At 33.7% G+C, this 144,179-nt stretch overlaps 1 protein-coding gene across 6 annotated transcripts; it reads left to right on the top strand.

The window, feature by feature from the left end:
- The first annotated feature begins 28,548 nt into the window (after positions 1-28,548).
- LOC123540406 (cholecystokinin receptor type A-like) lies at positions 28,549-78,643 on the top strand. Of its 6 annotated transcripts, none has more exons than XM_045325407.2 (2): positions 28,549-28,685; positions 75,734-78,643. In XM_045325407.2, the coding sequence occupies exon 2, from the start codon at positions 77,251-77,253 to the stop codon at positions 78,607-78,609; it is 1,359 nt and encodes a 452-aa protein (XP_045181342.1). In that variant the 5' UTR covers positions 28,549-28,685; positions 75,734-77,250; the 3' UTR covers positions 78,610-78,643. The 6 variants fall into 6 exon arrangements, with proteins under 6 accessions (XP_045181342.1, XP_045181338.1, XP_045181336.1 ...); XM_045325403.2 differs by lacking the exon at positions 28,549-28,685 and adding an exon at positions 40,613-40,746; XM_045325401.2 differs by lacking the exon at positions 28,549-28,685 and adding an exon at positions 52,568-52,771.
- Positions 78,644-144,179: the final 65,536 nt, after the last annotated feature.

The raw sequence follows: 144,179 nt of genomic DNA on the forward strand, positions 1-144,179 counted from the left end.
TGCTTCCTCCTTTTGCATTCTATAAAAGCAGAACATGACAACATTTATGTTTTTGTAAAAATGAAATAATAATAAAACTGTAGCTTTCATGGAAAATATGCATGTTCCTCTGCAAACGACATACTTCCATGCGTGATAGCATTATATGGGACAAAAAAGAAAAGAGTTTAAATGACTCTTTAACATCTAAATGCAGACCATATAAGGATTATAGTGTTTGGCGTGATGAAAATGTCAGTCACTGCCTGCATAATTTAAGCTCTGTCTCATTGCAGACTATGACTCAAGTGATATTAAACTATTTAATGGAATTCCAGCCTTATTGATTCCACAACCTGTTTTCTATACAGAGTGTGCAATTGACGTGACTTTATCATGTGTATGCGGGAAAAGCGTTGAAGTTTTACCTCCACAATACCTTTCATATTTTCGGGTCAAGTAACAACTCAAATTAAATTCTGTTCCGCTACCTCCAAACTCAAGCAATGAAGATTTATGTCTTCGTTTTTGATATAGCTTAATATAAGTATTTTAGTAAAGAAAATATTATACATGTACCTCTATCATACCCTTTTTATTGTCCGTTCAAGTAACTAGGCAAAGATAAAAACTCCCGACTTTTGCAAAAGATCTACAACGTTGATTTGTTCCAGCAACCTTCCAAGTCAAGCAATGTCGATATATACCTTCGTATCTAATATAATCTTGGACGTTGAATTTTAGAAAACAAGATATTCTAGAGCTCACTAGATCTGGTATGTGAGCATGTGTTTTCAAACATGGTATTTTACATTGCACGAACTGGCTTTGTTTGGATGCACATTTTCTGATAAGTTGTTTGAATATCGTTTTGTTATAAACTGTGCTTTACCAATTCCTTCATGGGCTTGTCCAAATTGAACTATAAGAATGAGAAGTATAATGCCATATATTAGAGTCGTTGCTCTCATTACAGATCTTTCGATTGAAATTAGCTTTTTCTGGACGTTTTGGGCTTTTAAGATTTAAGTGTTCGTGTGGAAAGCATCCTGTCGTGGTTCTATATTTCTTTATGTAAGAAAAGCAAATATTGGCCGTTCTTCATATCAAAATGAATCAATGCATCTGACAAATTAGAAATGTGTGCATTTATTCATGTAGAAACACGAGAACGCCAGAAAGTTGTTGGTTTATATAAAATATTTTTCAAATTACGCGGAACGGCACCATAACAAACTAAATTTAGATGATCGACACTATGGTCGCATGTCGTTTTATAAAGGACTATGTTTCTCTTCCAATCTCACACAACATTGCTTTTACTGATCGCATAATATAATTACACATGTAACACTTAGATGATACGTCATCGCTACATTGCCGTGTTTCTCTTCCTTTCGTACAATATAAAACAGGTCACGACAAATGCTCGTTAATATGAATAACCAATATGAAAAACAGACCTCACATGTTTAAAGTTTTATGACGTTTATAATTTGATGACACGTGATGGCTTTTAAACCGCATTTCTCTTCCCATCTGACACAACTTTGCTTCCTCCTTTTGCATTCATTAAATGCACAACATGACAACAGTAAAAATGACATAATTTCTAAACGTAAAATGTGCATGCTCGTCTGCAAACGACATAGGCTTTCATGCGTGATAGCATTATATTGCACTTAGATTGACGGACCGTGATTACTACCATAATGGATAAACATACGGTTCCCTGAATCTATAAATGTCATACGCTACTATATAATAATAATAATAATAATAATAATAATAATAATAATAATAGTAATAATAATAGTAGTAGTAGTAGTAGTTATAATAATGATAATAATAAACCTAGAAACAGTCGTCTCCATGAATCTTATGACATAATGAAATTTTGATAGTAATCAGAAACTTTGGGTTCAAATAGGCTAAGGTATTAACCGTTTAATATTATGGGTTCATGTGGGGGTGGGGGTGGAGTGCTCGGATTCTGTCTGTCGATCTGCTTGAAAAGAATATTTGGCTTCAACGTATCAGACAAAAAATATGGCTCCAGATTTTTGAGAAAAAAAAATTCCATCACTCTTAAACCCACGTCCTTTGATTTTTGAAGTTATTTTATATTAACGTGTGTGTCATTACCTAACAATCTTTCTTTAAAATATTTTTAACGTTGAACAGCATTTTCCATCAATGTTTATATACTAAACTCTGCTGAAGAGTGCAAAACTAATTAAAAGTATTAAGCTGTAAGGTAGAGCTGAAGTGCAGAGAGATGGAGGGGAGCACCACCTTTTGAGTGTATATGTGTCCTTCTCATACATAAGAACATATAAAAAATTATATCCTTAAAACTTACTAGAATTCTGCATTTGAAATTTCAAGCAATCACTTATGGTACCACTTTCAACAAAGGTGTGACACCCTAAAAAGTTCCTTCTCAAAAGTATATTTTATTAAGAATAATTGGACATAATATAATCAAACATAGAGTAACCGACTGTCATATCTTCAGCATTGAATTCCTACTTGAATCCAGAATTTAGTATGTACAAATTTCAAAAACAGTTGGGGAGGACCCACGTAACCCCTCCCCCACCCCCTTCTTCTCCGCGTTAAGAAAAGTTATAACACTGTTTTAAATGGCCACTTTATTAAAACACATTTCTAAAAAAATAAATAATAACAATATTTATAATTTTTAACTCTTAATAACAAAAAGGTCAGTTAAAATCTGGTAAAAACCCAAACATTTGTTTACAGAAAATTTCTTTCTCTTAAAACTCAGCAGAATGCAGGATTTAGCGTTTAAAATACCAGATGATTTACAGGATGGGGAACCCCCTCTTGCTATCTCACCCATTCTGCCTCCCCTCCCCAAATTTGAAAAAAAAACTCCTTAACCCTGGCATACTGTGTCTGATTAAAGTGCTCCCAACAAACCAACCAGCATATCTTTTGCACAGAAGTTGAGTATTTTAATTTAATTTAAATTTATTAATAATACCAAAACTGGAATTATATTTCCCAATATACTTCAAAATGAACCATTACTTTATTTGCGTTTATTTTTTTTATTTTTTTTTGGGTGGGGGGGGGGGGGGGGGGTGTTGCATTTCCCCGTAACCCCCTGATTTATCGCTCAACATCTATTTTTGGCTGGCTATGCCTCTTATGGCTCATTTAACATTAAGGTATCAGTCATATAGTCTTTATTCATGTATATAGACAGCATATTTTTTATAGAGGTATGACAGTCTCAAAATTAGGGACCTTAATTTGAAACAAACTGCTTTTTATTTAAATAAAATGAAATCAGAGATCACATTTAGCTATTTTCTTTATTTAGTATGGACTGTTTATGAAAGCAAATTACCCTATACAAATTTATTTCTTTATTACATGCTTATTAGTTTTTGAATAACGAAAAAAATATTTTGAAAAAAAACAACAAGAAATGGTCTTTCTCGGTAAATAATATTCTGACCTTTAGGTTCTGAACAAAATTCTTTCATAGAAAGTGCAAACAATTCTTGTCTCCAAGTAAATTCTCAGGCCGCCACCCCCTCCACCCATCAAGAAATTCAAATGGTCGTCCCCCTTAAAAATGCAAACATCTAAATCTCGAACTGAATTCCATATAATAAGAACAACTTCAGGAGTATGATGCTAACGATTACTCATTTGCCTATTCAACTCTCAAGTCTTTTGGACATGTAGAATATAATTCTTCAATCTCTTCCTGCACATCAGTGGCTTGTGAGTACATTTTTCTGTTAAAAGTGTTTAATGTGTTTCTGTGCACTCACGGAAAATTAGCAAATTAACAAAAATGTAGTTTCCACTGATATGTATCAGAGAAGAAGTAGAAGAAGAGAGAGCATTTTCGACTAAATCTAGATTTAAATCGTACTTGTTGGCGTCACATAAATTTTTAAGTTTACATCAATCTATCCTAGAATATTGTCGATACTTAGGACAAAACAAAACAACAACAACGACCGAATTGAGGCTAAAAATAGAAACAAACGAGACAGAAGTCAATTGTGATTGCCACACAAGTTACCGATTTATTCCTTCGCCTCCAATGAATTTTCCTTAAACGTTATATCTGCATTACAGCTGAAGTGACATCCTCCTTGAAACATACGACACTTTACAGGCCTTGCAAATATGAGTAAGTAACTGAACCAGTCATTTCAAAGTATTAATTTGCAATGACATGCGCATCTCCGTTGTTTTTCAAACGTGCCATATACGGATTCAATAATTATGACTTAAACGATATGTATTAATTGCGAAATCTTTATTGCACGAGAGAAATTATATGTTACGTAACAATGGGATGTTGTTATTAAGATAAGAGCTAGACAGGGATTTATTAACATGCTGACTGGCTTGTATCTGTTGTGAATATTAGAAACAAGAGTTCATTAAGCCATAATCATTCATCTCAGTAAACTATATCGATGGCAGCCATAGCATTTGAGAGATTAACCTTTAACTTTTTTTTGTAGAAGGTCGCAATCTGCGCACAACTATGAAATTATATTTGAATTCCGAAGAGCTGTTCTGGATAGGATAAGAACAGTTTTAAAATAGTATATACATTGTATGTTCTGGTAAAGTCAAACAACCTCTTTGGCAGATAAATTTTGTTTTAGGTATATCTGGAGTAACGGGTTGTCTAATCAATTCTTTGGAATTATTTTTGCTGCTCGTATTACGTATGATAGGAGTTAGTATTAATTGCTGCCTTCTGTACGGTTTGCTAGTCAGTGCACAGCATCGACGAGTATATGATTGGAAATCCCGTGCTTTGGTATTATATATCTGAAATGTCATTACAGATTAAAGATGTAATAAACAGCAATAAAAACTTGTGTGAATTAAGTCTGTTTCAATGACGTTCTGTTTATGTCTCTTGCTAGCCTGTTCAAAGAAATCTTTAGAAAACATAAAGACATTTTATTACATTTCTGGTCAATAACTATAATAGTCGGGAGGCTTTTCCGGATTACTTCTTGAGCTTTGTCAATTATGTAATTAAATGATACAGATCTACTAGACTTATATGGTTGTACTTTGCTAGTAGCTCTATGTATCGATTCGAGAACAAACAATTTGAAGCTTAGCAGCATTTCAGTTAAAGATCAAAGAAGGTATAATTTCCAAAAGCAGATCTATTGGAACACATGCTGTTTTCAACATTGAGATGGCAAACTAAATTGGTCGTTAATTATGTTGTAGAATGAATAGACAGAATAAAACGCTAGATTCTCTTCTCGGAGAAGGAAAATAGACAGCAGTGTAGTTTCTACTAAATTAAGTTCAGGATCCTAACTAGTGGAACATAAAAAGCTTAAAACATAGTATAACGCATTTGTGTCAATAGAAAATAAAAGTTTAGGGTAGATTTTCCGGAAGCACAGATCTTCCCAAATACAGTCGGAGAGCTATGCATCGTAAAGCAGGCGCACATGAAAAAAAAAAGAAATAGATAAAAACCAAAAAATAAGTACATTTTAATTAATTATAGGTGTAATAAAAATATTTTGAGCTCTTATCGGACCAATTTTACAAACCGGTTTACAAAAATAGAAAGCATGAGAGATATCATTGTTAATGAGTGTCGTTTTGTTGGGATTTAATGACACACTGACACAATGATAGTTCTTAAATTGAGTTTATTTTTTAGATGAAGACCCGGCATGTCTTTATGTAAGCATTTTACAAGACACGGGAGGGCAATACTGCAGAATCACAGACGTCCCCAGAACATCTGGCAAATGATACTTTACGTTTTGTTTTAGTTTTCCTTGTTCCTTTTAAAATGACATTATAATTCAAAACTATTATGCATTTTCAAAGCACTTGTCATTAAGAATTTTTATTTAACGTGGTCGGTTGTATGGTAAATAGTGATAATTCATGCTTTGTCAATACATGTATATTTATACAATAAACATAAAGTGATATTTCCTAGAATGAGTATTATTGCCTTTATACGAGTTTCTGATATTATCTACACTTGAGGAAGTCTGGGGACTTTCAATGTTACCACTGATTATTGATGATTCTATAAAAATCCTCTGTTTGCGCGCGTTTGAAATGAAAACGAGGCATGGCTGCCAATAATTGTCAAGTGTCCGTTCTGTTTGTAGGCACTGTTTGAATCGCCGGGGTATTCATAATCGAAGGTTCTGCGTTTTGCAGGTAAAGGCAACACACAAACATTAGATATCTTTAAACAAAATGACTTTTTAAAATAATAATTTTCTCTTCATCGTCTGTATTTTGTCATCTGTTAATTCATTTTTTTTTTCGGTTGTTTTTATGCGAAGCAAATATTATTTTGCAAAACGTAGGGCGATAACAGTCAGTAAAGGTTCTTCTTAGACGCCTACCTGAGTTTTATATATGTTGACAGTAAATATATAAATATAGCAAAATGATAGTATTGATAATATCATATTACATTATATTTAGAACATTTATATAACAGACATTCATATGCCAGATTAATGATAACAGAAACTCAGTACTGAAATAACAGGCTTTCATATATTGATACCATCCTCTTAATTAAAATCCAAGGGGCCTCCGTGGCCGAGTGGTTAATGTCGTCCATCCAGCTGGCTTGCGGAAGGTCGGTGGTTCTACCCGGGTGCCGGCCAAGTGGCTTGCGGAAGGTCGGTGGTTCTACCCGGGTGCCGGCTCGTGATGAAATAATGCACAGATGGGCACCTGGGGGTCTTCCTCCACCATTAAAGCTGGAAAGTCGCCATATGACCTATCATGTGTCGGTGCGACGTTAAATCCAAAACAAAAAAATAAAATCCAAACCATCAGTAAAAGCACAGATAGAACACACTGTAACAGTTATTCCTACCTTCATATAGATTGCGGTCCTAACATGAGTCTAAGAAAAAGAAAATATATGGAAACTGTTATTAAGTATTTTAAAACACCATTGAATATTCATTGTATCTTTTAATGATGTCTATGAAAACTAGTATCTATTATTTTGGAACACTATAGAATATTCATTTTGTCTCATAATGAGAAAACTCATATTAACTGTTATAAAAAAATATAGAATATTCAGACAGAAACATTTTGCATTAAAAGATTATTCCCCCCCCCCCCCCCCCCCCCCCCCCCCCCCCCCCCCCCCCCCCCCCCCCCCCCCCCCTCCCCCGGAAAAAACCAAAACAAAACAAAAACTACTTCAATACTTAATCCTTCAGTAAAAAGTAAACGTATTTTGTGTTTATAATGAAGTCTAGTTTGAACAAGTTCACACAATCATCATGTGTTTCCCTTGTACAAACCAGATAAAAAGGTCATATCACGTGTAATATCAAACGGCTGTCTCACCTTTGTCCATAAATGAAATATATTATTTTATTTTTTAACGCCGTTTGTAGTTTTTCTTTCATACAAAGATGTACTTTTTAATATGCGATTGAAAGAGGCCGATGAAGGCAACATAACATTTGTAGGACACTATGTACTTTAAACAGCACAGATTTGTAAAAAAGCAAGATACGTACTCCAACGACGGTCCAATTGGAACGAAGTACCTTTTGGACAAGTAAGACTTGTGACCTGAGATAATTGTTTAGATTCCTGTCTTCGATCATATCTCGTTCTTAACCCGCTTTGAAAAGATTTTCAATAGGATGGCGTCAAACTCATTCATTGGAAATATATTAATATGACTGGTTATTTGAACAAAAGTAGAAGGCGCAAATAAACACTACTGCAAGAAACGCGACTTCACTTCTCATGGGAAATTAGGAAACTTATCAGGATGCACATCTGAATGACATTTCATGAAAAAGAGACAACTTTTCCGAAATCGGTCTGGTGGAGACGGCACATGAAGTCTCAGTTGTATATTTCGATTCATTTTTCATTTGCACAGTCAGTGAAAGAAAAACAATACGTATGAATTATGAGACAAAACCGTATACAATACATTTAAGATTGTACTGTTATTTCATACTAGATGCTTTGAAATTAGTTCGATCCAGCCAACTGAAAAGAAACCAACTTTTAACAGTTGCCAGAGACAGAAGCCTGTCTCCTCTGTTACCAATAAAATATTATTTTTTCACAAACTTATTCTGAAAAATGACCAAAAGTGAGTTTCATTTCTAAAGAAGGACTGCTTGAAACGAGTGTACGAACCACATTCTGACCTGACCATGACGCTTTTTGATCATGCGTTAGATATGTTATGATATTTAATTATGCTTTTGATTTATAATTGATTTTTTTTAGTTTTGAGTAACACAGTATGTTGTATATCAAGGTCACTGCGAGGGGCAAGGTAAGGGTAAATTTTTTACTTTATGAGCATTTTATGCTCGCATAAGGCGTGATGCATTTTAGTTTTGAACCTATTTGCCTCAAGTACATTTCTTGCAATATATAGTAAAATGGTTGTAAATGAGACATAAAGCATGCCGAAAATGACAAGACCAGGGGCGGGTGCAGGATCTGGTGTTAGAGAGGGCGTAAACTGTTTGTAGTGTAGAGCAAGTAGGGGGGTCCGGGGACATGCTCCTCCGGAAAATTTAGAAAAGAATGGATCCATCTAGAGCATTCTGGGTGTTCTGAGGTACTTTATTTGGTATTGACAAAGGACTTTTTTATGACAAAATTAAAACAAATAACATGCAAACTATAGTCACATTTTATCAATTGTCAGACTTATTCTTTGTATTTCGGAATACCTAAGCCCGATTTCTGAGGAGATTTTGGGGGAAGGTTTACCTAGGACTATTCGACATAAAATCGTAAAGAGCTTTACAGGAGCTCGTACAAACTGTGTCCGATTTTACATGTGCGAGCAGAGCGAGCGAGAAAAAACACATATCTTTTCACCAAGAACAAAAGACAAATTAACTATGCGATACATATCTTATATTTTGCACCCAGGACAGAAAACAAAATTACGTACTCGAGCTTAGCGAGCGAGAAAAAAAATGCATATTTTTCACCCAAAACAAAAGATAAATTATCTATGCGAGCGTAGCAAGTGAGAAAAATGTTTATTTTGTACTTACTTTACCCAGAACAGAAGACAAATTACCTATGCTTCGGTGAGTATAGAAGGGGCGCTAGTGAGGACTATTATCCAAACTCTATCACGTATCATATATATATCTTATAAAACGGTGGTTATAAGTAAAACAGTTAATTCAATTCAGTGACCTTTATCAAAAGCTTTATTCTCTTTTTGTTTGGGCACAGAAATATAATTTTCGGACAGGATGGGCATCCAAAAAATATTACTGCATAAATGCATCATTAGATATGGATGGTTTACGTCACATTACGTTGTCCGTTTACTTATGCTCAAATTGCCGACACATTTTATCCCTTAGGGTTTAACTGATATTAACTGACATTTCGGATGACAAGATAAGCAGAACTGCATTGCATATATAATTGCAAAGCTTCCCTGTGCAACATAATACGGAATGTATGATTTACTCTTTAAAGTTATTTGTTACTGCATGGAGAAAAACTGACGACTTCAATTTAATATATGATCGATAAATTCGTTCAGCATGGCTATTGTAATCATAAGTAACGACAAGTATGATTTATTTTATTATCACAGCAGCGCTGTTTGTGCCGTGAAGCGACCGTTAAAAGTCCCATCGTACATTTAGTTAGGGCTGATATATTTCTATCTGATGGCGTGGACGGTAGCATGCATTGCCACAACCGTCCATGAGTAGGCTCAATCAAACCGAGCATACAACATTTTCATTTATGTCGTCATCTGACGAAAATGGTGCTTAATCTGCATGTTTAGATATGTATCATCTGCCCTGTCTTTCTTGTTGGTTTACCAGAATACATGCATATAGCATATATGATTATGTATATATATATTATGTATTTATATATCCATTTATGTTTTCTTCATATGAGATACTTATATGAACATTCCGTTTCTCCAAATTTGTGTGTAAGTGAATCATCTGGCGGGGATAACATTAATCTTCCCTTTCCTGTAACTGTGGAACGTTGTTGGGGTTAAGGGAGACATCAGGACATCTGAAAAGTTCATGTAATAGAGAACATTTATTCAGTATATGGGTGGTAATTAACTGGTTATCGCTAAAACAGTGCGGCTGAAATAAAACATAAGAACAGTGGAAGTCTGTAACATTTACTTAATATTCCTCGTTTCCCTACTGTGTTGAAGAAGAGAAAAAATGTTTTTAGATTGACACTGTGTTCCCTGGTGTAACGGAAAGTATGCGATGTTGGAGAAAGTACATAGTTAATTAGAGAGTGGTCTAGCTATTAATGTCAACTCAAAAAGTAATTGATGGAAACCTTTCTAGGTTACATCTTCGTAAATACACTTACAGAAAAGTTTACCAGAATTTTCTCCTCACTTAATGATTCCCAACAGAAATTGAACAACATGGTGATTTGATAATACGATTTAGATCAAAGTGTACCTGCTATACACGGTTGATTTCTATGTATAGCACACGTTGGTAGAAGTGAAAATTTGCTTTTATTTTTACAAAAACGTAAAAAGAGTTTAAATTTAATAATATATGACATTATGACGGCTTTCATTTCAACGTTAACATGTTATTAGTTCGCAGTACATTAAATAGTTTGGGAAAATGGAGAACATTTTTTAATGTTTTTAGCAATAATGTTGCAGAAAAGGTAAAGATGCGTAATTCATTTCTGACATAATAGGGAAGAAATGCTGCTGAAGGAAATTTACTTAATGTAGCGGACCAGTACACACACTCGGTAATTTCCGTGTGATTACGCATTATACGCATCGTATTTCGGCATCGCTCGGGTAAAATGCATAACAACCTAAGAATGCCGAACAATAATATTATGTGATCGATCAGAAAAAATGTTCAGTTTCAATATGGGTCCATCACCTTAATGAAATGATTAGCCCGGAGTAGCTAATGAAATGTACTGAAATATCACAGAACAAAATTAAATTCAAGAGGAGTAATTATAGACAGATACGTCCCTGAGGATCAGTGTTCCTTTCACCAATAATGTATCATTATTCTTCACACTTATGACTTGTAATAAGTGTATTATGTGTTGTAATTTGCTATCATCTAGGTGGAACATTCGCATGTCTAAGTCGTAATGATATACGTCTATCATCTCGATATTTTTCTCAAAGTTATATTACGAACTTTAATGTTCAATACTGTTACTAAAGTCTATAAAAAAGATCTATTGGAAGCACTGAACACAACAAAGTCACAATAAATGTTTATGATAAAAGTAATGAAACGCGCAGCATCTATAACACCCTCTAATACTTTTGTACCGGCTTTAACGGAAATCTGTTACACTTTTTACTGTTACAAAGAAACAGGATGAAAACAATACTTATCAATAAATCTGATGATAAATGACGCGACTGCCTTGTGTTAAATTGATGTCATAATCGACGTCATAATGCTCTCTCCCCAATCCTCTAGTCACACCGTTGTAATTTTCGTAGGGAGTACAAGGCTAGACTACCTTCTTTCGAGGTGTGTTAGAATGCGGTATCTTACAGAGGAATTAAAAATATATGATTGCTATAATTTTGTGTAGTCTTTTCTGGATATATGTTTTCACAGTGAGTCGATTAATTTCCCATTGTCATTCATAAATAAATGAAGTATGAGATTTTTTTTTTTTTTGAAAAAAAAAATCTGTTATATATTCTGACTTCATCAGTCTTGCTCTAATTATCTAACAGTGTTTTGAGAAGACAAAGGATATAATTACACAAAATTTGAATAGCCCCAGGAATTATCTGAACAAAACACAGGGTTGGAACCCAGACCACATACCGCTGACCGATGATGGTTCGAAACCTCTTTTGGGATGTAGAATCCTTCATGAGAGAAAGCCAGCCATCCGGCTTACGGAAAGTCGGTGGTTTTACAAACTTCAAGGTTGTTAAAAATCCTGGAACAATGCCCGAAGGTGCACATGTGGTTTTACTCTATGATCAAAAACTATGAAAGTCTCCACACGACCATAATGTGTGCAGGTTTGACTCTATATTTAACCCAAAAGAAACAAGGCCTGAGGTAATATTTCAAAGGGTTCCAGTAGCAAATTATGTATATTTAAATATCCCTTTTTGTTTTGTTGGTTTTAACATGGAACAGGAGCATTTCAAGATTTCTAGGTCATATGGCGACTTATGAAACACTCTCGGTGACCACACTGTGTTGTTGTAAAAAACGAAGAAACATTGTAATTTTTTCTATTCATTCGATTCTTTCAACATGTGCATTTTTACGCTTTGTGATCGATTTTCATCCTCAAAGAGTTCCAAAATTTTAATCAAACTGGTTATCAACTACTAAATTATTTACTATAAAGAGACCCATGTCTCACTTACAAGAATCTACTAAATGTATTAATACAGCCTTGTTGTGGTTAGAATGGTTTCATCAAAAGCATCGGAACATCACAGGGGAATATTTACATTATACTTATTAATCGTAGGCAGATACATCTCTGAGGACTTACATAGCATTTAACAATCATGACAGACATATCACGACTGGTTATAAAGAATTCGTTTTTATTTACAACTTGGATGATGATTGGATGATGTCCCTGCCATAATGATAAATGACCAGTTAATGATAATGCATGATGGAATTGCGCTTAATCAAATCCTAGGGGCTTGAGGAGAATTTCACCTTTCACTTCCTTTGGTATAGACTTAAAGGATCATTTTACATCAGCAGCAAAAGACTTATATGATTAATAATGCTTTATTAACATTTCACAGCTGCTGATTGACTGATAGTTTTATAATTTTAAAAAAGATCAATTAAAGTTTGAATAGGTTGATGACATTAAATCAAAATCCCGTTATGTCAAATAAATAAACATATATGAGGAGTCATAACCGTGATGATAAGGCCTACAATCTGCTTGCCGGACTTCCATGAAATGTAAATTTTGATCGAATCAATGCAGAAATTGTTTTCGTTTTGTTAGCAATAGTGCTAAACAAAATATACATCGTTATTGCCTGGATGACATTTGCACCTAATCTAATATCATCTTTATGCTATTTGAAGGATAAGCAAAGTTTAATAACACATTGATTGGTACCTCAATTTACTGATTGGTCAACAATTGCTATAAAAATTCAAATGAGATAAAAAAAAATACTATCGATCACTTGAAACATACTAATTGAAACGCTATTTCCTTCTGTGGCACGTGTGAATTACTTAGTATCTTAATATAAGGTGATAATTAGCTAACGGGTTGTTTTGAGTGCACTATCTAGAAAAATATTTTGCTTGCAGTAGATTACAAAGTCGTTATTTGTTCTATGCTCGTATGCGTATAAACAAAATATCGTTTCCATGTAAACAAAGCTCGTAATAATCTTACAGCATGAGATACTGAGGTGATAAGATGCACGTCAGTGCGGAATTAACCGATGTACGAGTGCAAACATATTTCATTACCATTTCACAGGATGTTTTGCAGCTATTTGTAAAATTTCACTAAAATTAAATTCCACGGAATGAGCGTAGTCATATTACTGCTGACAGTGTCTAATTTCTCCCTTTGAAAGAATTAGGTTCATAACAATAAATGTATTCTTAATTTGATGAAATGAGGTCTTCAAATTCAACTACGATATTTCAAGCTGTGTCTATTCTACTTGAAGTAATTGGCGTAATGGTTTGTACTTATTCTGAAAGCGTTCATGAAGGAATAGGGTATATGAAAATATGCTTATTAACTATTGTTTTCAGAAGTATCAGAAAAAAAATATTTCAAAGATATGAAATATGTAAAACACAGCTCATTTCAATAGATGTTTTTTTATGATCTGCCTAATTGATAACCAGCCAATTAAAGTAACACTGTTGTTTTTCAAAATTACATTGATACGATGTATGTCATATAGAGACCAGCTTTTGACGTATTCGGAAGACCCCAGGATTCCCTCCGGGCATTGTTCAAACAAGGACGGGCACCTGGATAAAACGATCGACCTTAAATAGTTCTACATCCGAAGCAGATATTGGTGAGTCGCAAGTTGTTCGAAGACAGCCACCTTATGAACTCGGCCATCGATGCCTCTCAAGTAACGTTTGCAGTCACCTTATCCACTCGGTCATCGAAGGCTCTCAAGTAACGTTTGCAGCCGCCTTATCCACTCGGCCATCGATGTCCCTCAAGTAACGCTTGCAGTCACCTTATCCACTCGGTCATCGAAGGCCCTCAAGTAACGCTTGCAACCACCTTATTCACTCGGCCATGGAGTTCCCTCAAGTAACGCTTGCAGTCACCCTATCCGCTCGGCCATCGATGCCCCTAAAGTAACGCTTGCAGTCACCCTATCCGCTCGGCCATCAATACCCCTCAAGTATCGCTTGCAACCACCCTATCCTCTCGGCCATAGATACCTCTCAAGTAACGCTTGCAGCCACCTTATCCACTCGGACATCGATATCCCTCAAGTAATGCTTGCAGCCACCCTATTCACTCGGCCATGGATCTCCCTCAAGTAACGCTTGCAGCAACCCTATCCACTCGGCCATTGAAGTCCCTCAAGTAGCATTCGCAAGCTTAAACAATAACTCTCATTGTTTTGAATCCTTTTGTGAAAAACAAAGAACAGGAGAGTTTATGCATGTACCACAAATTGATATTAATGCTATTAAAGTAGATTTGTTTGGCTGCTTTAGGAATTTGGTAACAGAATGACATTGTAATACATCTTCAGTTGCGGATAAAATGGTCTTGATTCGGAAACATCACAGAGGAACAATTACAATATAATCAGTACTCGTAGGCAGATACATCTCGGAGGACGCACGTAGTATTAAACAACGAGAAAACTTTTGTTCATACAGAAATTACATCTTACCTTTTTAAAAATGAATACTAATTTATTTTCAATAAAGGCAGAAAACTAATATGTCCATATCATAATGATGAACACCGGTCTAATAGAAATGTTTAAAAGCTGAATTGTTCACACAAGTCTCCTGTTTCAGGACAAATTTAAAATTGTATGACGTTATTGCAAAAATATTCCCTGAAGTCAGTGGCAGTAGTATTCTGAATATGGCAAGAAATAAAAAGTCAAAAGGTATCAGGTGTTATATTATTCATTAATGACGCAAAGTTATGGATAGAATTCTACATCAATATAGATTAAGCTACTCTGTCAAACATCAGTTAAATGCAGACATTTAATGTAATTCTTATCAATTAGCAAATACACAAGAACAAGCATAAAGCTCGGAGTGAAATAATGTACATTTCGTCTATATTTGAGACACTTAGATAATTGACTCAAAGATGATATAACCCCGTCTATTAATCAGACAGAGAACTCGAATTTTACTAACAAGTTTGATTGCAATTTCTTACAGACAGAAAAACCTATCCAGATCCTTTTTGGAAACATGTGTTCGTTAAATGTGACGTCAACATACGCAATTTTAATAAATGCTTTTGATATGTGAATTTATAATTAATTAGTTTTTATAAGTGTCCGTTCGAAAGGCAATCTATGCAGTTGATTGGATAATTAAAAAATAGCTAAAAGAAATTAAATCATATTTGTGTTTAAGATTTATTCAGTGTAAAACTTCTACATTAACGTTTACTCACATTTACAGTTTTCAAAAAAACAAAACAAAAAAAAACGAGAACAGATCACACTTTTGTGTGAAAATTAAGGTGTTCATGTATAGCGACGAACTCCATATGGATTTCCAAGCCACGTTATAAGAATTAACATTAGTTGGTACTTACATTACTTTAACAGTCATATCGATTCCCGACAAGCCGGCACAATTATACAGAGTTTTATCGTATAGCAATTAATCATCAAAGGAAAGCTGTTACTTTCGGGGACACTTGTAAATGCTTTCCATTAAGGAAAATAACAGAGTGCATTAAATGCATAATCTAGAAAAACCGTCTTTTTTTGTGATAAATCATATGGCTCTGGAAATGGATGTTGACATATATGTTTATATCTAATAGCACATTGATTAAGAATCTAATCCTTGATTAGTTTCTTGTGGCAAGAGCAACTTGCTTATTAAAACACCTTGATATTGTCGCAACGTAGCGAAAAGAATTCATTTTTCGGCGACGCCGTCTAAATTCGTTTTCGTTACTTATGCCACGTGACTTCAGTTTGCAAATCAAACTACTTGATAACGTATTATAGATAATTTATCAAAATGGAAGATTTATGCAACACTCTGCTTGATTGGACGAGAGTGTCAATTTCTTTCACTCTGTTGATTGTGCTACGCTGAGTGAAATGTAGACAAAGCGTTTATCCTAAACGACGCTGTTCACAGTTTTAAAGCTAACTTTGGCTCAGTATATTTAGCAAGAATATTGATATATCTCAAAATGATAAGTAAGTTTAATAAATATGATAAAAACCTGTTCAAATACCAACATATATCAAATTAAAGAAAGAGCTGAATACGGTCTGCGTATCACATGAATACGGGTGTGATGGGAGTTTTTTATGTAGAGAAGTGCTATTTAAAAGATTTTCCTTGTTACAATTGTCGTCTGTATATGAAAAGGTTTCTTGCTTTGATGACTTATTCAGATTGCATATTAAAATGAGTACTGTTTGCTTTGATATATTTGTTATAAATTAATTAACTGATTTATTATATATGAATATTTTTCTTTAGTATGGTATGCAGATATTGAACTGAGTTGAAATGTGTTTTATTATATATATGCTATATAATGACTGAATCGCATTACTCTGAAATGAAGGTACGCTGTATACAGTTTATCTTTGTGATATGACTACGGTCAAACTTTGCTTATGAAACAGAAATATTGAAATAATTACAATTGTATGTTTTGCTTGACCTTCACTTTTTTATAGGTGTGACGTAGTGTGAATAGCGAATATGCATTTGTTAAAGCGGGATCAGTTGGCCTATTTTAGAAATAAATAAAAATAATAAATAAAAAAATTCTTTAATTGATTTTTTTCTCATATATTCTAATCAAACTTGATTTGAAGCATCTTTAATAGGCCCGCAGCCAACTTTGTTCAGCTGGGACATTTAACCCCTTTTAGGGGCTGCTAGAGCTAAAACTAGAAATGCCTTTATACAGCGTCTCATGAACAGCTTGGTGGATCTTTGTCATACTTGGTCTGGAACATCATTATAAGGTCCTCTTCCAAATGTATTTATATATGAACTTGGGCCCTATTAGGGACCACTATAGCTAAAAGTAGATATGCCTTTCTTCGCATTAACCACTAAAATGTAATAGATTTTTATCAAACTCGATGTGTAACAATATCGTAAGTTCTCCTGCTATTTTGTTACAAATTGGGATAGGGACCAATTTAGCTAAAAATATAAACACGTTTAATGACCTCTTCTCATGAACTGCTTCATGAATCTTCATCAAACTACTGCTGTAATTATTCGTCTAAGGATAAACGAAACAAAATTGCAACCCTACGAAACCTTTGCGAAAAATTAAAAGAGAACCATTTAAATTGTTAACGTGCGGTGTTTAGTTTTGCAATTTGAAAAAATGTTAGATAAAAGATGAATGTTAGATGAAAAATTCATAAATTTCTTTCCTTATTACAATTCGCCGACCATCATTTTTAAAGATATTTCTTGTTTCTTTTTGTTGTTTCTTATTAACCAGCTTCTAATAAGGTTTTCCTAATTTAATCTGAAAGTTTTTGAAAGTCACACCGTCACAAATCCAGTTTATGAAACAATGAAAAAGCGTATTACCAACACGTGATATTTCAATGGACTTCTATAACAAAACTGAGAGGGTGGGGAGTTGGAAAAGTATACCATTATATTTCTTTCTGTTGATTTTTACCTATCATATTCTAGTTATCGGTTCTTCGTATGAGGGTTTTTGAAAGTCACGCTGACACAAATGCAGTTATTTTGTAAACTTATGAAAGATAATTAATACCCGTTACATCTGTTACATTCAACAAGTTTTATTATCAATTTATTTTGAATTGCGTTATAAACCTTATCAATCAGGTTAGTCGTTTAAAATTGTGAGTCAAAAAGAGAAAGAATATTATAATTATTGAATTACAAATATATTACACAACAGTAGATTGTACTACACGTATTTTGGTATCTGGTAGAAGTTTTGGATACACATTCCCATGTTTGTCATCTTGTCCTTGTTTGAATTGTTGTTGTCTGAATGAACTTTCAGCATTTATAATTTAATAGTTTAGAAGTCTAAAAGCAGTTACATGAAGTTCGCCCTTGCTTACACCAAGAACAAAGTGTTACCACACTAGGTAATGGACAGCTTTCTGTCTGCAAACTGATGTCAACTGATGTGTGGAAATCAAAACCTACTTGTTGCCATAATTGCTAGATCTTGCTGGAAAGAAATAACAAGACCTTTGCACATGTTTGTCACAAAAAGCATTTTTTATTTTATGTGAATGAACGTATGTGCATAACTGAGTTTAAAGACGTTGATTGGTAAACTTCACTTTAATACTATGGAACTGGGCTGGTATTCAAAAAGCTCCTAAAAGGACAAATTTCCCTAAGGGACTAAGGAAAAAAATCCAAAGCATTTTATGGACAATCGTCGAGATAGTTAGAATGTCTTACAATATTACCACATACAGTTTGGCATAGTAATGAAGATTATCAATAAATCTTATAAAGTATTTCCTTTGTGCTATGTTGTTTAGGAAATTTTACAAAGTTAAAGATTTTCCTAAGTTTCTCCTTAGGAACTTTATGAATACGGGGCCCTGTTTTCCAACAACTGATGGAACATTGAATCTATCGTTCATCTTAGCAAAGCTGCTTTTGTTTAGGATACCAGTGAGTTTGAAAGTATTTTAATACCTCTCGGATTGTCGAGAAATCGAGAAAAACCATTTTCTTAGAGTAGATTATGGTGCACATTTGTTTATTTCTCTCCTATGAATATTTCCGATAATTATTCACATAACACGTGGAAATCATTGAAGTTCATTCCATTTCGTTTAAATCATATTACAATGGTAGCATTGAAGGTATTAATAAGCTCACTCAGTTCCGAGTTTTCCATGTTAGCATGTGTTTTTATCAGTATGTACCTACAAGTAGGAACATTTAACTGAAATATTCTAGGTATTGCAAAGACGAATTTTGAAATAAAAAAGTACCTTCAAGTGCTTAAAAATTCTAATTTATCGAATATCTACCTGTTTTTCCTTATTATCCTGTTTCTCTGAGATTCTGATATCATGAAAGGCCAGTCTGTTTGTACAGAAACATTACCTCAACATTTAATATATGTTACATAGGGTGTACTTGTTTGCAGATATTTCTAATATTTCTGCTGAATGGGTTTGCACTCATTGGTAACAGTCAGTCACAATATTTCTATCAGCACTGATGAACATCCGCGGCTTGAAAAGGTTTGTAACAATGACTCAATGCTTGACGTGTTTAAAAACAATGCCATCTGCTAAATGCCTGATGAGTTTAAAATCAAATTCATTCAAGTGTAACGGATTAATGCACGCTGCTCAAGCCACTTTAAGGAATAATTGTAAGAGGCTTGCACTTACAGTCTTTTCTGCAGATTCTAATCTTTATTTCTATCTGAGCTATATCCATCGTTGATATTAGCATCTTAGGGAGGGCTGCAATAATTTGTTATTGCTTGTAAAAAGTGACAATCAGATTTAATCTTTAAAGTTTGAAATCTTTGTATATCGGAGGTTAACAGTTTTCACCAGATGCTAATTACGTGATGATTGTTTGTTTGTTTGTTTTGGGTTTAACGCCGATTTTCAATAGTATTTCAGTCATGTAACGGCGGGCAATTAACCTAACCGTGTTCCTTGATTCTGTACCAGTACAAACCTGTTCTCCGCAAGTAACTGCCAACTTCCCCACATGAATTATCAGAGGTGGAGGACTAATGATTTCAGACACAATGTCGTTTATCAAATAGTCACGGAGAACATACGCCCCGCCCAAGGATCGAACTCGCGACCCCGCGGTCCGTAGACCAGCGCTCTTACCTACTGAGCTAAGTGGATTGATTAAATCAAAGTTTGAACATCCAGTATTGTAAAGCAAGGTTTAAATATCCGGTGCGATATTTATCATTAAATTTAGCATTTGAAAGAAGCATTTTCCATATATACTGATGAAAATTTACTTTCTGTCTTTCCATAATTTAACTTTTGTTACATTTCAAATGTGGTAATATATTAATGATCATTTGTATTACAGTCAGAACAAACACACAAATAATTTACTTCAAAAGAATAAATTTTAAACAGATAGCTCCCTTAAGATAAAATATTACATTTATTATCCGTGTCAAAAACGTTATCTTGGTGTGACAATATTTTATCATCTTCAGTCAGAGGTTAAAAAGGATATTTGTCCATATATACCATATTCATCGCAGATGTAAAAGATAACATAATTGTTAAGCCGCTGCAGGATATTATAGATAAAAGTAATATAACCCAAGTTGCGGTTAAAACGCTTTTGATACGGACACAGCACAGATGAACAATTGCATTAAAATGATTAATCATAGGCAGACGTGTCTCTGAGGAGGTACGTTGCTTTTAATAACTATGAACAATATATTAATAACTAAAGGTATAGCTGCTTGAAATTCGGGGCGTTGAATTCTTCATGTGAGGAAGCCATCCAGCTGGCTTACGGAAGGTCAGTGGTTCTACCCAGGTGCCCGCTCGTGATGAAATAATGCACGGAGGGGCACCTGGGGTCTTCCTTTACCATTAAAGCTGGAAAGTCGCCATATGACCTATCATGTGTCGGTGCGACGTTAAATAAAAAAAAAGATGAAACTATGAACGATTTCTGAGAATACGTTTATGTCAATTAGAAGTACTTTATTTATCTAAAAACAGTATGATTGTGTACTACCGTTGATAAGATTTTAACAACCGACAGTTACTGCTGCGGTGGTCTAACGGATAAGGCGCCTGGTCCGCAATCAGGAGATAGAAGTTTCGAGCCCTGTCAGAGACGGACTTGTTACTGAAGACAGATCGGATGGTGAGCCGCAAGCTAGTTAAATAATGGTTACCGATTGCCTACCTGTCTGATGCCTGGCATTAAAAATAGGAGTCGGGAAAAAATGCTCTTCAAGGCATGTAGGTGTCTCCTAAGCCAAAATGGCTGGCCCTTCCGGTAGGGGTAACAAACACTTCACTTTTACTTTATAATTATGAATTGTATTTGTACATTAAGCAAATTCAAAACATATTTCACAAGGAAGTTTACATTTGAAATTAACATCTAAAGAAAACATGTACTCGTGAAGCATGTGCATTTGATTTCTTTCAATAATATATTGATTTTGTCATAAAGTAAATTGTTTTACTAAATTGACCTGTCCAGGTCATAACAATATACGTCGATCATATAGACATTTTCATAGCTACTGGTATAGCTATCTTTCAGTGTTCTATTCAATACTATTTAGAGATAAAAAGATCTTAACTTCACAGGAATGTTGCAGTCACTGCCCTTGGTATATGATATAAAGCCGAAATCAGTAACTGTCCTTCCAGACAAAGATATATATGACACTTTGCTCTTTAGCCTGTTTGGCCACAGAGATTAGTGCAGACCATGATCCGCCTGCACATCTGGTTTTTAAGTAAATTGGGGTGTGGAATGACTTCATTTAAGGAAGCAATCAAGCTAGCTTGTTCTACCGAGAAAACTTGTATGTTCGCAAAAACACATAGAGTCTTCCTTAAAAGCTGGAAATTTACCATATGGCCTATTTCTGAGTCGTTATGATGATAAACCAAACAAAAAAAAAAATAGGGTTGTCAAGTTCTTGTAAAAGGATAATACCGTGTATATTACTTTGTATGTGTCTATACGAACTGTTGAACCGATGCTTGGTCTAGGCAGTGCTTTCATAGCATTCTTCAGCATGTCACATAATGTGAGAGCAAAGGAATTCTCAACAATCAAAGATAAAGATATTTCTTTATCCATTGATTATAATACAAGACCAAATAAAGCAAGTTTATTATTTCCGTCTCCTTGACTTTCAAGTAACCACATGTTTGTATCTAATGCTTTTAGCAGTTTATTGTTTTTGAAAAATATATTTCCTATTGAAAAGTTTTACTATGAGTTACAAAAAAATGATATTTGTGGAAAGTAGCAGTTCTAAACTCATCGAAAGCAATTTGGTCTTGTTTGGTTATTTACAGCTGTTTTTGGTGGCAACCTGTGGTTTTCCACTTTTTTATTAGGTTGTTTACTATTTATTTACTCTACTATGGCAAAATACATTTCTACTGAAAAAATGTAATAGCAGTGCGAAAGATATTCACAAAATTTGAAACTATTCATAATCAGACCAGAAAACTATTTTGTCGTGGAAACTTACTTCTTGAATAAGTGATTAAAGTAATACCGTTTATCCTAGTTACAGGTTGCATGGGTAAAATTTCCAATTTATAATTTTCGAATTCAAAATAATTTTATGTTTGTCATACCATGCATAATCAAACATATCGTATCGTATCCTATCCTATCATATCATGACGCAATGTGTATAAAATCATGGCATTCATTTCAAATTGAAGCTCCCGGTTTTAAAGAATTAGGTTAATAACAACAGATAGAGTCTTGGTATGTTAAAACGAGGCATTCAAATTCAACAATGATATCAAGGTGGATTGTAGAGAGATTTTGGCGAATAGTTGCACGTTGCGTCTATGCTATTTTATGGAATAAATGTAGACTGAAATCGCTTATAATAGCTTAACATGATATAAAACACTCTTTATCAAGAAACTTGCTGAGAAATTCAGACAGAATAATTGTATAACAAAATATATAAATATTTTATGTAAATAAAATAACTTGCACAATATCTTAAAATTTGTCTTTTTAACGTTTAGAATCATATCTGTACCTTTGATATAATACGGTAACTTTTCCCAGCTTTTGACGGCGGAGGAAGACAAGACGTGCGATGGTTTTCCAGGGATCGTTTCAAGCATGGACCAGTACAGGTGTGGTACCTGCGGCCTGTGCTAAGCCAGCTTCTTTAAATGACTTATGATTCCAATGGAGTTCCGAACTTACAACTTAGAGTTGTTCACAATATCTCGCAGTATGGAAGAAGTCTTTGTTTATATAACATACATTGTATGCATAACTATCCATACTGCTGAGGCAGATGTAAAAGATAACATAATTGTTAAACCGCTATGGGAAATTGCTAAAAGAAGTAATACCATCCAAGTTGCGGCTAAAATGCTTTTGATTGGATACATCACAGAGAAACAATTACATTAAAATAATTCATCATAGGCAGACATGTCTCAGAAGGCTAAACTTACAACAATCGTGCAAGTTTGTTAATACAGAAATGTCACCATGACCTGCAATAAACGCGTGACATTTTAGTATCGAGTAGGCTGAAAATTGTCGTGCCCATGCCATAATGATTCAAGCCTATCAGATAGTCATTTCTCAAAACTAAAAGCTACTTTGAACACCGCTTCCAGTTTCTAATTTAGTATTTATAATGCTCTTAAAACATTCCTTACTTTCATTTGCAAATGAAAACGATTATAAATAGCGGATATAAATAGAAATATCTGTGAAAGCATTAGGAGGAAATGAAGCATAAAAATGATAGCAGGAAAGGTTTAGTTGAGTCCGTTCATGAATGCAACGTGCAACATCTCGTACACCTCCGAGCACCTGCTTAAGCGGACCTCTATAAGCCATAAACATCGAATCGACTACATGATCGCAAAGGACCAGATAATATAATCGACAAGATAAAATGCAATCAGCCATTTTTGTGCAATATTGACAAGGTCTCATATTTCACATTTTTTGTCAATATTGAAACAGGATGGGCTCTCGACTTTTTGTTATATGCATACATTTAACGAATAAATATACACGTGTTAAAAGATTAATTAAGGGTTACCAATAACGCTTCCTGTGACATGTTTTCCGTGAATATACGTATCATAAGTTAGAGCAGTTCATCAGCTGAGCTAACATGGCTTATTCTGTATATAATTGTTAGGAAGTATTGTGATTAGATGTGCAACTGAATGTCAGAAAAACGTTTTATTTTGGACCAAGAAAAGGTAATACATTTCAGAATAATCTAGATTATGTAATTAGACTAAATAGTTTATCAGCTAAAATAATATTACAGTAAATTATTGAATAAACAGAAGTATTTGTCTACCAAATAAAGTTTTCAAAATGTTACCATTGTAGAATCACTTTGTACCAGTATTATAAGTACCAATCATTTAAAGTACAAAACACTCACAATAAATCTATTTGTAGTTTTAGCGGGTACAACATTTTGTGACCCACCAAGAGAAATAGAATATATTTTCCCATACTTTGGCCACAAGAATGGATTTGGTTTTCAAACTAATATCAAAAATCTTGACTTTGACTGCGCGCTTAGCTATAAAAAAGAGACAACGCGAATCTAAAGACCTCGTTGAGGCGTATGTACTCCGTGAAGATTTGATAACAGGCATTGTCTGAAATCAATCGTCCTTGTCCTCTAATTAATGTGAGGATGATGGCAGTAACTTGCGGACAACAGGTTTGTACTGGTACAGAGTACAGGAACACTTGATAGGTTAACTGCCTGTCGTTATATAACTGAAATACAGTTGAAAAAATGGCCAACAAACAAACTTAGCTCTTCAAAGGACTCTTTGGTTACAGTGATAAAGTTATCACACGTATCAGAATCTTTAAATTAAAGTCTGCGTTGATTTGGAGAATTTTAATGAACAGTACTTATATTTCTTTAACATACTGATTTCACAAGCAAGTCATTAAAATTATGCATGTTGATACTTACAAAATAGACATCAAGAATTATCTAATTGAACACTTCGAGGATCAAAGCTGTAACGGCATTAGACATTGTATAGAATATATCCACCGAGACAACTATCGGAACGTGTTCTATGCATAATCTATATAAGCTGTCCTTTTGAGATAAATAATATTGCACTGGAAAGAGACTTTGACATATGTACATATGAAATAACACCTAGAATAAGGACATTATCCTGTCTTATTTTTAAAGAACGCGTATATGTTTGTGATTATTTGCTCTGCAAAATGTAGTGTACTGATATATTACCTTGTGTTGACTCCATTTCTTCGAGTTTTGAAAATGACTTCAAAACAATCCATAATGTTACTGTAAGTTTTCAGTTTCATTATTACGGAAGATGCCCTTTCTGCCTTGCCTTCTGCATTACATCTAACACTATTGTATAGTAACTCACACTCAAAAAGAGGAGCTTTCCCCAATCCTTGTGAATATTTGCTCCACAAAATGCAGCGTACTGGTATATTGGTTTGATTGATTTTCTTTGGGTTTTGAAAACCACACCAATACAATTCAGGTCTTTTAGCAAATCTTAGGCTCCATTGCTAAAGATACTTCTTTTTCCCACCAAATACTTTACATTATACACAGATGTATCGATTTCTCACTCGAAAATAGGAGTTTGCAAAAATGGTAAGACAATGACTTGATATCCACATTAAGTTTTCGGTCTTCTTAATGAAGATGTATCATTGTGTATGTGCTTCCAATGTTGTGTAACATTACATTCAAGATTATATCATCATTTTACATTTTGTGAGGTGTATCCACCAAGGTCCCGTATTACGTCATATGTTGTTTCTTTAATGGTTTACATTTTTGTAGTTCAGATCTTGTGCTCGACTCAGATTTAGAATTGGTGGCATACAAATGTATTTCAAAACAACATTTTAGTGATACTAATTTCGTATGACGCATTACAATGATACTTTCTGTGTAAAAATGAATATTAATAGTTTGATGTAGAAAGTCTCTCCGATATTGGAATGAAATTTCGCAATTAATACCTGTCAAAACATGTGCAACTTCGTTACATTCATCTTATTAAAGCGTCTTGTTTAGTTGGATTTAACGTCTCTACATTAAAGTGTCTTTGGATATGTTTTGATTTTGCTGTTATAGTGATATGGTATTGAAAGAGTTTCCAAACTGAGTAAAATTTCAAAAGCGTTAAATGAATAATCTGAATGTTATCAGAAAACATGGAAGTGTTGCATTAGATGATTTGTTAAGTGTGCTTTTTCACAATTTCGTCATACTTGCATGAGAAACGGAGGCACCTATACTTTATCTTTATAATTTATCTCAACACAAAGCATTATATAAATGACGAATGTATATCATAAAAATTGATAATGAATTTTTGTTTTTTGTCAAATGAAGAACATACATTCTTTTCGAACCATATAAGTAAGTAAAAGCTAAATGAAAACCGAAATGTCTGTAAATACACTTTACTATATGATAAAATCTATAAGGGGAAAGAAGATTCATAAGAGGTAATGGAAAGTGCAACGCCTCTCACGCCTCCCTAGCACTGACGTAAACGGAATTCTATTATAAAGATATTGAATAATGCCTGGCAGTGTTTTATTGGCTATCGTTAAAAGCAAAATTGAATTATTACCATATATCGTTTCCTAACTGAATCATGATGTTGAATCATAACCATTTGTTATGATTCTATATATAAATAAAAATCCTTTCGCCAGCGTATCCGCATGTGTGTAGGAACGTATTCCATTGAGTTATTGATGAAAAACAGTGAGTTACAATACCGGTAAGCACCTTATCTTCATTTAATAAAGACAAGATTGGTTGTCGTCTCAAAACTCAAACGGACAAGCCTTTGATACATGCAATTATATATCATGTAATGTTTTTAGCTGATGTCCACTTTCATCTATTACATTTTGTGCTCTAAATTGTAGAGTATTTGGAATAGCCATAAAATAACTCGAATAGTCATGTATAATAGAACTTAACGTGAAATATATATTTCGTGTTTAGTCTGAAATGCTTTCATTAATATTCATAATATTTAAACACGGTAAGGGTCCTATCAGAGAAGTTTATAGTCATCCTCAAACCAAACAACTTACGGGATAATTCGTACAACGTATTACAGTTACTTGAACTGGGTCGTATTCAGCTATCGTGGGTACAGCAGGCCACATAACGACCCTCTTAATTAAGATCCAGCGGTGACAAAAATCTTCTCGGGCAGAATACAACATTCCATAGCAAGCTACTGTTATAATCATCCTACTATATTGAATCTAAAACAATGTCCTTTATAACTAAACTCCAACAAGGATAATTATTAATATATATGTAATGATGACATAGATGTAAAAGACCTCATCCATTCTCCAGAATGTGACCATGATCCTAGACATGGTCGTGTTCATGGACGAGTTTTGTACTTAAGAATTACCTTGTATCAATTCCATTTTAATACTTATATATAATAACAAAACAGTGCCATGTAATCTTTTTTTTCATGCATCTGTACAATTTATCCTTTATCTTTCAAAAATGGAAATTCATATTGCATGTTTGATACTGACATGTATAACTTCTTTGATGACGCCAAGAAAAAATAAACCATAGCATATTTAACAGTTCATCACTTTCGTTCATTACTTTTTAAGTACGTTCTATCCTATATTTACATTGTTACCTGCTTGAGTCAAACAATTTAAACATTTATCCACTTTACAAGTAATACATATCTTAATCTCTGTCCTCGAGCGTAATTTATTATACAGGAAGTGCATTCATCATACGTGCAGGTATTATTCTTCTCAATGGCAGTATGGTTGGTTATTTCATTTTTATCTTACATCAGTAATGTTTTCACCCACGCATGTGATGTGGTAAAATCAAGGACGCAAAGATCTGTTTAGACAAAGTAGTATTATGTCGAGTTTCTTGTGGTCTTATATTTAGAATGCCCTAAATATTAAATAATTTTTGGAATTATTATGTATACGAATAAAACAATTTTGATGATCGGCTTGATGTTCTGCTATTTGATTTGTTTATGAATTCCTGTTGGCAAGAATGCCTGTATTACCGTTTTTAAATATCTGACGAGTTATTTTTCTGAATCAGTAGTTCATTATGGTCTACGGTAGAGGAAAACACGAACGAAACGTCACATGTTTGTAACTTAATAAGCTAGTACTACTACAACTAAACTAAGCTGTTTAAATCATCTTAGGGAAGCAAATCAGACTATGTAAAGTGATGAGTCACGCAGAAACAAATAGCAATATGAATAGCCTTAATTTAGGACACATGTTTGATTCAAATGATTACAGTATTCCTATTTAATGGTTATTGTTTTACTTGTAAATTCTACTTAAAATTCAAATAGTGATTCAAATGACTTTCAAGAAAATATTTCATCTGCAACATTACGTAATTGCTGTTATAAATAAAATTTCTTTCTCTTTTTTTTTGTCGTTGCTATTTGCTTGCCGGATTGGCTCTTAGTTTGTTTGTTAACGAACATTCTTAAGTATCATTTATTATGGCATATGTCGGACTCCGCACGAAAAACTCACGTATTACCAATATCAGTTCTCTTAGTGAATGTAAGACTATACATGTGATCAATATAAAATAGAGTGTTGAGCTGTTATTTTCTATTGTTCTCTTTAGAAGTCAGTAGCAATGGCATCTAATTTTGGATTATGGATTTGAAAATGGTAAAATATTCTACAATTATCTTTATAAACAGTTAATGCCACATACATGTATCTCTCTACTAGATCTAGTTTGGTTTAGAGGGTTTTTGAATAGGTTAGTGTTTATTAATGTGTATTTAGAAAGTTTAGTCAGTTACAGACGGCGCAGCCTGATTAATAAACGACTTCAAAATAATGCTGATTTACTAAAATTAATTTCACGAAAATTAAAAAGAACTGCAATGCCATTGGACAAAAAATAATTTCAAAAACTATCTTTGTCTAATTAATGGGGAATCGATCCAGCCTATTTTCGTCCGTCGTGAAGCGAACGATAAACTAATAGCAAACATTTGTAATGGCTTTATTTCACTCTCAGAAGCTTTTCTGGTTTATCACATTTATTAAAACGTTTTTAATTTATTTCAGACCGAAAATGATATATGAGCACATGTGATGTCTTCTCTCAGCAGAATTTTAATTTCATTTCTTTAAAGAAATTATATAAACTCTTCCAGCAATTTGAATGTTTTATTCGTTTTGTTCCCTAGAGATAGATTTTTATATCGTAGGCCTTAAATTAATCAAGTTTTATGACGCCACTTCTTTTCTCAACCAGAGTGCTGATAATCATTTTACCAACTCTGTACAAGGCCGTGTGAAGAAAAAAGAAGATAATGTAATTCGGTGCAATTGCACCCAATTTTCGCCGAAGTTTACAAGTTTTGTACTATTATTAAATAGTGGTTTATGCATATTCTTTATGTTTAGATAAAGAATGTTAAGCTGGTTATATGAATAGTCTCACCTTCTTATTGAAACGATGGTCCGACGCGATTTCACTTGTGAAAACGACACGTCTGTTGATGAATGGAAAACAGTTGTAAACAGTTTCATAATAATTAGGGCTTCGCATATGCTGCAGTGGAGACAAAATAGATCTATGTGATTACAATCCACTTTGATTAAACGGTAAATGGTATGCCTAATACAAATCGTTAACGGTTATACTTTTGAAACTTCGTCATGATGATTGTGAAATAAACGAACATTACATTTGCAACTTTATCTTGCAACAAAGTAACGCATCGGGACGTATTGACCTCTGTGGTTCATACAAGTCAATAGTACCGCTATGTAAACATATCATGTTACAGTGACGCGTAAGAATGCTAAAACATTTGTATTTATTTATTTATTTATTTATTTATTTATATTGTTGGGGTTAACGTCACACCGAAGTATAGGTCATATGCTTTGATGGTGGAGGAAGACCCGAAGTGCAGCTCCGTGCATTATCTCGTCACGAGCGGGTAAGATTTTCTTTTTAACTTTTTAACAAAGCGTTGCAAAACTGCACTTTGTTTTGCTTTAAACATTGTCAGGGATATTAGAAATCAACTAAGAGATGCTCTAAAGACATAACCCCGCTTTATTTTATTCATTTTAATGTCTGATAAAGTCCCACTAATTAAAAAAGATAAAAAACACCGATCTACCTACCCTAAATTGTTTTAGCATGTTACCGAAACAAACATTTGTTTACGCCTTTGTTGTCATTTTTTCATTTCTCTGTAAATACTACGGTAAAAACATTGCCCAGTTCAGCCTCAAGGAACTTACACCCTTCCTTAACCGCAAACAAAACACCAACGGTAAATGTTTGGTTGACGACTACCAGTAGAAACTTTGTTATTATTTCATCTCTTGTTGATGTTTTGTTTTCGTCAAATAATATCAGTTTCAAGTAAAGGTTTGTGGAATAACGGTCTGATTCATTTTAACAATGAGTAATATTCTACTCAATCTCATTCTTTAAATCTCTTTCTTTAAAACGGCTGCAGTACATTCAACAAATAAGCTTTCATGTTGTTTGTTAATCATTGTAAGAGTATCCTCGTGGTAAGCTTGAGTAAAAACACGTGAGATTGTGATTATGATGAGTCTCGTCTTAAATTGTGTGTGGTAATTGGGACGTTGGCATGTAAATTGTACATGTATATGTTAGGAATTATTAATGAGCACGCAGAAATATATGTTCTTAGAAAGCTATAGATTTGTTAAGCACTTGATTGATAGATTTCCTCACATATCATTCGAGCAAAGCAAATGTATTTGTATTTGTGCTTGGTCTCGGCAGGGTCTGCCGCAAGCCACATGATATGAGAGTCTATGCATGTATCGAAATAACAAAGATTACATAATAAAATATTATTTTATGGAGTAAAACTATTATTGTACTCATAGTTGCTGATGGTGTTTTTGTCTTTTTTTATTGTATAATTCAATTTTTCAAATGTGTGCATTTAACAGGGAAGTCTATTACTTTTACAATTCTGTGAGCGTATACCGGCGCTTCCTGCTTTATCCACCTGTTATATCTTATAAATTATGAATTAATGATATTCTAGTCTTTGAAATGTTTAGTTCTCAGCCGGTGCCACATACTCAATTAAATGTATGTTTTCTAACGCATTTTACATCTTTTATTTTTCAAGCTCGCGTGTAACGTATTATACCTTAATCACTCGTGCATGTTCTGGTTTTTCCCAAGATCAAAAAGTTGTGGTTAATCTCCTTTTATATGTGATATCCTTGACTTTTACCCACAATGTATAAAGCACTGTTATAAAACAATTTTACATGTAAGGGGAAAATATTATTAAGAAATTACGCATTTAGAATTTTTTTTTGGGGGGGGGGGGGGGGGGGGGGGGGGGGGGGATTTTAAGTTTAACATTTTTATTTTCAAGAAGCATAAATATTTTAGATCTACTTTTAAAGAATACATAATGAATTATTTAATTTTAAGGCTCAAAACTAAATAGCTTAAGATATTTTTTTTTCAAAGTAGATCAACAATAGTTATCTCCTTAAGCAAACGCGATACAACAGATGGAAATAAGCTTAACTTTAATTAGATTATTTACTGTCATTGCCTTAAAGTGATTTAGATATTTGTATTTTAGTTTGTAAACTTTTTATGCACATTAACTAATAGTTCATACATCACTGACGTAATCTCCTTGTACTTTATTTGAAAGTTTTGTATCAGTAACCTTTTCAAATGCAATAATGTTTAATCAAATATAAGGTCTGGCAGATAACACTTATCCTTTACCACGAGGGAGGTTTGATCGTATACATTTTCATTCTCACGTAACATTTATAAGATTTATCACAGCAATTGCCTTAATACTTTCTATTTATGTATTATAGTCTCATTAATGTATATATTCTGCAAAATATAGCTTGGATGAAATGCATATAATACAGTATATTGTCATTCAGTAATTGAATTACAAGAGACTTTTACACGTAATACAATACACAAGATATTTCTGTAGCTCACAGAGGTGCTATATTGTTCTATGAATTAAATCTAAAAGATGGTCCCTTTGGAAACAAAGAACACAGCTAAGCAATCTGTTACACAGACTAAAACTTCTGAAAAGAAGTAGAATTATTTGCAAATATATGTGTGTAAGGAAAGTAGAGTCGATTTTCGTTTTTCTTTCACACCGGCGGTTTATATTATGGTATTTGTATTTGGAAACAAAAGTCTCAATTTACAAGCAGTTCAGGGATTTAAAAAAGATAAACGTGTAACAGAGAAAAAAGCTTTCGAAGAGCGCATGGTTTTCGATAGTTAGACTGAGTGTTCATCAAGTTTTTTTTTTTTTTTTTTTTTTTTTTTAATTTTAAAAATTGCAGAAAAGTTGGAAGAGGCAATGTAATGCCCTACTCTAAGTAAGATATTTATTCTAAGGGAAACAATGTTATAAGACGCTTTCATTTAAAATTCGTTTAGTTTCTTAAGGATATAATTTAAGTAATGTATAAATCTAAAACAGAAAAAAGGGGCAACCGTGACCAAGTGGTTAACGTCACAGACTTCAAACCACTTACCCTCAATGATGTGGCTTAGAGCCTCATTCGGGGCGTTGAATTTTTAATGTGAGGAAGATATCGACCTGTCTTACGAAAGGTCAGTGGTTCAACCCAGGTGCCCGCATGTGAGGAAATACTTTTTTACATTGGGGCGGTGAGCCAACTGGGTTCTACCTAAATAGGAGAAATACCTTGTTTTCGTTAACTGAAAAAGAAGATCAATGTACTTCTGCTTTCGCGCATTGCTGATATGTGACATAGTCCTTGCATTATTGGGTATTTACATCGCAATTGTGCAGTGTAAATTAAATCCCTTATACCTTTAGAGGGGCCTCCGTGGCCGAGTCGTAAAAGTCGCTGACAAAGAATCGCTTGCCCCTCAACGATGTAGGTTCGAGCCTAACTTGGGGCATTGAGTTCTTCATGTGAGGAATTCATCCAGCTAGCTTGCGGAACGTCTGCAGTTCAACCACAGGGCCCAGCCATGATGAAATAATGCACAGAGGGTCAGCTGGGGAATTTCTCCACCATCAAAGCTGTAAAGCTGTCACATGACCTAAAGTTCCGTCGGTGCGACGTCAAACCCAACATAAACAAATCTTTAGAAGTATAATGCATTTAAAGCTGTTTTACATTTTCATGTTCTGTGAACATTGATTCTAAACATTTTGGCAAAAGAAACAAAATAGTTCACCCCAGTTGCTTACATATACTTTATTTAGACTCTAAAAAAACTGTAAACTATTAGATACATAGATTTGAATATAATCAAAATTCTTTCCAGACTCCAATTTATTTTCTGTATGTATTATACAGCTGATGTTAAAACAGAAAAAGTGGAAACTCCACAGGTCGCTCAACACAACAAAAACGAAAATATTGCAGGCTCGGTTTGATTGAGCCTGTTCATGGACGGTAGTGGAAATGCATGCTACCGTCCACGCCCTCTACAGTCAGTGGTTTCTAACATTTTGTAAATAATTTGTACTTCAGTGTTAACCTAAGTATCTAATATGAACTGTTTACGAACTTTGTTTGTAATTACTTGATAGTCCTAGTGATATATAGTCCCAATGGTCCGGTTGCCATATTTTTAAAATTGTATGCTATGCTATGTAATTTTATTCATGCAACATGTCACAATAATAAACAATATCCAGCCAATCTTATTATATTATTGACAAGCTTGTTTTATTGCCGTCATTGCTATTGTAAAATTTATTTTCAACCCAATGAACAACATCTTAAGGGATGTCATATTTTCGGTTGCACTTGCTACATCTATTGCAGTGCCAGAGCTAAAATCATTTTTCATTGGTTAGCTATGATATAAACTTGTCTTTTATTTCTTAGTTATGCATTGGACACTACAGAATTATTGCAATACAACTGTTTTCCTTCAAAAGCCCCAGGCAATTGACGTCAATAGAACATAACGTTGTCTTGGTATAGAAAAAATAGCAAAATATGTAACAGGCAGCTATATATGTATTATAGCAGCTGCTAAGGCACATAATGAGATCTAGATATGGCCATGTTTTAGGAAAGGTTAAAATAATGCCCATTGTTTTGTGTTAATTTGTTTATTTATCCTTTTGCATATCGTTAACACATTCGAGACCACGGAGTTTGAGCAGTCAGTATAAAATCTAGATTCTTTGTGGCCACGTGATCTTAGTACAAGTTTTACAATAGACTAAATAGTTCAAATAACTCTTGCTATATATCCCTACAACATATCAACTTGTTAACACATTTGAGGACGCTTTTTTTCGAGGGTGCGTCAAGGTTCTTGATAGGAAAATAGTTAGCCTCAGGATCTGGGACAAAGTTGGTAAATCGTAAAATTGTTCCAATAACACTCCGTGGCCAAATGACCCGTGCAAACTGTAGTATCGATTAAGAAACCTTTTACATGTATCAATGGTATTAATGGTATGTATCATTGTTAATCAATACAATAATTGTTACTTTAGTCTTTCAGGAGGCAAAAATGGCTAAAAATGAAGTAAAAGTTTTGAGTACAGGGGCCAACTCTTATTGTTACAACAAGCTTTGGTGGGATATTTGAGTTATTTTATTCACTTTAGTGGCTAATATATTTTTGAATTCATTAAGATCATATAAATTTGTTTTAGATTTCACAGACTTTTCTATACATGTACATGACATATCATAGAAAGATACAAACTTTGAGTCTTTCAAGAATAAAATTCCATAACGCCTTAAGGTCATAACATAAAGTAGTTTTTTTTTTCTCAGTAACGTTGTTATTCCAAATGAATGCTCAAGTTTTATCATCTGAATTCATTCAATAGATATACACATATGTTAAAAGATTAAGAACGGGTTACCAATAATGCTCCCTGTGAAATATTTTCCGTGTACATACGTATTATAAGTTAGAGCAGTTCATCAGCTGAGCTGACATGGCCTATTCTGTATATAATTATTCTGAAGTATTGTGTTCAGATGTGCGATAGAATGTCAGAAAAAAATATTATATTATGGGCTAAGGAAAAGGTAATACATTTCAGAATCTAGATTATGTTATTAGATTAAATAGTGTATCAGCTAAAATTATATTACAGTAAATTATTGAATAAATAGAAGTATTCGTCGACCAAACAAGGATTTCAAAATGTTATCGTTATTATGCAGTCACTTTGCACCAGTATTATAAGTACCAATCATTTAAGTACAAAAAGACGCACAATAAATCCATTTTAGTTTTAGCGGGTACAACATTTTGTGACCCACCAAGAGAAATAGGACATATTTTCCCATACTTTGGCCACAAGAAGGAATTTGGTTTTCAAACTAATATAAAAAGCGCTTAACTCAAATGAGACAACGCAAATCTACAGATCGTGAGATAATGCGTTCGAAACCGTTCGAGGCGTATGTTCTCCGTGACGATTTGATAACAGGCATTGACTGAAATCAATCGTCCTCCTCTGATTCATGTGAGGAAGTTGGCAGTTACTTGCGGAGAACAGGTTTGTACTGGTACAGGAACACTGGATAGGTTTACTGACTGAAATACTGTTGAAAAATTGACAACAATCAAACTTAGATCTTTAAAAGACTCTTTGATCACAGTGATAAAGTTAACACACTATCAGAATCTTTAAATTAAAGTCTGCGTTGATTGGTTGACCAAGTTTGGAGAATTTTAATGAACATTACCTACATTTCTTTAAACATATTGATTTCATAAGTAAGTCATTAAAATTATGCATGGTTTGATCTTACAGCAAATGATCATCAAAGAAATATTAATTGAACAACTTCGAGGATCAAAGCTGTTACGGCATTAGACATTGTATAGAATATATCCACCGAGACAACTATCGGAACGTGTTCTATGCATAATCTATATAAGCTGTCCTTTTGAGATAAATAATATTGCACTGGAAAGAGACTTTGACATTTGTACATATGAAGTAACACATAGATTAAGGATAATTAATATCCGCTTTTAGATTTTTAGAACGTGTATATCCTTGTGCAAACTTGTTCTTCAAAATGTGGTGTACTAGTATACTGGTATTATATATATTACCTGGTGTTGATTCCTTTTGTCTGAGTGTTGAAATCTACCCATGCCTATTATCTTTTGAGAATCACAATAAAACAATTCATATTGTTATGTGAGTTTTCAGTTTTATTATTATGGGAGATGCCCTTTCTGCCCTGCCCTCTGCATTACATATAAAATAGTTGTATAGTAACTCACACACGAATTTAGAAGCTTAACCTAATCCTTGTAATAATATTTGCGCTCCACAAATTGCAGCGTACTGCTATATTAGTTTTATTTCATTATTTCATTTTATGAACTATATCCACCAAGTTGCCATACTACATATTGTGTTGTTTCGTTATTTTTTTCCTTGCCAAGATTATGTAGTCAGATTTTGTACTCGAGTAACATTTAAACTTAGTGGCATACAAATGTATATCAAAACAACCAGTTTAGTGATACCAATTTCGTGTGACACACTACAATTCTTAAAATGAATATAAACAGTCTTCATTATGTGTTAATATCTTAAACGTTAATTGAAGTAAATTTCTGAAAAAATAACTTGATTCTTGTGAATGTGAAAAAGAAATTTTAAGAAAAGAAGTTTAGTCATGTTATAATTTTATGATGTTACCATGTTTTGAAAAAGAAACAAACAACACATAAACGTATGGACTATTTTGAACAATTTAATATGATTGAAGACATAAAAATACATCCTGTTAAACGCACCATTACTACTATGTTGTTAGACGTAAAAAGAAAAGGAATTTGTTTGTGCATGTTATTGCCTAAAGTGAATATGTACCTTTAAGCAGGTTTACTCGTATACGCTCTCAGCTCCTTTTTTGAAAATGTTCATAAACCCGTAGTTTTATGTGGAAAGTCTCTCAGACATTGGAACAAAATTTCGCATTTAATACTTGTCAAAACATGGGCAACTTCAGTTTATTCATCGTATATAAAGTGTCTTGGAATAGGTTTTTATTAGGCTGTAATAGTGACATGGTATTAAAAGATTTTTTGTGAACGCGAGTAAAATCTCAAAAATGTTTATTAAGTAATATAAGTATTCAGAAACACGAAGCGTTCCGTTTGAGGATTTGTATAGTGTGCTTTTTCACAATTTCATCATCTTTGCATGTTTGAGATACTTCCGGAGCAAAACATCTATACTTTATCATAATACTTTCAATCTCAAGACGAAGTATTACATAAGTGACGAATGCATACTATAAATCTAATGAACTGTTGTTTTGTGTCAAATGTAAGCCATGCATTCTTTGCGAACTATTATATAATAAAATTTACGTGAAGAGAAAAGATTCTTTAGAAGCATAAAATGCAACCAAGCAAAGTAATAACCCGCTCAGTTTGGTTTACTATGCTCATAAGAAGTAATGGAAGGTGTAACACCTCTCACGCCTCCCTAACACTGACTTAAACGGAATTCTATTACATAGATATTAAACAATGTCTTACAGTGCTTTATTGGCTATCGTTAAAAGCAAAATTGAATTATTACATCGTATCGTTTCCTAGATTGAATCATGCTGTTGAGTCAGCACCATTAATTTTGTTATGATTGTAAAACATTTACACCAGCGTATACGTACATGTGTTGTAAGAATGTGTTCGATTGAGTTATTGATGCAAAAACAGTGAGTTATATTATTGGTAAGCAATTTATGGTCATCTAATATAGACTAAGATTGATTTTCTTAAAACTCCTTTGGACAAACTAGTGATACACGCAATTACATAATTATCATGTCACGTAATTTGCCAATGTCCACTTTCAGCTGTTGCACTTTGTGATGTACAATTGCGGACTATTTGGAAAAGTCATAAAATAACTCAAGAACAATGTACTTCAGGTGAAATTCTTACTTCGTGTTTTGCCTGAGTCTTAAATGCTTTCATTTATACTCCCAATATCTAGACCCGATAAGGGTCCTATCAAGGATATTCATAGTCATCTTGGGATCATTCGTTAAACATATTTTTATTACAGTTGCTCGAACTGGACTGTATTAAGCTGTCGTTTGTCAACCGGACCACATTAAGAGCCTCTTAATTATAACCTAGTTATGACAAAATCATCTCGGGCAGAATACAACATCCCACTAATTTGAATCTAAAACCATTATATTTACAAGTACGAAAGTTGCTGCAAGATGCAGTAAAAGGAAACTCTGCGCCAAAGCATGTATGAAGTACTGATAGAACAGGAGATGATATAACGATACGTGTTTCTTTGTTGTAGACCCTAGGTAAACAGACATTCTGATAGAGTTTCATGAATGTTGGAGAAATAACATTGTCTTTATAGTGTGAGCAGGATTTTTATTGTTGTACTTCATAACCTAATTATTGACTGACCATGACTCATATGCGACATTGACCTCTTAGTTTCTGTATATAGAATGAAATATATTGTATACAAAAGGCTGTGCTCTATTTCAGACTTACGCAGTTGTTCATCCGAAATGAGTGAGTTTCAAACTTAGCTCATATGTTATTAAGACCATTATTCTAATAAATTTCTAATCAAGAATGTGAGCCCGATATGATACTTTCAAGCTAAATGATGAGCAAGGACTTAGATGTAAACGAATAAAGCACAACAAGCACCATTTTATCCTGACATGTAGGTGAGTGAAAGTCACGGTTTAAAAAGAACAAGAAAATTATAACCAAAGCGTTATATGTTGACTATTACAATGGTGTGTTTACTTAGAGGGTACTGTTGTTGTTTTCTTCACCTCATTCTAAGGAGAACAACTTCTGAAAATGCAGCAATGAATATTGACTAAACAATTCACTACTATAAACACCTTTACCACTTTATACAGTCATACACTTATCAAATGGTATTTTGGAGGGGCAAACGGTCAATGTTGTGCAATCAGTCACCTCCCAAGAAAGACCATTGTTCTAATATTGATAAAGAACCTGCATTGAAATAATAGAGCAAGGATACTTTAAAATGCAAGTCTCCTTGTTTCAAACGCCAGTTTTATGTTGTTGTTTTTTTTCCCCTATTGTTAGGTAACATTTGTAAAACATTTAACTTTAATTATGCATTTCAAATATCATTTAAATACTCAACTTTAAAGAAATCAACGTATTAAACCAGATATAAAAGACGCTGTTTATGGATGTTTGTGTTCCAGACGTACGTACATTGTAATAAGGTTAGTGTTGATTACCGAAAGAGTAATGTACATGTAATATGTTTAAACAAAATAACATCCCTATGGTTAATATGTGCATTTTCCATTCAGATTTTAATTAAAATGTGTAACTTAAATGCTGATAACGTTAGAAATAACTATAGGTTAAATATTCTAGTTGTTAATAACACACAGTACTAACTTTCTATTGTTGTTAAATATCAATGACATAATTTATTTCTGTAATATCAAAGAATAATACGCATTTTAATGTTACACAATGTCAAAATCATATTGCACTTTTGATACTGACATGTATAACTTCTTTGATAACGTTATTAAATAAAGTGTAAACCATATCATATTTAGCAATCTATCACTTCCATTCATTACGTTTTAAGTACGAACATTTTTACTATCCTATATTTACTTTGTTACCTGCTTGCGTCAAACAATTTAAACATAATCCACTTTTACAAGTAATACGTATCTTAATCTTTGTCCCCAAGTATAATGTATAATGCAGGAAGTGCATTCATCATACGTGCACGTATTGTTCTTCTCAAGGGCATTATTACTGATCAAGCACGCGAAGATTTGCTTAGGCAAAGTTATATTATCTCGAGTTTCTTGTGGTCTGGTGTTTATAATTTCCTATATAATGTTTTTCAGTTATCACGTATAAGAATACAACAGTTACTATTTTGATGATTTATTTGATGTTCTATACTATTTGATTTGTATTATGGACAAATCTATGAATTCATGTTGACAAGCATGCCTGCAATACCGCTTTTAACTAACTGACGATTTATTTTTTCTGATCCAGTATTTCATTATGGTCTACGCTAGATGAAAGCTCGAATGAAACGTTGACTGAGCGCGAAACTGTTGTAACTGAATGTAAATAAAGAACAAAATGCAATAGTTTCGCGCACAGCCTTCGGCATTTTAGTACACTGCTGAAACTGTTTAAATCATTTGAAGGAAGCAAGCCAGACTATATAAAGTGATGAGTCACGCAGAAACAAATAGCAATAGGAATAGCCTTAATTTAGAACACATGTTTGATTCAAATGATTACAGTATTCCTATTTAATGGTTATTGTATTACTTGTAAATTCTACTTAAAATTCAAATAGTGATTCAAATGACTTTCAAGAAAATAGTTTACCTGCAACATTACGTAATTGCTGTAATAAATCAAATTTCATTTTTATTTTTTTTTTGTCGTTGCTATTTGCTCGCAGGATTGGCTCTCAGTTTGTTTGTTAACGAACATTCTTTAAGTATCATTTATTATGGCAAATGTCGGACTCCGCACGAAAAACTCACGTATTACCAATATCAGTTCTCTTAGTGAATTAAGACTATATATAATGTCATGTGATCAATATAAAATAGAATGTTGAGCTGCTATTTCCTATTATTCTCTTTAGAAGTCAGTAGCAATGGCAGCTAATTTTGGATTATGGACCTGAAAATGGTAAATTATTCTACAATTATCTTTATAAACAGTTAATTCATATATCTGCCTTCTAGATCTAGTTGGGTTTAGAGGGTTTTTGTATAGGTTAGTGTTTATTAATGTGTATTTAGAAAGTTAAGTCAGTTACAAACAGCCTGATTAATAAACGACTGCAAGTTAATGCTGATTAACTAAAATAAATTTCCTGAAAACTTGAAAAGAACTGCAATGCCAATGGACAAAAAATAATAATTTCAAACACTATCTTAGTCTAATTAATAGGGAATCGATCCCGCCTATTTTCGTCGCGAAGCGAACGATAAGCTAATAGCAAACAGACGTACATGTGATAAAACTTTTCTGGTTTATCGAATTTATTTAAAGGTTTTTCAAATATATTTCAGACCGAAAATGATATATGAGCACATGTAATGTCTTCTCTCAGCTGAATTTTAATTTCATTTCTTAAAAGAAATTATATAAAAGCCGAATATCTTCCAGCAATTTGAATGTTTTATTCGTTTTGTTCCCTAGAGATAGATTTATATATCGTAGACCTTAAATTCATCAAGTTTCTTGACGCCACTTCTTTTTCTTAACCCGAGTGCTGATAATTTTTTTATCAACTCTCTACAAGGCCGTGTGAAGAAAAAAGAAGAGAATGTTATTGGGTGCAATTTACATCCAATTTTCGCCAAAGTTTCAATTTTTATACTATAATCAAATAATGGTTTACTTCCCACTTAATATGATTTGAGCCGTGCCATGAGAAAACCAACATAGTGGGTTTGCGACCAGCATGGATCCAGACCAGCCTGTGCATCTGCGCAGTCTGATCAGGATCCATGCTGTTCGCTTTTAAAGCCTATTGGAATTGGAGAAACTGTTAGCGAACAGCATGGATCCTGACCAGATTACGCGGATGCTGGTCGCAAGCCACTATGTTGGTTTTCTCATGGCACGGCTGATTTTTTTTCTATCGTGCTTGTCAACTGTGTATGTATATTATCTATGTTTAAATGAAGAATGTCAAGCTGATTATATGAATAGTCCCGCCTTCTTATTGGAACGAGGGTCCGTTATGAAAATGACACGTCTGTTGATAAATGGAAAGAGTTGTAATTTTTTTTTCATGATAACTGGGGCTTCGCATATGCTGCAGTGGAGGCAAATAAAATCTATTCAATTACAATCCACTTTGATTAAACTGTTAATGACATGCCAAATGCAAATCGTTATATTTTCGATACGTCGTCATGTTGATTGTGAAATAAACAAACATTATATTTGCAACTTTAACTTGCAACAACGTAACAGAGAAACGCCTATTGATAAACACTTCCGGATGAATTGACCTCAGTGGTACTGCTATGTAAACATCTCATGTTACAGTGACGCGTAAGAATGCTAAAACATTTGTATTTATTTATATATTTATTTTGTTGGGTTTAACGACGCACCGACACAACTATAAGTCGTATGGCGATGTTCCAGCTTTGATTGTGGAGGACGAACCCAAGTGCCCTCCGTGCATTATATTGATACTGTATGCACTAAAGTATATCAATGTACCAAAGGTTTGAACGAAATTTAATTTTTATGAGTGGAAATTAAAGTGATGATAAAGGACTTGTATGACTTTGATAAGTTTGACTTATTTCAAAGGAACCAGCTATTTTGCCGAATGGCTTTAAAACCAGACCACTTGCCTAATGTGAAAATGTAATTATCACTTGCACTTCTCAGTAAGAATTGTCGGCCTACCAGTATATAATACTACGGTAGTAACATTGTTACATTGCCCAGTTCTGCCTCCAGGAATGCCGCCCTACCGTCTTACACCCTTCTTTAGCCACAAACGTCTCAATTGACGAAAACACCAACGATGCATGATTGGTTTATACCCCAGAAATGACGACTACCAGTAGTAGCTTTGTTCAGCTCTTGTTTATGTTTTTTTTTTTTAGTCAAAGGCATCAGTTTTCAAGTAAACATTTTCGGAATAGCGGTCTGAATCATTTTATCAGTGAGTAATATTCTGTTAAAACTCATTCTTTAGAACGGCTGCCTTACTTTACATTTAACAAATAATTTCACGCTGTTTGTTAATCATCTGTAAGAGTATCCTCGTGCTAAGCTTGAGTAAAAACATTATCATTAGTCTCAGTTTAAATTGCGTGTGGTAACTGATACGTAAATGTATTTGTTAGGAATTATAAATGAGCACACAAACATAGATGTTATTAGAAAGCTATAGATTTTTATTTGTTAAGCACTTGATTGATAGATTTCCTCACAAATCATCCGAGGAAAAGTAATAGCTTCAACAATATCGTGGTTAATGTATTTTGTCTGATGTTGCTGGTCCCCAGTCTGCTCTGCAGCAAGCCACATAACATGAGAGTGTATGCATGTGTTTACATAAAGGTTTTTTTTTATTGAGTAAAACTATTATTGTACTCATAGTTATTGATGATGGTTTTGTCTGTTTTGTTGTATGATTTAATGTTCAGATTTGTGCGTTTAACAGTGAAGTTTATTACTTTTACAATTCTTCAAGCGTATACTGTGAAATCATTTAAATTCGCTGGCATGAAATTTCGCTCAAACGTGAAGAAGGACTGTTTCGCGAGGGCTTTAATTCGCGCATTTTCAATTTTAGCAATGAAAAATATAATCAAAAAATTATAATAGCGCGGTCTTAAATTCGCACATCGGTCCTAGCGCGAAATACGCGAAAATTCGTCCTACGCGAATAAAAATGATTTCACAGTATTGTTTCTTCTTGCTTTCTCCACCAGTTATATCTTATACATTACGAATTATTATTGTTTTAGTCTAAGATTATTAAGTCCTCAGTCGCTGCCGCATACACTAACACGTTTTATATCTAAGACTTCGATATTTCAATCTCGCGTGTCACGTATTATACCTTTATCACTTATGCATGTTATGGTTTTTCCCAAGGTTAAAACATTGTGGTTAATCTCATTTTATATGTACTCATCGTTGACTTAACCCAAAAATTATAAAGCACACACGCCACAAAACAATTTTTGATGTAATAGGAATATATCATGTATATGATTAAGAAATTTCATATTTGAAAAAAAAATGTTTATAATTTTAAGTTTAATATTTTAACTACGTCTAGCAATTTTCAAGAAGCATAAATATTTTAGATTCACTTTGAAATAATATATCATAAAGTATTTGATATTAAGGCTTAAAATTAAATAGTTTATAATACATTTTTTCAAAGTAGATCTTAAATAGTTATCTTCTTAAACAAACGCGTTACAACAGATGGAAATAAGTTTTACTTTATTTAGAATATTTACTGTCATTGCCTTGGAGTGATTTAGGTATTTGTATTTTAGTTTTTAAGCTTTTTTATGCACATTAACTGATAGTTCGTACATCATTGACGTTATCTCCTTGTACTTTATTTGAAAGTTTTATATCAATTACCTTTTCAAATGCAATAATGTTTAATTAATCAAATGAGCTGAGTCATGAGAAAACCAACATAGTGGCTTTACTACCTGCATGGATCTGGTCTGGATCCATGCTGTTCGCCAACGGGTTTTCTAATTGCAATAAGCTTTGAAAGCGAGCAGCATGGATCCTGACCAGACTGTGCGGACGCACAGGCTGGTCTGGACCCATGCTGGTCTCAAAGCCACTATGTTGGTTTTCTTATGGGGACGCATATTGCTACATTCACAGTTCATACAGCAATGCGGAAGGGGTGCATATTCAAGAAATCGATGGTGGGAAAATAAAAAACATATTCCTAAACTGATATAATACTGATGGACACCTGTAATATTCAGTATTTTGTGGATAAGGATGTGGTACTATGAATGTAATAGGAAAACAGAGGTCTTTGTGAAAGTACATTCAACACAAAATATTAAGCTTTTGTATAAGGAAAATACAGGTTTTTTACAATAACAGTATTCCAAATAATGTTGAAGGGATGAGATTTTCTTTCTAACACACCAGGTTTGCTTAAACATGTAAAAATTTAAGGCCACGTCTGTTCATCTCGGGATGGACGCCATATTTCTCATTGATAAAAAATGTAAACAAAAAAATCAGAGTGGGATTAGCATTGCAAGGGCATAACATGACATTCTACACAATGAATACCTTAGAACAGATATCTAAGATGCTACACAGGTCAGGCGGGTTAAATGCATAATGTCGATCACTTGAAATTCATCTTGAAAAGGTGGTTAATTTTAGTTTGTTTACATGGTTTTTAATTTTCCGACGACTTCTCGGCGATTCACTGCAAATGTATTACTGCGCCGGACGAAAGGTAACTCTAATAAACAACGGGAGACAACTTAGGTGTCAGCACGTGTACGATTTTAAAAAAAAACATGTCGATGATTATAATTTCTTATCAGATAATGAATCCTATTCAGATATTCGTCTTTAATATTAGAAAATTATTAATTTCTGTGGACATTTGTCAAATAATATTACTTACAGTGGACTACTTTGCGCATCAAACTGGTTTCCGCTTCAGTTGTGAGGCACTTCCGTTATACTTTTTGACAACAATAACAAAACACAAAATGAATCAATAAAGTCACTTATAAACCGACTGCTACTTAAATCAGTGTAAGTAAAGTTGTTGTTACAACATTATACATGTTCGTTACGATATGAGATAAAGTTTATCTTGAACTGCATAATCCATTAATTACGTTTAGATGATACTGCATTTACAACTTTTTTGACCCCGTGTTTTTACGTGAATGACAGCATTCTCGTGCAACACGTGCAAACAGAGTTATGAAAAGTATGGTGGAGAATTCAAGGACAAATTATAAATGACATTAAAGTGAAGATAACTGTATATTCGTCCAGTTTTGATCATTGACATTCCTGCTGTTTATTAGTAACTTTTGTGAACAAGATTAGAATGTTGCTTTTGCACATATACACATTGATTGGACCTCTCAACCAAATTTCATACCTTATTTTAGGGATTTTTAAGACAATACATTTTCAAAAGTTTGTTGAATGTGTTTTGATATTTAAGTGCATTGTAGTTCATGAATACCAAGTTAAAGATTAATAATGGCAACATTTCTAGGCCTTTATTGTAAGCCACTAGACTTCTGTAACGATAAATGTTTAATGTATTAAGGGGAATATACTCTTTTAGTTTTGTAATGTGGCATTCCTTGACCACCGTATCTTTTCTTATGCACTACTTTGTAAACAAACTAAATAATGTGTTTTAGCTCATATATGCGAAATGAAAAGCAAGACAGTGAACTTATTTCACATTCTTTCTTTAAATTAGAATCTGTAGGACATTGATAAATGTTTAGACAAAGTGAAGCACTATTATTTTCGCACCAAAAAGTCTTAATTGTTGACTTTGAATGTACACAAGAAGTCTTACGTAATTCAACAATAACTTTCTTGTTTCAGTTTTTCTCATTTTTATTTTAGTGAGCTATCCTTTGTGTACTTATAACAGTTGAAACAGTATTCATTTCATTTACCAAAACCTTGTACTTTTTTGCAGGAAAATTTTATAATACCCCACCCACTTTTTTCTAATTTCAAAGTATGCGTCCCCTTATGGCGCGGATCAAATATAAGAGTTGGCAGATAACACACATCCTTAAGCGTAAGATGGTTTTGATTGTATACATTTTCATTCTCACGTATCCTTTATAAAGTTTATCACAGCAATTGCTTTAATACTTTTTATTTATTTATTATAGTCTCAACAATGTACATATTCAGCAAAAGTTTTTGCATGGATAAAACACATACAATACTGTGTATACAATTCATTGTCATTTAGTAATTGAATTACAAGAGACTTTCTCACGTAATACAATACACAAGTTATTTCTGTAACTCACAGGGGTGCTATATTGTTCTATGGGTAAAATCTAAAAGATGGTCCTTTGGAAGCAAAACACGAAACTAAGCAAAACATTAGACAGACTAAAACTATTGAACATAAGCTTGTATCATAATTTGCAAATATATGTGTTAGGAAAGTAGTGTCGATTTTCTTTTTTCTTTCACATCAGCGGTTTACACAATGGCATTTGTATTTGTTAACAAATTTCTCAACTTACAGTTGAGGAATTTAAAAAAAGATAAACATGCAACAGGAAAAACACATTCCAAGAGCGCATGGTGTTTGATAGTTATGCTGAGAGTCCATCAAGTAGTTTTAAAATTTAAAAAAATATATCGCAGAAAATGTGGAAGAGGCAATGCAATGCCCTACTATAAGTAAGATATTTATTCTAAGAAAAATAACTTTTGTAAGACGCTTTCGTTTTAATATGTGTTAGTCAATTTAGTTTCTTAAGGATATAGATGTGTTTATGTATATATATCTAAAACAGGAAAAGGAATCTCCGTAGTCTTGTGGTTAAAGTCGCAGGCTTCAAACCGCTTGGCCTCACCGATTTGACTTAGAGCCTCACTCGGGTCGTTGAATTCTTCATGTGAGGAAGCTAGCCAGCTGACTTACGAAAGGTCGGTGGTTCTACCCAGAAGTCCGCTCGTGAAAAAATACTTTTTCACGGAGGGGGCACCTGGAATTATCCTTCACTGCTTTTAATGATATGTGTCATGGTCCTTGCATTTTTGGGTATTTATATCATTGTGCATTGTAAAGTAAAGGGATTATATCTTTAGATGGGTCTCCATGGCCAAGTGGTTACGGTCGCTGACTTTGAACTATTTGCCCTTCACAGATGTAGGTTCGAGCCTCAATCTGGACGTTGAATTCTTCATGTGAGAAAGCCATATAGCTGACTTGCGGAAGGTCAGTGGTTTATATCGAGGTGCCCGCCCTTGACTAAGTAATGCACGGAGGGGCACCTGCGGTCGTCTTCCACCATAAAAGCTGTAAAGTCGTTATATGAATAGATTTGTGTAGGTGCGACGTTAAACCCAAAAAACAAAAAACAAATTATATCTTTTGAAGTTAAGGGCATTTCAAGCTGTTGCACATTCTTCATGTTCTGTGCACAATTTGATAAAATATATTTCATTCCAGCTATCTGCTAACATATGCTTGTTATACAGATATACTTTATTTAAACTTTAAACACTGTAAAAAGTAAACTATTAGATAAATGGATTTGAATGTTAGTATAACCAGAATTCTTTTTCGGTCTCTACCTTTTTTCTGTATGTATTATACAGTTGATGTTAAATTCAATATTTTCTAATATTCTGTAAAAAAAATTGTACTTCAAAGTTAACCTATGTATACACTATGAACTGTGTACGAACTTTGTTTGTACTTTCTTGATAGTTCTAGTGGCATATAGTCCCAATGGTCCGGCTGCCATATTTTTCAATTGTATGCTATGATATATAATTTTATTCATGCACATGTCACAATAATAGATAATATCCAATCCTATCTCATTATATTACTGGCAAGCTTGTTTTATTGTCATTGCTATTGTAAAATTTATTTTCAACCCTATAAATATATCATCAACCATGACACCTTAAGGGATGTCATATTTTCGGTTGCACTTTCTACATCTATTGCCAGTAAATGCTAGAGCTAAAATTGTTTTTCATTGGTTAGCTATGATATAAAACTTGTATTATGTTTTTTATTTATGTATTGGACACTACAGAATTATTACAATTCAATTGTTTCCTTCTAAAGCTCCAGGCAATTGACGTCAATAGAACATAACGTTGTCTTGGTGTAACAAATGGCAAACTATATAACAAGCAGCTATATATGTATTACAGCAGCTGCTGGGGTACATAATGAGATCTAGGTAAAACCATGTTTTAGGAAAGGTTCAAACTGCCCATCCAGAAGTGTATTTTTAAGTTATTTAACTTATTGCATGTTGTTAACACATTAGAGACCACGGACTTTGAGCAGCAGTTATTATAAAATCTTTAGCATCTTTTTGGCCACACCGTACAAGTTTTACAATGGCCACGATGGCTCATAAAACACTTGCTATATTACTTGTATGAATGAATCTTATAATATATCAACTTGTTAACACATTAAAGGACTTTTTTTACGAGGATTCGTCAAGTTTCTTGATAAGAAAAATAGTCAGCCACAGGATCTGGGACAATGTTGGTAAATAGTAAGATTGTACCAATAACAACAGATGTGTGACAGTTGAATAAAACAACGTTATGTATGTCATATTCAGTTTATTACGCTGTTGTAGTGTTATTTTAGAATTTCTACGTAACCACGAGATCGGCACGACGTATGTTTGACCGTATTCCTTGACTTAGTGTGATTATGTATCTTGCTTTATTACTCAAAAATATAATAGGTAAACATGACTTTCTGTGTCATGCCGCCAATAACAGGGACCACAATGGAAATAAGAAGAATCATTTCATCTTTTTTGTGTTATCCCTGGTATTGGTGAGCATTACATGGATTTGCTGAGTAATATGATATAATTGTCTAATGATTTGTTGGTTTGTCACTATTTAATATTTATTATGCATTGATTTGTCATTTGTTTTATCGCTATATTGCCATGTCATGTACACTTGTGCCAAATAAAACTTACTTACTTATTATTATGATGAATGGATATTTAGGGAATGTGGAAATAAAAGTTTTCGTAATAATAAAGTGCATAATTTTCCTGATACGCATGTATTTACTTGGTAGTTTTAGATAATATTTCAAGAATTCGGGCGGGTGACTTAAGGGCACTAAGCCACAGTTGAAGATTGAATGCAAGACAAACATTATATGTGAAGTAATAGTTCTATTGTTGATCTTCTAAACGGACGTCAGACGCGAAAAGTTTCGACACGTGCGTGTTTTGGTATTATTTTTTTTGTTTACATTTCTACGCCTAATTTACAGTAACTATAAATGTTCTGTACCGAGGCCAAGTGATGTCATACCTTTCATGTTGCCAGTGACCCGTGCAAACTAAGTATTGATTTAGAAGCTATAATACAAGATGTGTTACATGTATCAATGGTTTGTTACATTGTTTATCAATACAATGAATGTTTGAAGAATCTAAGTTTTCTAGTTGTTTCAGTAAACTCAAAGAGGCAAAACCGGTTAAAAATGAAGTCAAACCTTTTAGTTTTACTGTTTAAACGAGCTTTGAGGAGGTATTTTATTTACTTTGATGGCAAATATATGTTTGAAGTCATTAAGATCATATTAAGTTGTTTTAGATTTCTAAATAAGCAGACTTTCATTACACCTTAGGGTCATATTATAAAGTAGTGTATTCAATAACGTGTCATTTTTTTTTAAAAAAAAGAACATATCCATTAAATACCTGGCATGTTGGAACGTATTCTATTCATTCCGTAATGTACCGTTATATGTCCCTGGGATCTTGAAACGATATCAACAAAAGAAAATGTTGCAACAAACCAGGTTATTCGGGGTTTATGCAATGCTTAAGTTTCATCCTCTGAATTCATTCAATAAATAAATAAAACATGGTGTTTTTCCCCCTTCTTTTCTTTCAAATTACAGCCAGGTCATTGACCACGGCACTTATCACTGTAAGTCAGCATGAGCCGGAATACCCGAAATGATAGTCGGTAATTTCCGTTTGATAAAAAAATGTATGGTATTTCGACATTTTTGGACGACGATAATAAAGCTCGTACGAACACCTTGCTCACTGTTCATACCGCGAGGGTTAGGGTTAGGGTTGGTCCGCCACCTAAATAAGGGTATGAATGGTCGACGGTGTTCACTCCTAAACTCTGTAAGCACTGGAGTGTTAATCGTAGTAAATAGTCCCCTTCACTACAGTTTTGAATGAGAATCCGCGGAAATCGGCGATCAGGATCCGAACACATAGTCGCAATACGCTATAAATAGTAACATGACCCGTTTCCCTCGTGAATAAACTATATCTGTTTCTTTTACTTTTGTTATTCTCTGAATGTGTCAGAAGCAAGATAAGCATATCGAAACGCGAAAGAATGTGCAAAACTGTATGCTCTAATTCATTTTATTTACTATCCCATGATGGAACTTTACCAGATGTAAGCAGTAGAATTCACACAATTTGTCAAGCTATTTACAAAAACATCTGAAAATGTATCCGCGTGGTAAACGGAAATTGTTGCTGTGAGAATATAATTTTGTTTACCAGGAACTATGTATAAACACATCGATTAGGAAATGATTTCCTTCGTAAAATACCAAATGACTTCTCTTCAAAATGAGTCAAACGAAAGGTACAATTAAAAATATACACCCGTACAATACGTTTTCTCTAGTTTTAGGCCCTCACAGACGGATTAACGACACATTTATTATAACTATCTGAAACTAAGAGGATAACTCTGAAAATTCATATTATTTCGTTGTAAGTAGTCACGCTGCCGGCTTCACACTAGACATACAAAATCAGTTGATATCAAGTTATCTGTAAAATGTCATACTGATACTTATATAGTCTCAGAAAATTCAGAAAACTATTTTCTCTCTTGGCTCATGTCAACAGCGTTAGAGTCAGAGAAAAGAGATATTGTCATTTTTTCCAGAATATGCTATTAAAGAGGATTTTATAGTAGAGACACACGCTTTGAGGGACTCTAACGTCTGATGCCAGTCTAGCTTCACACACTACAATAAATAAAATGTGTAAAATATATTAGTGCAAGTTTGTTAATATGTGCGACCGTTTTATTTTCGATGTTTTTTGCGGACAAGATTTCACGCGATTTTCTAACAGAGGACCCGAAAATAACACTCCGCAATTTCGTTATTTTTCGGTTGTAAATGGAGCTCACCGCACACATGGTTTACGGAAATTAAAGTAAATTGACGTGTGTCCAATACTTTCAATAATCGTGAATATCATGCAATTATGCAGCTTCGTCTCTAACACGAGAACTCTCGACAACATTGATAATGGCTGTCCTTTGCTATGTTACTTAATATCAGCACTGACGCATTGTACATCCTTTTTTAAAAAAATCTCCTGACAGTATCAAATGTAATTATTTTCAGTCTTCGACACATCGCGTTTTGCACATTTTGCAGAGAGCTTATTGATAAAACATGCATGATCTGTGTGTCTCAAGGCCAGGGTTGCGGTTACTCACATTTTATCTTTTATCATTCATGACTTCACCCACGCATGTAGTAAAATCAAGGCCGCCAAGTTGTAATAAGGCAAAAGAAAATTAAGCCTTGTTTCTTGTGTTATTGTATCATTACCGGTATTTGTACACTGTGTACATTTGTTAATAAACTGTTATATATTTTTGCTAGTTTAAATCAGTTGCTTTTTTTTAGTTTAATTTCTATTCTAGGATTTGATACTGTTTTTTTTCTTCTTTTTGTAAGTTTAAGATATTAATAATAACATGTTGTCGATTTATTTACCGACTGACTGACTGATAACAACCCTCATTAATTATCATATTTTAAACTGGTCAAACATGGAAGAATAGATAATTAATCTGCTCATAAATATATAAATATGTCTATTTGATACATATTACAATGTAAAACAAGACAAGTGAAATATATTGAAGAAAAGTACCAGAACTATAAGTAGCGTTGCGATTCTAGAAAATATATGAATAACCAAAGTATAGGTCAAACTTTATCCAAATTCGCTCAAAGGATCACTTTAATATCGATGTTTTCTCATTATATTTTTGACCAATTTATTTAGAGTTAAAAACTGTCACAGTTCCGTTATTACGCAATTACTTTAATAAATCAGATTTCATTTTTTTGGCAATTAAGTCGTCCTATCTCTAAACAGGATAGGCTTTCGTTGTACTTAAACATGCACATTCACTTATAGATTTAAGGCGTTTTCTGCCTTTTAAAGGAAGGAATGCGCACTGCAATTCATGTATTACCGATATCTAATGTGTTTTTTTCCGTTCAGTCGAATAAGCGTAATTTATCAATATCAGAAGTAAGCGTTAGGGCTGCCTGGACTTACTGCCTATATTGTTCGTTTGAAGTCAGTTGATGAAGTTCACTGATGTGAGAATATTCGGAATATGAACAAGGGAAAAACAGGTAAACAATTTTTAGTTTAGATGAATCAATAGAAATCTAAATGCGGTTACCGTCGTCGCAAAGAATAACTACACATAACTGATAAAGAATAGCCTACAAGTATATTATAATAATAAAGGTGTGTTTTGTAGAACTTTAAAACAATTTTAGCGACTTTTTTTATTTTATTTCTTTTTAACACACACACACAAAATGTCACAATTGATAGAATTTAAAAACCATTAACTAAAAGAGGAAATACGTCAGCATCAGCTTCAGCACTTTAAACAAACTGTTTTAAATTATAGTGATATTTGCAAATCCTTAACCTTTAATTTTGAACTTGCTAAATAATCCTATTTTTTTTTTTTTTTTTTTTAAAGTTATTTCCTAGATTTCAACTTTCTTTCAATATGATCTCAAGTTTGAGACGAAAAGGGGCATATGTATACACAATTTAAACAGCCCCAGGAGTTGTCTAAAAAAAAGAAAAAAACACATAGGGTCTCAATACTACTACAATTTGTGTACGAGTAGAATAGAAAGGCGTGGTAATATGAGTTTTCCTGATAATTGACACCCGTTGTTTTTTCAAGACGGATACTTGAATTATATTTGTAAACAATGCTAATTAATAAATGCGTATATCCTAATTTAGGAAGCATATCGATTCACTTCTGTTTGATATACCTAATCCTGAGCAGTGCTTTTCGTAAAAACTGGCCTTTAGTAACAAGATCCAGATACAGTAAAACCTGTCTTAAACAGCCAGCCAAGGGAGTGGAAAAACGTGGCTGCTTACAGCAGGTGGCAGCTTAATGCAGGTAATTTAAAGAATGAATGGGAAATGAGACACTGACTGCTTAAGACAGGTTGGCTGCCTGGTAGAGGTGACTAATGCAGGTTTTACTACATAAACTATACGTCTACAAATATCCGAGGGTGGCAGTCGGATCTTTTTGAATTTTATAGATATATATAATGATATATGTCAAAATGTATGGGGTCAAAAAAGGGATCAATATGAGGTAAAATTACAACTTTGATTTTTGTTCTAAGACATTCATTTTTATTCTCACTAAGATCTATTGAAAGTTTTGTGGAATCCAATCAAAAATTAAGCCTAAAGTTAATTTTGCAAAGTTTTTGGAGTACAAAAAAAATGAATGCAATTTACAATGAAAAATATTCTCATTGGGGAATTTGTCTCGAAATATATACTGATTTCTTATACACAATACTTTGGTCTAAGCAGTCAATAGGTTTTAAATTGCAAAAAAGGTTCTTTAATATTTTTTTTAATCAACCTCACCGCTTTAATTGCTGTGATTAATTTCTATTTTTTCTATACATGTTTATAATTCCACCCGTTGTCGCAATAATGAGGGGTATCTGAGTTATTATCTGTTCTAAATTGATTCTTTATAGAACAAGTGCCCAGAAATACTCTTGAAATGGAATCTGTTAGACTGGCATCAGTCGTTAGAGTCGTCTCTACAATAAAATCTTCTTTAATAGCACTTTCTTGACATAAAAAAAGACGACTAAATCTATGCCTCTAACGTATTATGATGAGCCTAGAGAGAAAATATTTTCTAAGAAAATGGCAGTGTCAGTATGATGAAAGAAATGAACATTATTATTTCTTCTCTTGAGAAGGAATATCTTAATTCAATAAGTCACACTTGACTGAGCTCCGTGACCTTAGAAATAGCCTCTGACGTTAAACTATTATTTCTCAATTGAGGTGACACCATGGGTTACACAATACTAAACCCGAGGATGATCCTGAACATAACATATGTACATTCACCAGATAGACATATATCAGCAAATTTAAATGTAAACAACCAAATATTATCGTTACCTTCAAATGCATGGTTAATATATGAAAACAAACCCCATTGCGACCCTCTAATTATGTGTAACAAATTTACACATTGAATACCAGGTCAATGTCTTATTGCCGTATTTACTGTACTGAAAGAGGTAACAGATTTAATTTGTTGTTGGATTTAACAATTTATATATATATAACTAGCGTAAATACTTACCTGATATTTTTGGCAGTATAAAACAGACATTGCAACCAAAATTTTACAAGATGGTCAATTTATATTTATATAGATGTGCCCTAGAAGGAACTTTTTGTATGCTTTAACTTGTTACAGATTATTTGATCTCAACAGACTTTGTAGGTCTAGGAATCAGTTTTTAATTCTAAAAGTTTATATTTGCAATCATAAATTGATACATAAGTGATTCCATCGTTATTACTATGTGTGTTGTTATTAGTTAACAATTTCTTGGAAGTTTAATGCATAGGTTCTACAAGTATCACGACAAATGAACCAGTCAGACTTTTTTTATCAGTGATGTCCGTTTCCTGACTCCCATCCAGTTCGCACATCGAAATGAAGAGCTATTAGTTATCTGACTAATGAAAGCAAATCTTTCATCTTGCTGATGATACATATTCCGCGTATGTTTGTTTTAACACCTCGCTAAATAGAAGGTTACACGGGTTCATGTCTGATATCTTGAAAACTGACACTTTTTTCAATAAACATAGCCCGTCGGTATATAATTGCATTTGCTGCAACAAAAATGTTTATCAAAAATAACATATATTCTCACTGGTTATAGAAATAAAGTACTTTACTTTTGCCAACAGTTCCAGCCTTATAAGTGTTTTTTTTTAAAAGAACTACAAAATATAAGTGTGTATTTAGACCATAAGTTTTTCTGATAGGAGATAGCTCTCTCTCTCTCTCTCTCTCTCTCTCTCTCTCTCTCTCTCTCTCTCTCTCAAACTAATTCAAGATGTATATAACTATGTCCCTTTTCTCCTCAAAAAGGAGTCCTTACATTTGCCAGTCATAGTCTCTTCTCATATTTTATGTTAAATTACTTCCCTTCATAGTTATAACATGGTTACCTTTTCCTGCTGCCGAATGTAAGGTCTGATCATACAGCCAGATATTCAACAGAGAGCAATCTATATATGAAAGATATCAGACTAGGAAATACATTAGTATATATATAAAAAAAACTTATTATTAGTCTAGTAGCTAGTCTGTGTATGACCCTAATGCTAAAATGGATTTTTTCTGAGAAAGAAAATGATGCTAAAATCAACTATTCATAAATGAACTGATCAGCAATAACATACTAGGGTTGTTAAAAAATATTTTACATCAAAGGAAAAAAACAATTTTACAATATCTACATTCATAATTTGTTAAAAAGATCTTTCAATTAAAATGTTAAAACGTACAGGCACTAACAATCCATTGAGGGTTGGAAAATATTTTCTTTACATTATGTTTTAGTCTGATCTTGTGTTGACAAAACACCAGAATGTGGATTTAAAAAAAAGAACTTTGCCACAAAAGTCAAACCTGTCGCCGTAGTACACGTGACAATGCAAAAGTACATGGCTATAGTCACAGAAATGTCCTAACCAGTTTTTAATATCTACATTGTCACCAAGCCCCATCTCAATTTTCAGCGGAGCTATATAACAGTTGAACTTACCATGTACTTTTTGTGTTTTTTTGTTAAACTTATTACTTCGTTTATCTGGTGTAAAACGCATGGGAATATCTTGATGCGAAGCTGTTCATTTCAATTTCAAATTAAATTGTTTGTGGGAATTGAGGCATACACTTGACGGGAATCGTTGATGAGATGACGAACTATATCATTAATGGTAAACTATTCGCGAGAAAAAAACAACAAAGTTGCCTTTTCCTTTAAATTAGGAAAGGTTAATGAAGGTTGATGTTGAGGTAATAGACAAGTAATAACAATCAACATTCTGCGTAATATTCGTATACAGTTTTGTCGTTCTCCGTTGTTTTACGGAATTTGATTCAACATGCGTGATTGCAGATTTCAGTGCTTACATCGGTACATCGGATCATTTAAAAAAAAAATATCTATTACTATATATCTGTTTATATTGCAAATACTGAATGGTTAAAACAATGGTGTCATGCTCGACTGATTCTGCCTTTGCGACCAATTCTGTCCCTATTTTCCATATTTTCTTTCTTTCACTGTCCGCTTAATTTTAGCACTTTCTTAATTTTCATCACAAATATATAAACGTTATTAATGTTATAATAGCAATCCACTAGTTTCATTTGTTATGGGAATATTTTTTTTATTTTTGTAACTAGCGTAGCAATTTATTTTGTTCGTCGTAAATATGGCTATCACTCCTGCAGAAGATTTAATTCAGTGTTGTTAGACGTAGGGAAATGTCCATATCAAGTCGTATATATTTCCAGCGGAACAGCTTTGTCAAAAGGAAAGGAAATTGGACTATGTTAATGTATGGGTCATTTAACAAAAGTAGAATATTGACAATAGCCTAGCCTGGCTACCGCCAAGATAATCTTTTAATTGTTTTATAATCATTTCCCTTCGATCTTTCTTGGCTCAGGTTATCTAGTGTGTATAGAAGGGAAGGGACATAATTACACAAAATTGGAGTAGCGTCAGGAGTTATCACCTGTGACTAGCAATCATGAGCCTAAAGGTCACAATAGCCTAAATAGTTTTCCCTATATAATCTATATAAAACTGACCTTTTTTCAAAGAGCTACCAAACATAGCTAGACCCATTTCAGAGAACAAATCCTTACCTCATTTTAAAGAGTTATAAAAAAACTGATATAAAATGAAGAGAAAAGTAGGGGTCATGTATCTTCTAAGAGAGATTTCTCTGGTCACATTTGCTTACTGTAAACTGACACCACAATCACACTGCTGTGACCTGGAAGTATTACTCATACTAAAATTGAGCTTGACCTCACCAAATACAACCTGCTCTCCCATTTTTCCTACCAAAATGTCAAAAATACATCCACAATCACTGCGAAAAACATGTGCATATACGGGAGTATACGGTCCCGTATATTTCTAATATACGAATATCATATATAAGGTATCGTTCCTGAAAGTATGATCAAAATCTACGCATTAAACATACTTTTGGACCTTGACAATCCCTAACTTTGAATACTGACATAAACTGTTGAGCTAAGTATGAATGAACGGATCCATGTGAGAAAAACATGAATGTCCAGTTAAAGAATACGGGAAAAATGTTTCCGTATACGCCCGTATATTAGGAGTATACGGAATGCGTACACTCCCGTATACGGAACCGGTTTCCGCAGTGAATGGAATTTAAACAGAAACTAGCCTCAATTTAGACCTCTGTTGCCATGCCATGTGAAAAATTTGTGTTCAAATACCTGGCAGCCATTACGCGACTAGACCAGATGGCTCCCACACTGGTTCCTTTAGTATAGTTAGGCCTAAACTATACTATCTTGTTCCATTTTTGGTTGCGGGTTTATCCCGCAAACAAAGTTAAGTGTATTTCTGACAATCATGTAGCATCTTTATTTGATTCCAAATCACAACTAAAGGAATTTGTTCATGTGCTACACAAAGTAGTCCCATTCATGAACAATGCGGATGAATTATCAATGATCAAGCATTTCTTAATTCATCCTCTGTCCATTCACACTGGCCATTTAGATTATATAAGATTTGTCAATGATTAGGTATTCCAGCCCATGGTTACATCACTGACTTCCAGCTGTTCATGTAAGGTCAGGCAGAGTTTATCTTAGATCAAGGCATATTAGTATTTGTTTCTTATACATGTATATTTATAGATTGGCATTTAAAATGAAAATAAACCTAGCAAAACCCGCAACCACCAGACATCTCAATGCTTTGATTATAACAGGTTACTACATCGTCGCTTTATTCACATTCATTTTCTAATTCATATCTGGGTTTTTTTTTCAACAGACCTGTACTTTAAATCTTTCATTGTTGTATTATTACGCAATGACTGTTGTAAATCAAATTTCATTTCTTTTTTTTGCAAATAAAACTTCCTATCTATGAACAGGATGGGCTTTCAATTTACTTATACATGCACGTCTATAACATTAAAGCTATTCGCCCATAGCTTAGGTGAAAGTTTTAAACCAGATCTGGAATAGAATGTATATATAACGTTGACAAAATGGTAAAGTAAGTGAAAATTAAGCTCGGATATTGGTGAAAAAAGAAGCTTGAAAAATATTGATTCCCCCATTATTTCAAAATTGCATCAGTTTATTCCATCCTTCACAGTAATTTTGGTTATTTATTATTATGATATCTTGCAAAAAATATGATATCGAGATATTGAAATATCCCGGATACTGAGAGAGGGTAAAATACCCTAAAATTGGTAAATGCGTCTCTTTAATGGCGTACTGGTATTGAATCTTTGATGGAAGCCACGCGCATTACCAATATAAGTTCTGTCGTGGTTCATCATTATCATAAACAGAGCGTTCGGGCTGCTAGGATTAATATGTTAATTCAATAGAAAGGGATTATGGGCTAGACAAAAGGTAAATCGGTTTAAATACCAGCTTAACTGATAGAAATCTAAATGTGTGTCTACAAATAAATCATGACTTAATTAAAAAATAAGTATTTTAATGCACAGACATAAAAGAGAAATAGTATTGTTTCCTGGCATACTTTGGATAAAAATCTTTTCTGGTAAAATTAGAATGGCGATAAATTTTAAAAGGAAGCTAACGTTACTGATGTAAATCGTCTGCTTTTCATTAACAAAGTCAATGATTTTAAGGACAAAAGGGTGTAGTTATTTTAGCTTTCCTGGTTCTTTGATCTCTGTTGTTTACGCAAGAAAAGTAGTACGGATCTTCCGAACATTTATGCCAGACTTTGTGTAGTATTTGATACATTTAATTGTTCAATTTGAGTTCTGCCTTACAAATATTTATCATGTTTAATTTTGTGAAGCTACTGCAGGTGTAAATGCGCGAATAGCTTAACACTTTTCTAAATATTTGTCTTCGCGTTTATTTTTCTTTCCGCGCTGATAATTTGCCATACACTTTAACATACTACTAAAAGTAATGAATACTATAATGATACATGGTTTATCAGTTTATCACCAGTAATATTGTGAAAATTGCTATTAAGCTGCGGTTTCTCTTGGATGTCTGCATTGTTATTGAATCCTACGGAAGCATAGAGTGGACATGTGAACAATTTTATCATATCTCGTGGTCACACGATAAATTAAAGGATTTTTATTTTTCGAACACTATTTTTTTCTTTTTTTCTTTTACTTTGCAACAACATGAAATGACAGAAACTTGAGTTTGAAAAAAAAGTTTTTCATTTCATCTCATGGTCAGGAAATATTTGTTGAAAAACAGTTTTCCGGTCAGTTTATGGGAAAAATAGAGGAAGACATCTTTTCGAATAGCTCATGTCGTGGAAAAAAAAACAGATTCTTATATCCCCTACATGCTTCTGTAGAATCTGGACAATTATTGTTCATTAATACCATATCTCTATTTATTCTAAAAGGTAGCTAGTGAGCCAGTTTTTCGTAATTTTGAAGGGTGTCTTAGATACTCAACTACTTCTACATGCATTTAATCAGTGTAAATGTAGCAGAACATGTGCTTTGATTTTAATATGGTAGCAATATGTGCTTCCGAATAAGGGCAAAAATCTAGGTCTTGTTTATCACCTCTAAATAAGTGTACCCTCCCTGTTAACATCAATGAAATGCCGACATTTTCCCTTATTTTCAGCTCATATTATACACTCGCTAGAGAAAAAAATTATGTAAGATTCATGATTGTTATCAATGCTTAATCCTTAGCTAGAATGCTCTTGTCGTAAACTCCCAATTTTCGCCACGTTTAATTTGTATTAAGCAGATAAAAAGATCTATGCCGACTGCGCATCAAAACATCAAAAGAAAGAGCTCTCCGTAATTTAGACACAGTGCAACCTAATAGTTCGAAGTAAATCACTTTTTAAGGAGAGGACAACCGTAGGCTGCCATAGCTCTCTGTCTACTTTCTTTACTTATGTTTTGTAAATGTTGCATGAATTTTGAAATAAAATATGTTTAAACTAAATCGTTCGTCTCGTTAATAACGCATATTTCCTCGAATGTTCGTTTTAATGCGTATCTAAATAGTTCTTGCTTGAGGTTATGAAGATTGAAACAATTCACGTGTTTCAATTAACATGGCCACTAGGTATAAATGTTTTCAGGTGAACATCTGTTTCAGTTATAATTTTTTATGAATACATTCTTTCACTAATAATAGAAATACAGTCCCAAAATAATCTTAACCACAAGTGTATTTTAGAAGCCATGAAACGATTATTTGTGCATGAAAAATGTAAAGAATTTTAATATCATGTCTGTATACATAAACGAATACAAATACATTAAGTTTTTCTGGTAAAAAAATTATTTCAGTGAATGGCTTAAAATATTAGTTTCAAGTTTGAGCCAGAACTGATTTCAGTATAAATCTAAAATAAAATAAATTTCTGTTTAAGATTAGTTTAAATAAATCGGTAGCCCGCAAGAAAGCTGTCTACCATTTCATTTTGTTTTAAAAACTTAAATTAATACCATATGCATTTCTAAAGTTGAAACAAATTTTGCACTGTGCCGCAATGAGTGTAATTACTAGTGTTCCGCTTTAAAAAAGGAAATTCTTCGAATTTAAAAACAGATCTTATGTCCTATGTTCTGTAGATGACAATTATTTTGAGTCAGTGAATCATCCTAGTTAATTAATAAAACTATAGATAGTCAGTTTAATTTTGGGGATGTTGGGATTACTTGTCAATGCATTTAATTATGAGCAGACATGGGATTGTAATATACGGTACATTATTGACTCGTCTCTTGGTTTTTATATTAAATATTACTCTTGTTACATCATAAATCGATTTCTTATTTTTTTTTTAACTTGATAAATTGATTTTCAGCTAATTTGAGTATTTGTCCCTGTTAATTGTTAAGCACAAAAGCGCGACGGATCACACAAAAGAAGAGCTATCGGAATTAGACACAGTGAACTAATTTCGAATTAATCCTAAGGAGCTGACAACTTGGCTGATAGTTTGCTACTTTATGTACTGGTTTAGTACGGATGAAAAAATGTTCTATCGGCTCGTTAAACGTTTCCTCCGTGTTCGTTTTAATGCGTACTAATGTTTGACTGAGGTTATGAAATTAAAAATTTATGTTTTCATTAACTGCACTAGATAAATGTTAGGTATATGGCACTTTGCAGTTTTTTTTTGATGAAACCTGCTTTCCTATTATAGAAAACATCCAAAAGATTTACAAAATTTTTTAGAGTGAAGATTATTTGTTATGAATTTAGTTTTTTATCATTTATTATTCATCATAGACGTGACACATTACTTTTCTGTATTTTTTATAAATGGCTCTTTATATCTTACATTGCAAGAACTGATTCATATATGAAAATAAAGTATTTGTGATTAGTTTCATTGGTAGCCGCATGGTGTTTTGATTTTGTTTGAAACTAATTAAGTAATGCATTATATTATTTGGAATTTTATGTAATTTATTTAGTGTACGTTTAAAAACTGTGTACACAGTATCATTTGCTTGTACATTTTTTGAGTCTTCGACGTAAGCTTGAATCAATTGGACAGTTAAGTGTGTGGGTTATTTAGTTCTTGACGAGTGTTTTGAACAACAATGAACATTAACGGAAATGCCTTTTTTTTTATTCTGTTATTATTTTATTATCATATTTAGTGTTTTTTTTACAAATTAATTTCGAAGCTTATTAGATTTTTTAGTATGTAAGACCATACATAGGGGTTACTTTGCTACGAAAAGCACATAAATTCGTTTGTTTGAGCTGTACTGAATGATCTGTGTGATACTGTTATGTGGACATGGGTTCGATATTTACATTTTATCAGTCTATGTATCAATTTGATGTATATTATATATTGACATGTTTATGGGGGCTGTAATAACGACACATTATATAACAACTTGACTTTATTAAGGAAGACTAGGGTTATTAATGTTTACAAACTAAGCAATAATCAATTGGATTTGTTTTATTTTATTTATATTTATTTACTTCCCCTAAGAGGAAAGTATCTTGCAATTTTTTTATAGCTCTTGGAGCATGACACTCTGCAAGGACACTAATATGACAGTGAAGATTGGTACTCATTGTGTAGCGATGGTTTTGAATTCTCAGAAAAATCGGGTATGTTATTTGTGTGTAATGTTTCCATAACGCAGAACAGATAAGTCGAAGATTATTTTTAACTTTCACTAAATACTTCATAGACAAATAAATTTTTTTAATAACTGTAGATTTATCTTAGAATGTTCTATTTAACCAACTTCCATCTTTACAATTGATTGTAATTATAGCATGTTTTACTGGGTGTTATTTAAAATGAAATTAGTAATAATGTTTACATTTCTGGGTAATTGGACTTTTAAAGAAAGAAAGTGAATATTTGATGTTTCGACAGGAAAAGTTAACATGTGATAAAAAAAGAACATTACATTTGTGGTTTTCGACATTAAAGTTATTAAATTCGTTGAATGAAATTGAGAATTATTTATTATTTTATTCAACTCGTTTAATAAGTTCTATATGAAAAGACACTCATGTAATATCCTCTTTATATATAGGACTGAGAGCGAGGCCACAACACAATTATACTTATCCATATTACGTTATGCAATATGGTGGACACATGCATTGTTATATTTTCTTGTCTCTTTGGATCACTGAGGAAGCCCATTATATCTGTATACAAGTCTATACCGTTTGGGTGTGAGGGTTGTTGCACATTTCATTACTTCTCTTGAACATACCCAATCAGAATTAGAAGATTACAGAACAGAGCTATGTTTTATTTCGTATTTTAGCATCGTTCCTCATTAAATTTTATAGGGAGAATTACAATTTAATATCAAGTCATAAGGATAAAGATTAAATGCATGATGCATATTCTTAATATGAAAAATCATTTTCATTAAAAATACATCGACTGTACCTGTCAGGTTAAACTGCAACTAATATGGACCGTGTTGTTCGAACTTTTAACAGCTGGTTAAGCTTACGGTCGGTTAAATTTTAACATTTTATCAGACTTTAAAAACAATTGCATGAGTTATGAACAATAAAAAGTCTTCACAGTAAAATATATAAGGGTTATCATAAAAGCAGCTCAATCTGGGATGCTGTATTTGGCTCGAGTGGATTTTTGCCAGAACGGATCTCGCGAGGCGCCTAAGCGACGAGTATGATCTAATCTTGCAAAAAAAATCTACGAGAGCCGAATACAAAATCCCAGATCTAGCTACTGTTATATTGACCCTTTTATTATATACCTCTACCATTTTGTTTGTTGTTTTGTTATTGAACGAAATCTTAAATGTTTATCGATATCAAAATGGAACTAAGTGAAGTTTTTTATGTGACATGAAAGTAGTTCGGCAGCATACAAAACGGAAGTTACAATACGGAATTTAAAAAGTACAACTGCCTGTTCATATTTAATAGGGAAAAAACAAGCCGATTTTTTACAGAATTTATATGGGTATATAATAAAAATACCATACTAGGCTTTCCCATCAAGACATATTTTGAATCAAAATTTAACCGGTGGTTAAAGTTAAAGTTTCCAACAACTGGGCCCTATGTAACCAAAAGGTCGTGAATACCAAATCTATATTTTTGAATAGTACAATACATTATGGTCTTTAAACCCTGCAGGTACATATTCTGTATCTAGTTATAATATCTATCAAAAATATATGTCAACGTCATTTCTCGAGTATCCGATGTGTAGGTCCTTCGCGCTCTTAAACAAAGATAATCCCTGCTCAGTTTGAAATTGTTGCACAATGTCATGACGATGATATGTTTTCCGTCGTGAGTTATATCCCACATTCTCACTCTAGCCCCACTTTTCATTTAGAAAATGTTCCGCTTGATCTTTTTGCCCTTTAAGTCATGATTTTTATCCCTACAAAGCATCTGGTATATGTAATGAATGCAACAATACGTTTTCATAAATACGTTCTGATAGCAATAATTTTGATAAAGCGAATATTTAAATTTATTCAATGATTTGCGACACTATAAAACTCCTGGAAGATACGTAAATCTATATTTCTATTAACAAAATAATTTATAGTATTTACCCAATAAAAAGAAAATAGACTGAAATTCAAAATTAACTTTTTCGTAGAATAAACAAAAAAAATTCATGTTCAGAAGTGTTAAATAAGTTATCATATTTCCTGTTTTCCACTAAAACATACAGAGCAAATTAATTTCTATAACGCATGTCATTTCGCTACATGATATAAAAAGCATTTTGCGGTCGAGCGGAGATTTATTTTTACATAATCCCATGTGTGTTTATAGCTTAATATGTTACAAAAGTGTACAGTACGTGTTGTAGTTTAATGGATTTATAATTTATAAAGGTATGGCGTATTTTTTTTTTATATCAAATTGTTATACTGAAAACAATTTAAAGGTAAAGAAATAGATTTAAGGGCCCGTCACATAGTTTTTATTAATTTCTGTGAATATATACAAAATGGTGTTTTTCCTAGGGAAAGACAGGAATAACTGTCTCTTAAACGGGGTCAGACAGATTTTAGTATACTTTTCCCTACTGGGTAGATAGGAAACTAAATTTGTTGTTCCTCGTAAATTACATATGTGACAAAACATTAATGTTATTCGTATAATTTTGTATGAAACACGAACCGGATATATTGCTTGTAAAATTAATTCAATGTGACATTCAGATATTTCTTCAATCTTTCTTACGAAAGTAAACTTATAAAAAATAATTCAGCAGATCCGGGTTTATGAAATATCCACGAAATAAAGTTCTACTTTCTGATAACTTTAAAGCATTTAAAATCTACTGATAATTTCGAAAACGTCACTAATATCATATAGACTTTAGCCCATCATGCTTCGACGACTATACATCAACAATAGCAACATGTTTTTCAAAGCCGACCAGAAAAGAAATTTTGCAATGAACGTGGGCAGAATCAAGACTAAATGTGTCGGGTACTTCTCTCTATTTACTGACTGCCGACATCAAACCGAAAGTAGAAAATACAGTAGACTAATTTTGTATCTATATGGGTACAAAGACTTCACACAATGACACAAAATGTTTACCGTGGGCAATACTACGGAAGCGTAAAAGTGCCTAAAATATAACTACTCATAAATACGTTATGGCTGTCTAAAGGATGTATGTGTTAAAATATGTGTCAAAATTGGATGTAACATGCATGTTGTACTACAGAAAAGTGGTCTTGATTTTCCCTACGACCAGCAATAAATAGGTTACAATATAAGCTACTTAAAAGAAACAACAAATGGAAGTAATTCTAAACTAGAGACCTGGTTCTTGCGCATGACATTCTGTTCCATGATGGTGTACAATTGAGCCAAGTTACATCAAAATCCCTCCTTGCATGAAGAAGAAATGCTCAGGACAAAGTCATTCTTGTATGTGACCTTTGGCCTCTAAGTGTGACCTTGACCTTAGACCTAGGGTCCTGGTTGAAGACCACATTATTAGTATATATGCAGTGTAAATTGGCTAAGTTCAATCAAGGACTGTGACCTTGATTTTTGAGCTAGTGAAATTGTTGTTGCGCATGACACATCGTCCACCCATGCTTTAAATCGGACCATGCATGTCAAAGTAATGGCCCGGACACGAACACCACCCTTTCCCGAACACACAAACGCACAAATAACCACACACACGAACAGGGGTAACACTATATGACCCCCCCCCCCCCCCCCCAATTTTAAGGCGGGGGCATAAAACCTTACAGATGTTGTTCCTGAGCTGAAATGAGAGCACTTTAATTTTACAGCTAGATGTTCTGCAGTTTCGGTAACAAAAGTTGCGAATATATTCTTGATTTATTTGAACAAAAAGTAATATCAATTAAATTGTAGAGTGGTTGGCATCCGTTGCAAGCGTCTTGAGGAACAGTTTGATTTTACTAGAAATTTACAGCTTTGCAATATTAGTTTATGTATTCATCCGGCGGGGATAATTTGCATTTGTGCCGTTTGATAATATGATTAAGAGATAGGGTTTGTGTGGAATTATGTGGCAGTCTGGTCAGGATCCATGCTGTTCGCTAACGGTTTCTCTAATTGCAGTAGGCTTTAAAAGCGAACAGCATGGACCCTGACCAGACCCACTATGTTGGTTTTCTCATGGCGCGGCTCATTTATTCAGTTGACACTCGATATCACGGACTAGGTTATCTCAAAATTCCGGCTATCTCGCTCCCGTCACAAAATATCATCTTAAAAGTCGAATTTCGGTTATCTCGCTCCCGTCACAAAATATCATCTTAAAAAGTCAAATTTCGGTTATCTCGCTCCCGTCACAAAATATCATCTTAAAAAGTCGAATTTCGGTTATCGGTTATCTCGCTCCCGTCACAAAATATCATCTTAAAAAGTCGAATTCCGGCTATCTCGCTCCCGTCACAAAATATCATCTTAAAAAGTCGAATTTCGGTTATCTCGCTCCCGTCACAAAATATCATCTCGCTCCCGTCACAAAATATCATCTTAAAAAGTCGAATTTCGGTTATCTCGCTCCCGTCACAAAATATCATCTTAAAAAGTCGAATTCCGACTATCTCGCTCCCGTCACAAAATATCATCTTAAAAAGTCGAATTTCGGTTATCTCGGGAATCAGATGCCGATTTTCAACTGTAATGGCTGTAACGGGATTTCATTTTTGAGGTTGTATTTTTGTAACGTAGCTATCACTTCTTGTTTTTATTTTATGCATGCACAGATTGCATTGAACATGAACATGTTCTTTCATTTAACTTCGAATATTTCAACGACATCTTCTTCAACATTTTAAGTAGTCAAAACTGCTTGCCCGAGGCTCGACGAATGATGATTAGAAAGACGTTTCATTTTTTTCTCAAATCTTGACTGTATCCGGGTAAAGGTGTTGAAATATAGTCCGGTCAATAAAGCACACTGTTGTATAGTTACTGTACATAGACTGAAATAAAAAAAGTACTTAACTACTTATCTTTTTTTTTCTTCTCTTGTGTAAATGTTTCTTAGATATTTTAGCTTAGTCGTTCATATCGAAATATTGCAGAAATATTTTCATTTTCTGCGACAACACTAAACTGATTTGAAAATAAAAAAAGGTTTTTCTTTTTTCATTTTTTTTATGAAATATGTAAAGGCATTTCATTGTGTAAATCATAAAATGTAAATATCAAAATTCATAATTTCAACATGTCCAAAACATTGCGGAATAATACTAATTTCACTTGGGTAATGATTACATTTTACTCGAACTTTATCATAGACTCCCTGTGTAAAATCTCAAACTTTAAACTAAACTAAAGGTATTAAATCCATATAATATTTCAATGAAACTTCAAAGTTTTGTTGATTGTAGCATCATCTGGGGCATTTGCAGTGAAAAATCGTGATTTGATTTCTAAAATAGTGTGATATTTATTTCTAAAGTCACTATATGTTCATTGTAAATATACTTCGTTATACCCAAGTGGGAACTGGTAGGTACTCGAAAATTCAGGTCAGTTAGAACCCCTAATGTACGGTGATGTCGTCATAAAGTTATGAATATCAAGTCTGCTTTGGATACAGAGTTGAAAAATGTTGTTTAAAGTATTTGTTCATCATGCTATGTTAAAACCTGTTAAAGATATTAAATAGAACGTTCTACTATTAAATAAACATACTTTTTGATAGAGAAGGTAAATTGAAATAGTTACCACAGGATGTTTGCTATATCTCTTAACCGTTTAACTTTTGAATTATACAATTGTATAGCTTTGCTTAAAGCCCGGCGTCAAATATTAACCTTGGGTATTTTTGTCTCCTAATCCAGGTTAAATTAATTGAAATATTAAATACTGTATTGTGAATTTTAAGCCGCCCTTTTTTGTAAGGTCAAATTTGCATTACATTTTTAACGGTATAACCTCAAAACGTATTAAATTGTCGAATCTTTCATTGTTGCGTCTCGACTGAATTGTGGACATGTTTTGATTAACTATTCTACGTGATACACATAAAAGGTTATATACTAAATCATAAATGAGCCGTGCCATGAGAAAATCAACATAGTGGCTTTGCGACCAGCATGGATCCAGACCAGCCTGCGCATCCGCGCAGTCTGGTCAGGCTCCATGCTGTTCGCTTTTAAAGCCTATTGGAATTGGAGAAACTGTTAGCGAACAGCATGGATCCTGACCAGACTGCGCGGATGCGCAGGCTGGTCTGGATCCATGCTGGTCGCAAAGCCACTATGTTGGTTTTCTCATGGCACGGCTCAAATTACGAAATGTGTACACTATGTTATGTAAAACGTGTATATTTTGAAATAAACAGAATCCGTTTTTATATATGGCGTGTTTGTACTAAATTTTGTGAAAAGTGTTTGTGTTGAAAATGCCGGTTTATTAATAACTGATCGAAGTTTTTTCATTGAGTAACTAATTTCGTTTTTGTGTTATGGGATATAAAGTGTTCGCTCATCATGTATAGTCTTGGCAAAGGTAAGGAACGGTATTTTCGCAAGAGTTATCATAATACTCATACGGTGTACTCTAGTCTGGTTACCAACTAGATAGTCTTTTTAAACTTTTTTTCAATCATTTAATCATTTAATTATTTAATCATTTCTCTTATATAGTCTTGGCTCTGATTATCCAGATTGCAGCAGAGTTTTGAGAAGAAAAATGACATAATTATACAAAATTCGAATAGCCTCAGGAGTTATCTCCTATGAACAAAACACAGGGTACTCGTGTGAAAGTGCAAACAACACACTAAAAGTTACAAAACATACACATCTCATAAACTATTGTGTTATACATATAAACGTTTCCCTAAAGGTCTCATCGTATTTTATCACACAGTAGCGAAACTTCATATAAGAAACGAAACATAATGTAAAAAGAAATTGTTTAAACCTCGCTATTCAATCGGTCTTTATAATTCACTCTGTTGGTAGAAGATAAAGCAGTTTAGTAACTTTCTGAAAAGAAAAAAAGAAGTAGACAACTACGATAGGGTTTGTTTTATTGCGTATGGTGGCTGATTTGTGCCATTTCGTTATATCGTTCTATCGCAGAAATCAGCTGCGTCAGAACGAAATAACGAAATGGCACAAATCAGCCACCATAATCACGCAAATAAAGTTTTATTACAATTTCAGCTGCTGTTCTTTTTAGCCCATATCATTTCAGTTTAAAAAAACCGCGAACAAATTGAATAAAAACAGTATGTATTCAAATTGATCTTTATTCATAAATATGCGTAGCGCAATGAAAAGTAATCGACTGTATAACTTTATGAATAAGTTTCAATAAAATCTTGGCAGGTTTATTCTAACAATCAGCATAAATGATAAAGTGATATTAACTTGCATCGCATGTTCTGTCGTAAACGTAAGATTGTGCATTTATCATTATATTGTTTTAAGCGTTATAAACAGATATAATAAAACCTAGACCAGCTCCTATCTATGATATATGAGCCGCGCCATGGGAAAACCAACATAGTGGCTTTGCGACCAGCATCTGGTCCCGATCGATGCTGTTCGCTTTCAAAGCCTATTGGAATTAGAGATACTGTTAGCGAACAACATGGATCCTGACCAGACTGCGCGGATGCGCAGGCTGGTCTGGATCAATGCTGGTCGCAAAGCCATTATGTTGGTTTTCTCATGGCACGGCTCATATCATTTTTACACGTTTATGATCAGTCTATATTCAGTTACTATTCTAACATTATTCCCCAAAGAAAGTCTTTAGAATATAGTGGCTTTTGTCTCTACGAAACGAAACAAGATAAAAGAGGAAAAAGCTACAGTAGAAATAACTTCTTTATCAGTATAGTATCTAGTCTATATAAAATGAAAATTCTCCGATTCCTATTCAGTTTTGTGTTTCTAACCACTCTGTACCTTTTTTTCTCATGAAAATATTTTTACGCGCAAACTTGTTTTACAACTTTGAGTTCGAAAGGGTTGCCTTGATGCGAATGTTCTTTGCTTTTTTGTGCTTGTTTTAGATTCTTTTTAATTCTGTTATGTATTTTAGTAAATGCATGTATTGGTATGTATGGCCTCGTTTTTCAAGATGAGCTGCATTTTACACGTACTTGTTTTTGTTATTTACGTTTTCAGCATTCTCGAATCTCAAAGCAAAGTTCAAATATAAATGTATCATTTATATTACATTCATCTACATTCTAATAATTGAAATGATGTGATTATATCTTTTACCTGTTTTACACTTAATAATACAAAAAGTCAAATGTTTCGAAAATTTTAATTCTGTTAGAAAATTTAAAGAGATTTCTTAAGAACATAATATCACCTTAGACCCAATATAATTTCACAAAAACAAATAATTGAATAATCACGGCCTTTATAATCAATTGCATGATAACACACAATGAAATATTTATTGACTGTTTGATACTCATTTGACTGATTTCTTGCTAAAAAGAAAAAAAAACACGAATCCAAAAACAATACATAATGTGTGTATCGCATGCACGTTTAGGCAGGTAATAAAATATGGCATGCCAGCTTTCTGTAATGAGAACTGTAATTATCAGCGAATTTCAAGTGTCAGTAATCGCTTTTATTACGTAATAAACCTATCTCAGCACGAACTACTGCACATTAAATACGCAGTCACACGATTAAACATTCCACAATGCGTTAACTTTTAGACTTTTTTTGTTATTTTATGATTAAATGTAATTGGTATTACTTATTGTGGAGGGCCCGTGATAACAATCGGCAAATTCCGTAATATTGCCGGTTATATGTGCATTCTTCAGTGTAGTAACATATACATGTGCATTCTTCAGTGTAGTAACATATACGAATTCATACGAAGAAACCGTCTCGTGTTGTTATTACGCGTCCAGTACAGTGTAATCGGCAAACTGATGTTAAATCAACATTTAACGTAACAAGTGCTTGTAGAACACCAAATTTCCCCTTGGTGCATTCAGACAGATATTATTTGGTTACTGTGCACTGGACATTTGACGTACTGACCTCAAATCAATCAATTATTATAGATCATTTACCACTCATAAGTGACCTCCATATCAGATGTGATCTTAAGCCAAAGCATTCTCTAGCTATCTGACTAAAAATGATCTACTGTTCTGATTCAATGTGACCTTGACCTGTGACCTGCTGACCTCAAAATCAGTAGGGGTCCTCTGCTGGTCATGATTAACTTTCCTGTCAGCTGTCATGATCCTAAGCCCAAAGCGTTCTCTAGTTAACATCCGGAAACCGCTTAACTGTTTTGGGTCACTTTGACCTTGAATGTTGACCTCTGAGTCAATAACGGTCATCAACATCTTTATCAGCTTTCATGACCTTGAACCAAAGAGTTCTTGAGTTACCCTCCAGAAATCGTTGAACTGTTCCGGGTCATTGTGACCTTGACTTTTGACCTACTGACCTCAGAGTCAATAGGGCTCATTTGTTGGTGATGACCAACCTTTCTTTCAACTTCCATGATCCTAGGTCCAAGCGTTCTTCAGTTATCCTCCGGAAAGGGTTGAACTGTTCCGGGTCTCATTGACTTTGATCTTCCACCTACTGACCTCAAAAGCAATAAGATTCAGTTACTCCTTACCGCTGTTGGTCCGAAACCTTGCCTTGGTGTTGAACTACGTCATATGATGAACCTACCCAGCCGGCTTGCGGAATGTCGGTGGCTTTATCCTGATGCCCGTCCTGTTCCTGAAACACTGCTCGAAGAGAGGCACCAAGGGTCTGCCTCCAATATTAAAAATTGAAAGGTCGCCGTATGACCTGCATAACAGTTGTCGCCGAGACGTTAATTCCAACAAAAATATAATTCGAGTTAGGTCCCTTGCGTTGTGCGTAGGAAGACAAATAAACACTTACATCTCAACAAAGTACTTTAACATCTGATTTCATAACAAAAGAATGGTGTCGTAATTTTTTTTATACCGCCAGATATTTATGTAGTTCCGAATTTCCGAATTACATAAAGACAATTAACAATTATATAGTGTAATAGACAATGGAATTCTTACATATAATATATTATGTAATACTTGATACACGGATGTAAGTGCCACTCCATGCATTAGTTTTTACCAAGGTTTTAACGCCTGTCAAGAAGTGCAATATTTGTGTTAGATATTAAACGAAAAGTATTTGGATTTTTTTTTTGCACTTTTAGATTTGAGTAGAACTTTATGGAATTTGTGTAGCAGGTTTAAGTGTCCCACACTTTTTATGTATTTGAATACATAATAATAATATTTTGCATTTATGACCTTCAATCAAAAATAATGCAACGAAAATTATCATCGTATGAGATTATCTTAGTGATAATGTCCACATGAAATGCACACACAACTATATTCATATGGGGAAAGAAATAAAAAACTTTACTAATAATAATAAACTTTGATAATGTGGCAGTTGACCTCAATACAATCGACACTGTTTATTTTCCAGTACAGGTAAATCCAATATTTGCTTTACAACAGATCTATGAAGGATTATATTTGAACACCCCTGGACTTATTGGACTCAACTGCCAAATTATCAAAGTTTATTAGTATCTTATTCTATATTCTTGGTCTTGGTAACCGAATCAAACAACTGCCGATGGGCATATTATTTTGAAATTTCGTGAGCGACTAATCGACTAATGTTTTGGTGGATTTCTTGTTGAGTCAGTTCCGCAACAAAGAAGAAAATATTTCTTCAAAATTCGAAATCCACGAAATGAAATCAAATGTTTTGCCCACGAAATCAAATTATTTCACAATATTCTAGATTTTATGAAAGATTATCAAAGCTGTGTAACTCGTATAAGAAATGTTTTCGTGTAAACAATAAAAACATTACCATCGCCTTGAAACCACTTAAAATGTTTAACCATTAATTAAGCTGTTAAAAAAGTGAAGGTGACTAAAACACATTCATTTGAACACTGTACAAATGTTTCTTGCTTAACTAACAAGGCAAAGAAGGCACTTAATACTGCTACCCAACTATATGTTAATGTCATCCAGATTAAATCAGATTTAATGTAATTATTAATTTCAATCACAGTTCACACATTTGATACAGCCAGTGTATACGTTGCCCTGGGCTACTTGACTTTCTGCTAGATTTTTAGCTCACCTGACTGAAAGTCAAGTGAAGCTTTTAGTATGGTCTTTTGTCCGGCGTCCGTCGTCCGTCCACAATTGAGCTTGTGTTCACGATAGCGCTTTCATTTTTTATTTGATTTAAACCAAACTTGCACATAACTTGTATCTCTATAAGATCTCGGTTCCTTTCGAAAACCAGCCATATTGCCTGATGGTTCTTGGAGTTATGCCCCCTGAAATGGCTAAAATCTGCACAATTGAGCTTGTGTTCACGATAGCGCTTTCATTTCTTATTTGATTTGAACCAAACTTGCACATAACTTGTATCTCTATTAGATCTCGGTTCCTTTCGAAAACCAGCCATATTGCACGATGGGTCTTGGAGTTATGCCCCCTGAAATGGCTAAAATTGCAGATTTTAGCCTTGTGTTCACGATAGCGCTTTTATTTATTTTTGCTTGTTCACCAAACTTGGTCAGAGGTTAGATTGGTGAAAGATCTCGGTTCCTTTCGAAAACCAGATGGGTCGGATAATTTGGGCCAGAGTTTCGGGCTTTGAAATAGGGGGACCGTCCATTTTTTTTTTTTTAATTGTTTTTTTTTTTAGCTTACCTCACCGAATTTCTAGAAAATTTGTTCAAATTATGGCCCAAGGGTCAAAATTGGCCCCGCCCCAGGGATTACTTGTTTTTTACATAGATTTGTATAGGAAAATCTTTAAAAATCTTTTTGTCTGAAACTACAATGGCTAGAGTTGAGATATTTGGTGTGTAGTATTGTCTAGTGGACCTCTACCAAGAATGTACAAATCGTGACCCTGCAGTCAAAATTGGCCCCACCCTGGGGACTACTTGTTTTTACATAGACTTATATAGGAAAATCTTTAAAAAATTTTTTGTCTGAAACCACAATAACTAGAGCTTAGATATTTGGTATGTAGCATTGTCTAGTGGACCTCTACAAAGATTATTCAAATCATGGCCCTTGAGTCAAAATTGGCCCCACCCCAGGGGCTACTTGTTTTATATAGAATTATAGAGGGAAATCTTGAAAAATCTTTTTGTCTGAAATCACAATGGCTAGAGTTTAGATATTTGGTGTATATCATTATCTAGTTGACCTCTACCAAGATTGTTCAAATCATGGCCCTGGGGTCAAGATTGTCCCCGCCCCAGGGGATAGTTGTTTTTACATATACTTATATAGGAAAAACTCTTGATTTAAAAAATCATAAAAAATAGAAGACATGATATTTGAACCTGGAGAAAAAAAATACGTATTATGATTTTCATCAAGGATTGCTTTGGTCGAGATGTTGAGGGTGTGGGCCCAACCGGGTTGGCCGAGCCTATATTGCACCATTATCTCCTGTGAAACTGTTGAGCCAAATTTAAGGAAACTTTACAGGAATGATCCTTGGGTGGTCCTCTACCAGAATTGTTCGAATAACATTTTCAGTTATTAACTTGTTCTCCTACAACCATAGTGCCTCATTGGCTTGTCAGGTGAGCGACCCAGGGCCACTTGGCCCTCTTGTTTTTATTTGTTAGGTAATTTCGCCTGCTTTTAAGTAGTAAAGTGGCACGTCAGAGCAATGGAGAGGAATGCTCTTTTTATAACAGTTTATTTTCCTTCGTTTTACGTCACGTTGTGACGCATTCTATCACAAAGCAATTTTATGCATCCTACAATGCTGAAGCCATGTTCCATTTTATTATAGCCACCGGTATTGATTGCGAACAAAAGTCTCGTGCCAAATAGTCGTCCGACACAATGCAGACATATATTGTGTCACCTTGTTTTATATGCGTAATTAATTTTTTGAAATATTTGTTTGTATATTTTCAGGACCGCAATCCATCAATCCCTGGGACTGCAACTGTTTGGACTGAAAAAAATCCTAACAGGAATATAATCGACAGCACGTTATTCGCGTGAAATACATTTGACAATGGGACTATTTATTTATTTTTTTCCCAATTCGTCTGGTACAACTGAAAGCACGAAATATACTTAGAAAGTACATATCAACTGTACTTCTTTAAGTATTTAGGACAACTTTTCGGTAAATTCATTAAGATTCTTTGTTTTAACCGAAATATAAACAGAACTACGTCACCTCGAAGAATAGTACAAAATAGGGCAAAACTTTATCCAAAATATCAACATACTTAGCTGAACTCCTAGCAGACGAAGGGAATATTAAAACGAGCTTATTGTACGTCTTTCAAACTGCCGAATCGTGATTATAACTGCTGTTGAAACAATTAAAAGCGCGCGGAAAACAGGTGGAATCGACTGTAACAAATTAGAAATACAAGACAATACGGTTCAATAGGGTGTACCTAATGAAAGATATGTAATAGTTTGTGAGGGAATAAAGTATAAACTGACGGTAGCATTAATCTACTGGCATTTGCGAAATTCCACGTTATTGTTGGGAGTATATAAATTGCTTTTCTACCCACTGCAGAAAATGCAATATAGTTGTGGTCTCCTAGAGCTTGTAAATAATTTATAACTTTTATACTGCTTGAGTAAATAATACGGATTGTAGAGTTTATTTATTGGAACTGTGACAGTCTGATAATACACTGTGATTGACCATATCCTTTTATAGGCGAAATGTAATATCAGAAAATACGAAGACGTGACTTGCGTGGGATCAGATATTTTATTAAGCTTGCACGGTATAAAAAGCTTTATTCTGGAAACTCTTTCAGTAACAGTTCCGTGTCAGGAATTGTGGAAAGTCAATGCGCGGAATTAGGAGCAATTTTATCAAACGACTTGTCTTGATGTTTGGTAAAGATCAAATGTGGTAGTTTCTTTTTTTATCAAGGAAATAGTACGAAGTGCTCTATCCTTCCAAAGGAATGAATTTGAAGACAGCACAGAATGCCTAATGAATAAACATATTTTACGACAACAACTGAAACATTTTACACTATTTTTACACTGGAATCATTTCAGTTGAAGAAAATTGATTAAACAAGTATCAGTTATTATTTGTGCATAAACTTAATACAGAAACACGTGTTCAGCAGGTGGGTAATTTGTAATTTCTTGCTTCAAGGGCTTTAATAAAAGATCAAACAAAACTTAAATGCATTCGGTGATATTCGGATATTTTTGCTGAAATACGCACTGAAAACTGGAACCCTCATAAAGTTGTCTGCTGGAAACGTAGCTATTTTCATACAAGGATTAAAAAAAGGGACTTCCTATTAGCAACTTATTTATTACTTGTCTTAATGGAAGAACCAGATGAAGGAATGTTTTAATAATTTAGCTGGATAATTTTCTGTCGGATGTATCATGTTTGAACAATACTCCAAGGGATAGGTTTCAATATCTCGGACAAAATGACGGGGATATCCGCCGATAGTGATTTTATGACAGCAGACGACCAAAGAACATTGGAACAATCATCCGCTAGTTACGTGGTGTCACATGTCAATATGACAAATCTAATGCTGAGCAATTTTGCAAATAGCACTTCGGGCGGATTTAAATTAGACAATACTGGAATTGGAGGAGGAAGAGTGACGTCAGGATTTGATATTACAAGTGATTCCATTTTAGCGACAATGAACGATTCACAGTTTCGTATTTTGACACCGTCATTTATTCTTGTCTGCATTTTGTTAGCCCTTGGGGTTCCTGGAAATGCAATAGCGCTTCTTGTGTACATTACGAAAATGAAACGAAGTACCGCCAGTTATTTCATTATCACTCTAGCTTTTAGCGATTTAATAAATTGTATAATTAGCCTGCCGGTCGAACTTTACTTGATTTCCCATTTCTGGACATTTGACTTTCCCTGGTTGTGCAAATTTTCCAGATTCCTAACGGCGGCCATGAACAATACGTCATCGTTCGTGCTGGCAGCCATAGCAGTGGAGCGTTTCCGGTCTATTTGTTTACCATTAAAACCGCGAATATCTTCATTGTGTTGTAAGTTTATTTGTGTGAGTTTACTAGTCTGTGCTTGCCTGTCGGCGGTGCCAATGATATTTGGATATGGAACTTTTACATACAAGATTGAATCCTACAATGTAACGGTTGAGGCTAAAACTTGTTTGATTGATGACCGAGTCTTAAATACGTCATATCCGAACATACTGTTACTGATATTTTTTGTAGGGCATATAATTATTTTTATCATTTTGGCAGTTTTATACACGTGTATAGCAAGGAAACTTATAGCTGGAACTAAGTTTAACCACTCAGAAACAGCGACCAAAAATGTGCTTTTGCAGCGACAAAATAGTGCTTATTCAATAACTTCATTTACTAAAGAGTCCAGAACAAGCGTCCGGCTGTTATCGATGGACGTTGAACAAACTCCGAATGGCAAACGGAAGTTGCTACGGTCAACTAGCAGCCAGTCAAATATCGAGTTTAACTTGTCTCGAAAACATGGCGGACATCATGTGCGGACCAAAAGACTAACTTGCATGTTATTCTTAGTGACATCAGTATTCGAAATTAGCTTTATTCCATATTTGGTAGTCGTTTGTATACGGAACCAACATCCGGATTTATACGGAAGTCTTTCGTTTCCCAATAAAATGGCATATCAGTTCTTTCTAAGATTCTACATGATAAACTGTGCGATGAATCCCGTTATTTATTGCTTCTATAATCAGAATTTTAGACATGGTGTTAAAAGATTGTTCTATGGTATTAAGGACTCTGTTTTAAACAAAATTGTATCATGAAAACATGAAATACATTGTTTGCTTGTGCTTATTATAGTATCTTCTTTTTTTCCTTGATACTTTGATAACTATTGCCAAATCCGCTTGGTTACTGGATCTCGACTTTGAAGCTGGCAACCTAACTTTCAGAACAGAGTATATATAACTATGAAAAACTTATAAAAACTTGTTATAGACTATAATACACTCCTCGACATGCACGGGTGGTACATATGCAATCCAATTTCCGGTGTGAATACGCTATAAATGGATTGCACGACGTCCATTAGTGGTGTTGCGCGTTAGAAAAGAAGAAATTCAGTTAGATGAAGTGATTTGTTTTGCTCCGTATGACACAATTACGAACGTTTTCGCAAAAAGCAAAATGCTATTCGACACAAATACGATAAAACATCATATGTGCGAAATATCTGGTTTCAAATTTAGGAGTCTGTCCTATTATCACAAAAACTCTACATGAAACGTGATGAAAGTTTGAAATCGACAAAAATGCCAGTTTCTGATGTTCTGTACCGAGGACATCTCACGCTGCTTATGATAAATTAACTGTAATACAGTTGTAGCGAATATCATACTTACTTAGTCCAAATTCTGTTTATGGGGGTGTAATTGACAAAAAATCATCGGGAATGGGGTTGCGCCCCGGGAACGGAGTTGCTCGTATACATTATATTGTCAGACTTTTTCTGAGTCAAACTTTCCTTCTCGCATGCGTCTGCAAAACCAGTTTGCGCATACCTAGGTACTTATAACTGTATATTTTCAGTAGGTATTATTGTCTAAATTATTTCGAGAAAACCAGGAGTGCAGTTAGTGAAAGTTCTCTACAATCCTGGACACTTCTATGTTGCGTATTGTTGATGGAAAAATCAAGTTGTCTTTCTGCTCAACTGCTTCTACAAAGGACGCACGTATATGCAACAGCAATAATAGAGAGAGCGCAGATCTACGTATCGCACGGTCATGAGTTCGATCTTCAGGCGAGGCGTAAAGTTTTCGCTGCGATCAGAGACATCACGAAATCACTTATCATCCACCCCTGATTCTTGAGGAGAAGTTGACATTTAAGGCAAACATGTTACTACGGATGCCGAACCTCTGGTAAGGTAAACTACCCGCGTAACTGAGATACAATTGCAAAATGGTAAACCCTTAAAAAACATCATGTTTCCTGCTCTTGTGTCGATAACGACACCTAGATAACTTTTACATGTGTTAACCTTACGGCATTGGGAATGTTTGACTTTTGGCGTTTAATAGAGTATCTTTTTGTGTACGTTCAGCAAACTGCAAGGACACTGGCTACAGATGAGTTTTCTTAACAAAATAAATAAATGAAAGAAAAATGACACCTTAAAACCTATTTGGATTGGAAAATGTCTATTTGAGTACATAATGTATACGAGCAACTCAAAAACAGCATTTTGTTCAAGTATATGTAATGTTCCTGATTGTATTATACGTTTGTGATCATTAGAAGCGTATCATTTCCAAAACGTTAGCAAACGAGTTAGGAAATTAGCATTTTTCATAATTTCAAACATTTTTGACTGTTCGTGCCAGCAGAGTTGTCGTGATTATATAGCCGATTCTTATATTACACACCAGATAATTAAAACATGTGATATTTATTCATTTTTTGTGCCGAGTAGCATTTTGCATTTTTCGGATACATTCGTAAAATTGCCATTGTCAAAGAAAACAAAAACCAACCTATCCAGAGATGCGTAACACCATCTCCTGACGTCGCGCAACCCATTTTAAGCGTATTCTCAGGGGGAATTGATTTGCCAGTTTACCACCCTAAGGGTTCTAACTATTGTCCATATTTCGGACCTCAGCCAAAGAGTACTGACCGGCAAGCCATTCAATAAACGTTAAATTACATTAAAAGACATAGATATTCATATTTTGAATTTAAACAAGCAAAACTTAATGCGGACTAAAGACCGATCATTAACACAAGCTATTGACCGGTGATTCATATTAGAAGTGATGTTATAATATGTGATCGTAGATATATTCAGCAAGTCTGCAACGGCAACGGATCATTTGGTATTAATTCTTCTTTCGGAATTGAAATTAAATGTAAATTGATTAGTGACATAATCGGCTAAAATCCCAACCTGGAATGGACGAAAATACACGGCTGCTTGTGTCATATGTACCTCCAGGCCAATATATCGGAAAGCTTACCAATGTTAAATAAATCCGGTATATCAACCAGGACTAGGATTCAAGCCTAGACCCGGCATTGTAGCACAGCCTGCTAACCACTGCGCCTCTGATTCTCTTAGTATACGGAAAATGATTTTGTCTATGTCTGATTATGACTGAATTTGATGGGTACTCCCTTACATATGTAATTATGCCAAGTATCAAGTAATATATGTCAGAGCCTATGAATTCATGCCAGATTACTGATTAGCCTTAGCTGCTGGTATACTAGTTAGCAGAGATACATCTCGCTAATTGCCTCCTGATCATTTCATATCTAATTTAGTTACTTTATTAATAACATTTGACCGCCAATATTTTGTTTTCCTTGCAATCACTCGCTTCAGATACGTGTATGTACTTTAAGCTTATAGATGCTCTTGTGGGCGAATCATCCAGATGGTATTTAGTAATACTAGTTGGAGTACGGAATTCTGTTTCCGCCATCGAATTTAACTTCGTGAAAAGTTGATATTAAGCATGTAAAATTTCCACTCTTAGCGTTAGATAACAGGTCGACAAGTTGAAATTTGACATGATAATTTCAGTCAAAAACTTCAAATTTTCAACTTTTTGCGGTAATTCGCCGGCGTGAAAAGTAGAAATTAAGGATTTTCGCGGTCCAATTTAGTCGACAAAATGATGGTGGAACACTATTCCGTTTTTGATGACAGTGCAAGAAACAGAAGCAGTTCGAATTCAAGATACTTCCTTAGTTCTTAAGTGTGCTAGATGTATAGCACCCATACTTGAGACTCTTACCAAAATGAGAGTAGTTTTACTTAGTAAGAGTGTGGACAGATCGAACGTACGACCCCTGGTTAAGTAGTCAGAAGTGTTTTTAGATAGGCAGATTTGTACCTTTTAATACACATCTTTTATAATAAGACCACTGTTCTTTAACACATATTACAAGTAAGAACTTTTCTGTTGAATTAAAGGCATTTTCTCCTTCTGTACCCTTACCATAAACAGTAACCTATCTTACCTACCGAATTCTGTACTCTACCATAAACAGTAACATACCATACGTACCGAATTCTGTACCCTACCATAAACAGTAACCTACCATACGTACCGAATTCTGTACCCTACCATAAACAGTAACCCACCATACGTACCGAATTCTGTACCCTACCATAAACAGTAACCTACCATACGTACCGAATTCTGTACCCTACCATAAACAGTAACCTACCATACGTACCGAATTCTGTATCCTATCATAAACAGTAACCTACCATACGTACCGAATTCTGTACCCTACTGTACGCTACCATAAACAGTAACATACCATACGTACCGAATTCTGTACCCTACCATAAACAGTAACCTACCATACGTACCGAATTCTGTATCCTACCATAAACAGTAACCTACCATACGTACCGAATTCTGTATCCTACCATAAACAGTAACATACCATACGTACCGAATTCTGTACCCTACCATAAACAGTAACCTACCATACGTACCGAATTCTGTACCCTACCATAAACAGTAACCTACCATACGTACCGAATTCTGTACCCTACCATAAACAGTAACCTACCATACGTACCGAATTATGTACCCTACCATAAACAGTAACCTACCATACGTACCGAATTCCGTACTCTACCATAAACAGTATCTTACCATACTTACCAAGTTCTGTACCCTACGATAAACAGTATCTTACCAGCTTACCCCATTTTGTTCCCTTTCATAAACAGTAACTTACCATACATACCCAATTCTGTTCCTTTGTTCGTTTTGGGTTTTAACGACGTTTTTCAACAGTATTTCAGTCATGTAACGGCGGGCAGTTAACCTAACCAGTGTTCCTGGATTCTGTACCAGTACAAACCTGTTCTCCGCAAGTAACTGCCAACTTCCCCACATGAATCAGAGGTGGAGGACTAATGATTTTAGACACAATGTCGTTTATCAAATAGTCACGGAGAACATACGCCCCGCCCGGGGATCGAACTCGCGACCCCGCGATCCGTAGACTAACGCTCTACCTACTGAGCTAAGCGGGCGGGTCACCCAATTCTGTACCCTACGATAAACAGCAACTAACCATATTTACCCAATTCTGTACCCTTCCATAAACAGTATCTTACCATACTTACCAAATTTAATAAGATGTACCGTCGTTTCTTTAAGATACGAATATTTTTCTAGATATTATCATCTCCATAGTTACTCACAACTTTGGGGGCAACTGTTTATTAAAATAACAAAATATAGGCCCTAAAACAAAAGTTTCTAAGTCCTGTGCTTTAGCGACTGCAAATAGGTTAGCTCTCGTCAGACAGAATCTTATAAGACAACCAGTGCATTTAATCGGATATAATCGGGTAATAGGACACTGTTAACACTGTTAAGAGTCAGTGACCAGATGTTAATTTCAAATCAATTAAGTTAAGCAAGAAAATCAATATTTAGGAAGTAAAATCTAAATTTATCATTTAATTAATTGAGTAAACAACTTGCCAGTATCTAATCTGATAGTTGCACCATCGCATCAAAAAAAGGATACATTTTCACCGTATAAATATCGAGAATTTCTAACGCTGTTCCTTGCATCGTTTTATAAATTACAACCTATTACCGTCACTTGGACGCTGCTTATGCATTCGAATTGCTAGAAACAATCTCAATTTCAGAACAGAAACGTTTTTAAAGACTTGCTGGCCTGAAAGCAATTTTCTATGCAGGAGTTTAGACTCAGTGTACTCAAAATAAATACCAGAAAGAAAGAGGTCACATAAAGTATCCGCCTGTGTAAAGATCGAAGTAATTAATCTGTTAGTGTAAAGTGACTGGCGACCTCTACCGTGAATGCCACGCAAGCGATTATCCGAATGTCGCCGACTGTCGGCCTAACAGTAAGTCATTAAGTTGTTATTCAGTTGAGAACGTTTGAGAGACATGTTGTAAATGTGGGTCCCTAGATCAATTAATCCATCGGTCAAACAATTTTAAAAGGCCTTGATACATGACGTCATACGTAAAGGATGTTTACATCGGTATTTGTTCGTACCTGACATAGTCCCGATCTATTCCTGTTATCCTCTGGAGGGGCACAGAATCTCCACAACAGTCCTCCATCTGTCTCTATTTTGGGCTGATCTCTATCATGCCTCTCCCTATGTTATTTGGCACCTCCAATATGATTCCAGTCCATTGCTTGTTTTGTGATATTTTTAGATGGTCGTCGAAGAATGTGCTCAATCCACCGCCATTTTCGCTTCTTGATGGTGTCAGCTATTGCAGTCTGGCCAGTATGCTCCCATAGTTTTATGTTTGAGACTTTTTCTGGCCATCTGATATGAAGAATCTGACGTAGGCGTTTGTTAATGAATTTTTAATTAATTGATATTATTTTTTTTCCTACACAGATCAGTTAAAATTAATCAAATCTTAAGGTTTCATTGCACCTGTCAGTACACATTTTCAACGTTTAACATTTATGCAACCATAATCGTAACATAGATTTACTTTAAAACAATTATTTACTATCAAAGTTTACACAAGGAGAAACAATCCCCATAACCCTAACTCTGATTCGATTTTGACAGAGTTATGACCCTTTTTACTTAGAATAGTTTGGTAAATTTTATATAGCGTCCAATAGGTCTGTTACTTTCAAAGCTTTTACCGGCAAAGCTCTAATTCAGAGTCTAGCACTTAGAAAAGTCATGGTCTTACGGACAGGATCATGTTCTAACTTTCAAACTTTCTTAACAGATTAAATATAGTATTATGATATATTGTTGACGATGTGTGCGTAGTATATATTTATTGTGATTAAAGTCCATTTTAGAACAATCTGGGACTGGTATTTTAAGCATTTGTACACTGTTACGTCCGCAGAAAGTAGCGTACCAAAGAAAATGGTTTAATTTTTTTTAATGGGGCGAGCGCATGCCAAAAACAAAAAAAAAGTTGTTTTTTTTTTGTTTTGTTTTTTTGTGTTTGTTTCTGAAAATATACGGGCGGCAAATCCGATGAACAACTTTTAACTTGGTGAGGCCTAACAAGCAGTTCTAGTATCATTATTTATCAGTCGTCCAGTCTCCAGGTATATTAATCTAAATCATATTCAATAAAACCGTGCAATGTTGAAAACAAATAATGTAAAAATATGAAGAAATGTTTAAATGTATGAAGATAGAGGGCGCTGGTTATGTTCAGACGTTCAATTCCTTTCCAATGTTGTCGTAACAAGCATACACCTATTTCAAGAAGTTTTATACAGCAAAGGCCACTTTTACAGTTTTTGTTTTTTCATTTTATTGACTAGAAGTTTGCAAAAGACTTCAATTCTTATATTCGAGTCTTTACCGGAAACTGGTTTAGTAATTATCCGGAAACTAGTTTTATCAATTTTCGGAGTTTTATAATTAGGTGAAAAATGATACCTTCGCCGAACAAATGGCGTTTGATCGAAAATCAAAACTGTATATTTCTTCTGATCCTAGTTTTATACTTAAATCGCCGAAATAGATCAAAAGTCTTTAATAAAAGTTTACTGTTTACTGGCGTTTTGGCATAGAAATCAAGTACACAATATCATCTGTAACGTTGTTGCTATATTTTCGTTTAGCGTAATTGAAAATTGTAAATAAAGAATGGCTAATTCAAGACTAAATCTTCAGTTCCCTATCTGACAGCACCTTGCTTTTGAACTTATCTTAACTTCGAAGAAATTTCCTTAAATCACAGCTCATAGACACCGGGCACCATCAAACAATCGTTTTATGCAAATATCATAATACTGTAAAATCATTTCAATTCGCTGGCATGGAATTTCGCGCAAACGTGAAAAAGGATTGTTTCGCGCGGGTTTAAATCGCGCATTTTCAATTTTATAAATGAAAAGCAAAATAGAATAAAACAATAATAATAGCGCGGTCTTAAATTCGCGCATCGGTCCTAGCGCGAAATACGCGAAAATTCGTCCTACGCGCATAAAAATGATTTCACAGTAGTTGTTCTTTCCTATACTAGTATCACTCGCGGGAAGAAACTTTTAGCTTAAAAAACAGCTGGAAAGATTCCCTTTGACAATTAAAATGAAATAAAGTTGAGAAACAAACGATTATGCTTCCAGGGAAAATATTGCAAGAAAATAAGTTTGTTACATTTGTTGAAATATATCAAATTAATTGATTTAATATGAAAATAAGTGTCGCAATAAATTTCAAATTAGCAGAGACAGACATGGGTTTTGATCAAATTGTTAACTGGGATGCAAAAACTATTTTCTGACATATTTACAGCACGCTTTATTTCTAGAAGAGACTTTAAGCATTTAGTCGCTCTTTTTATTATCGAGTACGGCTGTTATAATCATCTAATTTAAAAGTAGACTCAATTCAGCTATTTTAATCTTAAAATTGAAACTGTTTGTTTAAGCTATAAACATTGTTTTGTGGTTGCTTACATTAGATATTGTAAACTGAACAAATTTATTTTTCTATTCTAATATTAGAATAATGTTTAAATGCGGAGTCTAAACGAAAATCTAGAATAATTATACATTAAGATCTTATATTTGATGAAATTGGTCGTAAGCTCTAAAATATAATAAGGTATCAATGTTTATCAACAAATTTAAAAACAGTATAACACAATATGAACCTTTAGCTTTTAAAGTAAAATAAATTCTGCTTATATTGCTATGTGTTTTGTCAGGCTCACTAGTGAATATATTTTCAAATTAATTACATGCTATTTGGATGCAAATGTAAAGCACACATACAATGAAATTACTTCCAGTTAGTTTAAGAAGGATATGTTTACTCGGTTCCGTTGAAATTAGTTGAGCATGAGCACCCTCAAACAACCCCCACCTTCTACCCAACACGCACTCAGGCACGCACACATATATACACAGGCCTAAGCGAGATAACATTTAGTAGAAGGACCTGCGAAAATAACGCCGCTTTGTCTTATAATCTGGCGTTCACAGAAGTATTTTTTATGATGACACCGGAAGAAGCTATAACTGTCCTGCTATGTATATAATATACGTGATCGACTCTGTCTGTTGATGACATTGATGATGCATCATTATGACATTGTAAAATGTAATTCTAAACAACCTTCATATGAAATGTATTTGTTTCAATATTAGTGGTAATTTTGTGTGATTTGTCTCACTGGAATGTCAAGCATGTACTAATAAGGAAAAGAAATGTGGGTACTGAAAACTTACAATATACCTAGGATAAGATATCACTACAGGCGATGCGAGTTATGTCTATAGAAAATTCTGTCATTAAGTTTTATAATGATTGTTCCGACACATTTTAAGACTAAATAAACCAGTTTATGAGAAATATCACACGTCGACTTTCTTATAAAATGTACTATAATGATTATTAAAAAGATGGTAGTTCCCGTAAAATGAGCCAGCAAATACATTTGTTTGATTCTATGAAAAATCCCTGAAAGAAACATTTGACATTTTTGATAGATCTCGTAAAGTTTATATAAAACATGATAATTGTTTAATGAAGAACCATTGATAACTAAAATGTGCTCAACTGTAATTAAACGTAGAAATCCAAGACAGATTGTGCACATCAAGCCAGAACTACCCGCCGCAAACCACGCTTTGAACAAGTTGCTTATAGATATAAAACTTCACGTTTTAAATTTTTTATTAGTAGTTTCGTGCCAAAGCACTCACTCACAAGCAATTTTCTAATGTTCTTTCTGAACTTGGCTTAGCATTGAGTATAAGGATTATATATTGAAGATAAATTGATTGATTTGGAGTACTGTATAAGTCTACATTTTGTCTACTCCAAGAATCGTCCTGATTGGAAATAAGCAATAAAACATTTTTGTAAATTATAATCATACTATATCCTTCGACACTTAAGTCTAAAAATCTGTTGAAAATAATTTAAAAGCTGTAAATTACCTGCTATGAATACGAGATCTTTACGGGTTTTCGAAATCAATTTTGCAGTGACTGTACAGTAATTATGATTAAAATATCAATCGTATCGCAATATTGTGATTGAATTTTGCATTCGTTGTAAGCCGAAGTGATATTAAACCTGTAAAGGAAAAGGAAAACATTAGCCCACCATACAAGGAACGTCGGCGGTTAACAAATCAATATCGTCGGGAAAATTTTTCTTTGAAAATCGATCGAGATAATAAGAAACAGACCTAGATAAATATAGTTTGCGTTTATTAATTTCTTATTGCAAGCATTAGTCGGTTTGCTATTGCTTCAAGGTCTATAATGAAAGATCAAAGAAAATAATAGTAATCAGTAAGACTGGGTTTTAAAGCTGCACTTAGCACTGGAGTAATGATTGGGTAAGCTGAATTGCTTAAGCAATGAAAGACAAACAAACACTATGTAACAAGACATTTGAGAGAAATGATAAGTCTGTTTTTCTTTTTAACGTCTGCAGCAAGGATGTTAAGAACAAAAGAACGCAATATTTCAGTAATAAATTTGAATACTTTATTTCCTTTCTCAAAAACTGAAAAGAAATCTTAGAGGATTTTTCAAAACATTCCAGCAAAAATGGAAGCGGAATCCCAGAAAAAAAAAAAAAAAACTCAAGCCATTTTGTATGCTAGGCTATGACACTTTCCCAAGCTATATAAATATACTAATACTCATAGGGGCAAAAATATCCAGACTGCCATTTTGCATGAAATTGCGTGCCTGATGTGACACCATTCACAAAAATAAAGAAAATGACATAAATCGAAAATACTTTTCATCGAAATTACGTTTCAAAAATTGGACATCAAAATACAACAATATATATAAAAAAACAACTTTAAATTAAAAAATAAAACTTTTCTGATGGTAAGTATGTAGGGATAATACACGTATTTTTGGGTATTAACGTCTGCAGAAGCCCGCGGGATTGTTTGTGACCGAGACCGAAGGTCGAGGTCACAAACATATCCCAAGGGCTTCTGCAGACGTTAATACACAAAACAAACATGTATTGTCGCTATTCTTGCATAAAAAAATATTTCACGACGATTTATGTATTGTTTTCATATGTGATGACTTGACGATTCCGGTACATTTTTTATTTACCATTCCTGTTGTTCTTTGGAAACGGTAAACATGTTTTAAATATCCGTATCCAGGGCCCGGAAATAAACAACACTATCTAGCACATCCTGAAGGTTTTTAACCGATTTTTTTTATCTCTCATTATTACAAACTTAAAATTACCAATAATTGTTCAATTGTTCATATCATTTCATAATTTGGTGGACTCGATCACAATTTCAAGAATAATAACTTTACATTCGAGTTACATTGAGTACGGACACGCAGTTGGAGTACGGATGAGTACGAACGTAGTGTCAAGTTTCCAAGCTGTTTATGTAAATTCTTCGAGAAATTAGATAAAAACATACCGACTGATACTTACCAAAATCATAAATATGATACCTAAAATCAAAGAATCGCACAGGTAAACACGTAATCTTTTAACATTCACGGTTGTCTACAAAATCTGAACTGACGCCGAGTTCTAAAAGGGGAGTAAACAAGGGAAGAAACAAGTACGAACATTGTTGGGGGCAGCGCATTTGCCGTTAGTTACTGATACAATAAAACATTCTATGGTTTAGATTGCACCTTTAATGCTTCAAGAAGAGGTTTTTATGAAAGAAACAAGACGCAGACACCAGATGTCAATCTGCGCAGAATTACATATACGTCCCTGGGAAAGCATTTCAAAAATAAAAATCGGGTATTAACAGCACGTGAATTGCCTTGTTTGCACACGATTTTTCTCCCGTTAATACATGGGCGGATCCAGTGAAAAAAGTAGTTTTTATGCAAGAATGAAAGATAATACATTTATGTAAGGGTAGATTTCTCGGAAGCACAGAGCACTAAAAACACAGCTTCAGAGCCACGCATTTGCAAAGTAGGCCCACAACAAAAAGAAGCTGTAATAGAAAAATATTACAGACGGGTTGCTTCAAACATCCAACAAGTACATATTAATTTATGTCTAAACTTTGACAGAAAGGACTGTGTTTTGTATCTGTGCATTTACGAATATTCTTACGAAAAATCAGAAACTGTATTTTTATCAGACAACGAATTACATTGTAATGTTGACGGATCTTTTTTAATTTTATCATATGACACTCACGGAAACACTTAATTTTACTAAGAGACTGCACATCTAAATAAATATAAAACTCTTATAAAACGAACAGCTGGAATGCATACACGTGCACATTTACGTGTAAGGAGACACTGTCGCAAGTCGTCAGAGAACTAAAGCAAGTGCTCGTTTTAATTGACTTCTACTTCTCTCCTAGAGAGAAACACTTTCATATTTGAATAAAATGATAACGTGTTAAGCAAAATATAAACACATTGTTGCATATGAAATACAAAACTTTTTATATGTTTTAATGGCTTAAACACTATTTTGCTAAGTGTTTTACCAATTTGGGATCCATGGCGTCATTTCGTGAGTCCTTCTCCCTGTTGACTTCAACACCTCTCCCCTAGTCTTCGAACATTTCATCCAGTCCGGTACAAAAATATTAAGCTGTATCTATTATCGTAAATACCTTGTAAAAGGACAAAACAATTTTCATATCGGCCCAATTCAAAGGGAAATCAAATTAATGTTTTACTACTAAAACCAACAACTCAAAGATATCTCAACTTTATTTGTGTTTTTCATATCTTGAACTCACGGACGCTGTTTAGCAGCTGCTTCAAAGGCTTGCTTATCGTTTTAATTCATAAAATGTTGTTCTTTCTTTTATCACATGTAGTAAGGAACTCTAGAAAAATCCGGAAAGCTTCCGTTGACATTTATTTTACATTTGTTGAAGTATATCAAATCAGATCGAAACAAACGAAGTTTTGATTAGGACAAAAGTGTTGCCGATATATTTTTGAAAATAATTTTCAGCGTTAATTTGTACAGACAGAAATGTTAAATTGTTAAATTTGAAACTAAAACTCATTTATTGCACCTTCATTTGCAGACAAGCCTCTAAGCTTGAAGTAGTTATTTCAATTTATGTGCATCCGAAGCAGGCTGCAATATCTAGTAATTAAATTGTTTGTTCAAACTATAATTGTTGCATTATGTGACTGAATTTCGATGCATTTAATTTAACAGACTGATTTCAAATCACGTATCGTTTAGAGGAGTGTTGAATCACCTGGACCGATAGAATGTTACTATGGTTATCTCTTATTTTGAGAAATATAGCCTCATACATCTTCTATAAGACCAGTTTGCTGCAGACAAGGTCACTGGTTATAATGGTACTAATTATAATTAGTGTATAAAAACGTGAAGGCACCAGAGCTAGGTATATTACGGAAAAAACATATTTCTATCGTGCATTTCTCTACCAAACGCACATTTCGGTAAATGGGTACTATGCATATTGAACAACTGGTAATTTATCTATCATCGTGCTTTTTAGATGAGAAATGCGCAATCGAAATGGGTTAGCATGTCTTGCCAATAATGACCATGGTTCTAACAGCATTTTGCAGTGCATTCTGTCTGACAGGTACAGATAGGTAAGCATTATCACATTTATAGCGTTTATTCATTGTTGGAAGCGTAAGTCGATTACTTGTTGTTTTAAGCTATAGTCACACATACGGAAATGTCCGTGTCTTAAGGTACGGTGCGGATGGGATTAGTCTTTGGGGGAGCAGACACGGATAAGTACGGAGCAGTACGTCTTAGTACTTGAAAAATGGTGAGAATATGGAAACAGAAAGATACAGGACGCGAATAAGAACGGATAGGTACGGTGTACTACGCTGAACTACGTTTTACTGCGTCTGGCAAATTGCCCAGCACGTGGTCGAGTTTGTGATGAACTACGTTAAACTACGCTTAAGTACGGGCAGCCTCGGATAAGTACATGTACGTTCAGCTATGGATAAACATGAATGACTACGTTCACATAAAGGTTTAGTTACCGGTCTGTAAGTTTCATACAAGGAAATTCATTGATGCAAGCATCAAAGACGCCGCCAAGTGTTGTGTCTAAAGTACATTTTTTGTAATATGAGAAATCACCTAATCATTGCTTTATTAATCTGACTGGCTACAAATTATCAACATTAGCACATAAAACAATATATGTTATAAACTGTTTAAAACATGAAAAATAAACATGATAGAAAAGTATTACTATGCAATACAAATCCTCTACTTGCAACGACATTGACATCACGAGTAAGTGGCCCCTTTACAGACAAAATTAAAGTAATTGTTTCACTAAGGTCAGCACCTGTGAAAAGTCCTTATATGCAGGAGCGTGTGTATGAAGTTTCACAGAAATGCAGTTTGTTGGGAAATAAGGAAATGTTAAAAGATAATTATTAAGTTGTGCTTCACGGAAACCATTAACTTTCATGTAATGAGTGTTTTCTATCCGCTGATGAAGTTTCATGGACCTTAGTCACCTACATTATAGATTTCAGAATCCAGATTATACACAGCATTTTACTGTTTCCGTTGCCAATACAACCAAAAGTTTTGTCCAAGAAAAGAATGATGTAACATGAATAATCTATATATTGCCCCACAAAGCATAAATCTTTCTTATATACTTTTGGAATATCATAGAAATCATTTTTTTCAGACGAACGATTAACTTGAAGTCCTCGTTGAACCGTGAGGTTACTAGGAATATGTCAGTGTCTAGTTTAAAATCTGATATTACAAGAAATTTAGCAAGCATAATAACCCACGGCCAAAGTGTAGAATATGTTTTAATGAAAAACTGTTTTAAAGTCAGGAATGGACAAATACAAAAACAAACTATCTATAAAAGTAAAAAGAAAAGAAAAAAAAAAAAGAAACAAGCAACAAGATATAATACAACCAGAGCAATTGATTAGACATATAAAATCAATGAAAATATAAATTCAACAAGGAAATCTATTTGAAAGTCACTTGATGCTTTGATAAGTTATGGTACCATGGCTTTTGATATTCCGATTTAACCACATTTAAAGAAGAATTAACACGTCACTGACAAATTCAGCCAAATGATGGCTCTTTATTATACACCTTGGTTGACGGTGAATATCTGTAAACAATGAGTATATGACACATAAGCAAAAAAAAAAAATATATATATATATATATAATATATATATATATATATATAATAAGTTGCATTACATACATTTTTATGTTTTATTTTTGCCATTTCTTTGTTTATTCACTAAAATCTATTGTGCAATATCATTGGTACTTTTACAAACTATTCACTGTGTTCAGTTTATCACTCCAAAACTATTCATTACCATCTTTACAGGGTGCGAAATAAGAGTGTATCCCATATACTCGAATAGATAGGCTACGTGTAGCCAGCGTTTTTATTACGATTATCTTTGACATCATTTCAACTAGCCACGGATAGAAACGTAGTAGTCCGTATCGATCCGTACCTCAAAGTAGTAATCCGTATCAATCCGTACCAACACTTGGTCAAAACGTATTCAAGACTTATCTAAAACGTGCAAGTTTCTCCAACTTTTGAACAGGCATAAAAGTTTGAGCAATCTGTAGCCTTTTGAGTGTTTTTATTAGGATCTAGCTGTATGTGCCGAAATTAAAACAAAAGAAAACAAGCGTATTTCATCTTACAATTTTAATCAAAAAATTAAGCGACATGTTGGTTAAATCATGTGTAATTAAAATACATGTGCAGAACGATTGACATTTCTTAACAACTTATATCAAAACATGATTTGAATGTTTTTACAAACAAATATCCTATCTTAATATTGTCTATAACAAGCGCATAATGCTTTTTGTTGAAACACAGACATATTAAAGCATAGGAAAATGTCTGCCCTGTCAAATTACACAGCAGTTTTTGTTACGTCTACACACAGATAGTTAATTGTGTTTGAATATGTGTAATCATAGTTATGCCAGATTAAACAAATGTGCAACAGAGATAAATAGATAACATCAGAGATAAGCAATTCAATAACTCGCAATTTATATAGTCATTTCATACATGTAATACAACACATAAAGCTGTACGCACAAATTAGCTTGAGCAAAGGAGAAACTTACTTGGGAATGAACTGTCACCTTAAAACAGCTGAAAATACGTTCTAATATGTACATAAATGCTACTTTTGAATACCTTTGACATTAGTCCAAATGCATTTATATATAAAACAATTTTTCCATTGCTTTTGTCCGATATTGCAAGAGGTGAGCCTCTCCTGTTATAAAATGACTTGAAACATGCTAGCATGCTGTGTCTGTGCAGATATGAAGAAGATTTTTGAAAACAACTTTTATAGCGCATTAATGGGTGCTAACATACAAAAAAAATGTGAACGTTATCAAATCAAGTGTTTATTAGTTCAAGACAGTGTGTTGTGGTTTCTATAGATATAATAATTATAGAAAATGAAAGTTAAATAAGCAATCGGTAACACTAGGATTAAGAACTGAGATAACAAAAGGAAAATAAGGATATAATTCTAAACAGAAACATTCACGCTCAAAGAGCAAAGCTCTTTCATATCAAAGCCATCTTACAAAAGTGTATGAACGGAATGCACCTCGTGAAAATATAAATTAAAGTAAATACATAGATAAAGTAAGATGTATAGACAACAAAGATAAACTATTTTTTTCCAGTAATAATATTCATCTTTAGTATTTACAAAAATGTCCTGAAACAAAATGTCATCAATATCCCTAAGGGAAGTTTTTTGGCAACAGACAAATAAAGGAAGCTGAAAATATCATCTGCCATCTACATAATATCGCATGTCAATGTGGCACATCTATTGCTGAATCACAATGGACAGTCTTAAATTAGACCATATTGATATTGGAAGCGGAAGCTTGACGTCAGAATATTTGTTTGTTACCACAATTACAATTATTCCTGTCTGTAATTTGTTAGCCCACGAGGTTTCGTTAAATGAGACAGCAGTTCTAACATGACTAACATGGAACCAAATCCGTTATTATTCTAGCCTTCAGCAAGGTTATGTACTGATAAACCTATCAGATGAACTTTATTTGATTCAAATTTTTGGACACTTGACTTTTTTTTACCTTTATGGATGTAATAGATTTCTCACGATTGCCGCCATTAAAACTTATCATGTAGGATACGTTTGACTCTGCCTTTGCGACCAGTGTAGATCACGATCGGTCTGATGATCATTATCTCCACTGTTTGCCATTCAGTCAGTATCTTTTTGGTAGGTACCCTTTTTAATGGTACTGTCCAAATTGAAAGATGGACAAGTTCATTATAGACATTTTGCAGGGAAAATAGTCTCATAACCAAGTCGTCTGACGGGAATATTTTAAACCGCATCAGGATAATACATTTAAAAAATCTAAAAAATATGCTGAAAACAATTTAATTGCTATGAGTCACCTGCTATGAATACGGGATATTTACAGGTTTTCAAAATCAATATAGCTGTTACTGTACAGTAACAATAATTAAATTGTCAATGCCGAAACTATCACCGTATGGCAACAATTGTGACTGAATTTTGCAGTCGTTGTAAGCCGAAGTGATATTATACCTAAAGGAAAAGTTAAACATTAGCCGCCATACAAGAAACATCAGCGGTTATCAAAGAACATTTTCTTTGAACATCGATCGTGATACATGTAATAAGAAACAAACCTAGATAAATATAATTTCTTATGGTTTGTTGTTGCTTCAAAGTCTGTAATGAAACATCAAAGAAAATTACAGCAATCAGTAAGACTGGGTTTTAAAGCTGCACTAAGCAATGATGTACAAATTGATTGGGTAAGCTGAATTAGTAGTGAAAGACAAAAAACACTATGTAGCAAGAAATCTGAGAGAAATGGTAACACCGCTTTTCTTGTTATCCCTGCAGCAGAGATGTTAAGAACAAAGGGACGCAAATATTTCAGTGACTTTGAATACTTTACTTCCTTCAGTGATTTTTCAAAGACTGAAGGGAAATCTTAGAGGATTTTCAAAATGTTCCGGCAAATATGGAAGCTGAATCACAGGAAAAAGACTCGAACCATTTTGTATGACAGTCATAGCTTTGTGCACACTGCTTCTTGGCTATGACACTCTCCATAAATATATAAATATGCTAATACACATTTTGGCAAACATATCAACACTGGCTCTTTCGGTGAAATTGCACGCCTGATGTGACATCATTCATAAGATAATTATAAAAAGAATATGACATAAATCGAAATTACGTTTCAAAAATCAGACATCATAATACAAAAATATACAAAAGAACTTAGATTAAAGCTTAAACTTAACTTTCTAATGGTAAATATGAAACATTGACAGAAAGGAATGTGTTTTTGTACATTTGTAAATATTCTTACGAAAAGCCGGAAACTGTATTTTTATAAGACGACAAATTACACTGTAATGTGGGTGGATCTTTTATGAATTTATGAAACTCACGGAAACACTGAACTAAAATGTATTAAGAGACTGCACATCTAACTAAATGTAAAACTCTAAGAGTACAGCTTGAATACATACATGTGCACATTTACGAGTAAGGAGACACTGCCAACTAAAAAATAGGAGCTGACCTCTATTTTATTTTATATAAAAATATAATGGTAGCACATTTAGCAAGATATGAACACTAACTTTGGTGCATACGAAATACAAAACTTATTAATATTTTATATGGTTTCATGGCCCAAACAACATTCTGCTAAGTGTTTTACCGATCTGGGATCTATGTCGTCATTTCGTGAGTCCTCCTCCCTGTTGACTTCAACACCTCTCTCCTAGTCTTCGAACACTTCATCCAGTCCGGTACTTAAATATTAGTCTGTTTCTTTTACCGTAAAAACCTTGTAGAAGGACAACACAATTTTCATATCGACCCAATCTTAAGGGATATAAAATTAATATTTCAGTTCAACAACTCATAGTCAAAGAAATCTCAACTTTGTGATCTTCTTATCTAGTACCCATGGGCGCGGTGTAGCGCCTACTTTGATGGCTTTCTTATCATATTGATACATTTTTCAATTGACCTCTATTTCTCCCAAAGAGAGAAACACTTTCATATTAGAATAATATGATATCATGTTAAGCAAAAGATAAACAAATTAAATATTTTATATGGTTTTTTTTCTCTTTTTTTTCTTTTTGTTTCTTTTTTTATAACGGTTAACCCGAACACCATTCTGGTAAGTGTTTTACCGATTTGGGACCCATGATGTCATTTCGTGAGTCCTCCTCCCTGTTGACTTCAACACCTCTCCCCTAGTCTTCGAACACCTCATCCAGTCCGGTACATAAATATTAGTCTGTTTCTTTTACCGTAAAAAACCTTGTAGAAGGACAAAACAATTTTCATATCGACCCATTCTTAAGGGATATAAGAATAATGTTTTATTATTTAATCCAACAACTCAAATTCAAAGATATCTCGACTTTATGATTTTATTATCTAGACCTCATGGACGCAGTTTAGCACCTACTTCAAAGGCTTTCTTATAATTTTGATACATAAAATGTTGTTCTTTCTTTTATCACATGAGGAAAATCCAGAAAGCTTCCGTTGACATTTGTTTTACATTTGTTGAATTATATCAAATCAGATCAAAACAAATGAAGTCTTGATTAGGACGAAAGTGTTACTAATATATTTTCAAAAACAATTTTCAGCGTTAATTTGTACAGACAGAAATATATGATGAAACCGTTAGATTTGAAACAAAAACGTTTTCATTTCTCCTTTATTTGTAGACAAGCCTCTTGAAGTAGTTAATTCGCTTTATGTGCATCCAAAGTAGGCTGAAGTATCTAGTAATTAAATTGTTTGTTCAAACTATAATCGTTGCATTATGTGACTGAATTTAGATACATTTAACAGACCGATTTCGAATCTTAATAATCACGTATCGTTTTAGAGGGATGCTGAATCACCTGGACCGGTAGCACGTTGCTATGGTTACCTCTTATTTTGAGCTACAGAACTTCATACATTTTCTATAAGACCGGATTGTTGCAGGCATGGTCACTTGTTATAATGGTACCAATTATATTTACTGCACAAAACTTCCAAACACCACAGCCAATGTACATCCTATACCATACTTCTATGTATGCTTTAAAAATTATGGTCATGAACGGGAATAATATTAACCCATTTCAATCGCGCATTTCTCACCCAAAACGCACATTTCGGTAAATGGCCAGGGGTACTATGCATATTGAATAATTGTAAATCTATTTACCATAGTACAATTTAGGTGAGGAATACACGATCGAAATGAGTCAATATTTTTCCCGTTCTTGACCGGTTCTTACATTATATTCAGAAAAACACTTTGCGGTGCATTCTGTCCGACAGATAAAGACCAGACAACGGAATTCATGAACTTTTCCAATACCTAGAACCATCCTACCAGCTGCTTGAGTGTAATACTTCAGTAATATAATGATTGCACAAAATTGAATAGCTTAGTTGCTATGTTGTAAGGGAAGTCGTCGAAATCTTGTGAAATATATCCCTGTTTCTCGTATTCTCAGGGTTTCTCATATTCTCGTTTTTTGCCTTCAAGTTTTAAAAAATTTAATGTTTGTTATTTTCTAGACAGGAATGGTACAAAACTGACACACTGAAAATTTCAAGTGATTTGAATGCATACTGACGAAACTATCCGCATTTTACTCAATTTTCAAAAAAAAATCCTTATTTTTTTCTGGTGGTGTTAGCAAATTGCCATAAATTATTGATTATGCAATTAATTGTAATATTCCTTGATGTATTTACTACAGAATATATCTTTTTATAACACAATGGTAGTTTTAATGTTTTAAATTCTACAAATTATTTGTGATGAAAAGTCAAATCTAAATCCACGGGAATACGAGAAACTCTTGGTCCATTTCTGCGGGTGAGGGTGGTATCAAATACAGAAACAAAATAATTAAATGGGATAATTTCAGTAACATTTTATGACTCCATCTGAAAGACAAGTGAATTTTCTACAAAATAACACCCAAATGCTGTTTATGAAATGGTTAATCTGTTACTGGGAATAAAAACAACCCCATAGGCCCCGAGAATATGAGAAAACAGGATACTTCCTTTTTAAACATATTCGATAGCATGATACTTGTCGAAAACTATTGTACCTCAAATATAAACAGATTAATATAATTATAATTTGTTATATACTAAATAAAGCTTTAAAATCTAATGAATTTTTATTTCTGACTTTATGTTATTGACAGAATTCTTTATAAAAACGAACGAAAATGATATCGCATAGCCTAAAGTTTATTACGCAACCAAAGATTCATTTGGACTGATTCTGTTCACTGAAAAAAGTAAAATTTGCGCAACATCTATCACGCCCCCTGGCACAAGCCTAAACAAAAATCATTTATTTATAAAAGCGAATGGATTGCAAACATTTTAGACGACTCAAAATTGTTCATACGAAATATTTATCCAAAGTATACATCTTTGGTACAATGAACTCTGATTTGAAATACAGTAGTAAGTCTATACCTGTATCAGTCAAAGCTATCGTAAAAAGAAATGAGAGAGCAAAAGCACATATTTTCCAAGTTTTAAAAAATGCCTGGGTATAAGTGTTTAAGCCAGACAGGATATCCCCAAATGCAGCCATGAGTTTTAGAGTTAAATCAGGATCAAGAATTTGTTTCTAAAAAAAAAATGTCAGCGTCAATTTATCCTATTTTGACCATAGCCTGTTATATTAAAAATTAGCGAAAATTAAACATTCGAAAATATTTTTTATTTTACGGTTTTTGGATTGTTGAATATGGCTTTAATAAATCTGGTATAAATACAGAACAGGCCTACAAAAACATGTAATCATTATCACTTTTATAGTGCTTATCTATAGTCGGAAGCATAAGTCGGTTACTTGTTGTTTTAAGGACTGTCTTGAAACAGCAATACACAAGTCATGCAATTTGAAAGACTGTATTCTGAAGGTCAAGCTTGCACTAGGCCCCTAAGTACTTATTGGCACTACTAGATGGCTTAAAAAGGGAAAATGATACTAATTACATATAATTACGGAGAATATGTTTTAGCCAACAGCACGAATGTGAGAACTAAAAAGTCAAAATTATTTCAGTGATTACTTTATTTCTAAACTTTCTTTTTGATTCTGCAGAAACAAATTAAATCATATATTTTTCTTAAGTTTTCCGAGAAAATGACAGCGAAATCCTCTCGACTTGATTTCCTGGTTGTAGACGATCAAAGAGCGTTGGGACAATCGCCTGCAATAGAAGACACATGCTTGATACAAAGAAATCCAGTATAAGGCTGGATCAATATTCACACTTCGAGGGTTGAACATTTTTATATCACCCGCTCAGGAATTAAATATTTATTGGAACCAAAAAATAAGCAAAAGTGTGTAGATAAATTTATTGAAAAAATCAGTATGTTGAATATCATCATAAATAAATATAAACAAATGTCAATAGTCGTTTTGTCCGGGAAAAGACAGGACAGAGATCAATCCTCGATTCGAAATTGCGGCAAGAAAGGGTGAGCTAAAATTCCATGTTTCATATTTTTGTCTCCTCAGACCATGTTTTTCTTTATACCGTTTCGGAGACCATTCAAATTACATACAGAATGCATTCGTTCTGATTTGATATTAAATCTTTAAAAGTAATATTAGTTCGTTCATATACTATTAAAATTTAAATATAAATGCCAATTAAGGTTACAACACCGTAAATAGCTGTTCTTCTTTATTCTATATAAAATTGACATATTTCCAGTGGCTGCAGAACACATCAAAACCCATTTTAAATGTTTGTAACTTACATTTTCTTGAAGAATATTGTCAGTCCTGAATAAAAATCTAAAGAAAAGTAGGGGTCATGATTGATGCAAAAAAGAATATTTTCAGTAAAACACTCAAACTGCAAAATCAGCTAAGAAATGAGAGCACAAAACCTGAAGACTATTTGAACCCGCCATTATTTTCACCATTTATTTCCTATTAAGTGTCTGTATGCCTAAAAGGTCAACGAAACGAATATTTTCTCTCAGAGTAATACAGACTTTACTTAGATTACTTTGTTGCATTTCGTTAAATTTGTATTCATAACATACGCAAACTAAAATGCTACAGATATGCATGTTGAAATATTTCACATTGAAGATAACACTTTCTATTTGTATCGATATTACACTTTCGGAAATCTAAAGGATCCCCGAGTTTCAGTTCGAACGTACTATTTAACATATTATCATCTAAGGCATGCTTTAGTCTGGAAATTTTTGAATAACAAATTGTTTGTTCGCATCACGCCGACAGAAAAACGTTGTTAGTGTTTGACAAAAATTAATACTGAAAATATAAAAGTATGCTCCATTGCAACGGAGTTATGATTAGCATGCATAATTATATATATATATATATATATATATATATATATATATATATATATATATATATATATATATATATATATATATATATATATGACACGTCTAGTGTACTACTACATTGTCACTTACTGATTATTTTAGGGTAACCTTACTGTCACCATTACAGCTCAATGGATTTATGTCCGACATATCGTCTATGTGTATAGTCTCAAAAACGTTTACTGATAAAAGTTGAGAATGGAATAATCATGATACGGTGCGACCAGTTCTTATTAAATCTGGCAATACGAGGCAAGACAAAAAAAAGACAAATAAGAAAACAGGTGTATTTCATCTTACATTATGCATATTACGTTACCATTATATGTGTTTATGTGTTCGAGTTTGAAGGTTGAGGGTGGAGGAGGGTAAATTGAGGTCGAATTCTATTTTTCCATACAATACTGCAACGCTGGATCATCGTGCTAGTAAGGATGAGATTTTATGCACATTATTTCCGTTTTTCATAATCTTATTGATACAAAATCTTTACACACTTTTGCATTATTCTGCTCTTGAATGTACTATAGAAACAAACAAACAAAATAAAAACAGTATTTATCATACCCAAACCAAGAAAAAATGGACTATATTCAGTTTACTGAGGCCTTATTACTTTAACTATAGGAATATGGTATTATCATACAGTCTGTATACAATTAGTACAAACGTAGGGATGGGAAACACAATAACCAAGCACAACTATATTTATCAGTATGTACGTTTTTGGACTATTGACCGGCAGGTAATACAATGTGTCTTATGTTTTTATAATTTTACTTATAGTCCTAGTAAAGATACATTGAATTAGAACGATTATGGAACGGTGATTTAGATTGAGTCTTGTGTCATACTATACCATAATAAATTGTACGCGTAAGTTTAATAGCATGCACAAAGGAGATTTTCGCCTGAGAGTGACCTGTAACCTTGAAAACAACTGTACCATGAAAATTGGTTCAATAACCATTAAACTAATATTTACAAAAAGAATGCTACTTTTGAATACCATTGACATAAGTCCAAACACATTATATACGAAACAAGATTTGCATTGCTTATGTCCGCTATTGCAAGTGGTGATCCTCAACCGTTATAAAATGATTTGAAACATGCTCTCAAGCTGAGTATGTGCAGATATGAAGAAGATTTTTGAACACAACTTTCATGGCGCATTACAGATTGCTAACATACATAACAAGTGTAAATGTTATCAAATCAAGTGATGTGGTTTCTATAGATATGAATAATGAGAATTAAATAAGCGATTGGTAAACTAGGATAAAGAACTGAGATAACAAGAAAAACAAAAAAGAAAACAAGGATACGATTCTAAACAGAAACACACACGCTCAAAGCGCAAAGCACTCTCATATCAAAATATTGATATGGAAATGCACCTAATGAAGATATAAAAGTAAATACATGAAGTAAGATGTATAGAAAACAAAAACAAACCAAACAAATAAAGGAACACTGAAGTCTGTAATAAATATTGGTGCTGGAGTTTAAAACTTCTAAAAGGAGTGCAAAATCATTCTGCACGAGAAAGATTTATTGTATGTACGATGTAAAAAAAAAAGAAAACAACATTTTTCAGTAAATTAAATAATAATTGTCTTTGGTATTAACAAAAATGTCCTGAATCAAAATGCCATCAATGTCCGCAGGGAAGTTTTCTGGCAGTAGACAAATAAAGGATTCTCGGAAGCTGAAAATATCATCTGCTATCTACATAGTATCGCATGTCAATATGGCACATCTATTGTTGAATCACAACGGACAGTCTTAAATTAGACCATATTGTTATTGGAAGCGGAAGCTTGACGTCAGAATATTTGTTTGTTACCATAATTACTATTATTCCTGTCTGTAATTTGTTAGCCCACGAGGTTTCGGGAAACGAGACAGCAGTTCTAACATGACTTAAATGGAACCAAATCTATTATTATTCTAGCCTTCAGCAAGGTTATTTACTGATAAACCTATCAGATGAACTTTATTTGATTCTAATTTCTGGACTTTTAAATTTTCTTTACATTTCTTGGTGTTACAGATTTTTCACGGTCGCCATTAACCCTTATTATGCTGGGCAAGTTTGATTTTGCCTTTGGGACTAGTGTAGATCACGATCATTCAGTCAGTATCTTTTTGGCAGGTACCCTTTTTAATAGTGCTGTCAGGATTGAAAGATAAACACGTTCATTATAGAAAAGCAGAGTAAAAGTTAATAACTTATTCAGCGGGAAGAGCTTCGCTCCAGAAATTTAGTTAACCAAAGAAACAATAGATATAGTCATTTTGTTGTAAATTATCTTTTCGAATCTCCTTTAGTCCACAGTACAAAATATATTTTGATCTAAAATGTTTATCCTACATTATGGCCTCCATAAGGCTTAAACTTGTTTGATTGAAGGTCATTTTTTTTTCAAACGACATATTCAAATATAATTTGTTTTCAAATTGTAGGCTATTGAGATATTTTCATTATTTTGGGCGTTTTATACACTTATTGCTGGGCTTCGGGTAATTACGCATAAAACTACGGCCATAAATGTGCCTTTGCAGCTTTTTCAAACACTTATTTTACTTGGGTGTCAAAAAAAATTAATTAAGTGTTGGATATTGAATATCTGGTTTCAAACGTACACAACAAATCAAGTATCGAGGCTATGCGGATATGAAAGGTTGATAAGCACAATTTTTTAAACCAGTGACTAACTTTTGTGTTATACTTAGTGACATTAGTATTATTTGCAAGATAGTTTAATATCTTGTATCGTATTCGAGTTGTCTAAATGCGCTAGGATAATCCAAATAGCTCGTATTCAAAGTGTCTAACGATAATGCTCGCCAGGATAATCCGCACTATGACAACCCCTAGGTCGTGGGTTCGAGCCCCACTAGGTTTACGACCATGATTTGTCTTATGACACCAATATTGGTAATTCCAGACAGCGGACTCGAGAGTGGTTAAAATTAGCTATAAGCTTTCATCACAATCGAACTAAAACACATTATCACAAGTAGTCTCGTACTCAAGTTGTCTGACGGAAATACGCTAGGATAATACAAATACTATCGTATTCAAAGCGATATGAAAAGAAGAGCTATCATGTTCTTTGAGTGTACTGCACGGTATTCCATAGCAACATTTTACACATGTTATGCTCATTCTTGGTTTCGGCTGCTTCCATTATTTTATAATATTATATCAGGTTTTGTCTCTTCGTTGTTAAATTCTGATAAAACTGACAAGAAGCTTTGTGTGTTTTTTTTTTTCATTGTGTTTGTTGTCGTGTTTAACATAACGTTGACATAAGCGTAGCTTATATGGTGGCTTTTTAGCTTAAGATGGTGGCAAAAGGACCACTTACAGGGCTAATAGTAATATACTGAAACAAATTTCAATGGTACGTCAGCATTGAAAGTTTACAATGATAGATATTCTTTAAAACGAATTATGAAATGAGAACATATTCAGGGAAAATTATAATTGTAGATTTATAATTGCTACTTCATTGCAATACAAAAGAATTGTATTCAGAATGCAAATTGTAATGATAAGTTGCTGTCAATTTACAGTGTGAAATGTTGAAGAAGACAGAAATTCAAACTGTGCAATATTTCACATCGAACATAAAACATTCCTTTTGGCATTTTTATAGCATTCTCAGAATTCTAGACAACTCTGTTGTATCTCAGCTTCGAAAGAACAATTCAATTCATAATCATGTGAAGTAGGATTATGTCTGGAAAAAGACTTTTAATACCAAGTTGTTTGTTCGTACCATCCCGACAAAAAATAAATACTCTGAAAGATGTTTCAGGTCAGAACTGAATAATGTTATAGATATTTTACCATGACCGACGTTTTGTACATCAATTAGCTACAACAGTAGAAGGCAAAGTAAAGTACCATTTAAACAATGCAATCTGGCTGATGTATTCTGATTTCTAAAACGACTGGATTTTATTGCTAATTAAACAAAGAAACCCAAACTAAGTATCTTCTGCAATAAAAACCGGTTGACGCGCGGACCAGTAAGAAAGCATTATGACGTCAATTATGACATCAAGTTTCCGCATGACGCCCAGTATATTACTACTTTGTTAAATGAAGCCCCGCATAATTCTTATCATAATATTTCAATACCCATGTAAGAATGGAGACTACCAAGGCCTTCTTGTGGTTTGTCGTCTAATTTACCACGGCTCATCGTTCCGATGCTTAGATGAATTCAAAATATGTACCCATTCGTGCTAGGTTCAATACCTGTACATTTGATCTCCGCACCGTGTTAAATTAGACGACAAACCACTCGAAGGCCTTGATTATTTGTTAAGTAAACTTCGAGAGGAAGAATAATAGTATGCAATATAATAAGCACTTTTCCTTTCTTTGATGAATAACAAATTGCTTGACGAAAATATGTTATCACACGGAAATGGCGGAGATTATCACATGGAAATTGCCTAGTTAATCACACGGAAATTGCCGAGTTTATCACATGGAAATTGCCGAGATTATCTCACGGAAATTGCCGAGTTTATCACACGGAAATTGCCGATATTATCTCACGGAAATTGCCGAGTTTATCTCACGGAAATTGCCGATATTATCACACGGAAATTGCTGAGTTTATCACACGGAAATTGCCGAGATTATCTCACGGAAATTGCCGAGTTTATCACACGGAAATGGCTAAGATCATCACACGGAAATAGTCGGGTGTCATTATAGGTCCACTAAAGGTTGCAATGTTACATGACTGTATTGTTCAGATAAGGGTATGTATCATTTGTACCGCCGTCGTTGAGAGACCTAACAATATTGCGATTAAAAAGTAGTACACACGATGTATTAAATTTTGTGTAACGCCAGGGATAGGAAATAGAATTATTTAAATTTGTCATTAAGAACTGAAAGATTCCTGTATTGTTACTGCAGTCTCGAACTGTTAAGAGCTTGCAGCCAGAAGCACCCAAAGTTTACATTGCTACCGTGACCGCAGTAATCAATACGACTAACGTACGTAAAACAAATACGCCGTAAGAGAACGATAGGGTGTTTGTGTATACTTACATGCAAAACAACGTATGTTTACACTAGGCTCTTAAATAATACTATCAACAATATGATGTGTGCACTCATTTTTCTTTCTTCAGTAATGTCGAAAAATATATATTAGTATTTACATTCACTCTAGAGTTTGAATGAAATACCATTAATATTTTCAAGTAATGCTCCGGACAAATCTTATTTTGTTTGTACATTTTTTTACAAAATTAGGCACGTTCCTATGTTATACAAAATAAGGCTTTTCCTGAGCATTACTTGAAAGGTATTGATGGCATTTCATTGAAACTTCCCAAAATGATAGAGGCAAAAACTACACTTAGTGATGGTCGGAGCCTCGTAACCGCCTAAACAGTTACCCGCGAGCTGGATATTCCCATCTGCACATACAACCAGTGAAAGAAACTTAAAATGAGATATGACATTTAAATCAAAAGTCAGCCAAAAAATACAGCACATCACTTTAAACACTTCGAATTGATGGAGTTCAAATTATCAGAATAAATTGATACTGATTTTTCAGCTCCGTTGTGTTGAAATGGAACATCCGCCATCAAATATTACTGTGTTAATTTCATATCAAGTTTGTGACGTCATTAATGGCATAACTGTAGCAGATGACGTGACGTAAATAGTATATTTACGTCAGCAATTTTCAAATTTATTTCGCCTATCGAGCTAAATTTGTAGCACTATATATAAAGACACAATAGACAACTTACAATTAAGAAACATGCACTTGTTTATTCTCGCTGCTAATATCGCCTAAAATCTCCACTGTAGAGCCCGTGCAGATCTTATAATCTACTAATGCACACTTGCAGAATGTTACCCAATGTGAGTCAAGTCAAGTCAAGTCAAGTCAAGTTCAATATCTATTGTCGGTAGATAAAATAACATTATAAACATAAGCTATGTATAACTTTTGATCGACATATTCATACTTAGAAATCAACATGTTAACTTACACATTTTACATATATAAAATCTATCGTAATGATATAAATTAAGAGCTGAAAGACAGTACATCTCAAAAGACAAAGGTAATAAGCACTGATAAGTACTATTTGTTAAGACTACGGAAATAAAATTTCTAATTCATTCGTTACGTAAATAAATATTAAATAAATATACTGTATCTAAGTAATAAATAACTAATCTGAATAATAAATAACTAAACTCAAAATATTTGAGAGGATAAAATAGTTATTATAATAGTAGCTCGATGTGGGATGCTGTATTCGGCTCGAGTGGATGTTTGCAAGATCGGATCTCACGAGGCGCGCAAGCGCATAGTGAGGTTCGATGTTGCAATGTCCACGAGAGCCGAATACAAAATCCCTGATCTGGGTACTGTTATAATTACTCTTTTATTATAAACATCCACCTTTTTGTTTTTTGTTATTGAAAATCTTCAATGTTTAACGATGTTAAAATGGAACTTAGTGAAGTTTTAATGTGCGCTGTTTATAGAATTGAGTCATATCATTTATATAAATGAAAGTTGTCCGGTAACATACTATACAAAATGTACAATATGGGATTTTGCTGCCTGTTCATACTATTAGGTATATAATGACGTATATTCTATCTCTGTAATGTTGACTGCAACATTGCATTACGGAAGGCCCAGGAGATATTGTAACCAGTTTTATAAAACACTCTAAATATCAAGTAGATACTGTGTACGACAGACGAATTTATACGATGAAAATAAATTCTGAGCTTAAACAAATCAGCCGCGCCATGAAGAAATCAACATATTGGCTTTGCGACCAGCATAGATCAAGACCAGCCTGCGCAATCGCGCAGTCTGGTCAGGATCCATGCTGTTCGCTTTTATAGCCTATTGCAATTGACCAGACGCCGGCTGTCAATCAAACCAATAAATCGATAAGCGATCAACCAATCAATGCGCTTGATTCGACGCACACCTCCAGATGGTGTTAATGTAAATATTACCCTCCGACATTGCGATCTCGACACCGATAAAAATAACCGATAAATTCCTTTTGAAAATGATTATATATACAAGTGAACTTATTAGAAATGGTAAAAAGGTGTCAGTAGGGACTTTGCAAGTCCGATAGTCGCTTCCCCGAACGCCTAGATTATTCCCTTTTTCCCAAAAACCCAAGTAAAGTTTTGAGAAGTATTTTCGCTGGATTAAGACTTGTGGACGCCTCACAGACAATTGAAAGTGGATAAAATCGACGGAAACTACCACATATTTGTTTATACAATGGTATTAATATATCTAGCTTTCACTTAATTCACATTTGACCCGGGCGCCGTGCGATAAATTAGTCTAAATTTGGCATCGTAGGTGGCTACGAGCTACGGCGTATGTGTTCACATTAAATACGGGCATCGTGCCATATCTTCTTTTTTTACGTGCTGAAGATGACCAATATATATAACCATCTGAAAAATGTTATGCCATATAAAGGCCGCCGCACGGAAATGATGTGGCCGCGCGATGATTGCTCAATATCCATGCGATTTCATTCAGTACTGCAGCAAAAGGAACCTTGTGGCAGCTCTGCGAGTGCCGTGCGAAGGTCTCAGGTGTCTACAATCTCCGTACGATTTCTTTTAGGCACTTTGTCCACGGAATATCGTGCGTTGGCTGCACGATCAGCGCATGGCCTCCTAACGATGCCTGTGCGGAGATTGTGCAATGCCACCTACGACATGTCTACGGTCTACGGGCTTTCAATTAATTCAAATATGTATAAATTTTCGCTAAACAAAGTCGTAGAGGCTGCGGAGCCCGTACGAAAATCGCACATCCATACCGCCGTCCCCCATCCCCCCTCCCCACCCCACTGCCTCCGCAGTCACACAGAAAGGAGGATACGGGCAGTCTACGGGTTCTGCAGACACATCGTAGGCCATAGATAAACTAGGCATTGTTGGTTTATTTCTCAGCCATAGCACTTCTTATTGGGCATTTACATAACGAGAAACTGTGAAGAGAAAGTGCCAAAATGTTCAAGTAGCAAAAATATGAACTAAAAGTGCTACATTATTCGTGCCCAAACTTTTCAGTTGCCTCGATCAACATGTACGTGGAAAGACATCGGTGATGTGAATTCTTTTTAGGTTGAGGGAGAAGGGCTATTTATACCTAAAATGTAAATGTATCATTATCCTTCAATGCACTTTTTCCAGTTTTGCACACGGGGCATAAGTACTGATAGAGTACAAGTCGAGAAAATACTAAGGAAATATCAAACTGAATGATAAACAAATATTTTTATAATAATAAAAACACGCATAAACTTGTCAGTGATTTATTAAAGAAGCAACACAAAATTTTCAACAATAAATATCATCAGTAATTGTCGTCGTGTAGCCTTCTTCCGTCTTCTTTTGTCTTCTGAATATACATGCTTCCTCAACTAATTCCGTCCCCGAATGTCGGAAAATCCCAAAACTATCAATGTAAGACTCCTAACAGTACTTTCTCGAAATTCATCTAAATGTTTTAAAGACACATAATAAGACAGAAATTTCTTGCCAATCTCTTCAGAAATATCGCGTAAAGTAGCAGCAGCAGCCATTATCGATCTAAATGTCGGAGGTTTAGAATTTTGTGGTACCACGTGACCTGTAGGCGGAGCCTGGCGTCTGGTCAATTAGAGAAACTGTTAGCAAACAGCATGGATCCTGACCTGATCTGGATCCATGCTGGTCGCATTCGCACTATGTTGATTTTCTCATGGTGCGGCTCAAGTGTGTTATCGGTTACGTTAGTTTATGGGTTTCATTGACTGCACCGTGTCTACTGAAATAGTTTGAGAAATAATAACTTATATTTTGCGTAGGAATAAATGCTTACTACACGTGATTTAATTTTATGTGGAAACAATTCTGCCTTAATTTTTATAACGATTGATACAACTTATGTAAACACTACATAAATAATTATATGAGCAATGCACCATGAATATCGTATAAATTGTAATATAATGTTAATATATTGTTCTCCTTGCCAAACCAGTGATAAGAACTTCGCCTGCTATTACATATAAAAGTTGAAAAATCCCCTGAAAGAAATGTTGCCACCGTCCAAATATATCTTATGTAGGACTAACTAGTGTTATGCTAAAACAAAAAAAAATATTCTTATATAATGTATAAATTCAAAGCCAAAATAATGAAACTATCAGATAAAAGCAGAGCTTTCAGGCCATGGTGCGTTTTCTCGTCCTGACTCAGTTGCACGATCTGAATATCATTGTACAATTGTATTGTCAATGACACGGTCTGTAACATTGAATGAACTATAAAGGCTAATGGTTTCAAAATAATGATTTTATTGACACTGGGTTCGAGGGTTGGCCGATTAAAATAGTGTTCGCAGTAGTCACTAGCGAGAGATAGTTTATATCGATTCAGTCACAAATAATATAGTTTTTGATCTTAGAAATTCAAGTGCTATGTATAAATGCAACACAGAATACATTTGAAGCATATTCTGTAAAATTAAGATTTGTTCTAAACTGATTCCTTTAAAACAGACAAAGTTGTTAATCCTAACGTTTAAACGCATACATTTCGCAAAGAGGTCCTATTCTGTGTAAAGGACTTCTTATAGTACATTTGTAGTGTTGCACGAACAGACTCAATAAATCTGAGTCTGCTTTTTGCCCTCTTAGTTATGCACGAACTTCCACATAAATGTTTTTATCATTTATAAATCTACTGACATTTGACAGTGTACCTGGAAAATAGCTTTTGTATTGATTTAGTAAGTGTTGGCCCTTAAACTATTTCAGCTTTGAAACTCTGTTATTATGCAAACATGAGAAAGTTATGCCCACAATCGGAAAATAGTCTTAGACAATGTGTTTAACCCTAAGTCTGATCAGGTTCCAAGCTGTTTGCTACTCTGACAATATTTCTTCCAATTTTGGAGCAAATTGAATGAACTTTACAATTTTAGCAGACGACATTTCCAGCAGACGACAATTTATCTAGCATGCTAAAGGTTAATGTTTAAACATTTTATTGACTGAATGTAGCATAATGCACAGCCTCTTGATATATTACAACATGTTAGCTGAGTTTAGACCACTTTTTGTTTCTACAGGGTATGATAGTTATTAATCTAGTTTGTTTCTAGTCCATACTTTCAGTTCACTGAATAAGTTTGCAGATTTAGTTGTGAAAACACATTACTAGTAATTCAGGGAGGGCCTTAATTTTCCACCATTGCTGTTTAATACCAGTATTATCGGACAAAGTAGGTCAATAGGTGGTGGTTGGACTTTAAGAAATGAAACAAACATAAGTAATAATTCATGTGGGCTGTTTGATTGTCAGGTTTGTTATAAGATAACAAAACACTTAGTGTGAAAATAAATCTTAGCTTTCTCCGAAATAAAGGAGAAATTTCCTGACCTGAGCAGACACCCAAAAAGGGTACTAGGTAGTTTGTATTTCAATACGACACATCTGATGAGAAGCCATGTTTCAGATTGCAACAGTTATTGGCTTGTCTGAAATCATGGTAAGTTCTTTAGTTTCCGTGAAATACAATAGTAGTTCTCATAATAGGAAAAAACTGATGTCCATTATTCTAGTCAAAAACTAGCCAATAAATTGCGTGATCTGCCTTCAAGCTGAACTTTATATGCTATCCTAATTTTTGACATTTGACTATTCATGATTGCACAAAGTTTCCAAATTCCTCGTGGCGGCAATTAACATTTGATGAAGTATGGTATTATTGGCTGACGCTGTGAAGTACTATTTGTGGTAAAAAAATAATATATACGTCATGACGGCAAACAGGTAAAACCACTGCTGTCTCCGGTGCTTTCTCCTTTTCGATGATTACTTTATATCTTAGCAAGTTCGGATATGAGACGGTTGACGCAAGATATGTTTGCTTAGTAAATTTTTATAGTTTTTAAGCAGTAACACATAAATAGAGAACGCGTATAGTTGATCACTTGTACACTACGGTAAAAATGTGATTTTACAGCGACACTATAGACTTTGATTATTTACCGAATTCATTCGAGAGTTATGTACAAGTGATCACTAGTCAGCCGATGAAGCGTGCTAAAATTCAATCGAAACTGCAACGGTCAACTTTCATACAGCTAGAAGTTTACTTGTCACGACAAGATGTTGGGTAAAATGTTCAAAAAAATGACGAAATTATATGTCAGTAGATTTTTTTTGTATTTTATATACATTTTATTCCATATTAAGAGGAATGTTAAATACGAATCTAAAATCCAGATTTAGCAAATAACGTCATTTCCCAGGATGATGATTACTAGTTTGTTCTTCACATCAACTTTGATCAATTTAAAGTGAATCCAGTCCCATATTCGTCCTGCGAAAACCAAACGGTGATACAAGTGCTGACAAAATTGTTTTACCGTTTAAAGATTCCCTTTTAGACACAGTATTTAGTATTTTTGTCATGCTTCAACCAAACATATCACAGTTAACAATAGTATTATTTGTTTGCCTAGCCTTTAGCTTTACTAATAATTGTATTTCTATCGTCTATAAAAATTCAACCGCGTTCTGTAAGCAATCTTTCTTATTGTACATAAATTGTTTTTGTGTGCTTGATCTCATATAAATTGACTCTTGGTGCTCATATTTGAGATAGGCTATTGAATGTATGTTTATGTGTACATAACAATGGTTAGCCCCTGTCCGTATGTAATATTTCATTAAACCTGCTTTTTTGTGGACAGTGTTTGGTTTAATTTAGTTTATATTAATTGTGAAGCAAGTTCCACAACTTATGTTAATAACCCTCGTTATATTAATCACTCTCGATATCTCATCCTGATGAAGTCCATCGCCACGTGGGTAAAGAAGAAGAGAGACCAGTTTACCTCTTTAATGCTGAGCGCCAAACAAGCGAACTACTTTCACGTCTTTGGTATGACGCGGCCAGTGATCAAACCCACAACCTCCTGCACTCGAAGTGGACGCTAAACCTCTAGACTTTCGATGCATCTAATTCCATTCCAACGGGGAATCACTTTATTAACACCGTCTCGTTTAAAACCGCATCGGTAGCCTTGTGGTAGAGCGTCCGCCTCGAGTGCGGGAGGTCGTGGGTTCGATCCCCGGCCGTGTCATACCAAAGACGTAAACAATGGTATTAGTAGCTTCCTCGCTTGGCGCTCAGCATAAAGGGGATAGTGCTAGGACTGGTCAGCCCGGTGTCAGTATAATGTGACTGGGTGGGCTATCATGCCACGTTTCTACGGCATGATATTCCAGTGAGGCAGCACTAAAACGTTGGGCATTGTGCTTACTGCTACAAGTAGACACCGTCGTTTACATGACTGAATGTTTTTTTTTTTTGAAAAAGACGTTAAACCCAAACACACACACAAACACACCGTCTCGATTAACAAGACGATTTAGGGTAGTTTGGTAAGATTAATTGCTTTCAACATTATAATGCAAAACGATGATAAACAGTCTGTCTATGTTTGTTTTTATACCAGAGTGCTAGATAACTGACATATCTTAACATGTGATATGACAACAAGATTAATGTGTTTATAAAAAGAAATTTTCTATTTTGATACTCTCAATAAACAAGCAGATAAATGCCTTTGTTGAAATACCGACAAATTGGTTTACCACATGTATGCATCAATTAACGTTTGCAAAAGTATCCCGCCATGCCAGAAGATACGATTTATTTGCAATGATCTATCAAAGTGCATATATATGAAAAACTAATAAAGTAAACGGAACAAAATATTTTATTTCATTTGAACTTCACAACTCCATTACTTTGTTTTATATGTTTCCACGTGAATGTCTGTACGCGTTGTATGTAAGTGGTTTTTACATTTAGTTTATACAAATTTATTAGTAAACAACAAACATCTAATACCAAAATGTTAGCTTTGTGAAGTAGCATTCCATGCAAATGGATCATGCTTGAGAAATCATCTCTGTATCTATTTGTATATTTCTAAACCTAATTGATATTGTTCTACACGTTTGGATCAAATTATTTAAAACTTAAGGATATACTAAGAAAATTCGTCAAATATAAAGCTTAATGCATCGCTACACTATTTTGAAACAGAAACATTTCGACCTAAATCAATTTTTCATACTGGCAGTGTTAGAGAAAGTTACGTTCTATGGGGCTTTTTTCGCATTCTATTGTAAGTATTTATTTGACCAAACCTGTCATGCACGATATTTATCAGAAGGTATTAGAAATATTTTATTTTTACATAAACGGAAACACTTTTCTGCTTGGTTTATTATAATTATTAAAATTGCAGATTAAGTTTCTATGATAAATTAATTTCTTAAATACCGGATTTGATTAAGAATTATTCAGTGGGACAAAAATTCTCTTATGAATATATTTTTACAATAAAACACATCGAAAAAATATGTTGCACTGCAAAATATTAAAAAAAGATGTTTTTGAAAATGTCACATATGAAATTGACACTTATATACAATGGGTGCTATTTACTAAAAGAATGAGTTTACATGAAGAATGTCTCAAAACTGTCTAAGTACACAAAGAACTCGCCTTTGAAAATGTGTTTCGTGTCTCAATAATAGATCTAATGTCAGTGTCGTTTTTCTTGCATGTCTACGTACTATGAACTGGTTTTAGCCTTAAGTGTCACAATACATTTGATATATATTTGAAGATTACAGTTATTCCCATGATATATATGCTGCGTATATTTATAACGCAGTGTTTTTAGGTTATCAATGTTAGGCTTTGGTAACACAAAATACAGACAGAATTAAACATCCGTCCGCTTTTTGGTCCATTTCAACTGGCAAGATTTGCTCTGCTACGGGTAATATGAAGACAGTTGAGCATAAGATACAACTAAATAAAGGTGTCAACAAATCAAATTCTCGTTTTCTGGGGCTGAACACATTAAACAAATATCTTAAACTAAAAATAAATTAACACAGTTTCGTTTAATTTAGACGCAAGCATTTGTCCAAAGGTAAAACAATAATCAGCGGAATTTAAATCACCTCTCCTTTAACTTCCGGACAAGAGTCCCGTGCCTAGGTTATCTACCTACACAGTGCACACGGAAGCTTCAGGAAGACTCATTTATCGTTCTTATGCGTAGAAATATATCATCTAGGCATTCGGCCTTTATGATATATTAATAGGCATAAGAACTCGAAATTTGGGTTATTCTACGAAAAAAAAAAAAAAAAAATTTGATGTTTATTATTTCTTAACTATTGTTAAAATCACGCACGTTTTGGCATTTTAGAGAATAACCTAACGAGCAAAAATAGAATCACTTTATACTATTACGATACTCTACCTTAAATCGTTAATAATTGTTTGGATAATACCATGCTTTTAGTGTTTATATCTACCGTATCGAATGTAAAACATTCAAATGTGTTTGTTTATACTATAATTTATGCTTGAAATGTTTTATAAATTTTCTAAAATGTTTTGAAATATTTTCAAAAGCTTCACTATATTTTAAAACATTGGAGGATCCTTGTGCTTCGTACAAATACTGTCGGTGTATATATTTATTTACAGGGGTAAATAATATTTCAGATATTTGAATTGTAAACATAACATTCTTGTCATATCACGTGTTAGGAGTTATCCGTCATCATCCGCAAGTTAGTTATAGAAACAAAACTGAGAATGTATTGCACTTACCGGTTTGCTCGAAATTGCATTTAGCTAATTGATGTGCCGACCCGAGAATCGTATTTCGTCCTTTTTAATAAAATCTGTGAGAAAATCTTTATGTAAACATGACATCTTTATCTCTGCCACGTGACTCTTCAAGACAATGTGTCTTAATTGTTAATGGAGGTAGATGCTATGATAAATGATGATTGTGATCCCCCGCCCGCCATAATGCAAGCTCAGTAAAACTTAGTTGGTCACATGATCTCATTAGATCCAGATACAATAATATTGCGTATGGCTACCATGGATACAGATATACAACTGTACGGTTTAAAAAAGGTTTAACAATGTTTTATGGTTGTCAGGAAGCTACTCATTCGTTAAGAAATGCGATACTGACATCAATACGGTATTAACATTTATTTCTTTTCTCATCATGAATAAGTGCACTCATCTTGATTACTTTTTTCTCTTATAAACACTTGTACATCCGCCATCTGTAGTATATTATTGCTCGAGTGTATATGTTGTTACTTTTTTGTGTTCGTTTTTTTCTAACTACAGGTTAAGGGAAGGACAGTCTCTAATGTTGGCAGAACTTGTTGTCCGACCCTTTTGCCCTTTGATTATGTATGTTTGAATTGTAATTGTAATGATATATCAAAGAGCAATAAAATATGATTAAATCAATTAACATTTATATTTTGTAATTTTGAGACGCAATGACATGTTTATCAAAGGATGAACTTGACAATTATATATAGAACTAACAATACCTTGTTTTTGAGGTTTTACATCGAACAGATACGAGATATTGAAATGCTACATTCCGACATTGCCATACACACATATTTACAATGTAACTTCCGATTGGTGTCTTTTGATCTATTTGTAAAATTCATTTTCATCGTACGGCAGGGTAATAGACAAATTTAGAAAACAAATACATGGTCTTTTGTCGCTTTCATCATATAGTCAAAATGATGCAGTTGTTTAAAACAATTTGCATGAAAGGTTTCCAGATACCTTATGTAATGAAGTGTTTCAAATTTCAAGTTTTTTTCAAATTTATGTCTGACGGTGATTAAAAAAAAATCTTGCTTGTAGATTTCGATAAAATCTGGATTTTGTAAAATAGTACCGCAGGCCTACCAATAAATAAAACATCAAGAGTATCACCTCCGCTTTTTTTAACATTTTGCCTCTGGCGTTTCTTGAATTATCTCTTGTGTTCCTTGTAGAACATTTCTGGCAAAAGACATTTGCTAAAATAAATAAACTTTTGTTTTACTTTACAAGTTTATAGATAGTTTGTTTTCCATTTCAGAATATACAGGCTGTTTTAAAGGAACAGACGGTAGGAGATAGGAAATTTGAAAGTCAAAGTGCATAATTTAAAATCGTATGTCCTTTCCAAATTTTTATTTTGTCTTCCTGCATCCATTTGCTAACGCCAATACACGAGAAATCTCGTGATTTCGTCTTGGAGTTGCATAAAAATGCCAACCAATGGAACTGATTTATATCAGTAACATTTCAACTGTATAATTTTAGCTGAACCAAAACTGGTACAGAATAGACTGATACTGCATTGCAAATGGGATCCTCAGAAAATATGCAAAAGTATGCATATAAGAGCACATGGAACTCTTAATCAAATTGCCGTTAACATGACAATTCAGCATACATTTACATTTCATGAATACAAAAACACAAATATGGACAGGACGACATCATGCATCTTTGAGAAAATACTTGAAAATAGCATCATTATTGACTTGGACGGGCCTCATAAAGAATAATTCCAAACTGAATTGTTTGATAAAATATGTTCAGGATTGTACGATCTTATAATTATAGCTTTGTATCAAGAAATATGCACGAGTTGTACAGCGAAAATACTGAGCGAATTTGATAGGGCAATATTTTTCGCTTCATGAGGAGTGCACATTTTTCAATGCTGAATGCAAAATTGATGATATTGTCATTACATACACATCTACATATAAAAATATATTATCAATAAATGAATTTGTTCAATAGTCGAAAAAAAAAATGAGAGAAATGACTTAAAACAGAACACATTGAAATAACAGCAGCCACCCGATATTGAATTCAGAGAGAAATATAATAATATACTGGTAATGACATTTCCAGTCCCTTCATGTCTTAAGGGAGAAGAGTAATACTGTGTGTTGTGATTATTTCATTAGAAATGATACCTTGTGCAAACTGTGATTTCAAAATAATCAATGGCCTTCCGCCCGTTCGTGAATATTTTTATAATAGTCAACGTTAGTTGGTTTGTTATGGATTGAGCAAGCTCGTTTGTACTGCTAGGTCCTTTGTTCCGTAATTGTTCTGATATATTTTGGTGGTGATTAGTTCGTAGAAAACCCTCTATTTATGGTAGTTTATAATGCAAACTTGTATCCTCACGGATTTCACGTATGAGATTCTGTGAGATTAATTGTATTCTCAGGATCCAGGTAACTTCCAGAGAGAGAAAATATAGCTTCTCTGGGTCCAATCAGTTAAAAAGACTAAGACACTGCAGATTTGTGAGATATGAAAACAGAGATTTGAGTATACATGCAAATATTGAACCAGTATGAATATACTGTACAATGCGGCAGCATAAACTAATCTTATTGGTTAATGAACTTTTTGTGGATTGTGCTCACTAGTTAGTACTGCTAGGCGCTTTGTCTTACTAGTTATTGGTCTGGTGTATTGCTTTGGTGATAAGGTCGTATAAATTCTCTCTTCCTCTCTCGCTCTTCCTCTCTTTCGCTCTGTATCATAAATTTTATACTTAACCCAATACGGAATTTCTACAAGGAATATTAATTTGTAAACATGAAATAAATATGATTGTGTCTATAAATAAAACTAGGCTCAAATATAACATAGGAATAAACAAGTCAAATATTTTATTGGCATAAACATACATATGTCCATCGCCAAATTACTATGTGGCGGTTTATACATTTATGTACAATATTATAAGAACAGAAAAGTATAATATAAACAATTTTCATGATAACATATCTCTATGACATAAATTTAACACACATAAACAGAAAATCAAATATAAAGTTAACTAATTTCATTTCTTTTTTGAGTCGCCATGTATATAAACTTTGCTAAATAAACAATCACATTTCTCTGTGTAGATTTCATTATTGTTTTAAATTTATTTATATTAGGCCAAGAACAATAATATCTAGGTAAACATGTTTTTCTCAAAGTATTATAAAATGGACACACTAATAAAAATGGACACACTAATAAACGCAATATAAGAATTTGTAAAACTGTCACTAAAATAAATGGTAGTGTTATATATGACATTTAACAGTGATTGCAGCTCTACCTAGACAAGCAAAATGTATTTGGTTGAGTTTTTCTCCACCCAGACCAACACCTAATGATGAAATAGTTAGAGAATAGTTAAAATAGTTACAGAAGTTGAGCACAGTTCTTCTTTAATTAAAGTACGTAACAACGCCCTTTTTAATTGTCAACAGTTGCATGGAATCAATGGAGAAAAAAAAACGGATGTTGTTAAAGGAAACTCTTGACTTTTACAATGTAACAAAAAGGTTATGTGTACCGTACATGCTAGGTGGGTAATAAAACATTAACTTTATGCCGCTTGCTTCTAACTAACGTCATATTTATTAACATTATTCCAGTGTAAGTTCCTTTTTTATGGCATAAGGAGCTTCCTTCTGTAATTTTCAATAATTTGGTGCCACGGTTAAATTTCAAAAGTGCAGTAACCTTAGAAACGTTTGTTAGGTAGGGTTAATCTAGGATTGGATATTTTACGGCAAATTGTTACAGAATTGGCTTAAACCCGGCGGAACATGAACTTACTTACCAACTCTTCCGGACTAAATTAAACCTGATTTTATTAAACGAAATCGGCAACAGCATCAGGATGACTGTATAATCTTGCATTTGTTCTTAATACAAACGTTTATACGTTACAAGAAGACAATGGAAATTACTAAATTACACCAGAGGTTATACAGTCAGGCAAATCAAAAATGACTTCGTCACATGAATTAGCCACAAAATTCAGGCGTATTTGATATATTGCTCCGAATGTCATAATTGACAGGTCCATCTGTTATATTTTCACGGAAACTGTATGTGTTCATATGTCATTTGTTCAAGTAATCGCTCCTTATTTCACGAGATTAGGCACCGAAATGGAACACAATTATATCAATGTCATATACATAGATAACAGATGAATAGACGTATGTGAAACTAATTAGATGATGTCGCCGATTTCCTTTAACAAAATCAGGTTTAATGAGGACTGGAAGATGTCCAAAGCAATAGTATTTAGCCCGATGTCATGTATTCCCTTGCCAGTAAATGTTCCTGCTGAAACATATTACTGGACAATATCATGATTATACAACATCGTTATAAATGTGAAACGTCGGAATACTTATATTTACACCAAAAATATTGATTTCTATTTGAAAAGTGGCCTCCGACGCCTAGTGGTTAAGGTTCCAGACTTCAAATCACTTGCCCCTCACCGATGTGGATTCCAGTCTCTCTTGGAAAAGTAGGATTCATTATGTGGGGTAGGGATCCAGCTGGCTTCAGTATAGTTATATTTTCTGGTCCGTCGGGATCATGGAGTCTCTTCAATATCTGTATAATAGTTTTCCGCTTAAGCCGGTGCTAGGGGGCGTGAGAGGTGTTGTACTTTCCATATCATACATTTTATACAAAAATCGGTGTAAACTACGTTAATAATTAGAATAGACTGTTATTTCAACACTAAAACATTTTGCATTTGTACCGACATACCTTTCATAGAAATGAATTAATGATTCAGTGACATTTACAGATATTAGATACTAGGCAGTTTTGAATTTTCGAAATGCATGTTCTCCAATCGTTTATAGTTTTGCCTCCTTGTATTATGATAATTGTTAATTTCATATGAGCCGTGCCATGTGAAAACCAACATAGTGGCTTTGCGACCAGCATGGATCCGCGAAGTCTGGTCAGGATCCATGCTGCTCACTTTCAAAGTCGTTTGCAATTAGAGAAACTGTTAGCGAACAGAATGGCTCCTGACCAGATTACGCAGATGCGCAGGCTGGTCTGGATCCATGCAGGTCGCAAAGCCACTTTGTTGATTCTCATGGTACGGATCATATGGTGAAACTATTAGCTGTTCCCTAAAAAGCACACACTATTTTATAACTGGAAAAATATCAAACTTTAAAACTTTGTTTGAACCATTCACAAATCTGAAATTTTAGTATTAATTGAAGTTTTTGCGGTAATCATTAATCAGATGCCTAGTAAAATTGCATAATTGAATGTTATTAAAAACTCGCACCTGATTTTAATTCTACAACAAGCATGCATTAATATGTATTTCGCACGCACATTTACATGGCATGTTTTTCATAATTAAAGAAGTAATTTTAAGCTCATTCATTTGTAACTTTCTTAATACATAATCGACTTGTTTAATGGCAACATATAGCAGGTAAATAAATTCCACATTGCAATGTTATGGCTTTTTTGCCTCAGGTTTATTTTGGATTTATGTAATAGCTTTTACACGATCGAGAAGATCATAAAGGTAAAATTAGAAGAAATAAATTCGCCCAGCCCAAAATAAGCTTTTTATGCTCAACGTGTCACACAAATTTCATACAAACGTCTCGCGTTCAAGAACGACGACCTTTTCCTGTGTATTAATAAAGAGGAAATCCACACTCAGTTGCAGCCTCTTCAGTCAGATATAGGTTATAAAATTGTTTAAAGCCGTAAGTATTGCAAAGATCTGTGCTATTCTTAAGGTTCAGACAGTTGGCCTGCAAAAGGGGTCATTTCAAAGTCCTCTACCAAAGGATAGCGTCGCTCTTTGGTGTTGAAGTTCATATAATATGTTGTACATTCGGGAAAACTGTTCGTTGCAATAAGTGCTCAGTACGTTTGTACATAAAATTAGGTTTAAATGTAGTTAATTATATTATGGGGTTATTTTAGGAATTAGTTCCTTTTTGCCTATCCTTAATGAATATACAATGTACTTTTCCAACAGGATGATATAAATTTAAAAACTTCTGTATTATATTTGTAAACGGTTTATAGTGTCAAATATGTCTTTAGCCAAAACTGATGTAAGAAATACAGCTTTGAATAACTTTGATAATCTCCCTCTAGTCTTATTTTTGGTGCACAACCAAGGCAGATGGGAAATATATGAATTTGAAGCTACATACTATTCTAAAATTTGCTTCGAACATCGGAACGTCGAAACATTACAATATCTGGAGAATGTAAAACTTGACATAACATAATAAAATTAAAAAAAAAATAGATCTATTACGAAATTTCTATAACGCAAGTAACATAGAAGGGATTTTTCTATATGTAAAAGATCTTCGCGTTCATTTAAAATACATCTAACAGATCATACTAATAAAGACAAAAATGTTGAATAAAATGTCGTAACCACATTGAATCTGTTATGAAATTATTTCTAAAACTAGTTCTTAAGGCCGTTTTTGTAGAAAGGAGAAACATTCGCATTTTGTCAGTACCAGAGTCAATATATTCTACATAAAAATCTCTCATTGAGTTTGTAGTACCAATATCTTTATGAGTTTGTGTGTTCCGTGGTGGAAAAGGGTTCGAAAGGGGATCTGATACAGTTTAAAAGACTTCTTGACGTTGGCGCTTAAGATCAATTGCTTTTTAGCAGGCAAAGTTATTCTTAAGAAGATGTGTGAAGTCTCTTATATATTGACATGGTTTTCGTGAGACGTGTTGTTTTATCAATAAAACATGTTTGTTTGGCATTGCGGATGTTCAAATCTTGGTCAGTTTCTGAAAATTATATTGTTTTCCAATAACAAGTACGTCGTTCTTGTCACATCTTAAAAACAATACAAAAGTATGATATATTCTTCGAGCGAAGCGAGCCGACAAATTCGTTCCACATGACTGCGTATACAAGATCCAGCAACGTGAAACAATGCCAGATAGGTCATTGTGAGGGTGTGTGGGTGGCGCGCTTCTATATATTTCGAAAGGAGGGAGAGAACTATCTGTAAACAGAACTCAGAATATAATAAAGTTGGTACTGTTGTTTATTTTTGCATCTTCTTACGGACTTTATCGGCATAATACTGTGTTCAAAGATCGTAAAACGCTCTTGTAGGCAATGCCTTTATTATTTTTTGCTATAACATCTACATATACAATTACATTTAACGACTTTTTCTCATTTGAAAGAGAATGTGCATTGTAAATCTGTACAAATTTTATTATATTAAAAAAATATGTGCATATATTATAGTTATGTAAAGAAAATATCATACTTTATTGCGCACTTTATGCGCATGCTTTTTAATCAAGGAATTTTTCAAACACTTAATGTATCAAATGTTCCCGCTAGCACTAGAACAATATAATCTTCAAGGGAAAGAGTGCAATGGTTACTATAAGAAGTATTTTACCTAAGTGTCAATGTGACACGCCGGGACATAAAGTACATTGCAAACACTTTTTTCTTCGCATTTTCGGTTTAATTGAGTAATACTATAATGATGAATGCTTTTTACATGTGCAACTTGTCCAGCACTCTATTGCACTGGCCTAATTTTAACACCAACAAAGCTAAGTGCAGGTATGGGTGTTACAGTAGAAAATCACGAAATAGCCAAATAAGTACAGCGCAACTAGAAAACAGACATGAAAAAGGAAAATGTTCATGGTGAATGTATGATAAATAGAAGAAATATATTACCAACAAACTCAAATGTTTTAAAAGGCAATACGAGGGTTGTCCCAGAAAATCGCGAACTTTTTTATCATTTCGAAAATAAGCGACGCATCAAATAATTATTTCAACAGATGTTATTTCAATGTATACTCGACAGGACTGTAGAGTTTAAAATTTAATATCTGTATTTTTAAATAATGGACGGGTGTCAGTGCTAGTTGCCGCACACTTAGTTTTCCTCATATAAAAAGAAGGGGCTTCCTTTTGAATTCATAAAACTTTCCCGATATGCATCTCATACGATTAAAATTTATATCATCGTTAATGGCAACATGCCACGTGGCGCGTAATTATTTTGGGATTCAAATCTTTTGCATCACTTACGTTAAAATGATGATGCAATTTTGGAAGTAACGGGCGCACGTTCTTTCAGAAATGACGACATCCGATAAGTTCGCAGCGCAGAAAGTATTAAATTAAAGTATTATGTCGAACTCTCTTTTTTATTTTTTGTTTTTTTTTTTTTTTTTTGGGGGGGGGGGGGGGGGGGGGTTGCGTTCACCGTTTTTCAACAGTATTTCAGTCGGCGGGCAGTTAAACTAACCAGTGTTCCTGGATTCTGTACCAGTACAAACCTGTTCTCCGCAAGTAACTGCCAACTTCCCCACATGAATCAGAGGTGGAGGACTAATGATTTCAGACACAATGTCGTTTATCAAATAGTCACAGAGAACATATGCCCCGTCCGAAGATAAAACTCGCGACCCCGCGATCCGTAGACCGACGCTCGCCCAGCCTTCCTTAAAACGTTTTTGCCTCGTAAAGACAAGTGTCCTGCTAATATTTGCCTGATTTCCAGAATTTTCTGCGTCCCGTTTTGTTTGTGAAGGAGCTCGCGCCGACTAGCATTGACTGCCGTCCATTATTTAAAGAATACTCAAATAATGTGAGAGGTATTTAATTTTTAACTATATGGTCCTGTCGGGTATACATTGAATTACCATCAGTTAAAATAATTATTTCATGCGTCATTTATTTTCGAAATAATAAAAAAGTTTGTAATTTTCTGGGACAACCCTTGTAAACATTCGTAATAAAACTGTGTTGTTGTTTGATAATTCAATGAATGCACCATCTGTGCCGTCTAAAATGCTTAGAAATGATAACTTATACTTTGCGCTGGAAAAACAAATATTACTTATAAACCATCAAATTTTATGTAGAAATAATTCTGCCGAAAACGTTCATAATGACTGATCCGTCACACATACGGCGCGGATAGCTACGTTTAGCTACGGATAGAAACGTAGTAATACGTATCGATTCGTACTAAAGCCGTACGGACTGGTACGGATTGATACGGGTTACTACTTTAAGGTACGGTTCAGGTACGGATCGATACGGATTACTACGTTTCTATCCGTGTCTAGACGTAGCTATCCGCGCCGTATGTGTGACTGGGGTATATATCTGAAGAAGCTTTCGTGTGTACGAGCCCTCCGTGAGGATTTAATTTACCCAACATACAAAACCTTTTCACCTATATAAGAATACAGATCGGCAACAAATAGAGGTTTTGAATGAGGTCGTAGAAATTTAGCGATGTGCCATAACATTGGAAACGGCTACTGAAGCTGGTAATCGCGGAAACTCGAAAACTTTCTTTTGTCATATTTCATAAAGTAATTTTATTAGAAACTTGATATTTTCATATTTTTATTAAGTTATGAATACCTATTGTCTGCAGTGATTTTATTTTGAATATCTTATTAAATTTCTTAATTGTCGTCAGCACGTGTAATTTTAGTTATTAGCACGTGCATTCAGTTGTGAACCAACAATGCATCTCTTTTAGTCAGAAAATGTTTTCTAAACGTTTTGATACGCCCGTTTAACACCATTTCATATATTAATGCAGTGGATTGCATGCCATATACGTTATTCATTCGCTTCCTTTTTCAATACACATGGACAATGAAGTTAAATAACTCGTTGAATCTCGGCTTGGAATATTTAACATATATATTATTAAAAAGTGTTTATCAAATTAATTGTTGGAAAACATGTGAATAAATTATGTTGTGTGTGTGTGTGTGTTTCTTTTTTTTTTTGTGACATCGTTACCTGTCAGTATTGTATAGATACGCTTAACATATAACGCATGCATAAAATTGTTCTCATTTTCGTTGATATCTTTACTATTACTGTTGCGAATTCAAGTATTTTAGATTTCATGCTTCATTCACTTTAATAATTAATCATATCACCGGACTTCTCTCCATAGTTTAGCAGTACAATAATGGAAACTAGGCCCAGAGTAAAGACTTCCGGTGTGTGTAGAACGGTTCTACCAAAGTGATGCTAATGTACATGTTGATATGGAAACCTGGGGAAACCTGGTGCACCATGTGTCAATTGCTAAATATCAGATAACAATGTTAATGCCAAACACCTTATGCAAAATGACATTTATTAAGTACTATGAAAGGCTAAGGAAAGCCAGTGTGCCATGCTAATTGCCAAATGCTAAATGACAGTTATTGGAAAATGCTATTTGCTATATGCTTAATGTCAAATATTGCCTGTGAAATGGTAATTGTCAAACAATAAATGATAATTGTTAATTGCAAATACGAAACAATAAATGCCAAATGCGTATTGCTAAGTACTTATTCAGGTAAAGAGCTGAATATCAGTGTATAAATGCATCATGTAAATAGTCATTGACATAACTTTGTCTCTATTAAAAATATTTCTTAACATTTTAGAGTGAAAAGTTTCGATCATGTCATCTTTAACTCTCAGAACATGTTATTGCTTCAAATCAGGCTGATAGAACTTCATATGTTTTCACATGATTAAAAGTAACAGTCATTAGTGTAAGGGATACAGATCATTTACTCACAAAGTTAAAACATTTGACGAGTAGCATTTGTCATTTGGCAATCATTATAGGCATTTAGCACAAACGATATGGCAATTGGCATTTGATATGTATTGAAGGCCGGTGCGACATAAATATAGCCAAATGTTAAATGACAATTATTTAATGCAAAATGCCAATAACTTAATGCTATACACCAAATACTTAATGCTAAATGCCAGTCATTTAATGCAAAATGCCAAATACTTTATATAAAATGCAACAAACCAAATGCGATATGCCTATTGAAGATCAATGCACAATGGTAACTGCAAAAATCTTAATGCAAAATAAAAAATGCTATTTACGAACTGCTTAATTTCAAATATTGGCTTTCGAACGGTAATTGTCAATGATAAATGCTTTTTTTTTGTTGAAACAATAAATGTCAAAATGCTCATTGCTAAGTTTCCATTGAAATAAAGAGCTGAATATATCAGTTATAAAATCATTGCCTTCGTTACATATCTTAGTCTATTATATAATAAACATTTTACAGCAAAATGTTTCGGTTCCATGTCCCGGTAACATCTTCAACGTTATTACTTTAAATTAGACAGGCAGGACATCTATTTTTTTCCATATGAGTAAAAGTTACATTCATTAGTTGAAGAGATAATTATCACAAAGACTGATAATTTGAGAATAACCATTTATCATTTGACAAAAAGCATTTGTTTTTATCTTTTTCTTCTCGTTCGCAACTACATTGTCAGACCAGTAGCCTTGATGCAACTTGTGGTTTGCCGCAGATCCTCAATGCATCCATACAGTTTCTGGTGCATTGTTGTATCTATCGGCCAAGTCGCAGCTCGCTCATGGTTATGGCTTTTTACATCTCCGAAGTATATGCTCCGCAGTCTGATCTTCCTTACCACATAAACAAGCTGGCGATGGTGCCAGTCTGTATTTCTTGTACATGTGAGCATTGAGCTTGTTGTGCTCCGAGCGAAGCCTGACCAACATCACTTGTTCAGACAGATTAAGGAGATGAAAAGCATCTTCCTCTATCCTTGGTCTCGTTAGTGCCTTAATGATGGTGACTTTTTTCTTGTAACTCACAGGTTTTGTTGGTTGTTCTGACTGAGCTTCTAGCTTAGCCAATTTGTCTGCCTCTTTATTACCTGCAAGTCCACAATGGATGTATCCACTGAAGTGCTACTTTGCAGGTTATACTCAGGCTCTCTATTCTCCTGGCTAGTGCGGAGCTTTATTGTTGATCAGAACTTCCATAACAGACAGTGCATATGTGAGAAAGACGACTGAGGAGCTTTCTTCTGCCGAGTCTTCAGCCATTGAGAAGGCCTTCATGAGTGCTTCAGTCTCTGCCTTGTAATTGCTGCCATGTTTTCCTGTGGCTGCATGTAGAGTTTTGATGACATTTAGCATTTTGTATACGGCATATAGTATTTTGTATGTAGAAGTTAGCATTACGTATGCGACATTAACATTAAGCTTTTGACATTTAGCATCAATAACTTCTTATTTAGCATTTGGCAGTTAGCATAGCGCATCGGTCCCCACTAATTGCGCAGGGACAATGGGTCCCAGTGTTACGAAAAGAGAAGTTCGCCAAGCATTTAAGATGATGTTAGATGATCTGTTTTTGCAATTCAAAATGTAGTTCCATGTTGTTGATGAGATTTTGTATATGAGTCAGATAAGGATGTGACAGTTATAGCTTTGGCTTAGATGTATTGCTTATTGTATTAAGAAAAGATCTAGATCACTTTCACTGTGAATTTCCATGTCTACATGTATAGGGGTTATCGCTAAATGACAAATTTCATGGGAGTATTTTCAGATTGTGATGTTTTTCAGGCAGATAATGTTTGCTTAATATATGTAACATAGCATCTTAATATACATATTTTTTCATTTTTGGTGAGAAAACATGTTATATTTTATGGCTATATATGTGTTTTTATATCATTGAAATGCTGTAAAGCACTGAAAATGAAGTTTCAAGATTTAATTGTTTATTTGAAACAAATGAAGAATGTGACCTTGTACCATTTCGGTATTGATTCTAATATAGTGTGCATATTGATAAGTACCGGAACAGTCGTACAAAGTTGCAGTTAAGATATAATGAGTTCACAAACGTGGTTTATCGTAGAATAACCCGAGTTCTGAGTTCTCATGCGTAAGAATATATTACGAAGGCCGTAGGTGATATATTGTTTCGTATAAGAACGAAAGCTCGGGGTTATTCTACGATAAATCACATTTGGAAACTTATTATTTCGATTCTAACACGACATTCTAGTATCAACGATGTTAGAAAAAATGGTAACTACTTTTTACGACCGTGCTACGCACCTGAATCGGATGACGTCATTGCACGCGAGTGGTTATTGCAGAATAACCCGAGATAGATTTTGCTTTAAATGTATATAGGTTATTTGCTGGTCGTGTTAGAATAAAGAATATACAAATATACAAAATATATAGTACTTGACAACATACCAATGCTGATGATATCTCCGGAAAGTGTATTGCATAATACGAGATTTCAACAGAGTAACAATAAGTGACCCACCCCGAAAATAAGAAATACGCAAAACATTATTATTTTTCGCAAATTTCATCGTACATTCTTTCTACATGTACATTAGCATCACTTTGGTAGAACCGCTCAACACACACTGGAAGCCTTTACTCTAGGCCTCGTTTACTCCCATAATGGTTCCGCTGAATTATAAAGAAAAGTCCGGTAATATGATTAATTATTTATAATTGAATAATCAAATCTAAAATATTTGATTTCGTAACAGTAATAGTAAAAATATCAACGAAAAAGGGAACAATTTTATGCATGCATTATAAATATGTTAATACTGACAGCTAACAAAAGGCAATGTCACAAAAACAATTTATCCACATGTTTTCCATCAATTAATAAAATAAACTTTGTTGTTTTTCATATAATATCTATTAAATATTCCAAACCGATATTTAACGCATTATTAATTAACTTCATTGTCCATATGTATTGAAATAGGAAGCGAATTAATAGCTTATATGGCATGCAATCCGCTGCATTAATATATAAAATGATGTTAGGCTGGCGTATCAAACTTTTTAGAATTTTAATTGCATACGTATTATACAACATTTTCAAGCCAAAAATCAGGAATAGTTGTATTTAAGTCCAGAAAACATTTTCTGATTAAAAAAATGCATCTTGTTGGTTTACAACTGAATGCACATGTTTATTACTAAAATTGCACGTGCTGACGACAATTAAGAAATTAAACAAGATATTTAGAATATAATCACTGTAAACAATAGGTATTTATAACTTAATGATAATGTGAAAAAGTCAAGTTTTTAATACCATTACTTTTTGAAATATGACAAAAGAACGTTTTCGAGTTTCCGCGATTACCAGCTTCAGTAGCCGTTTCCATGGTTATGGCACATCGCTAAATTTCTACGACCGATCTTAAAAGTCAGTTCTTACTTTACTTAATTGTTTTATCATAGTAAAAAAGTTTTGTATGATGGGTAAATTAAGTGTGGCATATATTTGGAAAGATTCCTCGTATAATAAATTCTATGTAAGATATACTATTCTAAAAGTATTACAATACCAATTTCGTATAAATGTAATATAATAATATACACGCGCTGCATCACCATTAGTAAGACAAAACAGTGAAAATCCTGCTGATATTCTGGTACTTGCATAATAATTGTTTAATTACATGCAACAATGACTTTACTTGATAACCGTTAATGTTGTACAATTGTCATACTTCATAAACTTGCAAGAATAAACGTTACTACCAGAGAATTGCTTAAACGAAATTTTATCAATAATTTCATTGAGAATCATTCCGGACAAATATTTCGTACCTGGTAAACAAAAATTCATTTTAAGTGAAATATACAGTTATACGAAATGTAATATTGGTGTTGCTTGATGTAAGATAATGATGTGCCTTTTAACCAAACGTTCAAAGATCATTTAGTGTTTTGTCCAGAAATATGTCATTCATTTTTTAAATTAGTGTCATATCAAATATCCGTATTTATTATACACATGATATATAAGTTCTGTTGAAAAATACTATTTTACAAGTAAATACGAACAGGCAGAAAAAACTCCGTATTGTACTTTTTGTATTGCATGTTTTATGAGTATAACATTTAACTGATTTATTCTTTGATCCTGTAGTTCATTTAACATTTCAATTTTAGTGTTTATGGGCAGTACAAGGTTGAAGACTATTAAGCCTTCTTTGAAGGTCAAGCAAGGTGAAATTATGTTTTATAGGTCTCAGTTTGGCGAATATAGCAAAAAGCATTGCTAAGAGTTGTAATATTTTTAAGGATCAGATTGTAGGCCTGCAGTAAGAGTCCTTCCTTTTACCTCTACCTAAAGAAGCACTTCCGAATCTTTCCGGAGAAAAAAAAAATATCTGAAAAGATAACTCAAAAGGATCAGATTGTAGGCCTGCAGTAAGAGTCCTTCCTTTTACTTCTACCTAAGGAAGCACTTCTGAATCTTTCTGGAGAAAAAAAAATATCTGAAAAGATAACTCAAAACAAAGTGCAGTTGCTATTTATTTTAGTTTATGCATAGCATCTTATAGATTTTATTGTCGTTACATTTGTGTACAAATCATTTAAGTCAGTTTCTTACTTTTTTGTTTGTTATATATCGCTATTCACATCTACATGAACAACCCAATAATTTAATGACTTTTGCTCATTTGAAGAGTATATGCATCTTCAAATTGTACTTTTTAATTATATCAATAAAATTTATGCATATAATATTAATATGTAAAAATGCCGCCTTACTTTACGGCATATTTTTTGTATACTACATATACAAGGAATTCTCCGAACACTTAAATTTAATGTTCTTTTGAGAACAATAACAATTTTACCATCAAGGAAAAGGGTGCAATGGAAACTGTATAAACTATTATACTAATGTGTCAATATGACTCCTCGATTGAGAAGGCAAGAAGTTGTTCTACATGTATAACATCATAAGCAGAAGTAAGAAGCAGTTTCAAAAAGGTAAACACTAAACACAACTTGGCATTGTTAAGGTTAAAATGTATTGAACAATTTTTGACAGATTTCCAAGGGCAAGAAAAATAGTTGTTATTATTGCATAAAGCCGAAGAAACAACGAAACAAAAACAAAACAGTAATTTCCGTCCGTAACATACGCCTTGTGTGACTCTTATATGTCTTCTAATTAAACTGGCTATGAACCAAATTCATCTTGATTAAGTATTTGAATGGTATTTCCTTTTATTCATGAAGCGACCTGTGCCAAGTAGGAGAAACCCGTGGAACGCATTGTGAGTGTCTCATTTCAATTTGTGATTTGTAATTACGTATGCATCTTGAAAATGGTAACTAATTGAAATATCGCAGTGGGTTATTGAAATATATTTCCTTCCTCCAAACATTTATTGTTATTGCATCAGTTTTATCTCTGTCAGATATTAGCGTATCTCCGTGATAATTGGATAAATATTTTATGGTACAATCGAACATGTAAGGCAGCTTCTAATTAACCAAATGTTCATGTCTCCACATAGAAACATTGTCAGGTTAATCAAAAAATACACGAGATTGAAAGTATAAAAAACGCTTGTGTATTATCCATTGTGAACAGATTAAACGAAATCACAATTTTGGTAATGCTTGACTAATTTTTGTATTTGATACTATCGACCATGAAACATTGCTAAAACGCTTGGAAAAGGACTTCGGGATCACTGACAAACCACAACAGTGGATGACTTCTTATCTGAATGACCGCTACCAAACAGTCGTAGTAAATGGCGAACTGTCTACTCCAGTCCACTTGAAATACAGTGTACCACAAGGATATGTCCTAGGACCGAAAAACTACATCATGTAAACAAAACCCGTTTGTTCAATTTACAGAAGCCATGGACTGAATCATCACTTTTATACCGATGACTATACTTGTTGTGTAAGCCAAAAACTTTTCCTACCGACATAAAGCCTATCTCGAATTGAGATTTGTCTCAACGACATAGTCTTTTGGATGCATCAGAACATGCTGAAGCTCAATACTGACAAAACTGAGGTCATTTTGTTTCACACAAATCACATAAAAATACCCGAAGATATCTGCTTAAAAGTAGGACCCTCTCAGATTAAACCATCAATTTATGTGAAGAATCTCGGTGCTATTTATTTATTTATTTTGTTGGGTTTATTGTCGCACCGACACAATTTTAGGTCATATGGCGACTTTCCAGCTTTAATGGTGGAGGAAGACCCCAGGTGCCCCTCCGTGCATATTTCATCACGAGCGGGCACCTGGGTAGAACCACCGACCTTCCGTAAGCCAGCTGGATGGCTTCCTCACGTGAAAAATTCTACGCCCCAAATGAGGTTTCGAACCCACATCGATGAGGGGCAAGTGGTTTGAAGTCAACGACTCTAACCACTCGGCCACGGAGGCCCCCGAATCTCGGTGCTAGAATGGATTCAAATATGGTCATAACATAGCACGTTAACTCTCTTTGTACAGCTAGTTATGCACAACCTCGGCAAATAGGCCATAGTAGGCAGTGCATCACAGCTGATGCTACCAAGTCTCTTGTGAACTCTCTGGTTACATCGAAAGTAGACTACTGTAACTCGCTGCTGTATGGAATTTCCAAAGACACACTGCAAAAACTTCAATGTATACAAAACACAGCGGCCCGCATCATAACCAAGACTCAACGATACGATCACATCACGCCGGTCTGGTAGGAGTTGCATTAGCTTCCGGTTCAGCACCGCATTTAGTTCAAAATCTTGACACTTACATACAAAGTCATGCACAATAAATCTCCCAGGTACATTGCCGATATGCTTGACAAGTACAAGCCTCGTAGAGACTTAAGGTTGGTAAATGGCTCGGTGTCTTTGGTTGTACCAAGGAGTCGAACATTGAAGTAAGGGAACAGATGTTTCAAGCATGCAGCTCCAAAGCTTTGGAATGCCCTCCAAGCAAGCTTCAGAGATTCAAGCTCTCTGTCCGCATTTAAAAAATCTTTGAAAACGCATCTCTTTCACATATGTTATATGAAGTAACAAAATCTGAAATACATGTACAGTTGAAAATGGCGTTAAACCCAAATCAAACCATGACAGGTTTGTTTCGTGTTGAGAAAGGGATCGCTCTCGTAATGTAATTTTACGTTGAACATAATTTATGGATGATCTAGTTTTAATTTCTAGACCTTTTAATCTTTTACCAATATATTTACATGTTTGTATATGTACGTATGTGTTCTTTATGTTTTTGTACTTTAAAAGCACTTTTGAACGAACATATTTTGTATTAAAAGAGTTCTCTATAAGTGTGGTATAATGATAATAATTAACCTAAACCTTGCTATAGTCGTGACGATATACAAGGATGCAACTGAAATGAACGCAGAATGGAAATCAACGATCAAGCAAGGAGAAATTATGTCTGATAGATCAAAGTGCGACGAATTCCTGGTCTGTAGCACTTCTGGATTTCTCCGGAGAATCAATAATATCTGAAAAATAAAGTGCAGCTGCTATTTATTGCAGTTCTTTTATTGTATCTTATAGATGCTGTGTGTTTCCAAAAATCGTATAAAGTCAGTGTTTTACGTCGTATATTGCTGTCATACCTACATGAACAACTGGATAATATAACGGCTTCATTTGAATGAGAATCGACATTGTGAACCTGTACGAATGTTATGATATTAATGACACGTGTGTATATATTACTGTTATAAAAGGAAAATGCCATAGCCATACTTTGTTGCTCACTTTATGCTTTTTTTCTACTTAGGCGTAAAAAAAAAATTGTTTGTTTCCGGTATCCCGACCTACCCTAAATTGTTGGCCCGACCCAAAATGTTTTTACGGCTTGGGAGAATATTTTTTCAACTTTTTAACAAAAAGATGCAAAACTGCACTTTTTATGCTTTAAACATGGCCAGTGATGTTACTAATAGAAAACAACTTACTGATGCTCTAAAGGCTTAACAACCTTATTTGTAATCATTTTTTGACAAAAAATAATTTCCGAAAAGTCTTAATAAAAAACAATTTCAAAAAAAATTTTTTTTAGCATGTTACCGGAAACAAAGAATTTTTTTAGGCCTTAAACGGGAAAGTAACCAACCACTTAATGTATCAAATGTTCTCCTCAGCAACAGAACAATATAACAATCAAGGAAAGTGTGTAAGGGAAACTAAATGAGCTATTTTACTGAAGTCTCGATTGAAAAGATTATAGTAAAAAGGACCTCTACCGGTATAACATCACGTGTTACATTAGCAAATAGTTTACAAATACAGTATGCAACACGTAATTTGGCATCTTTAGAATATTTTTTACAAAATTGACAGGTTTTCAAGGGCAAGTAAAAAAATATAGCCACTCCATGAGGTAACCAATATAATGCATATGCGTCTAGCATCCGCGCAGTCTGGTCAAGATCCATACTGTTCGCTAACGATTTCTCTAATCGCAATAGGGTTTGAAAGCGAACAGTATGGATCCTGACCAGACTGCACGGATGCGCAGGCTGGTCTGGATCCATGCTGGTCGTCGCACTTTGTTGTTTTTCTGATGTATTATACCTCAGGAACAATGAAACAAGAATACAGGAGTAATTTCAGTCCGGAACGTAATCGAGAATGACTGCAATAATTCTTGTAATGGAACTGGCTCTGTGTCAAATATATCTTAAATACGTTTTGGAATGGTATTTCCTTTTATCCATGATGCAACCTGTTCCTACCTTGAAGAACCCGCAAAACTAATTGTGTTTGTCTTGCTTTGATACTTTATCCCTAAATATGCATCTTGAAAATGAGAACTAATTACCTTCTTTCAGTTGTTTATTGATCTATATACTTTTTCTTTTCTTCACACTTTTGTTGTTATTGATACAATTTTATACCTGTCTACTTTTAACATGTTATTGATACAATTTTATCCATGTCTACTTTTAACACATCTCCGAGAAAATTAAAATTAGATAAATATGAAATGATGTTTTACTCTTAATGAAAAGGTTTATTGCCAGATACATTGATACAATATTTTAATCATGAAGCTGGATATAATTTAACGTGAAAGACAGTTACTTATGTACGAAATACTGAAATAAATGTTAAATATGTCTAAATATATCCCCACAAGTGTAAATTAGGCTTTAGACTAGATGTATCCCTACATGTCTATGCGGATGTTACTGAAATAAATGTAAAATAAGTTATGTTTAGATATATTCCCGCATATATATGAGGATGTAACTGAAATAAATGCAATTATTTCTAGATATATCCCCATAAATGTAAAATATGTCTAGATATATCCCCACATTTGTATTCAGATGTTACTGAAATAAATGTAAAATATGTTTAGATATATCTCCGCATGTGTATGAGAATGTAACTCAAATAAATGCAAATTATGTCTAAACATATCCCCACATGTGTAAATCAAGCGTTTTGAGATTAAGCGAGTGTCTACACATCGCAGAGGACATTGTCCAGATCATGTATGATCAGTAAACAGATATACCAACAATGAGAAGAAGAACGCAATCAAGCAATGTAACAGCAGACTTGGTTTGAATGAGTCTGTCCATGAGAGGTTATTAAAGGTGCAACTTTTTCAAACGCCTACTTACAATGACTTAGGTGCAATGATAACAATGCTGAAGCCATATATAGTGGCTTATTCAATCAAACTACATAATCTATCAAATGCCAGGATCGATAAATATGTACCCAGCTAATATTTGAAAAAGTAGTGTTCATGGTAATACATGTACATGTTGAATGCAATAATTGTAATTCCTACAAAATTACATAAATCTGTAACAATGACTTAACAATGTAAGGTTTTTCATGTGACGGCCGTAAAAAGTATTCTCGTACTTGGATTTAGTGTTGTTATATTTTCTGGCCCTTTGGGATTATGGAGTTCATTCAACATATGTGTAATAGAGTTCCGCTTAAGCCGGTGCTAGGGGGCGTGAGAGGTGTTGAATTCTTTCATTACCTCTCATAAATAGACTGAATCATACCACGTAAGATTTTATTAACTTACGTAATTTGTATTATTGCAGACTTTAATGAATACATCATGTCTGCTTATTGCGTTGTCTTTTTTGTGCTAAAAATTATAACTTTCATTTAGCGCAGGAATGATTGCTAACTTCAAAACGATTAGATTTTATGTTGAAGTAATTCTTACATAAACCTTTATAATGATTGTTCCGACTTACATACAGGTACGATAAACCATTATATGAGTAATTCAACACGAAAGTCATATAAATTGTAATATAATAATATAGTTGTTCTGCATCGCCTGCAATTATATTGATTTGGTTTACTATACAGTGACAATCCCTGACATAAATACTGAGTTTTTATGATGCATGTGATGCTTGGTAAACAAATCATATTTTGAACTTGATGTTTTATAAACTGGCAAGAATAGATGTATAAATAATGTACTATCAGAGAGTAATATATGTTGTTCATATCTCGGTTTATTATATACCTATATAAATTCTGTAAAAAATCTGCCTGTATTTTACAATTAAATATGAACAGACAGACAAAAATTCCGTATTGTACCTTTTAAATACCGTATTGTACCTTCCGTATTGCATGCTACCGGACTATTTTCATTAATATGCATGACCCGACACATTTCTATAAATAGCGCACATAAAAACTTCACTAAGTTCCATTTAATATCGATAAATATTGAAGATGTCGTTCAAGAACAAAACAAGGATCAAAATGGTTTACGGTATATAATAAAAGGGTCATTATAACAGTAGCTGAATCTGGGACTTTGTATTCGGCTCTCGTAGATTTTGCAAGGTCGGATCACACTCGGCGCTTGCGCGCCTCGTGAGATCCGATCTGGCAAAATCAACTCGAGCCGAATACTGCATCCCAGATCAAGCTACTGTTACAATAACCCTATTTTATTTTACCACTGAATATTATTCTGGGGAAGTATTTCGTGTTTCGTTCCCTTATGAAAGTGCCGCCAATAATGTACGTACTAGTAATTGTAGTATATGTTCTTTCGGTAATGAAGTTATGTTCAGATGTTATCCAAACAATTAATAATAATTACATGGACAAAATAAATACACATGTATATATTGAAATATAAACGGAACTACGAGAACTCAAGAAAATACAAAATCAGCCGTAATCCGTAATGTCGAGAAAATGATCTAGTAACCTTGGCAGTTCGTAAACACGTTTTAAAAGTGCTAAATGTCTCCAAAACTGTCTGATTCTTACTGCATCTGGTGATAACAATATGAAACTGGGTTTCTTGCTGGGTGGATTGTTTCACTGTTGCAAATGCAAAATACAGAGCAATGCAATCTGCTTGATCAGAAAAGAATATATATTTTTCTGGTTGTAAAATTCTTCTGGCAACAAAAAAAACAACACCAAAAATCCCCTTTTTTATCTATTCCAAGTTGTTTTTTTATTATTATTATTATTATTATTACAGAAAATTATCTCTCTTTTTTTTCTGTTGCAAACTAAAAAAATTTCATCACATATAGAAAATGATATTTTTGAGAACTTAATAAAAGAAATTTGTTATTAATCTTCTGTAGTATTTAGCTAGATATGTATTAATATGTATCATGTGATGATTATATTAAAAATAAATTATAATAAAAAAAAATTCTTCTGGCACAACAAGTATTGAGGCAACTGCTTTGGAAATCCCTGAGTATCACAGTATCTTTAGAGAGTCAAAAAGGTATAACTGAGTGACATGAATTTTGCCTATCACGAGTATGCAATGTATATTAAAACATTGATTGGAAAGTTATAAACAAGAGGATATTACTGCGATAAAAAAAAAAAACACTTAATTAGACTTGATTAAAAAAAGTAATTATTTAGGAACCATATTTATGATGTCAGATTTCGACCATTCCGTGTCTTCGGGACGACGACACGAAGACATGTGTATAAAAATGATGAAAAACTGCTGATTTTTTGTGTCTTCGTGTCCGTGAGCATCGGAATGAAAACATGACGACACGAATTATTAAAGGCGAAAAAAAACACTTAAAGGCGCATTTATATTATACTGGCAAAATGTGGAATCAAACGACTTCTAGCCAAACGCCATATATATGCCTTGTATTCCTGACTTCGCCCAGAGTACACGAAACAAAGACAGGAAAAAAAGCGACAGTTTTTATATTCAACATCCCCGAATACATTGCGATGCAAAGACAGTACAAATCAACGATTTTACGTCATATCGGGTACTATTGTATTAGCCCCATGCACACGAAGACACGACCGACAAATCGGTATTTTGTCGTCATGTCTTGTGTAATGACAAACGCCTAGTATGTATGATCTATTTATTCTTGTGCTGTTACGTCGCCCTGGAGAACCAAGGTAAATGACTGAAAATTTACAAAATACAATCCTCAATTTACAATACAGAATTTCATACATGATCCATAGTCTATAGCAAACAGAATCTAAACATGTATGCCTAATAAACACAAGTAAAAGTGGCTTATTCTTCAAATGACTGAAATTAAACACCAAAGTAACAGTTAGATTTCAGTTTAAAGTTGAACTTTGAATTAAACTCTCGAAGTCACTCGGAGCTGCCTTGACGTCTGAAGAAAGAGAAGCATTACTAGGTAAAATGAATTTCAGAGTATTCTTGAAGGAGTTCATTTAGTTGGTAAATCCACGGTGTGAAAGTTCTTTTATCACAACTAATTATGGTGTTCGTGATGAAGGACAGAGAACTGACCGAAACAGTCAGCAGGTAAAAACCCATAATTAGTTGTGAAAAAAGAACTTTCATACCATGAATTTCAGAGTAGTCTGCTATTTAAGACCAAGATAACACAGTCATTAAGTAATATATTTGAGAACTTTATTTCCTTTTTTAATTTTTCTGTGACTGAAAATAAAACAGAGAGATTATATATAACTGTTAATAACATAATCCCCAAAGATAACAGCTGTATCATTCGAGGAAGATTTCCTGACAGCAGACGACCAAAGAAAATTGGAAAAATCATCTGCTTGGTATGTGACATCGCATGTCAATATGACATGGCTGGTGTTCAGTCATTCCGAAAATATCACTCCGGATGGACGTGAATTAGTAATCCTAAAATTGTAATCGGACAAGTGACGTCAGACTTTTTTTATTACCGAGGACGGATTAAGAACGTGAAGGCAAATCAGTTTGCGTAAGATTGATTTTGACAAAACAAGAATTGTTTTATGCTAAACAGGCTTATTTCCTTGATGGAAAAGCATAAAGAGTGACATTTAGCTGTATCAATTTTGGAGGTAAATAATATTGCCATAAATTGATTTTATGTTAGAGTTATCATTATCAAACAGATTTTTGACTAAACCACTCAGACTACTGCTCAATCAAGCCAACTAATGATATCTAGCGTATGTCTTTACATAAAACGAGAGTACTACTGATTGTTGTTGTTTGTTTTTTTCTTAATTACAAACGATATAATACTATGCGATACCTATAGATGCGTATCCGGTCTATTAAAAGTGACGAAAGCAAAATATGTTCATGCGCAGTATATGGTTTGCTGCCAACGTGATGAAGGTGTAATACAATACCGTCGCGTCTCGTTCTATATTTATAACAATGTTTTGAAATAAAGCGTTGCAACGGTTTGTAAAAATGCGCGAGAAAAACTGTGAAAACTCGATTGTTCCCGTAAATCTGGAAACATAAAACTTATCAACTATTAAATTTCATGTAGATATACTAAAATAGTTGGGACACTTTGCCTTTCGGTGATAAATTATTCACAATTTGTGGGTTAATCGTCTTTTGATGCTTTGTGTGTCTACAATAATATTTGAGATATGGTTGATTGAGGCATATATGCACGTTTGGTCCGTTATTGACGCATGCTGGAAAAGCAACACATCTCGAGTGTTTACAAAGGTAAACAAACAGTAACGTGTTTATGATGTGAGTTTTATAGTAATGAAGATTGTCTTAAAAGTTTTATAATGATTGTTTCTAAGGACATGAAAAAAGAGATAATTATCATTATGTGAAATATACAATAACATTCGTATAAAATAAAGTTAATACGTAATATAGGTGTTCTTTGATAGAAGAGTATAAAGTGTCTCTTCATCAAACATGGGAAAGTCATTTAGTGCACTTGTCGAAAATTATGTTATAATTTTGTTTCTTATTAATATCCCTGATCATGAAAACAATGATAAACAAAAATTGAAGTTTGATCTACCTGTTATATGTATATTGATTGAGTTTTATGGAAATGCACTGTAGACCTCTTATATATCACCAGGTGAGAGAGAAGTAGCTGTTAAATTTCTTTTAATAGTAAACATTTAGACTTCTGTTGCATTTACCCCTCGACAACTACGGATTTTACAACACGTTTTGCATTAAGCATGACCAATTACCATTTTAAGCGAAATTTTGATCTTTTATTCATGAGCGATTAAGTCGGACAACTTGAACTATTAGTCTTTTTAAGTATCCAAGTAATATCAGAAAAATCAGAAAAAATCACTTTTATTTGTCTGTCAGTTCAAAGACACAGTGTGTTTCAAAATCAAATGACAAATGATATTTATGACACTAGCTTAATACTGTGCGGTTAATTAACCATTTTCACTGCGGTGTTTAGACGTAGACACAGGTGAATAGGAAACAAAATTTGCACAGACATTGACATAACTTTTTTCATATATATGTAAACAACACAATCATCATGTAGATTCAACATATGAATCAAGCAGAGACAGAAAACTTGAGTTACCTGAAGAAATAACTTTTGCCTTACATTTATACTTTGATTTCGAAAGAATTTTCATCGCTTATTTGGCACATACAGGTTCAAGTCTACGAGGCGTCAATATTAACGTCAGTGTGGACAAATTAAAACCAAGCTGGTATTTTATGGGTCAATGGTCCAGGCCTAGTATGCACATTAATATTTCTCTTTACATGTTAACGTTTCTCTACATTATGTTTATCGGGCACAATAGGCGTGTTCTTTCTGTGCGTCTAGCGACTTGACTTAATTTTCTAGTAAAAAGTATAACATTTGAAAACATTTTAATGCACTGTGCATCGGGACTTACAGGGCTTATTGTAAAGTTTGAGGAGAATAACGTGAAATAATGCATAAAATGTATTTAGAAGCATGAAACAAAGCATAATTGATGATCGGGTCAATTATAAATACTCTTCACGACCACTGGCCGACGAATCAACACTTAGCACTTTCATTGCATGTTCAAGTCATTCTTATGACTCTTCACATATCCCTATATCGGCAAAATTGTGATCCAATTGAAGAACATGTAACATTTTTGCAAAATGTGTTAGCTCTATAGCTAAAATAAGAATCATTTTAGGAATTACTAATATTTGACATGATTTGTTATCTGTATCCTTATATACTCATGTATCCTGATATCAGAAACATCAAAATTAAATGCTATTGCTTTGATCATATGTACCGTGTGTAGCATCTTTCTAAGAATATGCAAAGTTTATCGAGAACAGATTATGCAAGCCAGCTCTCTGACATAGAATGTAGTTACGCACATAATGTTTATGAATTATGCTGTTTCACTAATTTAGAACTGAGTCAGTAATGGCATTTATCAAATGTTTGACTTAGAGTATATTATACTCAAGAGTATAATAAAGCCATTACTTAAAAACGAAAATACACTGATGTAATAAAGATTTTACGTCGACGTCGTTTAAAGTAAAGGAGACGTTGGTCGAATTGACTTGTTAATAAAGTAAAAAAGGTAGATTTTTTTATGTTTCGACAGGATAATGTATTTTGTTCTTTTATTTAATAGAAATACACTTAACATACATAAATATAGACAAAATCTGTGTGATTACATGTGTGTGATGACATATGTTCATTAAATTGAAGTTGACAATGATGTGCAGTTTATTTTGCAACATTTTGGGGGTAGGCTCTATGCTATTTTTGTACAAAAATGTAAATAATTTTTAAAACTAACTAAATTGCAGGTGATTTTCTGTATTTTTAAATATTGGTCAGTGTTTCGTCTCGACGATGCTTTTGTATTAACAAGACTGCTTACGAATTGTAAAAAGAAAGATAAAATGATTTCGTTGAACTGTTATATTAAAGTACACCATGAATTTTATGTGTACATCTACCATCTGAGAATTCCCCCCAAGACAGCCTCAGCTCTTGCATTTAAACTGAAATAATATGTTTCATACCACATATGTTAACAACAGCAAAACGGAAGAAACTCAGTTATGCCGTCGTTATATAGATGAAGTTAACTTCTAAGTCCTTGTATACTAACAATCAGGAATATTTAGGACATATTTGATATATTTTTCCGAACGTTAAAATTGCAGCTACATCTGTTGTTTTGGTTTTGTAGAGAATACTCATGTAAATGACATATGAGCCGTGTCATGACAAAACCAACATAGTGGGTTTGCGACCAGCATGGATCCAGACCAGCCTGCGCATCCGCGCAGTCTGGTCAGGCTCCATGCTGTTCACATTTAAAGCCTATTGGAATTGGAGAAACTGTTAGCGAACAGCATGGATCCTGACCAGACTGCGCGGATGCGCAGGCTGGTCTGGATCCATGCTGGTCGCAAACCCACTATGTTGGTTTTCTCATGGCACGGCTCATATGTCATTACGTGAAAGCCTTAGTACGTAATCCTTCTTATACTGCTATATGAAATATTAAATTAGACAGATGCCATATTGGAATACAAATCTTCAATTAATTGAATAATTTCAATCATTTCTCTGAACAGAATTGGGTTATATTTAGTCTGGCATATGTCAAAAGAAAGACGTTTAGTTCAGTATTCTTAACGTTGATGAGAGACACGACCCTTTTCATTGTGAGCCAACAGTAAAAGTGAAAATGTTGAAGTAAAGCACACCAAAGAATACATTGGGCCATCAAACTGCTTATGAGCTATTGTGAATATATGTAATTCAAAATAATTTAAAATAATTTTATTGCCTTTTGCATTGCTTTATTATACACTTTCTGAAGGATATATTATAATAAGTAAAACTATTACAAACTCTGCACAATTTGTCGTACAGAAAAGTGCAACATTGATTGTCTGACAAACGTAAGAAGAAAAAACTAACACTTTTTTTTAAGACAACATAAAATTGAACTGATGAACTTAAAAGACCACGGACTGTGTGGCTGAAGGAAAATTAGAGAGTGTTTAAGATGAAGGAAAACAATGTTGGACAAAAATCAGTTCGCATCTACATCATTTTTAATATTGACGTTATTTTAGAGAAATGTTTTTTTATATTGAAACAAGTGAAACCATTTCGAGGGTTCAACGCA

Source organism: Mercenaria mercenaria, chromosome 16, assembly GCF_021730395.1.
Source record: "Mercenaria mercenaria strain notata chromosome 16, MADL_Memer_1, whole genome shotgun sequence".
Taxonomy (NCBI): Eukaryota; Metazoa; Mollusca; class Bivalvia; order Venerida; family Veneridae; genus Mercenaria; species Mercenaria mercenaria.

Bases quoted from the DNA above. Each gene is read 5' to 3' on its own strand.
- LOC123540406 (XM_045325407.2), top strand. From the start codon at position 77,251: ATGACGGGGATATCCGCCGATAGTGATTTTATGACAGCAGACGACCAA.